This window comes from Aulonocara sp. 'chitande type north' Nkhata Bay, linkage group LG12 (genome assembly GCF_057382095.1).
Source record: "Aulonocara sp. 'chitande type north' Nkhata Bay isolate Kocher_YH1m ecotype deep benthic linkage group LG12, A_spYH_male_GT1.1, whole genome shotgun sequence".
Classification (NCBI taxonomy): domain Eukaryota; kingdom Metazoa; phylum Chordata; class Actinopteri; order Cichliformes; family Cichlidae; genus Aulonocara; species Aulonocara sp. 'chitande type north' Nkhata Bay.
In genome coordinates, this window is record NC_141355.1 from 8,719,124 (window position 1) to 8,858,605 (window position 139,482).

At 39.8% G+C, this 139,482-nt stretch overlaps 2 protein-coding genes and 1 long non-coding RNA gene across 6 annotated transcripts; 1 reads left to right on the top strand and 2 right to left on the bottom strand.

The window, feature by feature from the left end:
- Nucleotides 1-50,413: 50,413 nt before the first annotated feature.
- On the bottom strand, nt 50,414-56,830 carry vamp8 (vesicle-associated membrane protein 8 (endobrevin)). Of its 2 annotated transcripts, none has more exons than XM_086313445.1 (3): nt 56,614-56,825; nt 54,008-54,175; nt 50,414-52,501 (listed from the first exon to the last, which is right to left on the bottom strand). In XM_086313445.1, the coding sequence occupies exons 1-3, from the start codon at nt 56,626-56,628 to the stop codon at nt 52,316-52,318; spliced, it is 369 nt and encodes a 122-aa protein (XP_086169571.1). In that variant the 5' UTR covers nt 56,629-56,825; the 3' UTR covers nt 50,414-52,315. The 2 variants fall into 2 exon arrangements, with proteins under 2 accessions (XP_086169571.1, XP_086169572.1); XM_086313446.1 differs by lacking the exon at nt 50,414-52,501 and adding an exon at nt 52,527-52,855 and having other exon boundaries at nt 56,614-56,830.
- An 843-nt stretch (nt 56,831-57,673) lies between these two features.
- On the bottom strand, nt 57,674-74,607 carry ncaph (non-SMC condensin I complex, subunit H). Of its 3 annotated transcripts, none has more exons than XM_086313449.1 (18): nt 74,263-74,607; nt 68,970-69,192; nt 68,745-68,835; nt 68,503-68,595; nt 67,895-68,012; nt 67,583-67,734; nt 66,045-66,234; nt 65,489-65,571; nt 65,016-65,203; nt 64,725-64,870; nt 63,634-63,740; nt 61,474-61,593; nt 60,990-61,097; nt 59,797-59,940; nt 59,459-59,569; nt 59,210-59,286; nt 58,876-58,951; nt 57,674-58,007 (listed from the first exon to the last, which is right to left on the bottom strand). In XM_086313449.1, exons 1-18 carry the CDS (start codon nt 74,438-74,440, stop codon nt 57,948-57,950), a joined length of 2,265 nt encoding a protein of 754 aa, XP_086169575.1. In that variant the 5' UTR covers nt 74,441-74,607; the 3' UTR covers nt 57,674-57,947. The 3 variants fall into 3 exon arrangements, with proteins under 3 accessions (XP_086169575.1, XP_086169574.1, XP_086169573.1); XM_086313448.1 differs by lacking the exon at nt 74,263-74,607 and adding an exon at nt 70,196-70,342; XM_086313447.1 differs by lacking the exon at nt 74,263-74,607 and adding an exon at nt 70,196-70,338 and having other exon boundaries at nt 68,970-69,217.
- Nucleotides 74,120-121,349, top strand: LOC147316910 (uncharacterized). The gene is made up of 2 exons (XR_015131753.1): nt 74,120-75,429; nt 120,752-121,349. It is a non-coding gene; the product is annotated as an uncharacterized LOC147316910 (long non-coding RNA).
- The last annotated feature ends 18,133 nt before the right edge of the window (nt 121,350-139,482 follow it).

Sequence of the window (139,482 nt, forward strand, 5' to 3'; positions counted from 1 at the left end):
CCTTTCCTATTGGTGAAAAAATATACCATGTGGACCAATCAAAAAATGATAGGGCAACATAGCATTTAGTTGTTTACGAAGGCGGGCAGGTGTATACATATAGTTTGAGTCTGACGGCTCTTTGTTTGCTTCTCATCTGTAAACTCTGCATACTCTCTCATGTGATTCAGTTTGTTTTGAAAAGTCTCAACAGGATCTTGAGCTTTATTGTGAAAGGTTTACGTGGAAAACAAACAAGCGTACAGCGGAACCACGCGATGGTTTTACCGTCATTGTTGCTAACGAAAACACGTAAAAACAGGCACTTGCCCGCCCATAGTGTGGTTATATTAAATATAAGAGAAAGAGAGAACTTTAAGAAATTAATCTAGCCACTAAGGTGACCGTCAAAACGATGAAAAATACTGCTGTAAACAGTTTATTTTACGACATCACGAAACAAACGATAGCGTAATAGGAAACGATAGACATTTTTATATTGTCATTTGATATATATCGTTATATCGAACAGCCCTAACATACACTCTTATATTTGTACATATATTTATTCTTATAATTCTCAGATTTACCCATTCGTATATTTTGCTTGTTCTTATGTTATTGTATTTTGCACACCTCTGTTGCACACACATAAGAATTTCGCTCACATGTGCTGTACCAGTGTACCTGCACATGTTATGTGATACGGGAAATCTCCAATTTTTTTTTATTTTGTTTTTTTTGAGATTAAATAATATACCATTGTAAAGACGACACAAGAGTTCCAGAGGCTCTTCTGGGAGCCAGAGTCGACCAGAAAACGTTTCCCCGAGCTTGAGTCCTCTATGAAGAGCAGCCTTTCCTTATCGGCAGCGGTCACAGCCGCTACAGAGCGCTGGCAGGCTTGTTTCCCTGGGCCTTAAAACTGCAAAGGCGGCACGGTGCTGTCACGCTGATGGTAAAAACACAGGCCTTTAACACAGTGCCGCTGTGCCACTTTATTTTTTAACAAAACACTACGCTTTATGTATAAAGAACTGCCTATTCTACTACTTATTGAAGAAAAAGAATCCACAAAAGATTATTTTTACTTTCTTTTATTTGTTCCAGATAAATTATAAATTATTTTTTAAAAAGCAATGAAATGCATCAGATGTCTCCCATGCTTTCTTTTCTGCTGTAATTTTTTTTTTTTGAACATAAATTGGTCTATTGAAAATAAAATGTAGTAAGAACCACTACATTTTTTCAATAGGCCAATTTATGTTTAAGAAAACCCCAACAATCAAATGATCTCATCTGAGCAAGCACTGGGCGACGGTGGGAAGGAAAAACTCCTTTGTCTTAAAAAGAAGAAACCTTCGACAGAACCAGGCTCAGATGGTGCGGCTTCTGTCAAGACCGGTTGGGGGTTAGGTAGTTAAAAAACTACTCTAACGGTACAGCACTACAGCTTTTTGGTGGAAATGGGTGGAAGGATGGGTGTTACACCTCGTTTCATTGGAGGTCTTACAGGTGGTCGGGGTGTAGATTCAGCTTTTTTACAAATAGGTGGCAGAGGGACAGGACTAGGTCGTGGAATTATAACTAGTTGGGTGGGAATAGGTTGTCTGTGAAGGTTCTCAGTCATGGGAATAGGTTGCTTTCCACTTCTGGATATAGGTGGAACACACATCCTACGAAAAGGTGGTAGGTTGTCGGTCGAGAAAGTTTCCTTTTTCGTTGGTTGTGTGACTTGAGGAGCGGGTGTCAACTTTGTCTTTTTCGGTCTAATGGGTGGCAGTGGAGTCCGCTGTAACTGTTGTTCGTCAGATGCATCTTCCCTGCCTACGTAAATGTATTTATGTTCCTCAAAAAGGGCAATGTCTTTTTCAACTTGACTCATTGCCTCTTCGAGAAACATTTTGTAATTGTATTTTTTGTGCTGTGAAGGGGAGATAGTAAAAGGGAGGGATTGATATTCAAAGTTTAGCTCATTAAACCTCCTCTTTAGGCCCTGGAGAATGTTTTGTTTCTCCTGTTCGGCCAGTGGTTTAACTGTTTCCTGTTGTTTTGTTAACCAGGCATCATTGTCCTGCTTAGCCTTTTCTTTCTCTGCCTTTCTTCTACGCAGGTAGCCTGGAACGATTCTGTAATCGTTTTTCTGTAAATAAAAGGGGACAAGTCCAGATTTCTCAAGGAGCTGCTTGTCCCCTTTGCGTGTATCCACACAAGCAGGTTGAGCCATGACTTTCTTCATGCCTGTGTGTTCTGGTTTTTTCCTGAATGTGTGTTCAGGTTTTTCGCCTTCTGGCCTCTGTGGGCACATTTCGCGATGAGATGGCGCCTTAACTGTTCTTGGCACCATGGTCCTGTGTTCATTTTTATATTTATTTTCTAATACAATTGCTTCCCTGTATTTAGAAATATACATTTTAGGTTTGGGTGGAGGAAGAGTACTCTACTTTGGGAGAAGGTTATAAGCGCTTTCATCTGAAAACACAATTCAATCGCTAGCTTAAATTCACCTGCAAGGGAATTCTACAACTGTGTGTCGAGGCACCCCTATTTATAGATTTTTATGGCCTGGCATGTGACATCATGGTGGCCTGGCTTGTGACATCATGGTGGCCTGGCATGTGACATCATGGTAGCCTGTCTTTGTTCTGTCATTTAAGCCCCACCCCCCTGGTTACTGTTGCTATTGTAACTATTATATTATGAATGCTGGTAGCTAGCATTCCACACACACACATACACTTTTTGCCAAGGTTCCAGCTGCAGTCACCAAGACATGTAAATGTATTTAGTAACCCTCTGGGGTCCAGAGTATAATTGGCCGTTTTTGACTACTTTAGATTTTACCTCTATATTTCACCTTTAAAAAAATCTTCTTCTTTTTTTTTTTGGCACAACCTCAAATATCTGAAATTTGAGTTAATTTTTCATTTATACTATATTTGCACAATAGATCTAAATTCAGACAAAAAAAATTCAAAATCCGAGTAGAAAATACTTGTCATTTTTACTGTAAAAGCCACAAACATGTTTAAGGAATTGTTTTCATAACTTGAAATGCGAATAGAAGTTGTACATTTGTAAAAATTATGCACAAGTTTTGCAAACAACTTTATGTTCAGTATAATATATGCAGGTTTTCTTCCTGAATACTATCGTTGTTTATATTTACTGCGGGAAGAAACGGTTTTTATAAGGAAAAACACTAGAAAGCACTCAGTCCCCCTCCCAACTCCCCCAGCCTTTCCTATTGGTGAAAAAATATACCATGTGGACCAATCAAAAAATGATAGGGCAACATAGCATTTAGTTGTTTACGAAGGCGGGCAGGTGTATACATATAGTTTGAGTCTGACGGCTCTTTGTTTGCTTCTCATCTGTAAACTCTGCATACTCTCTCATGTGATTCAGTTTGTTTTGAAAAGTCTCAACAGGATCTTGAGCTTTATTGTGAAAGGTTTACGTGGAAAACAAACAAGCGTACAGCGGAACCACGCGATGGTTTTACCGTCATTGTTGCTAACGAAAACACGTAAAAACAGGCACTTGCCCGCCCATAGTGTGGTTATATTAAATATAAGAGAAAGAGAGAACTTTAAGAAATTAATCTAGCCACTAAGGTGACCGTCAAAACGATGAAAAATACTGCTGTAAACAGTTTATTTTACGACATCACGAAACAAACGATAGCGTAATAGGAAACGATAGACATTTTTATATTGTCATTTGATATATATCGTTATATCGAACAGCCCTAACATACACTCTTATATTTGTACATATATTTATTCTTATAATTCTCAGATTTACCCATTCGTATATTTTGCTTGTTCTTATGTTATTGTATTTTGCACACCTCTGTTGCACACACATAAGAATTTCGCTCACATGTGCTGTACCAGTGTACCTGCACATGTTATGTGATACGGGAAATCTCCAATTTTTTTTTATTTTGTTTTTTTTGAGATTAAATAATATACCATTGTAAAGACGACACAAGAGTTCCAGAGGCTCTTCTGGGAGCCAGAGTCGACCAGAAAACGTTTCCCCGAGCTTGAGTCCTCTATGAAGAGCAGCCTTTCCTTATCGGCAGCGGTCACAGCCGCTACAGAGCGCTGGCAGGCTTGTTTCCCTGGGCCTTAAAACTGCAAAGGCGGCACGGTGCTGTCACGCTGATGGTAAAAACACAGGCCTTTAACACAGTGCCGCTGTGCCACTTTATTTTTTAACAAAACACTACGCTTTATGTATAAAGAACTGCCTATTCTACTACTTATTGAAGAAAAAGAATCCACAAAAGATTATTTTTACTTTCTTTTATTTGTTCCAGATAAATTATAAATTATTTTTTAAAAAGCAATGAAATGCATCAGATGTCTCCCATGCTTTCTTTTCTGCTGTAATTTTTTTTTTTTGAACATAAATTGGTCTATTGAAAATAAAATGTAGTAAGAACCACTACATTTTTTCAATAGGCCAATTTATGTTTAAGAAAACCCCAACAATCAAATGATCTCATCTGAGCAAGCACTGGGCGACGGTGGGAAGGAAAAACTCCTTTGTCTTAAAAAGAAGAAACCTTCGACAGAACCAGGCTCAGATGGTGCGGCTTCTGTCAAGACCGGTTGGGGGTTAGGTAGTTAAAAAACTACTCTAACGGTACAGCACTACAGCTTTTTGGTGGAAATGGGTGGAAGGATGGGTGTTACACCTCGTTTCATTGGAGGTCTTACAGGTGGTCGGGGTGTAGATTCAGCTTTTTTACAAATAGGTGGCAGAGGGACAGGACTAGGTCGTGGAATTATAACTAGTTGGGTGGGAATAGGTTGTCTGTGAAGGTTCTCAGTCATGGGAATAGGTTGCTTTCCACTTCTGGATATAGGTGGAACACACATCCTACGAAAAGGTGGTAGGTTGTCGGTCGAGAAAGTTTCCTTTTTCGTTGGTTGTGTGACTTGAGGAGCGGGTGTCAACTTTGTCTTTTTCGGTCTAATGGGTGGCAGTGGAGTCCGCTGTAACTGTTGTTCGTCAGATGCATCTTCCCTGCCTACGTAAATGTATTTATGTTCCTCAAAAAGGGCAATGTCTTTTTCAACTTGACTCATTGCCTCTTCGAGAAACATTTTGTAATTGTATTTTTTGTGCTGTGAAGGGGAGATAGTAAAAGGGAGGGATTGATATTCAAAGTTTAGCTCATTAAACCTCCTCTTTAGGCCCTGGAGAATGTTTTGTTTCTCCTGTTCGGCCAGTGGTTTAACTGTTTCCTGTTGTTTTGTTAACCAGGCATCATTGTCCTGCTTAGCCTTTTCTTTCTCTGCCTTTCTTCTACGCAGGTAGCCTGGAACGATTCTGTAATCGTTTTTCTGTAAATAAAAGGGGACAAGTCCAGATTTCTCAAGGAGCTGCTTGTCCCCTTTGCGTGTATCCACACAAGCAGGTTGAGCCATGACTTTCTTCATGCCTGTGTGTTCTGGTTTTTTCCTGAATGTGTGTTCAGGTTTTTCGCCTTCTGGCCTCTGTGGGCACATTTCGCGATGAGATGGCGCCTTAACTGTTCTTGGCACCATGGTCCTGTGTTCATTTTTATATTTATTTTCTAATACAATTGCTTCCCTGTATTTAGAAATATACATTTTAGGTTTGGGTGGAGGAAGAGTACTCTACTTTGGGAGAAGGTTATAAGCGCTTTCATCTGAAAACACAATTCAATCGCTAGCTTAAATTCACCTGCAAGGGAATTCTACAACTGTGTGTCGAGGCACCCCTATTTATAGATTTTTATGGCCTGGCATGTGACATCATGGTGGCCTGGCTTGTGACATCATGGTGGCCTGGCATGTGACATCATGGTAGCCTGTCTTTGTTCTGTCATTTAAGCCCCACCCCCCTGGTTACTGTTGCTATTGTAACTATTATATTATGAATGCTGGTAGCTAGCATTCCACACACACACATACACTTTTTGCCAAGGTTCCAGCTGCAGTCACCAAGACATGTAAATGTATTTAGTAACCCTCTGGGGTCCAGAGTATAATTGGCCGTTTTTGACTACTTTAGATTTTACCTCTATATTTCACCTTTAAAAAAATCTTCTTCTTTTTTTTTTTGGCACAACCTCAAATATCTGAAATTTGAGTTAATTTTTCATTTATACTATATTTGCACAATAGATCTAAATTCAGACAAAAAAAATTCAAAATCCGAGTAGAAAATACTTGTCATTTTTACTGTAAAAGCCACAAACATGTTTAAGGAATTGTTTTCATAACTTGAAATGCGAATAGAAGTTGTACATTTGTAAAAATTATGCACAAGTTTTGCAAACAACTTTATGTTCAGTATAATATATGCAGGTTTTCTTCCTGAATACTATCGTTGTTTATATTTACTGCGGGAAGAAACGGTTTTTATAAGGAAAAACACTAGAAAGCACTCAGTCCCCCTCCCAACTCCCCCAGCCTTTCCTATTGGTGAAAAAATATACCATGTGGACCAATCAAAAAATGATAGGGCAACATAGCATTTAGTTGTTTACGAAGGCGGGCAGGTGTATACATATAGTTTGAGTCTGACGGCTCTTTGTTTGCTTCTCATCTGTAAACTCTGCATACTCTCTCATGTGATTCAGTTTGTTTTGAAAAGTCTCAACAGGATCTTGAGCTTTATTGTGAAAGGTTTACGTGGAAAACAAACAAGCGTACAGCGGAACCACGCGATGGTTTTACCGTCATTGTTGCTAACGAAAACACGTAAAAACAGGCACTTGCCCGCCCATAGTGTGGTTATATTAAATATAAGAGAAAGAGAGAACTTTAAGAAATTAATCTAGCCACTAAGGTGACCGTCAAAACGATGAAAAATACTGCTGTAAACAGTTTATTTTACGACATCACGAAACAAACGATAGCGTAATAGGAAACGATAGACATTTTTATATTGTCATTTGATATATATCGTTATATCGAACAGCCCTAACATACACTCTTATATTTGTACATATATTTATTCTTATAATTCTCAGATTTACCCATTCGTATATTTTGCTTGTTCTTATGTTATTGTATTTTGCACACCTCTGTTGCACACACATAAGAATTTCGCTCACATGTGCTGTACCAGTGTACCTGCACATGTTATGTGATACGGGAAATCTCCAATTTTTTTTTATTTTGTTTTTTTTGAGATTAAATAATATACCATTGTAAAGACGACACAAGAGTTCCAGAGGCTCTTCTGGGAGCCAGAGTCGACCAGAAAACGTTTCCCCGAGCTTGAGTCCTCTATGAAGAGCAGCCTTTCCTTATCGGCAGCGGTCACAGCCGCTACAGAGCGCTGGCAGGCTTGTTTCCCTGGGCCTTAAAACTGCAAAGGCGGCACGGTGCTGTCACGCTGATGGTAAAAACACAGGCCTTTAACACAGTGCCGCTGTGCCACTTTATTTTTTAACAAAACACTACGCTTTATGTATAAAGAACTGCCTATTCTACTACTTATTGAAGAAAAAGAATCCACAAAAGATTATTTTTACTTTCTTTTATTTGTTCCAGATAAATTATAAATTATTTTTTAAAAAGCAATGAAATGCATCAGATGTCTCCCATGCTTTCTTTTCTGCTGTAATTTTTTTTTTTTGAACATAAATTGGTCTATTGAAAATAAAATGTAGTAAGAACCACTACATTTTTTCAATAGGCCAATTTATGTTTAAGAAAACCCCAACAATCAAATGATCTCATCTGAGCAAGCACTGGGCGACGGTGGGAAGGAAAAACTCCTTTGTCTTAAAAAGAAGAAACCTTCGACAGAACCAGGCTCAGATGGTGCGGCTTCTGTCAAGACCGGTTGGGGGTTAGGTAGTTAAAAAACTACTCTAACGGTACAGCACTACAGCTTTTTGGTGGAAATGGGTGGAAGGATGGGTGTTACACCTCGTTTCATTGGAGGTCTTACAGGTGGTCGGGGTGTAGATTCAGCTTTTTTACAAATAGGTGGCAGAGGGACAGGACTAGGTCGTGGAATTATAACTAGTTGGGTGGGAATAGGTTGTCTGTGAAGGTTCTCAGTCATGGGAATAGGTTGCTTTCCACTTCTGGATATAGGTGGAACACACATCCTACGAAAAGGTGGTAGGTTGTCGGTCGAGAAAGTTTCCTTTTTCGTTGGTTGTGTGACTTGAGGAGCGGGTGTCAACTTTGTCTTTTTCGGTCTAATGGGTGGCAGTGGAGTCCGCTGTAACTGTTGTTCGTCAGATGCATCTTCCCTGCCTACGTAAATGTATTTATGTTCCTCAAAAAGGGCAATGTCTTTTTCAACTTGACTCATTGCCTCTTCGAGAAACATTTTGTAATTGTATTTTTTGTGCTGTGAAGGGGAGATAGTAAAAGGGAGGGATTGATATTCAAAGTTTAGCTCATTAAACCTCCTCTTTAGGCCCTGGAGAATGTTTTGTTTCTCCTGTTCGGCCAGTGGTTTAACTGTTTCCTGTTGTTTTGTTAACCAGGCATCATTGTCCTGCTTAGCCTTTTCTTTCTCTGCCTTTCTTCTACGCAGGTAGCCTGGAACGATTCTGTAATCGTTTTTCTGTAAATAAAAGGGGACAAGTCCAGATTTCTCAAGGAGCTGCTTGTCCCCTTTGCGTGTATCCACACAAGCAGGTTGAGCCATGACTTTCTTCATGCCTGTGTGTTCTGGTTTTTTCCTGAATGTGTGTTCAGGTTTTTCGCCTTCTGGCCTCTGTGGGCACATTTCGCGATGAGATGGCGCCTTAACTGTTCTTGGCACCATGGTCCTGTGTTCATTTTTATATTTATTTTCTAATACAATTGCTTCCCTGTATTTAGAAATATACATTTTAGGTTTGGGTGGAGGAAGAGTACTCTACTTTGGGAGAAGGTTATAAGCGCTTTCATCTGAAAACACAATTCAATCGCTAGCTTAAATTCACCTGCAAGGGAATTCTACAACTGTGTGTCGAGGCACCCCTATTTATAGATTTTTATGGCCTGGCATGTGACATCATGGTGGCCTGGCTTGTGACATCATGGTGGCCTGGCATGTGACATCATGGTAGCCTGTCTTTGTTCTGTCATTTAAGCCCCACCCCCCTGGTTACTGTTGCTATTGTAACTATTATATTATGAATGCTGGTAGCTAGCATTCCACACACACACATACACTTTTTGCCAAGGTTCCAGCTGCAGTCACCAAGACATGTAAATGTATTTAGTAACCCTCTGGGGTCCAGAGTATAATTGGCCGTTTTTGACTACTTTAGATTTTACCTCTATATTTCACCTTTAAAAAAATCTTCTTCTTTTTTTTTTTGGCACAACCTCAAATATCTGAAATTTGAGTTAATTTTTCATTTATACTATATTTGCACAATAGATCTAAATTCAGACAAAAAAAATTCAAAATCCGAGTAGAAAATACTTGTCATTTTTACTGTAAAAGCCACAAACATGTTTAAGGAATTGTTTTCATAACTTGAAATGCGAATAGAAGTTGTACATTTGTAAAAATTATGCACAAGTTTTGCAAACAACTTTATGTTCAGTATAATATATGCAGGTTTTCTTCCTGAATACTATCGTTGTTTATATTTACTGCGGGAAGAAACGGTTTTTATAAGGAAAAACACTAGAAAGCACTCAGTCCCCCTCCCAACTCCCCCAGCCTTTCCTATTGGTGAAAAAATATACCATGTGGACCAATCAAAAAATGATAGGGCAACATAGCATTTAGTTGTTTACGAAGGCGGGCAGGTGTATACATATAGTTTGAGTCTGACGGCTCTTTGTTTGCTTCTCATCTGTAAACTCTGCATACTCTCTCATGTGATTCAGTTTGTTTTGAAAAGTCTCAACAGGATCTTGAGCTTTATTGTGAAAGGTTTACGTGGAAAACAAACAAGCGTACAGCGGAACCACGCGATGGTTTTACCGTCATTGTTGCTAACGAAAACACGTAAAAACAGGCACTTGCCCGCCCATAGTGTGGTTATATTAAATATAAGAGAAAGAGAGAACTTTAAGAAATTAATCTAGCCACTAAGGTGACCGTCAAAACGATGAAAAATACTGCTGTAAACAGTTTATTTTACGACATCACGAAACAAACGATAGCGTAATAGGAAACGATAGACATTTTTATATTGTCATTTGATATATATCGTTATATCGAACAGCCCTAACATACACTCTTATATTTGTACATATATTTATTCTTATAATTCTCAGATTTACCCATTCGTATATTTTGCTTGTTCTTATGTTATTGTATTTTGCACACCTCTGTTGCACACACATAAGAATTTCGCTCACATGTGCTGTACCAGTGTACCTGCACATGTTATGTGATACGGGAAATCTCCAATTTTTTTTTATTTTGTTTTTTTTGAGATTAAATAATATACCATTGTAAAGACGACACAAGAGTTCCAGAGGCTCTTCTGGGAGCCAGAGTCGACCAGAAAACGTTTCCCCGAGCTTGAGTCCTCTATGAAGAGCAGCCTTTCCTTATCGGCAGCGGTCACAGCCGCTACAGAGCGCTGGCAGGCTTGTTTCCCTGGGCCTTAAAACTGCAAAGGCGGCACGGTGCTGTCACGCTGATGGTAAAAACACAGGCCTTTAACACAGTGCCGCTGTGCCACTTTATTTTTTAACAAAACACTACGCTTTATGTATAAAGAACTGCCTATTCTACTACTTATTGAAGAAAAAGAATCCACAAAAGATTATTTTTACTTTCTTTTATTTGTTCCAGATAAATTATAAATTATTTTTTAAAAAGCAATGAAATGCATCAGATGTCTCCCATGCTTTCTTTTCTGCTGTAATTTTTTTTTTTTGAACATAAATTGGTCTATTGAAAATAAAATGTAGTAAGAACCACTACATTTTTTCAATAGGCCAATTTATGTTTAAGAAAACCCCAACAATCAAATGATCTCATCTGAGCAAGCACTGGGCGACGGTGGGAAGGAAAAACTCCTTTGTCTTAAAAAGAAGAAACCTTCGACAGAACCAGGCTCAGATGGTGCGGCTTCTGTCAAGACCGGTTGGGGGTTAGGTAGTTAAAAAACTACTCTAACGGTACAGCACTACAGCTTTTTGGTGGAAATGGGTGGAAGGATGGGTGTTACACCTCGTTTCATTGGAGGTCTTACAGGTGGTCGGGGTGTAGATTCAGCTTTTTTACAAATAGGTGGCAGAGGGACAGGACTAGGTCGTGGAATTATAACTAGTTGGGTGGGAATAGGTTGTCTGTGAAGGTTCTCAGTCATGGGAATAGGTTGCTTTCCACTTCTGGATATAGGTGGAACACACATCCTACGAAAAGGTGGTAGGTTGTCGGTCGAGAAAGTTTCCTTTTTCGTTGGTTGTGTGACTTGAGGAGCGGGTGTCAACTTTGTCTTTTTCGGTCTAATGGGTGGCAGTGGAGTCCGCTGTAACTGTTGTTCGTCAGATGCATCTTCCCTGCCTACGTAAATGTATTTATGTTCCTCAAAAAGGGCAATGTCTTTTTCAACTTGACTCATTGCCTCTTCGAGAAACATTTTGTAATTGTATTTTTTGTGCTGTGAAGGGGAGATAGTAAAAGGGAGGGATTGATATTCAAAGTTTAGCTCATTAAACCTCCTCTTTAGGCCCTGGAGAATGTTTTGTTTCTCCTGTTCGGCCAGTGGTTTAACTGTTTCCTGTTGTTTTGTTAACCAGGCATCATTGTCCTGCTTAGCCTTTTCTTTCTCTGCCTTTCTTCTACGCAGGTAGCCTGGAACGATTCTGTAATCGTTTTTCTGTAAATAAAAGGGGACAAGTCCAGATTTCTCAAGGAGCTGCTTGTCCCCTTTGCGTGTATCCACACAAGCAGGTTGAGCCATGACTTTCTTCATGCCTGTGTGTTCTGGTTTTTTCCTGAATGTGTGTTCAGGTTTTTCGCCTTCTGGCCTCTGTGGGCACATTTCGCGATGAGATGGCGCCTTAACTGTTCTTGGCACCATGGTCCTGTGTTCATTTTTATATTTATTTTCTAATACAATTGCTTCCCTGTATTTAGAAATATACATTTTAGGTTTGGGTGGAGGAAGAGTACTCTACTTTGGGAGAAGGTTATAAGCGCTTTCATCTGAAAACACAATTCAATCGCTAGCTTAAATTCACCTGCAAGGGAATTCTACAACTGTGTGTCGAGGCACCCCTATTTATAGATTTTTATGGCCTGGCATGTGACATCATGGTGGCCTGGCTTGTGACATCATGGTGGCCTGGCATGTGACATCATGGTAGCCTGTCTTTGTTCTGTCATTTAAGCCCCACCCCCCTGGTTACTGTTGCTATTGTAACTATTATATTATGAATGCTGGTAGCTAGCATTCCACACACACACATACACTTTTTGCCAAGGTTCCAGCTGCAGTCACCAAGACATGTAAATGTATTTAGTAACCCTCTGGGGTCCAGAGTATAATTGGCCGTTTTTGACTACTTTAGATTTTACCTCTATATTTCACCTTTAAAAAAATCTTCTTCTTTTTTTTTTTGGCACAACCTCAAATATCTGAAATTTGAGTTAATTTTTCATTTATACTATATTTGCACAATAGATCTAAATTCAGACAAAAAAAATTCAAAATCCGAGTAGAAAATACTTGTCATTTTTACTGTAAAAGCCACAAACATGTTTAAGGAATTGTTTTCATAACTTGAAATGCGAATAGAAGTTGTACATTTGTAAAAATTATGCACAAGTTTTGCAAACAACTTTATGTTCAGTATAATATATGCAGGTTTTCTTCCTGAATACTATCGTTGTTTATATTTACTGCGGGAAGAAACGGTTTTTATAAGGAAAAACACTAGAAAGCACTCAGTCCCCCTCCCAACTCCCCCAGCCTTTCCTATTGGTGAAAAAATATACCATGTGGACCAATCAAAAAATGATAGGGCAACATAGCATTTAGTTGTTTACGAAGGCGGGCAGGTGTATACATATAGTTTGAGTCTGACGGCTCTTTGTTTGCTTCTCATCTGTAAACTCTGCATACTCTCTCATGTGATTCAGTTTGTTTTGAAAAGTCTCAACAGGATCTTGAGCTTTATTGTGAAAGGTTTACGTGGAAAACAAACAAGCGTACAGCGGAACCACGCGATGGTTTTACCGTCATTGTTGCTAACGAAAACACGTAAAAACAGGCACTTGCCCGCCCATAGTGTGGTTATATTAAATATAAGAGAAAGAGAGAACTTTAAGAAATTAATATAGCCACTAAGGTGACCGTCAAAACGATGAAAAATACTGCTGTAAACAGTTTATTTTACGACATCACGAAACAAACGATAGCGTAATAGGAAACGATAGACATTTTTATATTGTCATTTGATATATATCGTTATATCGAACAGCCCTAACATACACTCTTATATTTGTACATATATTTATTCTTATAATTCTCAGATTTACCCATTCGTATATTTTGCTTGTTCTTATGTTATTGTATTTTGCACACCTCTGTTGCACACACATAAGAATTTCGCTCACATGTGCTGTACCAGTGTACCTGCACATGTTATGTGATACGGGAAATCTCCAATTTTTTTTTATTTTGTTTTTTTTGAGATTAAATAATATACCATTGTAAAGACGACACAAGAGTTCCAGAGGCTCTTCTGGGAGCCAGAGTCGACCAGAAAACGTTTCCCCGAGCTTGAGTCCTCTATGAAGAGCAGCCTTTCCTTATCGGCAGCGGTCACAGCCGCTACAGAGCGCTGGCAGGCTTGTTTCCCTGGGCCTTAAAACTGCAAAGGCGGCACGGTGCTGTCACGCTGATGGTAAAAACACAGGCCTTTAACACAGTGCCGCTGTGCCACTTTATTTTTTAACAAAACACTACGCTTTATGTATAAAGAACTGCCTATTCTACTACTTATTGAAGAAAAAGAATCCACAAAAGATTATTTTTACTTTCTTTTATTTGTTCCAGATAAATTATAAATTATTTTTTAAAAAGCAATGAAATGCATCAGATGTCTCCCATGCTTTCTTTTCTGCTGTAATTTTTTTTTTTTGAACATAAATTGGTCTATTGAAAATAAAATGTAGTAAGAACCACTACATTTTTTCAATAGGCCAATTTATGTTTAAGAAAACCCCAACAATCAAATGATCTCATCTGAGCAAGCACTGGGCGACGGTGGGAAGGAAAAACTCCTTTGTCTTAAAAAGAAGAAACCTTCGACAGAACCAGGCTCAGATGGTGCGGCTTCTGTCAAGACCGGTTGGGGGTTAGGTAGTTAAAAAACTACTCTAACGGTACAGCACTACAGCTTTTTGGTGGAAATGGGTGGAAGGATGGGTGTTACACCTCGTTTCATTGGAGGTCTTACAGGTGGTCGGGGTGTAGATTCAGCTTTTTTACAAATAGGTGGCAGAGGGACAGGACTAGGTCGTGGAATTATAACTAGTTGGGTGGGAATAGGTTGTCTGTGAAGGTTCTCAGTCATGGGAATAGGTTGCTTTCCACTTCTGGATATAGGTGGAACACACATCCTACGAAAAGGTGGTAGGTTGTCGGTCGAGAAAGTTTCCTTTTTCGTTGGTTGTGTGACTTGAGGAGCGGGTGTCAACTTTGTCTTTTTCGGTCTAATGGGTGGCAGTGGAGTCCGCTGTAACTGTTGTTCGTCAGATGCATCTTCCCTGCCTACGTAAATGTATTTATGTTCCTCAAAAAGGGTAGTGTCTTTTTCAACTTGACTCATTGCCTCTTCGAGAAACATTTTGTAATTGTATTTTTTGTGCTGTGAAGGGGAGATAGTAAAAGGGAGGGATTGATATTCAAAGTTTAGCTCATTAAACCTCCTCTTTAGGCCCTGGAGAATGTTTTGTTTCTCCTGTTCGGCCAGTGGTTTAACTGTTTCCTGTTGTTTTGTTAACCAGGCATCATTGTCCTGCTTAGCCTTTTCTTTCTCTGCCTTTCTTCTACGCAGGTAGCCTGGAACGATTCTGTAATCGTTTTTCTGTAAATAAAAGGGGACAAGTCCAGATTTCTCAAGGAGCTGCTTGTCCCCTTTGCGTGTATCCACACAAGCAGGTTGAGCCATGACTTTCTTCATGCCTGTGTGTTCTGGTTTTTTCCTGAATGTGTGTTCAGGTTTTTCGCCTTCTGGCCTCTGTGGGCACATTTCGCGATGAGATGGCGCCTTAACTGTTCTTGGCACCATGGTCCTGTGTTCATTTTTATATTTATTTTCTAATACAATTGCTTCCCTGTATTTAGAAATATACATTTTAGGTTTGGGTGGAGGAAGAGTACTCTACTTTGGGAGAAGGTTATAAGCGCTTTCATCTGAAAACACAATTCAATCGCTAGCTTAAATTCACCTGCAAGGGAATTCTACAACTGTGTGTCGAGGCACCCCTATTTATAGATTTTTATGGCCTGGCATGTGACATCATGGTGGCCTGGCTTGTGACATCATGGTGGCCTGGCATGTGACATCATGGTAGCCTGTCTTTGTTCTGTCATTTAAGCCCCACCCCCCTGGTTACTGTTGCTATTGTAACTATTATATTATGAATGCTGGTAGCTAGCATTCCACACACACACATACACTTTTTGCCAAGGTTCCAGCTGCAGTCACCAAGACATGTAAATGTATTTAGTAACCCTCTGGGGTCCAGAGTATAATTGGCCGTTTTTGACTACTTTAGATTTTACCTCTATATTTCACCTTTAAAAAAATCTTCTTCTTTTTTTTTTTGGCACAACCTCAAATATCTGAAATTTGAGTTAATTTTTCATTTATACTATATTTGCACAATAGATCTAAATTCAGACAAAAAAAATTCAAAATCCGAGTAGAAAATACTTGTCATTTTTACTGTAAAAGCCACAAACATGTTTAAGGAATTGTTTTCATAACTTGAAATGCGAATAGAAGTTGTACATTTGTAAAAATTATGCACAAGTTTTGCAAACAACTTTATGTTCAGTATAATATATGCAGGTTTTCTTCCTGAATACTATCGTTGTTTATATTTACTGCGGGAAGAAACGGTTTTTATAAGGAAAAACACTAGAAAGCACTCAGTCCCCCTCCCAACTCCCCCAGCCTTTCCTATTGGTGAAAAAATATACCATGTGGACCAATCAAAAAATGATAGGGCAACATAGCATTTAGTTGTTTACGAAGGCGGGCAGGTGTATACATATAGTTTGAGTCTGACGGCTCTTTGTTTGCTTCTCATCTGTAAACTCTGCATACTCTCTCATGTGATTCAGTTTGTTTTGAAAAGTCTCAACAGGATCTTGAGCTTTATTGTGAAAGGTTTACGTGGAAAACAAACAAGCGTACAGCGGAACCACGCGATGGTTTTACCGTCATTGTTGCTAACGAAAACACGTAAAAACAGGCACTTGCCCGCCCATAGTGTGGTTATATTAAATATAAGAGAAAGAGAGAACTTTAAGAAATTAATATAGCCACTAAGGTGACCGTCAAAACGATGAAAAATACTGCTGTAAACAGTTTATTTTACGACATCACGAAACAAACGATAGCGTAATAGGAAACGATAGACATTTTTATATTGTCATTTGATATATATCGTTATATCGAACAGCCCTAACATACACTCTTATATTTGTACATATATTTATTCTTATAATTCTCAGATTTACCCATTCGTATATTTTGCTTGTTCTTATGTTATTGTATTTTGCACACCTCTGTTGCACACACATAAGAATTTCGCTCACATGTGCTGTACCAGTGTACCTGCACATGTTATGTGATACGGGAAATCTCCAATTTTTTTTTATTTTGTTTTTTTTGAGATTAAATAATATACCATTGTAAAGACGACACAAGAGTTCCAGAGGCTCTTCTGGGAGCCAGAGTCGACCAGAAAACGTTTCCCCGAGCTTGAGTCCTCTATGAAGAGCAGCCTTTCCTTATCGGCAGCGGTCACAGCCGCTACAGAGCGCTGGCAGGCTTGTTTCCCTGGGCCTTAAAACTGCAAAGGCGGCACGGTGCTGTCACGCTGATGGTAAAAACACAGGCCTTTAACACAGTGCCGCTGTGCCACTTTATTTTTTAACAAAACACTACGCTTTATGTATAAAGAACTGCCTATTCTACTACTTATTGAAGAAAAAGAATCCACAAAAGATTATTTTTACTTTCTTTTATTTGTTCCAGATAAATTATAAATTATTTTTTAAAAAGCAATGAAATGCATCAGATGTCTCCCATGCTTTCTTTTCTGCTGTAATTTTTTTTTTTTGAACATAAATTGGTCTATTGAAAATAAAATGTAGTAAGAACCACTACATTTTTTCAATAGGCCAATTTATGTTTAAGAAAACCCCAACAATCAAATGATCTCATCTGAGCAAGCACTGGGCGACGGTGGGAAGGAAAAACTCCTTTGTCTTAAAAAGAAGAAACCTTCGACAGAACCAGGCTCAGATGGTGCGGCTTCTGTCAAGACCGGTTGGGGGTTAGGTAGTTAAAAAACTACTCTAACGGTACAGCACTACAGCTTTTTGGTGGAAATGGGTGGAAGGATGGGTGTTACACCTCGTTTCATTGGAGGTCTTACAGGTGGTCGGGGTGTAGATTCAGCTTTTTTACAAATAGGTGGCAGAGGGACAGGACTAGGTCGTGGAATTATAACTAGTTGGGTGGGAATAGGTTGTCTGTGAAGGTTCTCAGTCATGGGAATAGGTTGCTTTCCACTTCTGGATATAGGTGGAACACACATCCTACGAAAAGGTGGTAGGTTGTCGGTCGAGAAAGTTTCCTTTTTCGTTGGTTGTGTGACTTGAGGAGCGGGTGTCAACTTTGTCTTTTTCGGTCTAATGGGTGGCAGTGGAGTCCGCTGTAACTGTTGTTCGTCAGATGCATCTTCCCTGCCTACGTAAATGTATTTATGTTCCTCAAAAAGGGCAATGTCTTTTTCAACTTGACTCATTGCCTCTTCGAGAAACATTTTGTAATTGTATTTTTTGTGCTGTGAAGGGGAGATAGTAAAAGGGAGGGATTGATATTCAAAGTTTAGCTCATTAAACCTCCTCTTTAGGCCCTGGAGAATGTTTTGTTTCTCCTGTTCGGCCAGTGGTTTAACTGTTTCCTGTTGTTTTGTTAACCAGGCATCATTGTCCTGCTTAGCCTTTTCTTTCTCTGCCTTTCTTCTACGCAGGTAGCCTGGAACGATTCTGTAATCGTTTTTCTGTAAATAAAAGGGGACAAGTCCAGATTTCTCAAGGAGCTGCTTGTCCCCTTTGCGTGTATCCACACAAGCAGGTTGAGCCATGACTTTCTTCATGCCTGTGTGTTCTGGTTTTTTCCTGAATGTGTGTTCAGGTTTTTCGCCTTCTGGCCTCTGTGGGCACATTTCGCGATGAGATGGCGCCTTAACTGTTCTTGGCACCATGGTCCTGTGTTCATTTTTATATTTATTTTCTAATACAATTGCTTCCCTGTATTTAGAAATATACATTTTAGGTTTGGGTGGAGGAAGAGTACTCTACTTTGGGAGAAGGTTATAAGCGCTTTCATCTGAAAACACAATTCAATCGCTAGCTTAAATTCACCTGCAAGGGAATTCTACAACTGTGTGTCGAGGCACCCCTATTTATAGATTTTTATGGCCTGGCATGTGACATCATGGTGGCCTGGCTTGTGACATCATGGTGGCCTGGCATGTGACATCATGGTAGCCTGTCTTTGTTCTGTCATTTAAGCCCCACCCCCCTGGTTACTGTTGCTATTGTAACTATTATATTATGAATGCTGGTAGCTAGCATTCCACACACACACATACACTTTTTGCCAAGGTTCCAGCTGCAGTCACCAAGACATGTAAATGTATTTAGTAACCCTCTGGGGTCCAGAGTATAATTGGCCGTTTTTGACTACTTTAGATTTTACCTCTATATTTCACCTTTAAAAAAATCTTCTTCTTTTTTTTTTTGGCACAACCTCAAATATCTGAAATTTGAGTTAATTTTTCATTTATACTATATTTGCACAATAGATCTAAATTCAGACAAAAAAAATTCAAAATCCGAGTAGAAAATACTTGTCATTTTTACTGTAAAAGCCACAAACATGTTTAAGGAATTGTTTTCATAACTTGAAATGCGAATAGAAGTTGTACATTTGTAAAAATTATGCACAAGTTTTGCAAACAACTTTATGTTCAGTATAATATATGCAGGTTTTCTTCCTGAATACTATCGTTGTTTATATTTACTGCGGGAAGAAACGGTTTTTATAAGGAAAAACACTAGAAAGCACTCAGTCCCCCTCCCAACTCCCCCAGCCTTTCCTATTGGTGAAAAAATATACCATGTGGACCAATCAAAAAATGATAGGGCAACATAGCATTTAGTTGTTTACGAAGGCGGGCAGGTGTATACATATAGTTTGAGTCTGACGGCTCTTTGTTTGCTTCTCATCTGTAAACTCTGCATACTCTCTCATGTGATTCAGTTTGTTTTGAAAAGTCTCAACAGGATCTTGAGCTTTATTGTGAAAGGTTTACGTGGAAAACAAACAAGCGTACAGCGGAACCACGCGATGGTTTTACCGTCATTGTTGCTAACGAAAACACGTAAAAACAGGCACTTGCCCGCCCATAGTGTGGTTATATTAAATATAAGAGAAAGAGAGAACTTTAAGAAATTAATCTAGCCACTAAGGTGACCGTCAAAACGATGAAAAATACTGCTGTAAACAGTTTATTTTACGACATCACGAAACAAACGATAGCGTAATAGGAAACGATAGACATTTTTATATTGTCATTTGATATATATCGTTATATCGAACAGCCCTAACATACACTCTTATATTTGTACATATATTTATTCTTATAATTCTCAGATTTACCCATTCGTATATTTTGCTTGTTCTTATGTTATTGTATTTTGCACACCTCTGTTGCACACACATAAGAATTTCGCTCACATGTGCTGTACCAGTGTACCTGCACATGTTATGTGATACGGGAAATCTCCAATTTTTTTTTATTTTGTTTTTTTTTGAGATTAAATAATATACCATTGTAAAGACGACACAAGAGTTCCAGAGGCTCTTCTGGGAGCCAGAGTCGACCAGAAAACGTTTCCCCGAGCTTGAGTCCTCTATGAAGAGCAGCCTTTCCTTATCGGCAGCGGTCACAGCCGCTACAGAGCGCTGGCAGGCTTGTTTCCCTGGGCCTTAAAACTGCAAAGGCGGCACGGTGCTGTCACGCTGATGGTAAAAACACAGGCCTTTAACACAGTGCCGCTGTGCCACTTTATTTTTTAACAAAACACTACGCTTTATGTATAAAGAACTGCCTATTCTACTACTTATTGAAGAAAAAGAATCCACAAAAGATTATTTTTACTTTCTTTTATTTGTTCCAGATAAATTATAAATTATTTTTTAAAAAGCAATGAAATGCATCAGATGTCTCCCATGCTTTCTTTTCTGCTGTAATTTTTTTTTTTTGAACATAAATTGGTCTATTGAAAATAAAATGTAGTAAGAACCACTACATTTTTTCAATAGGCCAATTTATGTTTAAGAAAACCCCAACAATCAAATGATCTCATCTGAGCAAGCACTGGGCAACGGTGGGAAGGAAAAACTCCTTTGTCTTAAAAAGAAGAAACCTTCGACAGAACCAGGCTCAGATGGTGCGGCTTCTGTCAAGACCGGTTGGGGGTTAGGTAGTTAAAAAACTACTCTAACGGTACAGCACTACAGCTTTTTGGTGGAAATGGGTGGAAGGATGGGTGTTACACCTCGTTTCATTGGAGGTCTTACAGGTGGTCGGGGTGTAGATTCAGCTTTTTTACAAATAGGTGGCAGAGGGACAGGACTAGGTCGTGGAATTATAACTAGTTGGGTGGGAATAGGTTGTCTGTGAAGGTTCTCAGTCATGGGAATAGGTTGCTTTCCACTTCTGGATATAGGTGGAACACACATCCTACGAAAAGGTGGTAGGTTGTCGGTCGAGAAAGTTTCCTTTTTCGTTGGTTGTGTGACTTGAGGAGCGGGTGTCAACTTTGTCTTTTTCGGTCTAATGGGTGGCAGTGGAGTCCGCTGTAACTGTTGTTCGTCAGATGCATCTTCCCTGCCTACGTAAATGTATTTATGTTCCTCAAAAAGGGCAGTGTCTTTTTCAACTTGACTCATTGCCTCTTCGAGAAACATTTTGTAATTGTATTTTTTGTGCTGTGAAGGGGAGATAGTAAAAGGGAGGGATTGATATTCAAAGTTTAGCTCATTAAACCTCCTCTTTAGGCCCTGGAGAATGTTTTGTTTCTCCTGTTCGGCCAGTGGTTTAACTGTTTCCTGTTGTTTTGTTAACCAGGCATCATTGTCCTGCTTAGCCTTTTCTTTCTCTGCCTTTCTTCTACGCAGGTAGCCTGGAACGATTCTGTAATCGTTTTTCTGTAAATAAAAGGGGACAAGTCCAGATTTCTCAAGGAGCTGCTTGTCCCCTTTGCGTGTATCCACACAAGCAGGTTGAGCCATGACTTTCTTCATGCCTGTGTGTTCTGGTTTTTTCCTGAATGTGTGTTCAGGTTTTTCGCCTTCTGGCCTCTGTGGGCACATTTCGCGATGAGATGGCGCCTTAACTGTTCTTGGCACCATGGTCCTGTGTTCATTTTTATATTTATTTTCTAATACAATTGCTTCCCTGTATTTAGAAATATACATTTTAGGTTTGGGTGGAGGAAGAGTACTCTACTTTGGGAGAAGGTTATAAGCGCTTTCATCTGAAAACACAATTCAATCGCTAGCTTAAATTCACCTGCAAGGGAATTCTACAACTGTGTGTCGAGGCACCCCTATTTATAGATTTTTATGGCCTGGCATGTGACATCATGGTGGCCTGGCTTGTGACATCATGGTGGCCTGGCATGTGACATCATGGTAGCCTGTCTTTGTTCTGTCATTTAAGCCCCACCCCCCTGGTTACTGTTGCTATTGTAACTATTATATTATGAATGCTGGTAGCTAGCATTCCACACACACACATACACTTTTTGCCAAGGTTCCAGCTGCAGTCACCAAGACATGTAAATGTATTTAGTAACCCTCTGGGGTCCAGAGTATAATTGGCCGTTTTTGACTACTTTAGATTTTACCTCTATATTTCACCTTTAAAAAAATCTTCTTCTTTTTTTTTTGGCACAACCTCAAATATCTGAAATTTGAGTTAATTTTTCATTTATACTATATTTGCACAATAGATCTAAATTCAGACAAAAAAAATTCAAAATCCGAGTAGAAAATACTTGTCATTTTTACTGTAAAAGCCACAAACATGTTTAAGGAATTGTTTTCATAACTTGAAATGCGAATAGAAGTTGTACATTTGTAAAAATTATGCACAAGTTTTGCAAACAACTTTATGTTCAGTATAATATATGCAGGTTTTCTTCCTGAATACTATCGTTGTTTATATTTACTGCGGGAAGAAACGGTTTTTATAAGGAAAAACACTAGAAAGCACTCAGTCCCCCTCCCAACTCCCCCAGCCTTTGCTATTGGTGAAAAAATATACCATGTGGACCAATCAAAAAATGATAGGGCAACATAGCATTTAGTTGTTTACGAAGGCGGGCAGGTGTATACATATAGTTTGAGTCTGACGGCTCTTTGTTTGCTTCTCATCTGTAAACTCTGCATACTCTCTCATGTGATTCAGTTTGTTTTGAAAAGTCTCAACAGGATCTTGAGCTTTATTGTGAAAGGTTTACGTGGAAAACAAACAAGCGTACAGCGGAACCACGCGATGGTTTTACCGTCATTGTTGCTAACGAAAACACGTAAAAACAGGCACTTGCCCGCCCATAGTGTGGTTATATTAAATATAAGAGAAAGAGAGAACTTTAAGAAATTAATATAGCCACTAAGGTGACCGTCAAAACGATGAAAAATACTGCTGTAAACAGTTTATTTTACGACATCACGAAACAAACGATAGCGTAATAGGAAACGATAGACATTTTTATATTGTCATTTGATATATATCGTTATATCGAACAGCCCTAACATACACTCTTATATTTGTACATATATTTATTCTTATAATTCTCAGATTTACCCATTCGTATATTTTGCTTGTTCTTATGTTATTGTATTTTGCACACCTCTGTTGCACACACATAAGAATTTCGCTCACATGTGCTGTACCAGTGTACCTGCACATGTTATGTGATACGGGAAATCTCCAATTTTTTTTTATTTTGTTTTTTTTTTAGATTAAATAATATACCATTGTAAAGACGACACAAGAGTTCCAGAGGCTCTTCTGGGAGCCAGAGTCGACCAGAAAACGTTTCCCCGAGCTTGAGTCCTCTATGAAGAGCAGCCTTTCCTTATCGGCAGCGGTCACAGCCGCTACAGAGCGCTGGCAGGCTTGTTTCCCTGGGCCTTAAAACTGCAAAGGCGGCACGGTGCTGTCACGCTGATGGTAAAAACACAGGCCTTTAACACAGTGCCGCTGTGCCACTTTATTTTTTAACAAAACACTACGCTTTATGTATAAAGAACTGCCTATTCTACTACTTATTGAAGAAAAAGAATCCACAAAAGATTATTTTTACTTTCTTTTATTTGTTCCAGATAAATTATAAATTATTTTTTAAAAAGCAATGAAATGCATCAGATGTCTCCCATGCTTTCTTTTCTGCTGTAATTTTTTTTTTTTGAACATAAATTGGTCTATTGAAAATAAAATGTAGTAAGAACCACTACATTTTTTCAATAGGCCAATTTATGTTTAAGAAAACCCCAACAATCAAATGATCTCATCTGAGCAAGCACTGGGCGACGGTGGGAAGGAAAAACTCCTTTGTCTTAAAAAGAAGAAACCTTCGACAGAACCAGGCTCAGATGGTGCGGCTTCTGTCAAGACCGGTTGGGGGTTAGGTAGTTAAAAAACTACTCTAACGGTACAGCACTACAGCTTTTTGGTGGAAATGGGTGGAAGGATGGGTGTTACACCTCGTTTCATTGGAGGTCTTACAGGTGGTCGGGGTGTAGATTCAGCTTTTTTACAAATAGGTGGCAGAGGGACAGGACTAGGTCGTGGAATTATAACTAGTTGGGTGGGAATAGGTTGTCTGTGAAGGTTCTCAGTCATGGGAATAGGTTGCTTTCCACTTCTGGATATAGGTGGAACACACATCCTACGAAAAGGTGGTAGGTTGTCGGTCGAGAAAGTTTCCTTTTTCGTTGGTTGTGTGACTTGAGGAGCGGGTGTCAACTTTGTCTTTTTCGGTCTAATGGGTGGCAGTGGAGTCCGCTGTAACTGTTGTTCGTCAGATGCATCTTCCCTGCCTACGTAAATGTATTTATGTTCCTCAAAAAGGGCAATGTCTTTTTCAACTTGACTCATTGCCTCTTCGAGAAACATTTTGTAATTGTATTTTTTGTGCTGTGAAGGGGAGATAGTAAAAGGGAGGGATTGATATTCAAAGTTTAGCTCATTAAACCTCCTCTTTAGGCCCTGGAGAATGTTTTGTTTCTCCTGTTCGGCCAGTGGTTTAACTGTTTCCTGTTGTTTTGTTAACCAGGCATCATTGTCCTGCTTAGCCTTTTCTTTCTCTGCCTTTCTTCTACGCAGGTAGCCTGGAACGATTCTGTAATCGTTTTTCTGTAAATAAAAGGGGACAAGTCCAGATTTCTCAAGGAGCTGCTTGTCCCCTTTGCGTGTATCCACACAAGCAGGTTGAGCCATGACTTTCTTCATGCCTGTGTGTTCTGGTTTTTTCCTGAATGTGTGTTCAGGTTTTTCGCCTTCTGGCCTCTGTGGGCACATTTCGCGATGAGATGGCGCCTTAACTGTTCTTGGCACCATGGTCCTGTGTTCATTTTTATATTTATTTTCTAATACAATTGCTTCCCTGTATTTAGAAATATACATTTTAGGTTTGGGTGGAGGAAGAGTACTCTACTTTGGGAGAAGGTTATAAGCGCTTTCATCTGAAAACACAATTCAATCGCTAGCTTAAATTCACCTGCAAGGGAATTCTACAACTGTGTGTCGAGGCACCCCTATTTATAGATTTTTATGGCCTGGCATGTGACATCATGGTGGCCTGGCTTGTGACATCATGGTGGCCTGGCATGTGACATCATGGTAGCCTGTCTTTGTTCTGTCATTTAAGCCCCACCCCCCTGGTTACTGTTGCTATTGTAACTATTATATTATGAATGCTGGTAGCTAGCATTCCACACACACACATACACTTTTTGCCAAGGTTCCAGCTGCAGTCACCAAGACATGTAAATGTATTTAGTAACCCTCTGGGGTCCAGAGTATAATTGGCCGTTTTTGACTACTTTAGATTTTACCTCTATATTTCACCTTTAAAAAAATCTTCTTCTTTTTTTTTTTTGGCACAACCTCAAATATCTGAAATTTGAGTTAATTTTTCATTTATACTATATTTGCACAATAGATCTAAATTCAGACAAAAAAAATTCAAAATCCGAGTAGAAAATACTTGTCATTTTTACTGTAAAAGCCACAAACATGTTTAAGGAATTGTTTTCATAACTTGAAATGCGAATAGAAGTTGTACATTTGTAAAAATTATGCACAAGTTTTGCAAACAACTTTATGTTCAGTATAATATATGCAGGTTTTCTTCCTGAATACTATCGTTGTTTATATTTACTGCGGGAAGAAACGGTTTTTATAAGGAAAAACACTAGAAAGCACTCAGTCCCCCTCCCAACTCCCCCAGCCTTTCCTATTGGTGAAAAAATATACCATGTGGACCAATCAAAAAATGATAGGGCAACATAGCATTTAGTTGTTTACGAAGGCGGGCAGGTGTATACATATAGTTTGAGTCTGACGGCTCTTTGTTTGCTTCTCATCTGTAAACTCTGCATACTCTCTCATGTGATTCAGTTTGTTTTGAAAAGTCTCAACAGGATCTTGAGCTTTATTGTGAAAGGTTTACGTGGAAAACAAACAAGCGTACAGCGGAACCACGCGATGGTTTTACCGTCATTGTTGCTAACGAAAACACGTAAAAACAGGCACTTGCCCGCCCATAGTGTGGTTATATTAAATATAAGAGAAAGAGAGAACTTTAAGAAATTAATATAGCCACTAAGGTGACCGTCAAAACGATGAAAAATACTGCTGTAAACAGTTTATTTTATGACATCACGAAACAAACGATAGCGTAATAGGAAACGATAGACATTTTTATATTGTCATTTGATATATATCGTTATATCGAACAGCCCTAACATACACTCTTATATTTGTACATATATTTATTCTTATAATTCTCAGATTTACCCATTCATTTTGCTTGTTCTTATGTTATTGTATTTTGCACACCTCTGTTGCACACACATAAGAATTTCGCTCACATGTGCTGTACCAGTGTACCTGCACATGTTATGTGATACGGGAAATCTCCAATTTTTTTTTATTTTGTTTTTTTTGAGATTAAATAATATACCATTGTAAAGACGACACAAGAGTTCCAGAGGCTCTTCTGGGAGCCAGAGTCGACCAGAAAACGTTTCCCCGAGCTTGAGTCCTCTATGAAGAGCAGCCTTTCCTTATCGGCAGCGGTCACAGCCGCTACAGAGCGCTGGCAGGCTTGTTTCCCTGGGCCTTAAAACTGCAAAGGCGGCACGGTGCTGTCACGCTGATGGTAAAAACACAGGCCTTTAACACAGTGCCGCTGTGCCACTTTATTTTTTAACAAAACACTACGCTTTATGTATAAAGAACTGCCTATTCTACTACTTATTGAAGAAAAAGAATCCACAAAAGATTATTTTTACTTTCTTTTATTTGTTCCAGATAAATTATAAATTATTTTTTAAAAAGCAATGAAATGCATCAGATGTCTCCCATGCTTTCTTTTCTGCTGTAATTTTTTTTTTTTTGAACATAAATTGGTCTATTGAAAATAAAATGTAGTAAGAACCACTACATTTTTTCAATAGGCCAATTTATGTTTAAGAAAACCCCAACAATCAAATGATCTCATCTGAGCAAGCACTGGGCGACGGTGGGAAGGAAAAACTCCTTTGTCTTAAAAAGAAGAAACCTTCGACAGAACCAGGCTCAGATGGTGCGGCTTCTGTCAAGACCGGTTGGGGGTTAGGTAGTTAAAAAACTACTCTAACGGTACAGCACTACAGCTTTTTGGTGGAAATGGGTGGAAGGATGGGTGTTACACCTCGTTTCATTGGAGGTCTTACAGGTGGTCGGGGTGTAGATTCAGCTTTTTTACAAATAGGTGGCAGAGGGACAGGACTAGGTCGTGGAATTATAACTAGTTGGGTGGGAATAGGTTGTCTGTGAAGGTTCTCAGTCATGGGAATAGGTTGCTTTCCACTTCTGGATATAGGTGGAACACACATCCTACGAAAAGGTGGTAGGTTGTCGGTCGAGAAAGTTTCCTTTTTCGTTGGTTGTGTGACTTGAGGAGCGGGTGTCAACTTTGTCTTTTTCGGTCTAATGGGTGGCAGTGGAGTCCGCTGTAACTGTTGTTCGTCAGATGCATCTTCCCTGCCTACGTAAATGTATTTATGTTCCTCAAAAAGGGCAATGTCTTTTTCAACTTGACTCATTGCCTCTTCGAGAAACATTTTGTAATTGTATTTTTTGTGCTGTGAAGGGGAGATAGTAAAAGGGAGGGATTGATATTCAAAGTTTAGCTCATTAAACCTCCTCTTTAGGCCCTGGAGAATGTTTTGTTTCTCCTGTTCGGCCAGTGGTTTAACTGTTTCCTGTTGTTTTGTTAACCAGGCATCATTGTCCTGCTTAGCCTTTTCTTTCTCTGCCTTTCTTCTACGCAGGTAGCCTGGAACGATTCTGTAATCGTTTTTCTGTAAATAAAAGGGGACAAGTCCAGATTTCTCAAGGAGCTGCTTGTCCCCTTTGCGTGTATCCACACAAGCAGGTTGAGCCATGACTTTCTTCATGCCTGTGTGTTCTGGTTTTTTCCTGAATGTGTGTTCAGGTTTTTCGCCTTCTGGCCTCTGTGGGCACATTTCGCGATGAGATGGGGCCTTAACTGTTCTTGGCACCATGGTCCTGTGTTCATTTTTATATTTATTTTCTAATACAATTGCTTCCCTGTATTTAGAAATATACATTTTAGGTTTGGGTGGAGGAAGAGTACTCTACTTTGGGAGAAGGTTATAAGCGCTTTCATCTGAAAACACAATTCAATCGCTAGCTTAAATTCACCTGCAAGGGAATTCTACAACTGTGTGTCGAGGCACCCCTATTTATAGATTTTTATGGCCTGGCATGTGACATCATGGTGGCCTGGCTTGTGACATCATGGTGGCCTGGCATGTGACATCATGGTAGCCTGTCTTTGTTCTGTCATTTAAGCCCCACCCCCCTGGTTACTGTTGCTATTGTAACTATTATATTATGAATGCTGGTAGCTAGCATTCCACACACACACATACACTTTTTGCCAAGGTTCCAGCTGCAGTCACCAAGACATGTAAATGTATTTAGTAACCCTCTGGGGTCCAGAGTATAATTGGCCGTTTTTGACTACTTTAGATTTTACCTCTATATTTCACCTTTAAAAAAATCTTCTTCTTTTTTTTTTGGCACAACCTCAAATATCTGAAATTTGAGTTAATTTTTCATTTATACTATATTTGCACAATAGATCTAAATTCAGACAAAAAAAATTCAAAATCCGAGTAGAAAATACTTGTCATTTTTACTGTAAAAGCCACAAACATGTTTAAGGAATTGTTTTCATAACTTGAAATGCGAATAGAAGTTGTACATTTGTAAAAATTATGCACAAGTGAAAAAATATACCATGTGGACCAATCAAAAAATGATAGGGCAACATAGCATTTAGTTGTTTACGAAGGCGGGCAGGTGTATACATATAGTTTGAGTCTGACGGCTCTTTGTTTGCTTCTCATCTGTAAACTCTGCATACTCTCTCATGTGATTCAGTTTGTTTTGAAAAGTCTCAACAGGATCTTGAGCTTTATTGTGAAAGGTTTACGTGGAAAACAAACAAGCGTACAGCGGAACCACGCGATGGTTTTACCGTCATTGTTGCTAACGAAAACACGTAAAAACAGGCACTTGCCCGCCCATAGTGTGGTTATATTAAATATAAGAGAAAGAGAGAACTTTAAGAAATTAATATAGCCACTAAGGTGACCGTCAAAACGATGAAAAATACTGCTGTAAACAGTTTATTTTACGACATCACGAAACAAACGATAGCGTAATAGGAAACGATAGACATTTTTATATTGTCATTTGATATATATCGTTATATCGAACAGCCCTAACATACACTCTTATATTTGTACATATATTTATTCTTATAATTCTCAGATTTACCCATTCATTTTGCTTGTTCTTATGTTATTGTATTTTGCACACCTCTGTTGCACACACATAAGAATTTCGCTCACATGTGCTGTACCAGTGTACCTGCACATGTTATGTGATACGGGAAATCTCCAATTTTTTTTTATTTTGTTTTTTTTGAGATTAAATAATATACCATTGTAAAGACGACACAAGAGTTCCAGAGGCTCTTCTGGGAGCCAGAGTCGACCAGAAAACGTTTCCCCGAGCTTGAGTCCTCTATGAAGAGCAGCCTTTCCTTATCGGCAGCGGTCACAGCCGCTACAGAGCGCTGGCAGGCTTGTTTCCCTGGGCCTTAAAACTGCAAAGGCGGCACGGTGCTGTCACGCTGATGGTAAAAACACAGGCCTTTAACACAGTGCCGCTGTGCCACTTTATTTTTTAACAAAACACTACGCTTTATGTATAAAGAACTGCCTATTCTACTACTTATTGAAGAAAAAGAATCCACAAAAGATTATTTTTACTTTCTTTTATTTGTTCCAGATAAATTATAAATTATTTTTTAAAAAGCAATGAAATGCATCAGATGTCTCCCATGCTTTCTTTTCTGCTGTAATTTTTTTTTTTTTGAACATAAATTGGTCTATTGAAAATAAAATGTAGTAAGAACCACTACATTTTTTCAATAGGCCAATTTATGTTTAAGAAAACCCCAACAATCAAATGATCTCATCTGAGCAAGCACTGGGCGACGGTGGGAAGGAAAAACTCCTTTGTCTTAAAAAGAAGAAACCTTCGACAGAACCAGGCTCAGATGGTGCGGCTTCTGTCAAGACCGGTTGGGGGTTAGGTAGTTAAAAAACTACTCTAACGGTACAGCACTACAGCTTTTTGGTGGAAATGGGTGGAAGGATGGGTGTTACACCTCGTTTCATTGGAGGTCTTACAGGTGGTCGGGGTGTAGATTCAGCTTTTTTACAAATAGGTGGCAGAGGGACAGGACTAGGTCGTGGAATTATAACTAGTTGGGTGGGAATAGGTTGTCTGTGAAGGTTCTCAGTCATGGGAATAGGTTGCTTTCCACTTCTGGATATAGGTGGAACACACATCCTACGAAAAGGTGGTAGGTTGTCGGTCGAGAAAGTTTCCTTTTTCGTTGGTTGTGTGACTTGAGGAGCGGGTGTCAACTTTGTCTTTTTCGGTCTAATGGGTGGCAGTGGAGTCCGCTGTAACTGTTGTTCGTCAGATGCATCTTCCCTGCCTACGTAAATGTATTTATGTTCCTCAAAAAGGGCAATGTCTTTTTCAACTTGACTCATTGCCTCTTCGAGAAACATTTTGTAATTGTATTTTTTGTGCTGTGAAGGGGAGATAGTAAAAGGGAGGGATTGATATTCAAAGTTTAGCTCATTAAACCTCCTCTTTAGGCCCTGGAGAATGTTTTGTTTCTCCTGTTCGGCCAGTGGTTTAACTGTTTCCTGTTGTTTTGTTAACCAGGCATCATTGTCCTGCTTAGCCTTTTCTTTCTCTGCCTTTCTTCTACGCAGGTAGCCTGGAACGATTCTGTAATCGTTTTTCTGTAAATAAAAGGGGACAAGTCCAGATTTCTCAAGGAGCTGCTTGTCCCCTTTGCGTGTATCCACACAAGCAGGTTGAGCCATGACTTTCTTCATGCCTGTGTGTTCTGGTTTTTTCCTGAATGTGTGTTCAGGTTTTTCGCCTTCTGGCCTCTGTGGGCACATTTCGCGATGAGATGGGGCCTTAACTGTTCTTGGCACCATGGTCCTGTGTTCATTTTTATATTTATTTTCTAATACAATTGCTTCCCTGTATTTAGAAATATACATTTTAGGTTTGGGTGGAGGAAGAGTACTCTACTTTGGGAGAAGGTTATAAGCGCTTTCATCTGAAAACACAATTCAATCGCTAGCTTAAATTCACCTGCAAGGGAATTCTACAACTGTGTGTCGAGGCACCCCTATTTATAGATTTTTATGGCCTGGCATGTGACATCATGGTGGCCTGGCTTGTGACATCATGGTGGCCTGGCATGTGACATCATGGTAGCCTGTCTTTGTTCTGTCATTTAAGCCCCACCCCCCTGGTTACTGTTGCTATTGTAACTATTATATTATGAATGCTGGTAGCTAGCATTCCACACACACACATACACTTTTTGCCAAGGTTCCAGCTGCAGTCACCAAGACATGTAAATGTATTTAGTAACCCTCTGGGGTCCAGAGTATAATTGGCCGTTTTTGACTACTTTAGATTTTACCTCTATATTTCACCTTTAAAAAAATCTTCTTCTTTTTTTTTTGGCACAACCTCAAATATCTGAAATTTGAGTTAATTTTTCATTTATACTATATTTGCACAATAGATCTAAATTCAGACAAAAAAAATTCAAAATCCGAGTAGAAAATACTTGTCATTTTTACTGTAAAAGCCACAAACATGTTTAAGGAATTGTTTTCATAACTTGAAATGCGAATAGAAGTTGTACATTTGTAAAAATTATGCACAAGTGAAAAAATATACCATGTGGACCAATCAAAAAATGATAGGGCAACATAGCATTTAGTTGTTTACGAAGGCGGGCAGGTGTATACATATAGTTTGAGTCTGACGGCTCTTTGTTTGCTTCTCATCTGTAAACTCTGCATACTCTCTCATGTGATTCAGTTTGTTTTGAAAAGTCTCAACAGGATCTTGAGCTTTATTGTGAAAGGTTTACGTGGAAAACAAACAAGCGTACAGCGGAACCACGCGATGGTTTTACCGTCATTGTTGCTAACGAAAACACGTAAAAACAGGCACTTGCCCGCCCATAGTGTGGTTATATTAAATATAAGAGAAAGAGAGAACTTTAAGAAATTAATATAGCCACTAAGGTGACCGTCAAAACGATGAAAAATACTGCTGTAAACAGTTTATTTTACGACATCACGAAACAAACGATAGCGTAATAGGAAACGATAGACATTTTTATATTGTCATTTGATATATATCGTTATATCGAACAGCCCTAACATACACTCTTATATTTGTACATATATTTATTCTTATAATTCTCAGATTTACCCATTCATTTTGCTTGTTCTTATGTTATTGTATTTTGCACACCTCTGTTGCACACACATAAGAATTTCGCTCACATGTGCTGTACCAGTGTACCTGCACATGTTATGTGATACGGGAAATCTCCAATTTTTTTTTATTTTGTTTTTTTTGAGATTAAATAATATACCATTGTAAAGACGACACAAGAGTTCCAGAGGCTCTTCTGGGAGCCAGAGTCGACCAGAAAACGTTTCCCCGAGCTTGAGTCCTCTATGAAGAGCAGCCTTTCCTTATCGGCAGCGGTCACAGCCGCTACAGAGCGCTGGCAGGCTTGTTTCCCTGGGCCTTAAAACTGCAAAGGCGGCACGGTGCTGTCACGCTGATGGTAAAAACACAGGCCTTTAACACAGTGCCGCTGTGCCACTTTATTTTTTAACAAAACACTACGCTTTATGTATAAAGAACTGCCTATTCTACTACTTATTGAAGAAAAAGAATCCACAAAAGATTATTTTTACTTTCTTTTATTTGTTCCAGATAAATTATAAATTATTTTTTAAAAAGCAATGAAATGCATCAGATGTCTCCCATGCTTTCTTTTCTGCTGTAATTTTTTTTTTTTTGAACATAAATTGGTCTATTGAAAATAAAATGTAGTAAGAACCACTACATTTTTTCAATAGGCCAATTTATGTTTAAGAAAACCCCAACAATCAAATGATCTCATCTGAGCAAGCACTGGGCGACGGTGGGAAGGAAAAACTCCTTTGTCTTAAAAAGAAGAAACCTTCGACAGAACCAGGCTCAGATGGTGCGGCTTCTGTCAAGACCGGTTGGGGGTTAGGTAGTTAAAAAACTACTCTAACGGTACAGCACTACAGCTTTTTGGTGGAAATGGGTGGAAGGATGGGTGTTACACCTCGTTTCATTGGAGGTCTTACAGGTGGTCGGGGTGTAGATTCAGCTTTTTTACAAATAGGTGGCAGAGGGACAGGACTAGGTCGTGGAATTATAACTAGTTGGGTGGGAATAGGTTGTCTGTGAAGGTTCTCAGTCATGGGAATAGGTTGCTTTCCACTTCTGGATATAGGTGGAACACACATCCTACGAAAAGGTGGTAGGTTGTCGGTCGAGAAAGTTTCCTTTTTCGTTGGTTGTGTGACTTGAGGAGCGGGTGTCAACTTTGTCTTTTTCGGTCTAATGGGTGGCAGTGGAGTCCGCTGTAACTGTTGTTCGTCAGATGCATCTTCCCTGCCTACGTAAATGTATTTATGTTCCTCAAAAAGGGCAATGTCTTTTTCAACTTGACTCATTGCCTCTTCGAGAAACATTTTGTAATTGTATTTTTTGTGCTGTGAAGGGGAGATAGTAAAAGGGAGGGATTGATATTCAAAGTTTAGCTCATTAAACCTCCTCTTTAGGCCCTGGAGAATGTTTTGTTTCTCCTGTTCGGCCAGTGGTTTAACTGTTTCCTGTTGTTTTGTTAACCAGGCATCATTGTCCTGCTTAGCCTTTTCTTTCTCTGCCTTTCTTCTACGCAGGTAGCCTGGAACGATTCTGTAATCGTTTTTCTGTAAATAAAAGGGGACAAGTCCAGATTTCTCAAGGAGCTGCTTGTCCCCTTTGCGTGTATCCACACAAGCAGGTTGAGCCATGACTTTCTTCATGCCTGTGTGTTCTGGTTTTTTCCTGAATGTGTGTTCAGGTTTTTCGCCTTCTGGCCTCTGTGGGCACATTTCGCGATGAGATGGGGCCTTAACTGTTCTTGGCACCATGGTCCTGTGTTCATTTTTATATTTATTTTCTAATACAATTGCTTCCCTGTATTTAGAAATATACATTTTAGGTTTGGGTGGAGGAAGAGTACTCTACTTTGGGAGAAGGTTATAAGCGCTTTCATCTGAAAACACAATTCAATCGCTAGCTTAAATTCACCTGCAAGGGAATTCTACAACTGTGTGTCGAGGCACCCCTATTTATAGATTTTTATGGCCTGGCATGTGACATCATGGTGGCCTGGCTTGTGACATCATGGTGGCCTGGCATGTGACATCATGGTAGCCTGTCTTTGTTCTGTCATTTAAGCCCCACCCCCCTGGTTACTGTTGCTATTGTAACTATTATATTATGAATGCTGGTAGCTAGCATTCCACACACACACATACACTTTTTGCCAAGGTTCCAGCTGCAGTCACCAAGACATGTAAATGTATTTAGTAACCCTCTGGGGTCCAGAGTATAATTGGCCGTTTTTGACTACTTTAGATTTTACCTCTATATTTCACCTTTAAAAAAATCTTCTTCTTTTTTTTTTGGCACAACCTCAAATATCTGAAATTTGAGTTAATTTTTCATTTATACTATATTTGCACAATAGATCTAAATTCAGACAAAAAAAATTCAAAATCCGAGTAGAAAATACTTGTCATTTTTACTGTAAAAGCCACAAACATGTTTAAGGAATTGTTTTCATAACTTGAAATGCGAATAGAAGTTGTACATTTGTAAAAATTATGCACAAGTGAAAAAATATACCATGTGGACCAATCAAAAAATGATAGGGCAACATAGCATTTAGTTGTTTACGAAGGCGGGCAGGTGTATACATATAGTTTGAGTCTGACGGCTCTTTGTTTGCTTCTCATCTGTAAACTCTGCATACTCTCTCATGTGATTCAGTTTGTTTTGAAAAGTCTCAACAGGATCTTGAGCTTTATTGTGAAAGGTTTACGTGGAAAACAAACAAGCGTACAGCGGAACCACGCGATGGTTTTACCGTCATTGTTGCTAACGAAAACACGTAAAAACAGGCACTTGCCCGCCCATAGTGTGGTTATATTAAATATAAGAGAAAGAGAGAACTTTAAGAAATTAATATAGCCACTAAGGTGACCGTCAAAACGATGAAAAATACTGCTGTAAACAGTTTATTTTACGACATCACGAAACAAACGATAGCGTAATAGGAAACGATAGACATTTTTATATTGTCATTTGATATATATCGTTATATCGAACAGCCCTAACATACACTCTTATATTTGTACATATATTTATTCTTATAATTCTCAGATTTACCCATTCATTTTGCTTGTTCTTATGTTATTGTATTTTGCACACCTCTGTTGCACACACATAAGAATTTCGCTCACATGTGCTGTACCAGTGTACCTGCACATGTTATGTGATACGGGAAATCTCCAATTTTTTTTTATTTTGTTTTTTTTGAGATTAAATAATATACCATTGTAAAGACGACACAAGAGTTCCAGAGGCTCTTCTGGGAGCCAGAGTCGACCAGAAAACGTTTCCCCGAGCTTGAGTCCTCTATGAAGAGCAGCCTTTCCTTATCGGCAGCGGTCACAGCCGCTACAGAGCGCTGGCAGGCTTGTTTCCCTGGGCCTTAAAACTGCAAAGGCGGCACGGTGCTGTCACGCTGATGGTAAAAACACAGGCCTTTAACACAGTGCCGCTGTGCCACTTTATTTTTTAACAAAACACTACGCTTTATGTATAAAGAACTGCCTATTCTACTACTTATTGAAGAAAAAGAATCCACAAAAGATTATTTTTACTTTCTTTTATTTGTTCCAGATAAATTATAAATTATTTTTTAAAAAGCAATGAAATGCATCAGATGTCTCCCATGCTTTCTTTTCTGCTGTAATTTTTTTTTTTTTGAACATAAATTGGTCTATTGAAAATAAAATGTAGTAAGAACCACTACATTTTTTCAATAGGCCAATTTATGTTTAAGAAAACCCCAACAATCAAATGATCTCATCTGAGCAAGCACTGGGCGACGGTGGGAAGGAAAAACTCCTTTGTCTTAAAAAGAAGAAACCTTCGACAGAACCAGGCTCAGATGGTGCGGCTTCTGTCAAGACCGGTTGGGGGTTAGGTAGTTAAAAAACTACTCTAACGGTACAGCACTACAGCTTTTTGGTGGAAATGGGTGGAAGGATGGGTGTTACACCTCGTTTCATTGGAGGTCTTACAGGTGGTCGGGGTGTAGATTCAGCTTTTTTACAAATAGGTGGCAGAGGGACAGGACTAGGTCGTGGAATTATAACTAGTTGGGTGGGAATAGGTTGTCTGTGAAGGTTCTCAGTCATGGGAATAGGTTGCTTTCCACTTCTGGATATAGGTGGAACACACATCCTACGAAAAGGTGGTAGGTTGTCGGTCGAGAAAGTTTCCTTTTTCGTTGGTTGTGTGACTTGAGGAGCGGGTGTCAACTTTGTCTTTTTCGGTCTAATGGGTGGCAGTGGAGTCCGCTGTAACTGTTGTTCGTCAGATGCATCTTCCCTGCCTACGTAAATGTATTTATGTTCCTCAAAAAGGGCAATGTCTTTTTCAACTTGACTCATTGCCTCTTCGAGAAACATTTTGTAATTGTATTTTTTGTGCTGTGAAGGGGAGATAGTAAAAGGGAGGGATTGATATTCAAAGTTTAGCTCATTAAACCTCCTCTTTAGGCCCTGGAGAATGTTTTGTTTCTCCTGTTCGGCCAGTGGTTTAACTGTTTCCTGTTGTTTTGTTAACCAGGCATCATTGTCCTGCTTAGCCTTTTCTTTCTCTGCCTTTCTTCTACGCAGGTAGCCTGGAACGATTCTGTAATCGTTTTTCTGTAAATAAAAGGGGACAAGTCCAGATTTCTCAAGGAGCTGCTTGTCCCCTTTGCGTGTATCCACACAAGCAGGTTGAGCCATGACTTTCTTCATGCCTGTGTGTTCTGGTTTTTTCCTGAATGTGTGTTCAGGTTTTTCGCCTTCTGGCCTCTGTGGGCACATTTCGCGATGAGATGGGGCCTTAACTGTTCTTGGCACCATGGTCCTGTGTTCATTTTTATATTTATTTTCTAATACAATTGCTTCCCTGTATTTAGAAATATACATTTTAGGTTTGGGTGGAGGAAGAGTACTCTACTTTGGGAGAAGGTTATAAGCGCTTTCATCTGAAAACACAATTCAATCGCTAGCTTAAATTCACCTGCAAGGGAATTCTACAACTGTGTGTCGAGGCACCCCTATTTATAGATTTTTATGGCCTGGCATGTGACATCATGGTGGCCTGGCTTGTGACATCATGGTGGCCTGGCATGTGACATCATGGTAGCCTGTCTTTGTTCTGTCATTTAAGCCCCACCCCCCTGGTTACTGTTGCTATTGTAACTATTATATTATGAATGCTGGTAGCTAGCATTCCACACACACACATACACTTTTTGCCAAGGTTCCAGCTGCAGTCACCAAGACATGTAAATGTATTTAGTAACCCTCTGGGGTCCAGAGTATAATTGGCCGTTTTTGACTACTTTAGATTTTACCTCTATATTTCACCTTTAAAAAAATCTTCTTCTTTTTTTTTTGGCACAACCTCAAATATCTGAAATTTGAGTTAATTTTTCATTTATACTATATTTGCACAATAGATCTAAATTCAGACAAAAAAAATTCAAAATCCGAGTAGAAAATACTTGTCATTTTTACTGTAAAAGCCACAAACATGTTTAAGGAATTGTTTTCATAACTTGAAATGCGAATAGAAGTTGTACATTTGTAAAAATTATGCACAAGTTTTGCAAACAACTTTATGTTCAGTATAATATATGCAGGTTTTCTTCCTGAATACTATCGTTGTTTATATTTACTGCGGGAAGAAACGGTTTTTATAAGGAAAAACACTAGAAAGCACTCAGTCCCCCTCCCAACTCCCCCAGCCTTTCCTATTGGTGAAAAAATATACCATGTGGACCAATCAAAAAATGATAGGGCAACATAGCATTTAGTTGTTTACGAAGGCGGGCAGGTGTATACATATAGTTTGAGTCTGACGGCTCTTTGTTTGCTTCTCATCTGTAAACTCTGCATACTCTCTCATGTGATTCAGTTTGTTTTGAAAAGTCTCAACAGGATCTTGAGCTTTATTGTGAAAGGTTTACGTGGAAAACAAACAAGCGTACAGCGGAACCACGCGATGGTTTTACCGTCATTGTTGCTAACGAAAACACGTAAAAACAGGCACTTGCCCGCCCATAGTGTGGTTATATTAAATATAAGAGAAAGAGAGAACTTTAAGAAATTAATATAGCCACTAAGGTGACCGTCAAAACGATGAAAAATACTGCTGTAAACAGTTTATTTTACGACATCACGAAACAAACGATAGCGTAATAGGAAACGATAGACATTTTTATATTGTCATTTGATATATATCGTTATATCGAACAGCCCTAACATACACTCTTATATTTGTACATATATTTATTCTTATAATTCTCAGATTTACCCATTCGTATATTTTGCTTGTTCTTATGTTATTGTATTTTGCACACCTCTGTTGCACACACATAAGAATTTCGCTCACATGTGCTGTACCAGTGTACCTGCACATGTTATGTGATACGGGAAATCTCCAATTTTTTTTTATTTTGTTTTTTTTGAGATTAAATAATATACCATTGTAAAGACGACACAAGAGTTCCAGAGGCTCTTCTGGGAGCCAGAGTCGACCAGAAAACGTTTCCCCGAGCTTGAGTCCTCTATGAAGAGCAGCCTTTCCTTATCGGCAGCGGTCACAGCCGCTACAGAGCGCTGGCAGGCTTGTTTCCCTGGGCCTTAAAACTGCAAAGGCGGCACGGTGCTGTCACGCTGATGGTAAAAACACAGGCCTTTAACACAGTGCCGCTGTGCCACTTTATTTTTTAACAAAACACTACGCTTTATGTATAAAGAACTGCCTATTCTACTACTTATTGAAGAAAAAGAATCCACAAAAGATTATTTTTACTTTCTTTTATTTGTTCCAGATAAATTATAAATTATTTTTTAAAAAGCAATGAAATGCATCAGATGTCTCCCATGCTTTCTTTTCTGCTGTAATTTTTTTTTTTTGAACATAAATTGGTCTATTGAAAATAAAATGTAGTAAGAACCACTACATTTTTTCAATAGGCCAATTTATGTTTAAGAAAACCCCAACAATCAAATGATCTCATCTGAGCAAGCACTGGGCGACGGTGGGAAGGAAAAACTCCTTTGTCTTAAAAAGAAGAAACCTTCGACAGAACCAGGCTCAGATGGTGCGGCTTCTGTCAAGACCGGTTGGGGGTTAGGTAGTTAAAAAACTACTCTAACGGTACAGCACTACAGCTTTTTGGTGGAAATGGGTGGAAGGATGGGTGTTACACCTCGTTTCATTGGAGGTCTTACAGGTGGTCGGGGTGTAGATTCAGCTTTTTTACAAATAGGTGGCAGAGGGACAGGACTAGGTCGTGGAATTATAACTAGTTGGGTGGGAATAGGTTGTCTGTGAAGGTTCTCAGTCATGGGAATAGGTTGCTTTCCACTTCTGGATATAGGTGGAACACACATCCTACGAAAAGGTGGTAGGTTGTCGGTCGAGAAAGTTTCCTTTTTCGTTGGTTGTGTGACTTGAGGAGCGGGTGTCAACTTTGTCTTTTTCGGTCTAATGGGTGGCAGTGGAGTCCGCTGTAACTGTTGTTCGTCAGATGCATCTTCCCTGCCTACGTAAATGTATTTATGTTCCTCAAAAAGGGCAATGTCTTTTTCAACTTGACTCATTGCCTCTTCGAGAAACATTTTGTAATTGTATTTTTTGTGCTGTGAAGGGGAGATAGTAAAAGGGAGGGATTGATATTCAAAGTTTAGCTCATTAAACCTCCTCTTTAGGCCCTGGAGAATGTTTTGTTTCTCCTGTTCGGCCAGTGGTTTAACTGTTTCCTGTTGTTTTGTTAACCAGGCATCATTGTCCTGCTTAGCCTTTTCTTTCTCTGCCTTTCTTCTACGCAGGTAGCCTGGAACGATTCTGTAATCGTTTTTCTGTAAATAAAAGGGGACAAGTCCAGATTTCTCAAGGAGCTGCTTGTCCCCTTTGCGTGTATCCACACAAGCAGGTTGAGCCATGACTTTCTTCATGCCTGTGTGTTCTGGTTTTTTCCTGAATGTGTGTTCAGGTTTTTCGCCTTCTGGCCTCTGTGGGCACATTTCGCGATGAGATGGGGCCTTAACTGTTCTTGGCACCATGGTCCTGTGTTCATTTTTATATTTATTTTCTAATACAATTGCTTCCCTGTATTTAGAAATATACATTTTAGGTTTGGGTGGAGGAAGAGTACTCTACTTTGGGAGAAGGTTATAAGCGCTTTCATCTGAAAACACAATTCAATCGCTAGCTTAAAATCACCAATCTTAAACACTATTCAAAGCTCAGTCTCCCATTTAGCAAAACTCTAAACACAAAACACACTTAGCAGTGTGGTGCACCTGTTGTCGTGTGAAGGCTGTGTGCAGTAGTGATGTCTCCTGTGTGTCGAAGCTTTGAAGCGTGTGTCGGGTAATCTCGTGGTAGTTTTGTAAAGCGCGTATGGAGGCTTGCTTTGATTACGTATGCAGTGATGTTCGAGGCCTCGCGGGCAGTCCGTACCACGTGACTGATTCAGGAACTGGCTCGCCGGTTTGCACCAGATTCTAAATAAATTGGGCAGCAAAACACAGCTGATTCCCCGTCACATTGTGTTGTGGAATTGGATTACGTCCCAGTTACATACTTACTTGAACATTTCTCCTTCGATGGAACCAGCAAGGAAGAGAATATTTGTCTGACAACATTTAATCTCATCTCTCCTAATAAAGTATGCACACAGTAATAAATATCACAAATGATAAGTACCATAATATAAATCAACAACACCACAGATCTTATAATCTGATTTCTGTCTTTTAGTTTATTACAGTTTTTTCTGAATGCCTAAGCACATTTTTTGTAACTATTGGCTAATTTTGCAAAACTCTTCACACAAATAAGAAAACCTGTCACCCAATAATCAAAACATTGTAGTTCTCTTGCAAAAGCAAACACAGCTAGATTAACTCTTCACACCTTCGTAAAAATGGTGTTTCCGTATCAAACAGTACACACAAGCCATCATCTACTAAGCACACAATGCGCCAACTGCACACTGATGGTATGAATACAAAACACATCTGGCTTTTGCTTTCTCTGTGCACAAGGTAGGCTATGTCAGTTTGAGCTCATACTTCTGTCATAGATCCATAAGCATAGAGGGATCCAAACTTCAAGTACTGGTGTACTTGAAACACATCAAAACAAACACAAGTGTTCATTTCCAAGTATAGGATTATTTGCAATCGCCATAATGACTATATGGGTTACTTGGTCTGCAGTGAACATGCTTCCTCTGCCCCCAGCATCTGGTCATCTAGCAATTCTGTAAAGTAACAATTTCAGTATTTTTACATCAATGGTATTGGTGTGTTTCTCATTGGCATATGGCAGTGCTACAAATCTTTGTGCGAAGTGACTGTACTAACCGATTCTCATTTCAAGATGTCCTTATGGTACTTGCTACAGTGTAGCGGCTCGAGTTAGGCTGGACCCGTTGGCCAGCTACCCTCAGGGTCATTCCACGGTTGATTACATGGTTGATTACATGGTCCACTATTGTCATCAGCAATTCTATTTCTTACTCTTCCTACCCTTCCTCTCCCCCCTCCTCATCTTCCTCTCCCCCCTCCTCGTCTTCCTCTTGCTCCTCCTTGTCCTTGTCGTCCTCTTCATCCTACTTCTTCACCTCCACGTCCTCTTCCTCGGCCTCCTCTACTTCTCACTCTTTCTGCTCCCTCCATTGTACTCCGCACACACAGCTTACCTGTATTATAGTGCTTAGGCTGATTGCAAAGTGAACTAATTATCTAAAAAAGTTTTGACATGTGAAAGTGTGCCAGACAGTTGGCAAATTAGTGTTAATGATAGCCATACATGTGTATACTTTTGCTAGGAGTGTGTTGGAAATTTGGTAATTGAGTGTTGTGCAGTGAATTGTGCCTACCGTTTTGCAAAGTGTGTGTTACAAAATTGCAAACTGAGTGCAAAGCAGTTTATGTGCTTTTAGTTTTGCAAACTCAGTGAGTGGTTTTGCTATAAGTCTGAATAGTTTTAGAGATTGTGCTACAGGAATCACAGTTAGGGTTTAAGCATTCAGAAAAAACTGTAGTTTTTGAACGCTCAAAATAAGCGTCACACTTGCGGAAGCCGATATACCCGCCGAAACGCCGTGCATTTATCGAGACTTTCAACCCCAGGTAGGCTAATTATCAATCTTCGGATCCACATTATGTCAGCAGCTCCACCGTGAACTATGTTAAAAACAAACACCGCTCACGCCTCACAGATGACAGCTTACAGTCCTGCGTAAAGATGAAAGTGACTTCATACAGCTCCGATTTGCAGACGCTGTGCGCAGAGATTCAGGAGCAGAAGTCCCATTGTAAACATATCACGGCAGACCCAACGATGTTTCCATGAACACGCTTTACAGCTTCTCTTTATTGACCACTTTTCACACACGGTTGCTGTATGCATACAGCCGGTGTTAAAGCTCACAGCCCGACACATACCAACACAACAGCATAGAGAGCACAGACGTTAAGGCGCCGAGGCGTGATCGCGGGTGCCGCTCAGGTGCGTCCGCCTCCCCTGCAGCGGCGCTGCAGACCACGCCCCGCCACACACATTAACCAGGTAAAATACATATTGTCAGGGTTCCTGGGTCGGTGACCCAGTGTTTTCAGTTTTGTTCATGTTCATATATATATATATAGCATATAGTAAACAATGAATCTGTAAACGACAGCTGTTGACATTTTTTAAAAATGAATGAAAAAGCATATTTAAATAATCAACATACATGATTTAAATATAAACACACACGTGACAAGAGACAGAACGTGTAGAAGATATATGCAGAAAGAGCTTTCAGTGGTCAGCTGATAACATGATATCTAAAAAATACATAGCTCATTTTCCTGTCTGTTAGTTGGACATGCTAACCTGTTAACAAGCTCCTATATTCACCCATACAGTTTGTAGATCATTTTGCTAAAATAGGTAAAATCTCCACTCTTTCAGGGCACTAATAGGCTAAAGGCATATTACAAAAGGTCATTCATGTATTCACAGATTCTCTGTAGTTATTCTGCTGCTCATTCACCTGTAAAAACCACACCAATCATTATTTCAACAGCCTTTTTATTTTGGAACAAAAGCATTTGACGATATGACTTACAGGACGTTACCAAATTCATGAAGCTATATTTGTGAGTTTATTTATCAATATCAGTTTAATGTAAACAGACTGATGTAGTAATAGACAGTAAAATGTTGGTGCGTGTGTAATATATGAGCGTTTATGTTTCTCTACATGGGTAAAAGTACTCCATGTCGCCCTCTGGTGGTAGCAACCAACTATGAAAAGAATGGATGTTGGATCTTAACTAAATGATAAAAAGTTTTATTACTTTGTATTACTTTCTTTAGTTTGGTAAAATTTACAGTTTTAATCCCGTAAGAAAATAAATCACTATCATAGAGAGGGATATTAGTAATTCGTTTGTTAATAACACTTTGTTTGTGTTTGCTAATGTTTCGACAGGAAAATGGTTTTCTACAAAGTTGTTTCATGTACAGAGTAACACACACACACACACACACACACACACACACACACACACACACACACAGCTATTACCCATTTCTTGTTTTTAAACTTAAGATAAATTAATAACTATATCATTCAAAATAATAAATTAATCTTGAATGAAGATTGATGATGTGACTACGTCCACAGTAGCCCGGACAGATTTGAAAATGGCGTTTTGTCTGAAAACGCTCTGCGTCTAACGGTGTGTTCACTAGCGTTTTCAGTCGTTTTCACAGAACGGCTGAAAACGCTTACGTTCCAGTACTGCGCATGCGTGAAACGCAAGAAGATTCGACCTGCCTCATTTCTGTCTGCCGCTTCTTTACTTTCCCGCTCTTTGAAACGTCGCGGCAAAATGTCGAGGAAAAGCACCGAGTTTTTTAAATGGACTAACAATGAGGTGGAATTGTTGCAGCGAGTAACACAAAAGTGCAAAGTTGCAAAAGCGAGTGAGAGTTGAAGAATTTGAAGAAAAGCTATCTGGAGCATGTACAGACTGACATTAACCTTTAATAGGGCTGTCGAAATTCAGAGCAAACAAAACAACTGCTGTATAAAATGCCCTCCGCTATCTTAGTTTAATTGGTCACATGACTGCATCATATGACTAACATGCGTCATCATTTTAGAAAGTCTTTGTTTTTGCTGTCCACACTGCCATGCAAAAGCACCATTTCCAAATGTATGCGTTTTCGAGAGTGTTTTCAAAACGCTGCATTTTCCATCAGTGAAAACGGCGTCTCAGTGTGGACGGGAGGCCACAACGGAGAGAAAACGATGCACTACAAACTAAAACATATTAGTGTGGACGTAGCCTAGGACCCTCTGCAGAGGAGCCGAGAGAGCCAGGAACTTGTGAGTTGTGTTTGTCCACTCAGGCATCATTCATACTTGCTCTTTAGGCAGTTCCTGTCAGAAGGAGGCACAGCAGGAGCGTCGGGGGGCGGAAGACGGTGCCTCAGTGCCTCTCTCCTTCTGACATTGTTAAACAAAACCCAACAAATTTATAATTATTTATATATTTACATGTAGGTAATGTCCTCAAGTTCTGTATAACCACTTTTTCCTCTCTCTGTGATTGTATCTCGTCGGTTGTTGTGTGTGTTTGTGTGTATTTGTCTCTTTCAAACAGGTGCCGGTCCTCACCTCTGCAGTGCTGCCGTCTCCTGTAGCGCTGCATGGTTCTAAGCTACGTTTTCTTTCCTGTTTCTGTTGTTCTTGTAGTTTTTGTCCTCAGGTTTCAAGTGTCTGTGTTGTGCAGCTGGTCTGGTCTGTCTCTAGACAGTTCAGGCTGCACCCACCAGTAAATGGTGGAGGCTCACAAAGACATACTCAACACACATGTTTCTGAACTCTGCATGAGGGTTTCTCAGACGAAGTGAGGGCCGTGAGGCACAGCTCCCCGTCCCCCGGTGACCCTGCTAGGTCCACCTTCTTAGGGAACAGTGGCGGAGGAAGACGAGGCTACATCAGGTTAGGAAGCAGCCGTGTCCCTCCTCCAGAACAAACAGAAGCGTATTTTCTTCTTTTTCAGGTGCTCTTCCACTAGACTTTTTTTTCTCTAGGATTAGGGTTCTTAACTCATCAATTGTTTCTGCATTTTGCTTCTCAAATTTCTTGCATCTTTGCTCCACTTCTTCTAATTTTGCTGCTTTTTCTTCAAGCTTTTCTTTCAGTTCTTTAGATGTTGCCTCCTGTATTAGCTTTGCCTTGTACATGTCTGGGTTTCTCTGTTGTGCATATCTTCTAACTGCTGACTTCTTGTCCAAATTTCTTCAAGTGTACACTGCAGGTCTTCATGTGCTTTCTTTTGTTGTTGCTTTTGTGCCTGCATTTCAGTGTTTTTGCACTTTAATTTGTTAGAAAGTTCTTCGAGTTCTGTCTTCTTTCTCAGCATTTCATCGATCCTACTCTGCATCTCTGAGCATTGTTTTTCCAGTTTTTCCTTTTCTGCTTCCAGTTCTGTTGTTTTGTCCTTCATTTCATTAGAAAATTCTTGCAGTTTTAGATTTTTACTCTCAAAGTCCTGGAGAATAAGTTGTTCTTCTTTCTCTTGAAGTAACTGTTCATTTCTGACCTGCGTTTCATCAAGCTTTATTTCCACCACTCTGTATTTTTCCTCCACGTCTTTGAGTTTGCGCTCCATGTCTCTCTGCTTCATGTCCTGTTCTTCCTTCTCATGAAGAATTTCTTTCCAGTGCTTCATCGAGTTGTCCTTGGAGCTTCTGATTCCTTTTGTCCTCATTAATATTTAGTTTTCATCTGACCAAACAGCATCATTCCGTAAGTCAATGAGGTTGTGACATGACATTTTTGAATGGGGATATTTTTTTGCTTAGACGAATTATCAGTAAAGTTCCGATCTCTGTTAATTTGTAAAATATAAAATTCCATAACACGACAGAAAAAACACACACACACATACATACACACATACATACACACACACATACACACACACATACACACACATACATACATACATACATACGGCAAATCTCTGGAGTTGAATATTCTGGAGTTACGCATAAAAGTGCGCAAGAGTTACATTCTGGGAGCAGCGAACACAAATGATTGTAAAAGAGACATTTGATGGCAGGTCTTAGATAATCCTAAATTATTGTGTCTGATTATGAAAAGCACAAGGTTTTGTAAGAGGCAGGCACTGTGGAAAAAGTAAAGATGTAAGTTCTCGAACTGTTTTTGTGAATGCTTTTCTAATTGTGTTTTTAAAATGTGACACATGTAAAATGATCATTAAAGAGCATGATATTTATAAAATTTTTATAAAAGCTCTCTACACATTTTTCCTGAGCTAATCTTAAGGCCATAGAACGTTGGAAGTCTATAGCAAATAAACTCACACTATGCACATACACATACATACCACTCTATTATGTAATTTCATGTGGCTTACTGCTTAGTGGCTAAAGTAGATGTTTTAAAACCAAAATAAACCAGAAATATAGTAGAAATACAGTTTCAAAACAACATTCAAGTCAAAAACACAATGGAGGAAGTAGGCATGTCATTGTGAAGGTCTACAATCCATAGATGCCATCATGAATGGGATTGCAAAGAATTTCCAACACTGTATAAACCACTTGTTAAAATTAAGAACAAGAAATCCAGATTAGACTTTGCCAATAACCTGATCAATTCTGAAAAAAAAAAAAAAAAAAAAAAAAAAATCCTTTGCACACATGAAAATTTAACTTGTTCCAGAGCTCTGGATTTGAAGCATATCACATAATCTGTCAAACATGGTGAAGGTAATGCTCCAGTAAAGGTGTAGCAGAGCATCTTTTAGGCCCCAAAACATAATTTGGTGTTGTCCGTTAGTTCAAGACACAATGCACAGTGCATTAAGTATTACAGCTGCTAGCACCATGACTGATGACATCAGTCACTCTAACTGTTCATGCAGGCTTCAGTAACATGAGGCATTGGACTGGCAAAACCAGTCTAACCACTGCATTCCTGCTATAATGAATCAAACTGTTTTTGCAAAGGGGTTCTTGTGATGATTAGAACCATTTACTGTAAATGATAAAATTACTGAAACAAGGAAACTACAATGATAGTTTGTTCACTTTGCTGAAACTAGTTATGTAATTTCCTATAATGAGCAATTCAGCCTGTACTTTATGGCACTCCAGTATTCTTGGGTGGGAGAGATAATTAACTGGACAATGGGCTTTTTAAATTTCCCTCTTCTGCTGCTTCTCGTCTCCTCTGTGTTCCTGCCTGTGACTCAGAAATCAATCTCAGAACGGCTGAGGGATGTATCTGTTTCAAAATGCTCCTACGAGGACAGAAAAGGCTAACTATAATTGAGCATGTGTAACGCGGTTAAAGGACCAGGGCGCCTGACTGCAGCCTCATAGACAATGAGCTATCAGATTAAGATTCGACTATGGAGCCTGAGGGTGTGAATAAAACACAGGAAACAAAAGTAGAGCTCAAATATATATATATTATGTTTGTTATGAGAAGTGTATAGACGGATGTACAAAAGAAATAGAAACATATGCATATATATCACAAACAAAAATAATGTTGACAATACAAAACAGCTTAGTAGGTTCCAAAAGGAGGTGGGATGAGGTGTAGTCCAGTATGTGATTTAGTTTAGTTCCATGGACCTGTGATAGGTCATTGTCAACAATTTGTGATTCAGTCCATAGGTTCACAATTCCTACCGCACCGTAGCGGTGGTCGGGTGGCTCGCCATCTCGCGCTGATCAGGGCTGATCGCGGGAGAACAAAAAAAAAAAAACCTGACCTAAACAAGGTCAAAAAACAGAAATTATGATTCACAGAAGAAAATGAAACAGCATTCTACTGCTGTGACAAAATAAATACATAAATCCATAAATAACAAAGTCAAGTAATCAATGCCATGTTTCATACAACAATCAATAAACCATCATCTCTTATAATGAATGTCATTCTAAATACTATTATAGAAAGACATTCTCATGGGTCCCATCAAAGTATATCAGCGTTAAAGCTAATAAATATTATCCAAAGTTAATCAAATATATTTACAAAACTCATTTAATCACAGGTGTTGCGCAACAGATTCAATAATGTAAATGGAATTTAACTCAATGCAAAATCCCATAGGCCGTTTCGGCATTTCATCAGAAAAGTAACAAAAAACATCCAAAACGGACAAAACTACAAAAATCAAATCACTCGTTCAACTCTAGATACGTTAAGTCAACATTCGGCCATAATGGAATAAACAAAAACAACAAGATTCAATAGATGACACTAGTAATTGCACTTACTGTCGCTAGCCTAGCATTAGCTTACCGGCATTGTAGGATGCGCGATCGCGGCTCCGCATGTACATTAATTGTGACAAAACAAAACAAACAAATAACTCACCGTTGAGTCGAGTGTGAGGTAGTGTAAAGATGAATGAATCGGCCGGGTTATTGCACGCTGTCAACTGGCCTGTAGTGCAAAATTTGTCGTGATCTGACAAGTACGCCAACCACAGGGACAACAGCAGCCAGAGGAGCAGGGACATGCAGCTGATTGACCCGGAACTTATACAGGATTCATTCCCGCCACAATAAAGGGACTGGCGGAAGTGGGGTCAGAAGTTACCGTGGTTACACATGCACAGGTGTCATCTTGATAGTGTCATCTGTCATCACTTTATAATGAAATGTTCTTAAATGACTGTACCCAAAACTACTCTTGCTTCCTCTGACGTGAGGAGAGGAATGAAGGATGATCAAGGAGTCAAGGGGGATTGTCACAATATGAGACTGAAAGCACCGCAGTTGTTTGTGTGATCACTGCTGATAAACAATGGCACACTGAACTTGTAACTCTGCCAGGCTGCAGTCCTAACTTTCAGGATTAAAATAATACAAAGTATCTGAATTCTAAAAACTTTCTCAGAATTATGCCAGATTAAGTCAAATGTGTTTGCTTCCTGGGAATTCAGCTTATAAAAGTGTATTAAATATTCACTTACCATGTCTGCCATGTTCGTGCTGTGCCTGTTGTCAGTTTGTCACAGATCTGCAGCATTTCAAGGTGTCGTAATGGAAATCTCGATCGTCTGGAAAAACATTGTGACAATACAGTGATGCCACCCTGCACCAAAGGAAACACATGTAACCAAGGTAACCTCTGACCCCACAGTTTAAGACAAGGATCTCCTACACAGCTATGAAATGATAAACTCCCATTCATTTCTCTGAACAGATTTTTTTCCCTTTGCTCTTTACTTGTCTCATTAGACATGTGACTTCAAAAATGCTTATCAACTACAGCCGGGTATGTGGCAGGTAATGTGGCATACTGCAAGCGCCTTTGTCGGGAAACCATGATGGAAGATATTCTATAATAAGGAAATAAAGAATTTAATTAGACATGCCAGGGCAAAGGCGTGTCCCATTTAGTGGAGGAGTCAGTAAATGGATGACCTCGACCTTGTGAAATCTGCTTTATGTCCATTAAACACAATCTTGCTATTTTGTTTTCAGTTTAAAGACATTTTCTGTGATAGATACAGTATTTTGTTTCCACTATATTGAAGGATAGTAAGTAAGTTTACAGTAAGTTTGGGCTGGAATTCACTTCTCATGGCATAAGGCTCATAGACTCAGAGCATTACAATATAAAGCGCTTTATATTGTAAGGTACACCCTACAATAATACAATTTAGTTACTAATTAACCTATCACTAATAACTATATGTCTTGGGACACTGGGAGGAACTCATGCAAACTCCAAACAGAAAGATGCTAGGCTGATGGTCGAATTGAACTCAGGATCTTCTTGCTGTGAGGCAACAGTGCTAACCGCTGTGCTACCGTGTGCGTTTTCCTCACTAATTAAATTGTGTACACACTACTGAGCAGAATAGGATAGAATGAACTGAGGAGAAACAGGAGCTTAGATCACAATCTGTCTCCATCTTGTGGCAAAACTGTGATCACAGAAGAAGACATGACAACAGAGCAGAAGAAAAATACAATTTATTCTCTATCAGACCGTCAAAACCATTAAATACCGTAAGTCATCAGAATAAGACCCTCAAGAGCTTTAAATTACAAGAGTTACACACAGTAGAAAAAATCCTTAAACACAGCAACAGACTCACTGAAGATGTCTTACAGAAACAAGAGTGTGGTTTATAGGCATCAAGAGATGAGACCAAAAAGGGGAAAAAAGTATTTTTTCCAACAGGGATTTTGTTACCTCATCATGAAACTTTAGGGTTGTATACAGAATCAGTTACAATTTATTTATACAGAAATTACATTCAGATTTTATTCATTCACTTCTGATTAAATAAGAAAAAAGTAACATTAATAGCCTCTACAGAAGAGGCACTTATGGAGAGGTCTGCTAAAGTCTACAAATATACACATCAGTGAGAATATGACGACTCTATACAGCTCACACCAGAAGCCCTTTGACCTCTTTGAAACTAAACTGGTATTGTAACATCCACTGTGGCTGACACGGGCCAGAGGGGGAGTGTTGTAGAGGTGGTTGACATTGCAATTCCCCTCCAAAGGCTGTGAGTTTCTGCACTGCATACCTGCAGGTGGCTAGTCAGCTGTAGGCTATCAGTTAAACTTTACGGTCCGAATAGGAGTTTGATGCAAATTTAAAACTACACCCCTTGTTTCAGTGGTGTAGTAACCGACTGCTCATTTAATGTCAACACACTTGATGGCTTTACTGTAATCTTTTCATTGCTTACTTCATAAACACCATTTAGAGAGTATTCAAAGTATATTAATTCAATAAACCGTTCTTATGTAGGTTGTCTTGACTGTAACAAAACTGGAAGCATTTTGACTGAAATACACCAATCAGCCACAACAAACTTCTGACAGGTAACGTTAATAACATTTGTTGCTGATAACAAATGGCTCCAGAACATATGGAAGAGCTCCTGGTGTTCACCTGGCCTCCTCGTACCCCAGATCCAAATCTGATTTGTCTTCAGTGGGATGAACCAAAAAAAATAAAAAGCCAAATCACAGAGGGTCAAAAGTACCCAAAATATCCACTTCTAATGTTCCACTGTCATTTTAAACAGGACACCAGCAGAGGTCCAGTTACCTGATGGGCCAGAGTGGTTTTGGAAGCTTATGTAATATCGCCCAGAAGCCAGACAGATGTCAAAATCAACTCCATAATTCATCCTCCCATTAAATATACTGTGACCTAAAACTGTTAACTCTGTGGTAATTTTCTAGTGTCAAAAAGGATCCAGATATTACCCATTTTATTACCTGACACAGTCGATCCAAATCATACTCTGCGTTATACACGCTGTCTTTTGTAAAGGTGCACCAGTGACAACATCTAAGACAAACCTAACATAAAATATGAGACTGGAATAATCCAGCTTGATTCTTTTCAACTACAAAAATTTGAGAGACTCGCTCTTTGCTGGGATGAAATAAATGCTTATGGTGAATCCGTTTAACAAAGAGGAGTAGACAGTGCTGCTATGAAACATCCTTTAAAAATACCGGTAGTGTTTTACTGCCATTGACCACTGATGTTCCACAGCGGTTTAGGATGTGTTAAAAAAAAGAAGAAAAAAAAAGAGAAGAAGAAGAAGCAGGTATTGTATGGGAAAGGCTTTCAAAAGCTTGTTCTGTCATTAAAGTCCCTTAAACCAAAGAATAAAATATTGGAATTCCTAAAAGTTCAACATAGAAACTGTGTAGTATTAACGGTTTCACCATATAGCAGTGATTTGCTCAAGCTTACATGTATGTAATATGTATGTAATATGTATGTAATATATATATATTTTATTTTTTTCCCTCGATATTGTGCAATAGGAATATGCTTATGATTTTATTCTGACTATACATTTTTTAAATTTCTGTCTGTTTAGGGCTTCTTGGTGGGAGTAACTATAGGAGCCACGGGGGAACTAGTAGGGATGACTCCTGTGGCCAGTAAGATGATAATGAGGACGATAATTAGGACTATCACAATTATGACCACAATCAACTTGACATTCTTCCACCAGTAGGAGCGAGCCACCTTGTGAGACGTCTGCTTGAAGTGCTGAGCCTACAAAAGGAAAAAGACAGGAGAATCAATAAAATTATGTAATCAGTTCTATTGATATAACTCTGTTTAGTCTTAAGTTGTTAATATTTTGCTAGAAAAATGCCAAAGAGGTACAGTGATTTATTAAATTTGTGCAAACATAAAAGGAATTTGTTTTTTCAGAGTCAACAATTGATACCACCGCTTTTATTCTTCAACACAGTCTGGAGTCTCTTAGGCAGCTTTGCTTAAGTGGTCTTCAGGAATAGTTCTTAGGCTTCTTGAAAGACATTCGAACTCTTCTTTGGATGTTTCTGCCTTTTGTCTTCTGACCGGATGATCCCGCACTGCTTCAGCGATGTTCCAGTCTGGGCTCTGTGGAGACCAATCCACGACTGATGGTGTTCGTTCTGTGTGTTTTTCTACAAATCAGATGCTTTCCAGACAATATTGCATAGTGGATCTAAAGCCAACAGTAATCTTCTGTGTTCATATTTCCATCAGCATCAATGACTGAAATGCAGGGCCAAACATTGACAGAGCCTTCATTGTTTTTTTTTTTACAGATGTGTGCAGACACTCACTGTTGTACCTCTGTCCTGTCCTCCTCTGTAAAAGCTGATGAGCACTTAAACCAAAACATTTGAATTCATCACTTCATAAGAGCTATTGCCACTGATTTTCAGTGCAGCTCTGGTGCAATGTGGCATGCCTCAGCTTTTAATTCCCATTTCCCTTCCTTAAAAAAGGCTACTTGGCATCCACCCAGCCACTGAGACCATTTCTGATGAGGCTTAAGGGAAGAAGATGGATCAGCTAAACATAAGATAAGAACATAAACTAAGATGTCAAATCGTTGTATAGATGTATAGTTACAAGGAAAACATTTCTCTTTTTTTCTCCTCACCACAATAATAATAATAATAATAATAATAATAATAATAATAATAATAATAATTTTTCCTAATGTGTCCCTTATACTCCTCATTAGATGTCACAGTAACCATGTCCGTCTTTTACACATCTATGGCCTTAACATTAAGCCTGATTAGGAAATGAATGCTATTACTGTGTTTGAGATCTTGTTTTTCCATGAATGAAAATGGAAGGTGAGTGTGGTCAAATACAACTGTTTAAGCTCTAAGAAGTCTTTTCCTGCTGCAACCACAACCTCAAGAGTACAAACGGATAACAAAACAGACAAAAGAGTAATTAGCTTTACTGCTAGGGGACACTATAGTTGACCTCATTTGGTTTTATTTACATTTTACACAGTTGACTTTGTAAAATCCTTAAAGTTGAATAAGGGCATGAAAAAGGCCACACTTCACCTGTTCTGTTCTGTTATGTGGAGAACCTGACACCGCCCGAAGTGACTTGTTATTCTTGTTTAACTGAACAGTATCACTAAGATCACAGCTTACCAAGCTTTATTTACGAGTGTGCATGTATGGGAGTATTGTCCACATCTCAGCCTGCTTTTACACACAGCCAAGTGAAAGTTAAAACTCTCGTGATCACACTGACCCCTGCTTGCAGATCCTCTGTCTTGTCCATTAAGTCATCCAGCCTTTCTCCTCGTGCCAGGATCCGGTCCACATTCTGAGTCATGATGCTTTTCACGCCATCCACCTGATCCTTTAGAGCCTGCACCTTGTCCTTAGGCTCTGGCATTTCTTCTATCCCTCCACGCTCCTGGTGTAGAGAAGGGTCATTAAAGAAGAGTTAGCTGCAATCCATTTGCAGAACAAACACACACACACACACACACACACACACACACACACACACACACACACACACACACACACACACACACACACACACACAGAGCAATTCAAAAAATAAAAAGTATCAGCTGGGTGAACAGTGAAGTCTGCTCATCAATCAAACATATGCTGAATGTAGCACTAGTTTGTTCTTCTGCTCCAAGTCATAGACATTAAATAGGTGCAATTTTGAGATGGAAACTATGATATATCCTCTGATACTGATGCTTAGTTTGTTAACGGAAAAAAAATGTTAACCTGGTTTAGCGTCAGTTTTAACAAAACCAAAACGTGTCCTTCAGGCCTGAAAACTATAGTGCTATCTCCTGTACTTATGCTTTGAGACCTCAAAAATGTCAGAGTGACTGTCAGAATATCAAAGGTTCTACTTCTTTTGCAAACCTGTCTCTGGAAAATCTCTAAAGACTCACAGAAGTCCACAGCTAAATTACAAAAATATCCCTTTATAAGTCTTTGATGAGGCCCGGCCTCTTCATGTTTTATTGGACATGAGTACCTCCATGACTGTGTCTGCAAGTGACAAAGCAGCATGTAATGTAAATATGTCCTTTTGACCCATTTGTAACCACAGTATTTATTTACAAGCCCTTGAGCTGCACCTTGTGGCTGTTAAATTATCACTTTTATACATCTGTGAAAGTCTGCTAAGAGCATGTGTGAATTCAAGAGAAACTTCAGCTGTTACCTCACATAGCTGTACATGTGATTTCAACACAGAAATGCTGTGTGCAGTTGGGTGTGTGTCAGTAAACATGCAGGGACCACTCTGTCCCATGAGTCAGCAACAGATTGTAACAAAACTGTCTCTAGGAAACGGGGCAGGTTCTCCTGCGTCATGTGTCTCTCGCCTCTCCTGTTACCCCACCCTCCTTTCTTTTTCTCCTTTTCCATTCATCCTTTTTCAGAAGAAGTTTCTGAAAAAACAAACAAACTCTGGAGTCATCTTTAATTTTCTTATTCTTGTTATATCTTCATTACATGTGTTAAATCTCTCTCATTCCTCTGTACCAGTGTTAGCACGTCAGTCATTCAGGCCCACTGAATGGCTGATGCCTATCAAGTATCAATAAACAGAAAGTAAAGTGTCCAAGGCAGCTGCAGAGGGCAGCTACATTAAGCATCTAATTCAAATATTTGATATGTTGTAAGCTGAGTGACTTCAGTCTCTCTTTATAAATTGACAGATAAGGGGTCTTGTAAATATGTGGTTGGTGCATGAGAAAAATGATCAAGGAAGTACACCTTAAAATGTTCCAACAGATATTTCCTGTTAAAATGTTTGACTGCAGCTGTAAATCCAAAACATGTATTCAAACACTCAATCCTTACTGCTCACACTGATGTAGGCAAATGGGAAACTGCCCTAATCTGTGAGGACACACAAAGAGATTTGAATACTACAGGAAGTAAGATTTTCCTACAGGCTAGAGGGAAACGTATTTTGATTTAAGTCGACAATGTTGAGTCATTACAGATATTTAAAGAACTGCCTGGACGTTCTTATCCTTTCAGCAGAATAAACAGCACTGCCAACAGATTATAATTAGTCCATTATGTGGCCTTTTTTGTTATTAGTTAACAAAAAAGCAAAAAAAAAAAAAAGTCTTCATAGAAGTCATTGCGACATGAAAGTAGGCAAAGAAAGAGGTTGGAAAGCGCGCACACGCACACACACACACACACGCCTCTCTTGTGCCGACATTAAATAATGTTAAAACATGAGAGCAGTAAACCTAATTTAGCACAAATAAACGCCACTTTAGCTGCGCTACCTGTAAAAGTTTATTTTTCCCCTTTACTAATGAAATAATAATAATAATAATAATAATCATCATCATCATCATCAAGTGTTGCCCAGTGGATAATATCTATTTTGTAAGGTAAGTTAGCATTAAACTGCTACTTGCTCCAGCAGAGCTTGGCTACAGGCGATTGGCTCCACCAACGACCTGTGAAACATTCTTGAAATACGTGAAAAACAACCGTTTTATCAGTTAGAAACATGTATTATAAATAGACAGTAGTACATGGAAACGTTTACTTGAAGTATGCGGCTTTATTTTTATGGAAAACAAACGCATCTCAACTTTACAAAAATCATTTCCAACACGTACTGAGCACCGTGTGTAATTAGGCCATTTTGTTAAGCTGCTTTACTTAGAACTTGCTCCCTCAAAAATGAAAAAGTTAGTGCGCTGACTTATTATTTTCAGCCGAGGTAGGTTTCAAGTTAAGTACAGGTTGATTTATGTGGAAGTACACCTGTTTGAGACTGTCGCTGAACTAAGTGGTGACGGCGGGGAGGCTTTCTGAACAACATAAACAAAGGTCGTTATCACCTACCGGATCAGTGTCCATCTTGCTGGAAAAAATGTCCTTTATCCGTAAACTGATGGATCTACTTTCTATAAAAGTTGACGATTTGATTTAAAACCCTTTAAAAAACAGTTTAAAGTCTCGAAGCAAATACGTTTCTCTCGGTTTTACTTCCTGGTGGTTTTCTTTCCTCCCTTAATTGCCTTCTTCCAACTGTTAAGTGAACTCAATCTCCGTTTCCGCCCTTTGGTTTCCAAAATAAAGCAACCTATCGTTTTCAACTGAAGTGGTTGGGTAAACATTAGAGAAAAAAAAGATTATATAAAAAAATATGATTCCTTTAATCTTTACACAGTAATATCGTCATTGTATTTTATATACTCGTATTCACATATTGATTTTCACTACCTGTAAAACAATTGTAATGATTTTTAAGCGAGTCAAACTTTCATTGTCGACCTCCGTGCTTTTATTTTGCAGGTGCATACGTTTACTTCCTTTGTTGTCTCCAAAAACACCTGTAGGCGGCAGTCCCTCTTCTATTGTTAAAGAAGGCGTCATACCAAGATGTACCCATGATATGTTAGCGGTGAAACCCTTAGCGATGAACCTTTTGTAACTTTGTGTTCAGGATGGCTGAAAAACTTGCTTTCTAACTTAACATAACTGTAAAGTAACACAATGCATTTCTGATAGTACAGGAGGATGTAGTTGTTTATGTTTTTTTTGTTAATATTTCAAGGGGACAACAGTGACACTGGAGAGCAGCACTTAGATTAGCAGCAGTGGCCTCAGCTCAGTTACTCCTCCCTCTCCTGGTGTCACAAATTTCACCCAGCCAGCAGCTTGACTCCTGACAAACCGGTTTCTTTGTCTGGTGAAACTGGTGACGAAGATTGAATACTGGTCATTGCATGCCCTTATGTCATGACTGCTGCAAGCTGCTTTGAATCAGAAGCAGCTAAAAATAATCAAAGGCATTACGACAATTTGGGAAAACTGTTTGAAAACCATTGTTTAAGTGTGCTGAAATACTGCCACAGAACAAGAAAATGTGGGGTAACATGTTTTGGATTTAATTTCTCCATCAGATTTGAGAAAAAAAAGCTTTTATTTCTGTTCACAATGTACATTTTTTGTGTGCTGTTGAGTAATTAGCTACACACAGGATATGCATCAATTGCACAAACTAAAAGGAGAAACAAACATACTATAATTATAAAGAATAAAAGCAGGTAGAGACGGGAGATAGAAACAGGACAGCGTTTAAAAAGAAAAAAAAAATATACAAAGTAAAGAGTTGAAAAAGAAGAGAATTGAAGAAAAGAGTAGCAGTAAGCCTCATATGATTCATAATTCCCTCAGTGGCCTTGTTTGATGATGATATCTGACATGTCATCAACCTTCACCAGCTCCAAATTCTGTAAAAAAGACAAAAACAAACATTAGGACTGACGACTTTTTAAGCGTGACACAGCAGTAATAATAATAATAATGGATTGGATTTATATAGCACTTTTCAAGGCACCCAAAGCACTTTACAGTGCCACTATTCATTCACTCTCGCATTCACACACTAGTGGCCACAGCTGCCCTGGGGCAGACTGAGAAGCGAGGCTGCCATATCGTGCCATCGGCCCCTCTGGTCAACACCAGCAGGCGGTAGGTGAAGTGTCTTGCCCAAGGACACAACGAGCAGGACAGAGAGCCCAGGGATTGAACCGTTGACCTTCCGGTTACAGATGCACTTCCCAACCCCCTGAGCCACGGCTGCCCTACATTTTAATGTACTCCGTGGACTTGCTGAACTAGATATGTAACTTTAAGGAACATCTGCCAGCCAATCAGGACTGAGAATGTTTGGACATCCTATTTCAGGGAATAAAGAATGAATGAATGAATGAACTGAAAAATAAATTGCCCAGTTACACACCCAAATTCCTTCCTTAGTGAAGTTTCCTGGTGCTAAAGCTATATCTATATATATATACAAACTACAAACATTAGCTGTGATAGCACTCAGTGCTTTGACCCATGTGACATAATTTCTGGCTCCAAAATAAACCAACAAGGTGCAGAGTGCAAAATAAATGGGTGACATCATATTAGCTTTAACCACCTTTGCATTTAAAGCCAATCTGGCTGCTATGGGAAGTGCAGTTTGACATTGGTTTAATTTTTCATCCCTTGATGCTGCAGCTCATTTTAAACCAACATGAGGAGAGTACATACATCATAATAATAACAAATGAAATCAAATAAACAAAACATACAGCAAACAACACTCACCTTTTCATTGGCAAGATGAAGTAAAGCGACAAACGCCAGTGCCACTGACAGGTTCTGAGCCATTGTGTTTGGTAATCTGAATATGTGTGAGAGAGAGACAGAGAGAGGGAGTGAGAGAGAGAATTTTATATTTCATCAATGATGATTTTCATGATTCTGATGGAATTAGTATTTCAGTGACACCGTGATTTGATCGTGTATAGCTTCACACTAGCTTGTCAGAGAAACTTCTGTATCTCAAACCATAATTTTATATCCAATATTCTTTTGGTGAGGTCTGATACTCCTCATTAGTGCTGTGCCATGGCAGACATGACAAGAGATCTGCTTATACCTTTGAAGCAGCGTCTTTGTGGTCTGACTGAACACTTTCTCTCCACACACTTCAGGTTTCTCCACAGTCTCCACCCCCTACAGGGAACACCAAGGAACAAGTAATAAAACACAGAGTCAAACAGAAACGCAGTGAAAAAGGGCCGCCTGGAAGGCAACTGTGCCCACCGCATGTGATGCATGACCAACCTGAAATTTGTCACTGTATGCACCACAGAAAAAAGAAGCTAATACGCGGTGTGTAATTTACCTCTGTGGGTTTTTCTGGGCTGTCAATCAGAAGAGTCCACATGCTGTTCTTGAGTCTCTTCATGTCCATTTTCTTTGCTGTCTTGGCGTAGTTGATTTCAATCTTGTTGACCTACAAAAACAATCAAAGTAGAACTATAGAAGTTCACAAACAAAAATTCTGCTTATAATATATCCATTATTAATGACTATTTGTCCTAAGTCATACAGTTGTTTCAGTTCCATCTTCTATTTTTCAGTGGGGTATGATAAAAAATATTACTGCAGAAGCTTTTGAGCAGAGATGGTACTAAAGGGAAGAGCTACTTAAAGCACGACTAAACTAGTTGCATTGCTCACCCTGTGTGGCTCAGGTACCAGATCCTCCTCCCCATAGGTGGACACGCCCTCGAGATCTTGTGAGGGCAGAGGCATGCTCTCACTCGAAGGCTGTGTGTCATCTGAACCAGCAAACCCTTCAACATCATCATCACTGTCACCTCCCTGAAACAGAAGATGAATAAAGATTTGACATGTGGTTTCTAATCAGTTGTTGATTTGCCGTGACGGGGATTTGTTAATTCTTTCATTCCTCAGCAGGTTAGATGTTGCTTTTAGCTTCTTCCACAAGATTTGATGCAGAAAGGGTGTAGTTTCCATGTAGTGTCAGTCACAGGTGTGTGATACATAAAAGAAAAGGTTTTTAAACAGTCGCTCTGATATAAAAATATCATATAGAGATATAATTGCTATAGCACTGCCATGTCTTTTTGTTTCCTAGCACAGTCAGTGAGACAAGCCCAAGGATTTGTGAGACTGACAGCCCTGTGTCAGCCTCTGATCACGATTTATTACCTAAATAAGGAACTACATCAAACTCCAGCACAGCACAGTACCTGCAAAATATGCAATAAAAAACACACCAAGTACAACCAGGCTGTGCAGGAGGAGATACTAGCAGTAGACAAGAATAAATGACTGCACTCAATACGACAGGAACAGCAAAACAGTGGATAGAAATCACTGATGTGGTTACATGGTGAAAAAGTGGGGTTATTCTACTAAAAAATATACATTTATTGGTCTTCCAACAAATTGATGTATTACATAGGGGGAGTAGGTGCCAGTTTGCCGCCACAGGGCCCGAGATAGACATTGTTGTTCTGCATAATCACATTTAATGTACATGGTTAGACACAGGCCACATGTGTAGTATGTCAAATGTTGCGGCAAAGACGAGTCGTTTCTTTACTAATACTAACAATCTATATACTAGTGATTGTTGTAGTTATTGCAACATCAAAATACAACCCTAAGATTAAAATTTGTGTTTCATAACCCAAACCACTTCTGGATAAACCAGAAACAGTAAGATTTTACAATATAATCAATTCAGAATTGATAGTGAAATGTGTCCGGGCATGCGGTTTAAAATCCTGTCCAATGAAATGTGCGGAGCTACCTGCAGAAGTAATCCCTTGTGATAAATGAACACCTGAAATGAGCTTTCTTAGAATCAAATCAAAAGTGATGCTAAAAAGAGTTTTTCAGACCTGTAGACCTGGACAGAAGTTGGCTGTGTCATTGGCGTTGTTGTAGTCATAATCTCCAATGCCTTCTCCGAGCTCTGCAGACAGCCTCTTCTGTCCTTCTGGACTTAACTAGAGTAAACAAGACCAGATTGATCAATATTAATACGTCCCAAACATCTTGCACTCAATTATGGAAATATTGAGTAAATTACATACTGACTGTAAAACTGCCCAATTTTATGAAAACAAAAACAAAACAAACAGTTGATATGAGATTCAAACACATCCGAGATCATTTTTGAGATATCGCATTTTCACAGAGGTAAATAGGAAGTCCATGTGATACTGCAAGCCATATTAAAAAAAACACTAAAAAGAAAATAGATGTAAATATTAAATCATGTCTGCACAGTTAGAAGTATCTAAAAAAGTTAATAATTTTAATTAAATTATGAAATGCTAACATAAAGTATGGCCTGAAATGGTAAAAAGAAATAAGTCTTACTGTGCTGGAGGGTTTGAGGCTGAGCTGGGAGAGCGTCTCTGGAGGAAACTGGAAATCTGCTGGTAGAGTTGTTTTTTTACTTCTGGCACTAAGTGCAGACTTGGTGTTAGTGGTGGCAGCCTGTGAAAGGAAAGGAAGATAAAGTTTGGTTGGTGAGTTTCCCAAAAATCTGTAATCCAAAACTTCAAAACCTTTTAGAGATTCAACTGAATTTAATCATTATAGTTAAATCACAAGAGTTATGTTTCAATGCAGAAGCACACAAGAAAAGACTCAGATCAGCAAGTTTCCTGATGCATACTTGACAAACAGACTCTGTCACTGGACTCTGCTACAGAACATGCTAAGCTTTACCTCCTGTCACCATTACTAATATTTGTACATGAGATTGATGTTATTATAATAACCATGGCAGCAGGCTGGCTTTGTTCACAATGACGTGAAACACTGAAATGATTGAAGAGCTGGTCATCTATGGCTCAAAAAGTAGTCACTGTAGTTGAACAGGTGAATGTATTTGACAGCTTCATATATACAGGGAGTGCAGAATTATTAGGCAAATGAGTATTTTGTCCACATCATCCTCTTCATGCATGTTGTCTTACTCCAAGCTGTATAGGCTCGAAAGCCTACTACCAATTAAGCATATTAGGTGATGTGCATCTCTGTAATGAGAAGGGGTGTGGTCTAATGACATCAACACCCTATATCAGGTGTGCATAATTATTAGGCAACTTCCTTTCCTTTGGCAAAATGGGTCAAAAGAAGGACTTGACGGGCTCAGAAAAGTCAAAAATAGTGAGATATCTTGCAGAGGGATGCAGCAGTCTCAAAATTGCAAAGCTTCTGAAGCGTGATCATCGAACAATCAAGCGTTTCATTCAAAATAGTCAACAGGGTCGCAAGAAGCGTGTGGAAAAACCAAGGCGCAAAATAACTGCCCATGAACTGAGAAAAGTCAAGCGTGCAGCTGCCAAGATGCCACTTGCCACCAGTTTGGCCATATTTCAGAGCTGCAACATCACTTGAGTGCCCAAAAGCACAAGGTGTGCAATACTCAGAGACATGGCCAAGGTAAGATAGGCTGAAAGACGACCACCACTGAACAAGACACACAAGCTGAAACGTCAAGACTGGGCCAAGAAATATCTCAAGACTGGTTTTTCTAAGGTTTTATGGACTGATGAAATGAGAGTGAGTCTTGATGGGCCAGATGGATGGGCCCGTGGCTGGATTGGTAAAGGGCAGAGAGCTCCAGTCCGACTCAGACGCCAGCAAGGTGGAGGTGGAGTACTGGTTTGGGCTGGTATCATCAAAGATGAGCTTGTGGGGCCTTTTCGGGTTGAGGATGGAGTCAAGCTCAACTCCCAGTCCTACTGCCAGTTTCTGGAAGACACCTTCTTCAAGCAGTGGTACAGGAAGAAGTCTGCATCCTTCAAGAAAAACATGATTTTCATGCAGGACAATGCTCCATCACACGCGTCCAAGTACTCCACAGCGTGGCTGGCAAGAAAGGGTATAAAAGAAGAAAAACTAATGACATGGCCTCCTTGTTCACCTGATCTGAACCCCATTGAGAACCTGTGGTCCATCATCAAATGTGAGATTTACAAGGAAGGAAAACAGTACACCTCTCTGAACAGTGTCTGGGAGGCTGTGGTTGCTGCTGCACGCAATGTTGATGGTGAACAGATCAAAACACTGCCAGAATCCATGGATGGCAGGCTTTTGAGTGTCCTTGCAAAGAAAGGTGGCTATATTGGTCGCTGATTTGTTTTTGTTTTGTTTTTGAATGTCAGAAATGTATATTTGTGAATGTGGAGATGTTATATTGGTTTCACTGGTAAAAATAAATAATTGAAATGGGTATATATTTGTTTTTTGTTAAGTTGCCTAATAATTATGCACAGTAATAGTCACCTGCACACACAGATATCCCCCTAAAATAGCTAAAACTAAAAACAAACTAAAAACTACTTCCAAAAACATTCAGCTTTGATATTAATGAGTTTTTTGGGTTCATTGAGAACATGGTTGTTGTTCAATAATAAAATTATTCCTCAAAAATACAACTTGCCTAATAATTCTGCACTCCCTGTACAAAGAAAAAAGACAGAAGCAGCAGAGATGTTTTCTTTCTTTCTTTTTCTTTTTTTTTACCCTTGTTGTTCGGAAGTAGGTATCAAAGTTGACATCGTCATTGAAGTCTATTTCAAAGGTCTTTTTGGGCTTCCTTTTACGTGTCTCCTTTTCAGGCAAATGATCCACTGTATGACATAAAAGTACATAACAATGGTCAGAGATTACAGATGGCAGGTTACTTTTACACTGCACACATTTAGTGAGAAAGGACAACCATTAGAAAACCATCTCAGTTGTTAGAGAAAAGGCCCAATTTACCACATCACTCAAAACAGAAAATAATAATAATTTGTAAACATCATTTCAGTATGACAGCATAATGCATCCGAATGCATTTATGATAGATTTCAGGCATTACTTATGACAGGCTAGATAATGACCAAAGTGAATGTGGCATGCGTCACATGTTACTTCAAAAACAAACGCAGTAGCATAAGCCTACATTTAATCTTACCAACATAAATAAGAAAATTTTTAATGTGATGTGTTGTCTGTCAACATCTACACAAACTTTAATATGTAACATGTCTTGTTTAGCGTAACAACTTCTCTAATGTCTGCTCACATCTCACAAATATCTCTATATCTGAAGCCAAATCTGACCTGAAGGATGGCACTGTGATGTTTAACAACTGCAGCACAGCAGGACATAATATTTAGACCGTGTTCTGCTTCAGAAGGCACTGTGTTACAAGTCACTAACGACATATCAGATCTAGAGTGGTTTTATCCTTAGCAGTTATTCTAGTCGGTTTCTTACTGACGCGTATAACTCAGGACCTGTTGTAGTACATGCAAGTAGTGTGGTTAAGCTAAGGAGTTGTGCTGAGGAGTTTCTTTGTGTGATGAAAACAGAAGCTCTTTGTAACCACCGACTGCTGGGAAGTGGAATATTTTAAAAAGCAGCACAATTTCAAAACCTTTTTAACGTCTCTGGCTTCTCATCGGCTTTGTAAAGTGGATGGTTTCTTAAATATGAAAGCTTACAGAAATTACTTTATTTACTTTCAAAGAAAATTTGGAGTTTGGTATTTTGTTATAAGGTGCAATAATGCAACGCTTTTACTGCAACTAAAATGGGTCTTTGCTAAAACCTTAATTTCACTCACACTTGTGTTTCGGTTTGAACTGCCAGTAGCCAGGTCCAGCCCACGTGGCCATGGTCCTGGGGCTGAAGTATGAATACTCCCTGGGCTGAGAGGACAGCTGCAAGCACATGGTGGCGATGTCTCCCTCTCCAATGGGAATCACATCCCTGTATGGCATCATAAAACCATTCAAACTAAAAACGAAAGCAAATTTACCATCCATTTATAGAAAAGGTTTAGGAGACAGACAAGAGGAAGGGAAAAAAACAAACAAAAGACTTCCCTGCGCTGCTGTCCAATCCTCAATCTTACCTTCTTTTGCCAGAGGGCTCACAACCCTCCTTGTGTTCCTTTGATCCATCCTCACAGTCACCCACTCCCTCCTCATAGTCACCATCAAAGTCAGGACAGTCATCTTCCTCTGGCTCTGGCTCAGGCTCATTGTTCACGTCAAACACATGATCGCCCTGCTTCATCTTCTCTAAGAGCTGATTCATGGTCTGAAAGAACATGCATAGAATATTAAATTCAAACCTGCAGGACTTTACATTTCTAAGGACTTTTACTTTGCAAGCAAAAATAGTTGCTCACACTAGAGCTGTAGTAAAATAGGGTTTCCTTTATGTATCTACTAAAAGAGAGTGAAGAACTGAACAAAACAAAGGAGATCAGTTTACAAAGGATTAAATCAGATTTGTAGGATGGAAATTCCATAACCTAATCATATTACAACTAGTATTCAGAAACAACTGACAGAAATAAGCACTAGATCCGTTTTCTCTTACCTGCTCCGGATTCCAGCTAGTGAACGAGAAGTCCTGCAGTGAGGGGCAGACGGAGCTTTTCTCCTGGGAACGCTGCAGTCCAGCTGCGAGTGACATGTTACAGAAAGACAAGTTTTCATTTCTGGGAGAACCCGAAGGATGACAGTGATACAGTGCTAAGGGGGGCGACCGTGGCTCAGGGGGTTGGGAATCGCATCTGTAACCGGAAGGTCGCCGGTTCGATCCCCTCCTCTCTGTCCTGGTCGTTGTGTCCCTGGGCAAGACACTTTACCCTACTTGCCTACTGGTGTTGGCCAGAGGGGCCGATGGCGCGATATGGCAGCCTCGCTTCTGTCAGTCTGCCCCAGGGCAGCTGTGGCTACAACTGTAGCTGCCTCCACCAGTGTATGAATGTGAGAGTAAATGAATAGTGGTATTGTAAAGCGCTTTGGGTGCCTTGAAAAGCGCTATATAAATCCAATCCATTATTATTAAGGTTCTTATGAACATCCAACTAGCGGCACAATATTTAACGTCCAAGTGTAAATGAATTTATTGGGCTTATTGAAAGACTTACCCATGAATGGGGATGCTGGGACCCCCTGTGGAGATGGAGGAGAGTAGGCGGGTCTGGACTGCAGGAGGGTCATGTGGGATGGAAAGAGCAGCTCGCAGCGACTGCTTTCACTGAAAAGAACTGACAGGAAGACCCCAGCTGTGCTGCTCTCATCAAAGGATGAGGCCATCCGCTGAAACATGGGGTCCACCTTTGTGGGGAAGACAGAAAGTTTATCATAAACACAACCTAGCTTGATATCAACTAAGAGGCATTTAAGCTTATTACTATGGCAAAGTGATGCTGTGATAGTAATGAAAAAAAAGAAAAGAAAAATCCCTCGAGGTGTCTTCTAAGACAACATCTAATTTAACTATTGATCTAAATCAAACAAACGTATCAATCATCAGTGGATTTAAGCCGTAATCCATGATAGTAATCCAACATTAACTCTAGCAGTGATGCTGAAGTTGTTTAACATTTAGTAAAGAGACCTCTGCACATAAATGCATATAAAAATTTGGTACGGGGACTGTGCCACCCTTTTTTTCCAGTTCTAAACAGTAAGATCGTTCTTAATTTGACTGCTAAATATATAACAACACCAAAAATAGTAAGCAGTATTCATAAATTTGTATTTTCCAGCTTATCATGTTGAACATTGAGTTTCTGTACAGGAAATAAAACAGAAGGCTGTTTTTTTTTTTTTACTGATTCTCCTCTACACTAACTTTTTCCTCAAGTAATATAATCACAGCTGAAGCATGTTCATATCAATAAGGATTTAATTAATTAAATAATTAACAAAAATCTAAGCTCATAAATAGCCCAAGCCTAATGAATATACTTTCAGCTCATGTTCAAAACCCATCACATATATCAGCTGTTAAAACAGCTACATTACCTTAAGTGAAGAAACTAGCAAAGTATAGTTTCCTTGGTTAGAATCAAGTACTGCTTACTTAGATTACAGCACTGTTTGCGTATCGATGATATTTACATTTGGCATAAAAATAGAAATCTACCTCTCTCTGGGTCTTTGTTGTTTCTATATTATATATATCAGTTTAAAGCATTCCACCTATTTTAATGGAGTGAGGGTGTGTACTGCATCTCGAGGGAGTTGCATCTTCTATTCTGGTGGTATAAGATAACAACATAGCTGAGTCTGTTGGCTACAAAACAGAATGATTTGACCCAAAATCCAAACAGTGAAATGAAAACAAAACAAACAGCCTCTGAATGTTTTTAGTGTTGTTCATTTATGTGCATTAATGAGCCTAGATCTTGCAAAGGTTGTTTTCAATTCATTCTCATTTAACCCAAATGCTGTATTCCTGGATCTATACATCGATAGCTATATTCTATTATTGCTTATTGCTGCATGACATAAGCAATAAGCAGGAATATTTCCCATGATTAGTCATTGGCATAGTGGTCCAGAAGCCCTGAACGATACTTCTGTTATTTAAAAAAGTACAAAAAAAAAAAAAAGAAAAAGAAAAAAGAAGAACTGAGGTGCGCATTATTTTAGTTACTTTGCTAAGACCTCTACATACCTCACATCTCCTCTCAGACTCAGCACTGTTGATGTTGCTCAGGTTTTGCTCTACTGTCTTCTTGGGAGGCCTTTTCTTCTTTGGCTGTTTGGCAGTGACTTCACCTCCTGCAAGTCCTGCATCATCTCCATCTTCCTCTGTTGCACCATGGCCTGTGTATGCACAAGGAATTCAAAAAAAGCAGAAAATGTTCAATAGTACAGGAAGGTGGGTTCAACAACTTTAAAACTGTGTTAGAAAAAGCCAGAAAGCTCAAGCCACAGCACAAGTACGGTTAAAAGAAAAATCCAACAACAATACAGAGACTCTCACCCTCTCCAGGTTTGGTTTCAGCACCCAGACCACCCAGCACTCTGTAGGCATCAGCATGAACAGCATCCACTCTCACAGCGTAGATTTTCGTACTGGCATCCAGAGTGCCAGCTGCCACCTTTAGGATGAAAAGATGTAAATATTGAAGGATACTACTTGCAAAACTTAATAATAAATACATATTTCACAGTGTACGACATCACCTTTTATAGGACCCTTCATATGTTGAAGTAATTACACCACAATACCCCTGCAGATACTCTAGGTTAATACAGAATCCTGCACTTTCTCAGAATGAGTGAACTTATTGCCTGTGAGATGAGAGACCACACTGGACAGAATGCAGCCTTAATTTTGTATAAATTCTGCTTCCCTGAATTAAAATCAAACTGGTGTTAGCACCTGCCTAACTTAAACAAGTCAGGTGGGTGCTGAGTCTAAGAAATATATTTTCCTGATATTTTAAACACACTTAAAAAACAAACAACATTTCTATGTTCTCCAACAACCAGAAAATTATTTATCATGATGCTTCATTCAAATGTTTAAATCAGTTCAAAGACTTTTAGATAACCAAAATGATGAATGAAACAATCAGTTACACATACCTTGAAGTTGGTGAGCTCTGAATCCTTTTGTTTGAGAATATCAGCCATGTAATCAATCAAATGCAGACCAAATGCATTTTTTGTGGTGATTTTCTGTTGATAAGAATAAAAAAAAAAGTAATTTATTAATTTATTTTTCCTGTATTTTGTCATATTTTCTCATCTACTAATCACAGAGAAAGACAAAGGACATTTACTATAAAGGGAAAAAGAGGAAAATGCATGCACATACAAATACTTACATTTTCAGTGGAGAGTTTTATGCAGGTGGAGTAATGCTCTGAGATCTGTGCATTTGACAACTTGGGCACGGCAGCAGGAGTTCCCACAGTGCTGATTAGGATAATGAGATTGCCTTTGAGCTCACATGATACATAGCAGCCAGGCAGCCAGGCACTATTTGTCAAAGCCATGGCACAAAATGTTTTTACAAATTACTTTTAGTTTTGCCATTATCTACAGCATACCTGTGAGATGCAGAGTCATTTAAGGAGGAATCACTTGCAGCTTGAAGGTCAATGACTCTTGACCTCCTACGCTGACGTCGCTCCTGCTCATCATCGTTTCCAGGGAAAGCTGACAGCAGTGGAGTGCTGCTGCCTGCAGGGGACAGACCCTTATTCTTCAAACAGGATGACATCCATCCTGGTCGTACCCGGGAGACGGGTGTGGAGGCTGCGCTCATCTTTGCTGGAGATAGGAAAAGATGTTTGGACTGAACAGAGGGTTGGAAAAAAATAGTGCTTAAAGAGCAGAATTCAGTGCTCTGAATGTACCGTACACATATCAATTTGAAGCAGGAGAGAAAGTTAACTTGGCTCAGTTAACTATTTGTTGTAGTTAACTGAGCCAAAACCAAAATTTACATGTAAAAAACTCCTCTAATCAACCCAAATAAAATCTTTAGGAAAAATATTAAAAGTAACTCAATGGATCTCGGTGGTGAAATCTGTCAATACAACCCACGGGATGAGGAATTAAGGTATATATTTGATGCTAACATAACTCTGAAACAGCTGTTTTTACAAAGTGCTGTGCTTGTGTTGTTACAGCTGTTTGGAACTTATAAAGGAAAACAAAGTTTATGCCAAGTTTAAAAGTCACTAATGAGAATAAGAAGAGAGAATGTGATCTTATGATGACAAAGAAATTGGGAGAAAAAAATACAAGAAACTCTTATTGTTGGCTCTGGTTATGCAAGCACGATATGCTAGAGTTAAGTTCGCATTAATCTTGCCTGTTTGCTACCGAAACAACGTTGATTACTTTAAGGGTTCATCATTTATTAGTATAGCACAGCCAGCCAATCCTTCCTTTTGTAGACTCCCATTGACTTTATTCTGGATTTCCATCAGTTTAACTTAGCTTGAACGCTACTCGCATATAAACAAAGGAACTCTACAATAAAGTATTAAACCAGTGAAAAGGTTATATACATTCAATTAAAATCAATTTTCAGAAAGCAAACGCCATCTTAGCACAACATATTTGGTAAGCTAGTTTAGTAAAATAATTACGAAAGAAACACATGTACAGCTCAAACGCACTTACATGCTCACGCTAAGCTAACATTACATGCATTTTAGCATAACAACCCTAACTTCGGTATGAACGTGTTCTTACAGTTAGCGTTAGCAGGCTTACTAACAAATAAAAACTTTATCACAAGACTTGCTTCAGCCCCGAAACGTACCGAGAATTGCCTTAAATCCGACGGAGACTTATGTAGACCCGTTATAAGTTGTAATATGACAGAAAGAACAAGCAGCAAATTTCTTCCTGTACAGCGTTTGAATTTTTGCGCCGAACGGTTTACGTAGCATCAACCTACGTCATGACGCTAACCGCGCCCACGACAGCGAGAGAAAGTGAGATTCAGATTCAGAGTAGTTTAATGATCCCTAACTATGTATGAAAACAGTGATCTTGAGATAAAACTCAATGATTTTCTTCTTTTATATTAACATAAGTAGTTTTTGTTGAATTGTTTAATTTATGATATTGTTTAATAAAAACATTACATCACGAAAAAGTAAGTGTTCATCAATTTTTATGACAGATAATCAGGATTTTTTGTTTCATTTTCAATATAGCATCCCCCACCATGTCTTCCTTATGCAATGATCTTTTGACTACTATGATCACTGACGAGTGAGTCAGTAAATCCTTTAATGTTTAAGTGGTCTGCTCCTTAATAAGAGCAATAATTGGTACTGAATCATCAGACTGCTGAACACGTCATAGACACCTCAGCTTCACTACTGGAACTTCAACATTATGCACTCCACACTGTATATAAATGCCACTTGTTTTGCACATATTCAACTCTGTATATTTTATATATTTTATTATTATTATTATTATTTTATTTTTTATTTTTTATTTTTTTTTACTATTTAATTTGTAAAAATGTGTATACACACACACACACACACACACACACACACACGTAGGAAAATATTTAGTATACACATCCAGAAATGCATACACTATTATATATTGTACATATATTTATTAGTTTCAGGTTGGCCATTCTTGTATTTTGCTCGTTTGTGTTGTTGTGTTTGCACATCTCTGTTGCTTGTGGGGCTCGCACACAAGAATTTCACTCGCATGTGCTTTGCCAGTGTGCCTGCACATGTGATGTGACAATAAAAAGTGATTTGATTTGATTTGATTTGAATGAGTGTATTTTGTATGTGATGACACACTGAAAAAGTGTTTGCTGTAATCCTCACAGGTCAAGCATGACATGTGAGGCTAGGGTCTCGAAGTTAAGCAGCTGTGACTCAGTAAACATATATTGATATTCACATCACACTAAAGCAAAACAACATGTCAGGATGGAGCACCTTGCTCGGAACCATTTTGTTTTTACTTCTATCACTTAATAGACACTTGACAGATATTGTTTAACAGCCACAGCTCTAATAACATCAACTGACATTCACCTACTAAAGTAAAGACCGAAAAGCAGCATGCAAGTTGCACAGTACATTTCATTAATAACTATTTTTCTTATAATTATTAACTGAAATAAAAACTAAAGCAAAAGCAATCTTCCTAATGACATGAAGCAGCTGCTTCATTTCATTTCATTTCATTCGGCTACTCACTAGATGGCAGTGACAATCAAGACTGTGTTGCTGGTAAGCTGTATGGTGAATGGATTCAGAACTGATATAAGAAAGTCAAAATTTTGTTAAACTACTTACAGAATTTTAAATATCAGTTTTCAGGGAAGTAATAATTAGGTAAGTAATAACTGTGACACAATCCCGTATGATTTCCTCTAAATGAATATTCTCATTCAAATGAGAAATGACAGTTACATTCCTTTATTAGTGAAAGGAGCTTGCAAAGAAAAGCGTCTGGACTTCTTTAAGTTGCTTGAAGACGTTTCACCTCTCATCCGAAAAGCTTCTTCAGTTCTAAGGTCAAATGGTGGAGAGTCCCAGATATAAACCTAGTGGGAGTTACTCCCACTAGTCCAGACGCTTTTCTTTGCAAGCTCCTTTGACTACGATGACCTGGATGACTGAGAACCTTCACAGACATATTCCTTTATTAGTGTGACACTAACCCTGCTCAATTTTTCCCATTTAGTTTTTGTCTATAGGGACCTTCTGCAAAAGACCTATGGGAAAAATTCAAAGTTAAACATTAGCCAGTTCATTACAGTTTCCATGATGTAACAGTTGCTATTGTAATGCAGTGTATCACCACTTGGCGGCGCCTCCTGTCTCATGACTGGTGTGTCACCCCCTTTTTGTTCTTCTTCGCACTCTCCCTGTAATGGATGCTACCGTGTGTACGCGGACTAGTGTGTTCTCGTGTAATGTGTGGTAGAGGTAGGGTTGCCAACCGTCCCTTAAAATACGGAATCGTCCCGTATTTAGAAACAAAAGTACACGTCCCGTATTGAGCTAATAAGGGACGCACTTTGTCCCGTAATACAGTGAGAATCAAAAGTAGTCTATAAATGTTTATGGAATTAACGCTTTGTTTGAAAACATAATTCCCAGCCCCTCTCCTGCTTTGTGACCAATGAGCTGACAGCACACTTATGACAATTCGAGTATGACAATTCAGATTACCGCTCATCTCATTGGTCGAGGAAAGGTCGCTTACGGAGAAAATACCGGAAGACAACAGATGACCACAACAAGAAGCATGGCCAACAGGGAAACAAACGCCGTCACTGCGGTGCAAGTCTCGGACGACAGTACACCTAAAGCTGGGCAGACACTGTGCGATTTTTTCAGTCGCGTTATTCAGCTCCTGCTCAAACTGCACGATTGACTCGCAGGGGTTAGAAGTTGGTAGGTCACGATGCAGGTCTCACACTATACCGCCCGATGCTCTGATGCGACCTGAGTGCTCACACTGTGCGTCCATAAAATTAAGGTTATAACAGAAAATCTGTCGCTCGCTCTCTGTCTCTCACTCACACAGACACACCACCACCACCATCAACTTTGCTAAATTGCTAATGAAAAACATGATCAGGCAGCTGTGATTTAGCAGCGATGTAGATCCAACTATTTTCACGGTTGTTGTGGTCGTGATAATTTTGTGAGGCCACATCGAAAAGGCTCGGATGAGCTTTTCAAAGTTCTACAAGTTGTGCCTCCATCGCTTGTGTCCAGATCACACGCTGCACAGCCGTGCTGCTCCGTCTTTTTCACGGCGTTTACGTGTTTGCGCGCGAGCAGTGTGAGCGGCTCACGAGCGATTGATGATCGGGAGCTGGTCGTGAGGTGTTAATCACTTCTCGTTACCCCACGTATACTACACGATGAAGGCCAAAATCGGTCCGATCACTCAAAAATCGGCTCAAAATGGGCCTAAAACCGCACAGTGTGAGCCCAGCGTTAGAGCAGCAATGTTTGTTCCCCTCAGAGAAAGGGAAGAATGGGAAAAGGAAAACACCTGGCTGGAAAAAGTTAATATGGGCATGTGCAGTGAATATCAGCGCTATGTGGCCAGAAGTGTGATAATATAATTTATTTTGTGTAATAAACGACTGCAAGGATAGATGATTACAACAAATAGATGACTAATACATAAAAGTAATACATAGATGAATAATGATGATGAGTTAAGATGCGTAATCATGGGAACAAGCGGGTTTTCAAACGGGAGCAGCTGATTAGCATTAGAAAAGCTGAAATAATACCTCAGCTGAAGCCAATTGTACTAAATGCACTAAATGTGCACTGTTACAAGAATATTTTTCTTTCTATTGTTTTCTATTATTTTAAGTTAAGCAGGACAGAGTTCTTTTAAAGAAAGATTTACTTATATTCTCAAAAGTTAAGCATGACAGGCTTCTGTTTAAGAAAGAGACCTGTTTTATGTGTTAATGTTGTCATTTTGAGCTAAAAATAAATGGCTAAATGATCATTTGTTTCACATGTGTTCATATCACAAAGAATACACATAAATCAAATTCAAGTCAAAGGGTTAAAAAAAATAATTTCACACACAAAAAAAGAGCTAGAAAATTCACCACACTGGGAAGGGTGAAGACAACTGGGTCGCCCGGCCCTGGCCACGAGGTGTCCCTTATTTATTTTTCAGGGAGTTGGCAACCCTAGTCGGGGGGTATATACACGGCAGTGAGTATGATCGAAGTGAGTTCTCTGGAGAGATAATAAGGTCTGCATTTTACCATTAAAAACTCCGCATTAGGTGAGCAGTGACTCTCAGTAGTAGTGGAGTTCATGCACCAAGCATTGTTAATATAAATGCACAAACCTCCACCTCTGGTCTTGCCGGAGTCATCGGCTAGCCTGTCGGCTCGGTGTGTGTGGCGTCCTGCTAACTCGATAGCATTGTCCGGGCAGCTGTTGTTCAACCATGTTTCGGTGAAAAACATGACATTTGAGTCCATAATCTGTCTGTTGTTAGTGATGGAGAGCCGTATCTCATCCATTTTGTTTGCCAGAGAACGGACATTGGCGAGGAAAATACTGGGTAAAGGCAGCTGGTGTGGTGTTAGCTTTAGCTTAGCCCGTAGCCCTCCGCGCCTACCTCGCCTTTGTTTACAATCTCGGCGCCGTCTGCGTGCACTTCCGCCCGGCTGGGGAGAGTGGGCAGCCTCCGGTGTTCTGGAGATCTCTGGGATGAGTCGGAGATCGGCGATAAAACTGTTGGAGTTATGAGTCCAGATGTCCAGAAGCTCTTGTCTGCTGTAGGTCAGCAACGCACAGCAATTCTGGACGAATAATCATAAACACTAGAAGAAAGATTAAATGTGCATCCTGATTAAAATATAAATTTGTGTTGGTGTGTATAGGTTTACATTATTACCTAGTAATTATGAAACAATACATTTCAGGTCATTTCATGAAGTAATGATGATGTCATGGCAAGTAATTAAGAAACATACTGCATTACTTTTAAGAAAAGTAATGAGTAACATGTAATAAGAGACAGCTTCTTCCACCAGGCCATCAGACTGCTGAACACGTCATAGACACCTCAGCTTCACTACTGGAACTTTAACATTATGCACTCCATACTGTACAGTAATGCCACTGTTTTGCACATGTCTCAACTCTGTATATTTTTATATATTTTATTTATTGTTTACTCTATTTAATTTGTAAAATATGTGTACACACACACACACACACACACACACACACACACACACACACGCGTAGAAAGTTGAAAATAGCTTTCTAGTAAAAAATAGTATCAGAATTAAACTGGGGAAAACAGCCCAGTTGTTGTTGTGTTTTGTTGTGATTCTATCTTTGTACCTGTCATTTAAAATGCTATCCTACATCCAGCCGCTAGAGGGCGCATTACGCGCAGTGGTATCGAGTAGCGTTTTGGGGCACAGAGGAAGAATAAACCTTCCTGTTGTGAAACTGACATCAGCTCAACGTGTGTCCCTTTTTCTATTCTTTATCACAGGTTAGTAAATGCATTTAAATGAATGTATACTGCAGACCTTACAAACGGACGATGTTGTTTATGTGGGTAATGAGCGCAACTCGCTAAAGAAATAGATTCATTCTGAGTTGTGTCTGAATTGTGGGTTATGGCTGCAGGCTAAATGATGCTAATGCTAGCGGACTTGGCTAATGTGGAATACTGAGTGTGTGTGGGGAAGCTAATCTGACCTGTGAGAGACTTCTGGACTGTGAACTCTTAATGTATTATGCACTCGGATAAATGGGCTTCATACTATGTTTTATTCTTCTGGTTGATCTTGTGGTTACAAGAACAAGTTTGTGGTTTAATACAAAGACATTTATAAAGTGTTATAAGGAAACTGTTTGATCAATGCTGACTGCACAGTAGTAGTGAACGCTGTTAAAGGAGCATTGCACTCTATATAGTTGTAGGTTGTATAAGAACAGTGAATATGTTTGTTTTATGTCAAAGACATTATTTTCTTGTCAAGAGTAAAATAGCTATATTTAAAAAAAACAGAAGTTACATTGTCAGTACAGTGGAAATACATTTCACATAAATAATTTAGTGCTGAACAAGAATTAAAATGAGTTAATTTTATGTTTGTAAATGTAGTTAAAAATGAAGTACAGAGTACACTATTGTGTTTTGTTTATCTTTGTAAAACAAATCAATGGATTTAAGCAATATTTCGTTTATGTTTTGTCAAAGTTGTATTGAGAGATTTATACAGTCTCTAGCTCAGGGAACTGTGGCCATGTATGGTAAACTGGACTGAAACATAAGGCCATTTCTTTGCAGTTAGTATGGTGATACTTGAAGCTGTTCTAAGCTGTTGTGAAGAATAAACCTTCCTGTTGTGAAACTGACATCAGCTCAACGTGTGTCCCTTTTTCTATTCTTTATCACAGCGCCACACGTTGTTGAACAGGAAACCAGTTGCCCCTCTGGTCATCATCTTAGGGAGGCAACAAATGCATATACTATTATATATTGTACATATATTTATTAGTTTCAGATTTAGCCATTCTTGTATTTTGCTTGTTTACATTATTGTATTTTGCACAACTCTGTTGCTTGTGAAGCTCGCACACAAGAATTTCACTCACATGTGCTGTACCAATGTACCTGCACATGTGATGTGACAATAAAAGTGATTTGATTTGATTTGATTTAAATGACTTTTCCTGAGTAACCCTCACAGTGCATTGTTGCTACCTACTTGGAGAACTGCCATCTTATAAAACAGACAAAGACATTTCAATTAAATTCAATTTTATTTATATAGCACCAAATCACAACAAAAGTCGCCTCAAGGCGCTTTATATTGTACAGTAGATACGGAGAAAAACCCAACAATCATATGACCCCCTATGAGCAAGCACTCTGGCGACAGTGGGAAGGAAAAACTTCCTCCGGCAAGAAACCTCCAGCAGAACCGGGCTCAGGGAGGGGCGGGGCCACCTGCTGCGACTGATTGGGGTGAGAGAAGGAAAACAGGATAAAGACATGCTGTGGAAGAGAGACAGAGATTAATAACAGATATGATTCAATGCAGAGAGGTCTATTAACACATAGTGAGTGAGAAAGGTGACTGGAAAGGAAAAACTCAATGCATCATGGGAATCCCCGGCAGCCTATGTCTATTGCAGCATAACTAAGGGAGGATTCAGGGTCACCTTTAGCAAAAAGGAAAGTTTTAAGCCTAATCTTAAAAGTACAGATAGTGTCTGTCTCCCAAATCCAGACTGGAAGCTGGTTCCACAGAAGAGGGGCCTGAAAACTGAAGGCTCTGCCTCCCATTCTACTTTTAAATACTCTAGGAACAACAAGTAGGCCTGCAGAGCGAGAGCGAAGTGCTCTAATAGGGTGATATGGTACTACAAGGTCATTAAGATAAGATGGAGCCTGATTATTTAAGACCTTGTATGTGAGGAGCAGGATTTTTAATTCAATTCTGGATTTAACAGGAAGCCAATGAAGGGAAGCCAAAACAGGAGAAATATGCTCTCTCTTTCTAGTCCCTGTCAGGGCTCTTGCTGCAGCATTTTGGATTAGCTGAAGGCTTTTCAGTGAGTTTTTTGGACATCCTGATAATAATGAATTACAGTAGTCCAGCCTGGAAGTAATAAATGCATGAACTAGTTTTTCAGCGTCACTCTGAGACAGGATATTTCTAATTTTAGAGATGTTGCGCAAATGGAGGAAAGCAGTCTTACATATTTGTTTAATATGTGCGTTGAAGGACATGTCCTGATCAAAAATGACTCCAAGGTTCCTCACAGCGTTACTGGAGGCCAAGGTAATGCCATCCAGAGTAAGAATCTGGTTAGATACCATATTTCTAAGCTTTTCAGGGCCGAGTACAATAACCTCAGTTTTATCTGAATTAAGAAGCAGAAAGTTAGCGGCCATCCAGGTCTTTATGTCTTTAAGACATTCCTGCAGTTTAACTAATTGGTGTGTGTTATCTTGCTTCATGGACAGATAGAGCTGGGTGTCATCTGCATAGCAGTGAAAATGTATGCTATGTCTTCTAATGATGCTGCATGTATAATGTAAACAGAATTGGTCCTAGCACTGAACCCTGTGGAACTCCATATGAGGCGTAACAGGCACGCCTTTACTCATGATCACAGACACTGGGTTACAGTATATTTCTGAGTAACATCTGTGAATCCTCTCAGGCTGCTAACAGCTTTCAAATATGAAGTTATTAACAACATGTTACCAATTTCCACCTGCTCTTTTCTCATGGCTGGATTGCAACAGCTGGATAGAAAGAAGGCTGCTAGCAAATACTTTTGTGTGTAGCTCCAAACGAAGCAGTAAAAGTGAGCGGGAATGATGCTTTTGGTTGTTGCAATGGAGACTACACATCTACTGTATCTACAAGGCACAGTGTAACTCCACAATGGGATTTGTCTGAATCATGGTGTACTCTACAGTTCTGAAGTTCTCAGAGTTATGTGTGTGTATACAATTGTGATTAAAAACAACAAAAAACATCTATCCTGTGGCACTACTGTTTATACAACCTGAGCAGAAACAAATGATTTTCTAGTATTTTCTAGTATTCAGACTAAATCTCTCTATAAAAATAGAGGTGACTGCCAGTGCTACCACACTGGGGTATTGCGGGGTGATGTCTGTCTTTTATAATTCTCCCGGTGGACGACAGGCTTTATACCTAGTTGTAGTTTTAATCATAACAAAGGTAAAGCCCAAGTGTGCTATAAAATCTACTTCATCCATAGGGGAGCACTCTATCGTGATTTATGATAATAGCATTTATCATAACCTCATACACGTAAGCATAAGAGCACACACTCCAGTATTCATGTGAACATGTAGCGTTACCTCACAAATTAAAATTATTCATCTTTTTAGCTTGTTTCATTCAGTAAAGGCTCCTGGACCCATTTCCCACTCTGCTCATATAAGGAAAATGATAAGAACTATTAGATGACTCAGTTTTTCCTGAAATAGGTTGCTTCTCGGCAGTAATGCTGTTTTTATTTCATAGCCTTCTACACTGAACAGTTCTAGTCTGGAGTTTGGTCGCATTAAGAAGAACCTATTTTAACATGAGCACACTGTCACTGTGAATGTGGACGTTGATGCTACACATTTGGTAATTCAGGGTTAATAGGGCACTTGCATTTGATCACACAAAGTGAACACATTGACGGTCTGTGGATGATTGTATTGTTGACTTGATTTTGCCTCACAGAGGCAAGAAAGGGCAGAGTGCCAAGTCAATGAAGATGACAATGTGCCGCTCCAGTGCTTTCACTAAAATTACAAAGTGGAGGAGTGCTGTGAACAGACATAGAGAATGTTAAACACTAAGGCAATGTAGCCGCAAAGAATAAAAGTGGTTTCTATTTATTTTAACATGCTGGCAGTGTCAGAGGTCCGGGTCAGGAAGAAGGCATGTCATACTTAGATAATAAAATCTAGTGTTAATTCTGAAATTAGCTGTCCTTAGCTTTGCAGCAGTAACAGCCTGAAGCACTTGCACAACCCGCTTTGGCTTGATGTGTGGATAAAAATGATTTAGATTTAGATATTCACTGGCCTAGTTCTTCCAACAGAAATTAAAAACGTTGGTTCGTCTGTGTACATGTAAATGCAACTTTCATAGCTCACTGCTCCTCACCCTATACCTGCCTAACTAATGCAGCAATGTGTCGTGGTTAATTATGTAGTTCTCATGTAAGACTGAGGATGGGAATGAAAAGGTCATTTGTAGAATTTTGGACTTTGAACAGTGCTTGTATGTCCACACTGTGTCTTAGTAAGCAGCTTTTTGTTTTTACGTGCAATATTTCTGCTGCTAGTTTGTTACTATTCCACTGAAAGACAGGAAAGAAAATATACGTAGATAAACACAATGCAGGTTTCAAAAACTGAAAAATGTCCTGTGGAGAAGAAAATGCCCTGAACTTACAAACCAAAATGCATAACACAGAAAATCTGACTTCCTTACATGAAACACCATAACCAAGTGGCCGGCGTAGTAAACAGAAACATCTGTGTCGAGTATGGCTTGGAAGTCCCGAGGGAGACGGGAGACTGCCTAGGGTTTTCGAGAATGACTGAGCTAAGATCCTGTGGGACCTCCAAATACAGACGGACAAAATGGTGGTGGCTAAACAACCGGACATGGTGGTGGTAGACAAACAGAAGAAAATGGTCGTAGTGATAGATGTAGCGGTTCCAAATGACAGCAACATCAGGAAGAAGGAACACGAGAAGCTCGAGAAATACCAAGGGCCCAGAGAAGAGCTTGAGAAGATGTGGAGGGTGAAGGTAACAGTGGTCCCAGTGGTAATCGGAGTACTAGGTGCAGTGACTCCCAAGCTAGGCGAGTGGCTCCAGCAGATCCCAGGAACAACATCCAAGATCTCTGTCTAGAAGAGCGCAGTTCTAGGAACAGCTAAGATACTGCGCAGGACCCTCAAGATTGTTTTAAAAAAAATTCAAAGCAGTCTATCTGAAAAGGTTAAAATTACATTTGTACAGCTGCTCGTTAATGCTAATCAGCCAGTCTCATGGAATCAACTCATTGCATTCTGGGCTTGTAGACAAAGAAAACCTACTGAAGCTCAAACTGAGCATCAGAATTCAGAAGTGACTGAAAGTGGCGCGACTGTTGGTGTTGTAACAAGTTGGTGTTGTGACAAGTTGCTCTGAAACTGTTTTCCTGCACAACTATCTCTAGAATTTACAGATAATGGTCTGAAAAACACAATATCCACTGAGGGACAGGGCAAAAATATCTGACTGGTATCATAAGTCATAAGCGAATGGAGAGTCACTCAAATAACCACTTACTACAAGCAAGATATGCAGAAGAGCATTTCTGAATAGAAAACATGAAGCAGATGCAGTACGGCAGCAGAAGACCACACTAGATACCAATTTTGTCAGCTAAGAACTGGAAACTGATATTCCAGCTGGCTCATCAAAATTGGACAAAATTGAAGACAGGTAAAACTTTGCCTGATGGCTCTTGATTTGTGCTGCTACATATGCAAGGTAGGGTAATTTGGTGTAAACAACACAAAAGCTCCATGGATTGATGCCGCCAGGCAGCAGGTGCTCAAATGACCCACTCCTGACCAGTGTTGGTCAAGTTACTTGAAAAAAGTAATCAGTAACTAATTACCAATTACTTCCCCAAAAAAGTAATCCCGTTACTTTACTGATTACTTATTTTCAAAAGTAACTAATTACTTAGTTACTTAGTTACTTTTTAAAAACACGATTTACAACCTGAGTAGGTGATAAAGCGATAGATCTTTCAGCCCAATTCTACTTTTTCTGCATAATCCATCATACAAAATGTAATCAAATGAAAAAGTCTCTTTTTAAAACTTGTTTTATTAGTTTTAACCTTTTAACTTTATGCATCAAGGAAAATTTTTATTATATGCAACATTCTCTGACTGGAAGAAATTTGTTTAAAATTTAAACTTATTTTCTGCACATTCCAGCACATAAAATAAAATATTTTTTTGTGTTTACACTCAGTCTTTCAAATAGATGCAAGTAAAACACAGCAGAAAATAAATAACATCAAAGACTAGCGGTCCTGTTGCTCTATTTTCACCTGTAAAGCAGGAGTGGGTTAGGCGGAGGTTTACCCTGGTGCAGGTGTGCCGCAGCGCTCAGTGGAAGAATCCGCGAGTTTCTCTGTGAGTTTCCCATTACGTGGTAGTGCACACCCGGTGCTTGCTTGGAAGTTTAGGGGGGTTTTTTTGCTTTAAAAAGAAGTTTTCTTCCCACGCACAATGGACACTAATGTTTTTGTCACTTTTTATGGAATCAAACTCAAAGTAAGGTCAGTACTTCCACGCTTTAAACGCTGCACGCTCATACTCTCTCCCGCACTCGATATATGATCCATTGTTGATCTGCACACAGCTGTTGTCACTAACGTCGCACTTGCTTACGTCACTGTCATGAGACATTCTCGCAAAAAAATCACGGTTTTAGTAATGCAGTAACGCAGCGTTCCTACGGGAAAGTAACGGTAATCTAATTACCGTTTTTGCAATAGTAATCCCTTACTTTACTCGTTACCTGGAAAAAGTAATCAGATTACAGTAACGCGTTACAAGTAACACGTTCTGTATTCATTCCAGTTACAGGGTCTCGAAGAAGTCCTGTATTTTTATTGCTCGTCACTACCTCCTCCAGTCAGGAGCAGAGATGGGCCCCGACTATTTTTAGCAAGTATTTGAAACATTAAGAGTAACTCACTTTTCAAATGTGACTTTAAAAAAAATTAATTACATACAAAATCCTTGCTTCTAGATTAAAACTGCAAAGACCACATTCTAGCAGTCACCCTCTCCATTCTGATCAAGGCCTTTAACTGCTCTTACTTTAAGGTTGCAGCACCTAAATTTTGGAACACCCTTACTCATTCCACCAAGCACGCTGAATCTGTGGTCTTTTAAAAACTTAAAACAAGTTATCCTATTAGTGACCAGTTTAAAAATCACTTTTCATATATATTTCTTTATACTCTTTATGTGTTTCTCTAAATCTTAAGAGTAAAGCAGCAATACAGCGTTTAGCAGCAGGCATGAGTCTAGATGTGCCATCCAAGTTCAACTGAAACAGGAGTAGGAGATATGACAAGATGAAAGAAACATCAGCCTGGCTTTCATTTGAAATCTGAAAGACCAGCAGCATCATCAGCACTCTCAGATGTGTGACACTGTACATCCGTGTAGTCCAAACCAAATCCACTCAGAAACTATCCTGATGAAAGAGTTGCGACTCCTCTCATGTAAAAACAAAACCTGCAACTGCAGGTGCAGGAAAAATGATTCGGTTTGGCTCTGAGGTGCAAAAAGCAACAATAAAAGAGAAAACACAATATTTTAAAAAAGACAACTGAACAGAAAGGCAAACAATATTTTACTTTAAAGAAAAGATGGGAAAAAGTTTCTTTTTTATTATTTACAAATTTTTAATTTCCAGTTTTTCTGCTTTTTGGCTGCTTACCTGTAATGGCAGCAGTCATCCCAGTATCGACAAGTCCTGGGCTGATTCTTATCCCTCGTGTTAGATTGGCATCTCAACATGACAGAGATCATATTTACATGATGTTTAGCTACAAAAAAGGTAAGCACTCCTGTAACAGATGGCCTGGCAGTAAACAGCGATTTAAAAGGATGAAAAATGGAGCAAAGATTTTGCTTTCTAGGCTTCCTGAGGACTTGAGGTCAAACCCCACCCATGGCAACTGTGCAGGAAAAATAGCAGCAGTTTTTGTCTCTTAGCTTTCAGAACAACTACGCTGTGGTGAATAAGTAAGCCTGTAGATTTAAAGTGCACCATTATCAGCAGTGTGATCACTAAATGACAGACAGGTGCTGATTGGGTTACAAGCTGTCTGCTAGGCCTTATTCCAGCCAACTTGACAGGATCACAGGATCTCTCCTTTGAGTTTGTTAATGGGATTGTCACATAAATGACTTTATGTGTTTATATGTGTAAAAACCACAAGCAGTACTGCCTTTAATCTCACAATATCATACAATTGATTGTCCCAAAAATCAGAACAGAATTAGGAAAAAAAACCTTTTAAATAAACTGAATGAATGAATGAATCAAGGCTTTATTGGCCACATGCAGGTTACCCCGCACTGCTCCTGTTTCCTGGAATAATCTGCAGAAGGAACTGAAATTATTAGAACTGGTTACCTTGGGGGAGCTTAAGTCTTAAATCTTAATCTTAAACGAGAGAAAAGCTCTTTTACTCAGTTTTTAATGTTGGTTTTAATTGATCTGTTATTGTATATTTTTCACATGTTTGATCGGGATATTGTAGTTGTTTTGAATGTTATGTACTTATGCACCATGTGTATTTTTGACTTTTGTTGCCATGATGCCAGGTCTGTCTTGGAAATTAGATTTTTAATCTCAATGAGATTTTTACCTGGATAAATAAATGACTAATATAATATAATAAATGACTAAGCTTTCAAAAACGTGTTTCTAATTAGCAGCTATGAGGGTTTGCCATGCCCCTTAAGGACACAGCTCAGTTAACAGCCAAACAAACAAAACAAAAAAACCCAAGCTGACCAAGGACACAATGCAGGTATTGTGGTACTATGATGATATCATGATGGTAATAACCTATTTAAATATAGCTAATGTGTGTGGCCTCCACAGCATACTTGTGTCAACATGGACCTGCACGAGGGAGCGTAAAGTAGCTTTGCCCTCTGTTGTATTTTTTTTATGTAGTAAAAACATGAAAGATACTGACTGAAATACAATAATGAAACACTAACTTCAATGTTATTTAACTGTAGAAGATGAGTTAATCCAGTCCCATTCCCTGCTGTATGTACATTAAGATTATTTGCATATGTCTCCATCAAACTATGAGACACTGTAATGATGGACAACAGTTGGTTTTATAAAGCCTTGCTTTCTGTTTGTGGTTGTAAATATTTTTTTTAAACCTAATTCTATTCTTTTTACTGTGATTTATGGATTGATGGAGAGAGCTACATGGCATGAGCAGAAACACAAATAATAATATGATTTTTGTAAATAATATAGGGTAAGTCTGGTCCTGACTTCAGCTTTAACACCATGGGTGGCAGAGCCTTTTGCTGTCCTGCACCATGTATTTGGATCTTATTACCATTTCACCCCCATCTGCTAGACTCTTTAACACAGTTCAAATTGAAGAATCGGTCTGTTTTCATTAATGTAGTACATTCATAATAATCCTGGATTTTAAATCTCTTTGGTGCTGTTCTTGTTATTAATTTTGTGGTGTAAGGCAACCTTGAATGCTTTGAAAGGCGCCAACAAATAAAATTTATTTCTTTTATTTCTTTTATCTTTATGCTCTTTATGTGTTTCTTTTCCCTAAAATTGTCATAACACCCCATGGCTTATTTCTATAAATTTAACAGTCGTGTTTTGTTACAATTGTTCATAACTTCTATGATTTGTCTGTATGCCCATGTTCAGAGTTTAGCACTCTGAACATGGCTTCACCACTTCTGTGAAATAAATATATTATTAATATGTATTCATTTTTCAGTAGAGGGCATGTGATTAACCCTCTCAGAAAATAGTGCAATGCAAAATGCAACATTGTAAATAATCAAATGGGATGGCCGAGCATGCGTCAAGACATTTACTTCCTCTTGTTTTACTGTTGTCTTTTTTTGAACCCGTGTGTTTCCTGCAGCTGTGTCCTATTCCCATCATCTCTCAGTGTACTGTATTTACTATATTTACTGCCCAGTCAGTTCTTTGCACCTTGTCATTTTGTTGCTATCCCTTCCTGTTTCCTGGTTAGTTTGGTTTTCCATGGACTCCTGGATTTAGTTACCCTTTTGGACTTTTCCTTGGACTGTTCTGTATATCTATGCCAATTAAAGGCACACTGTAGGTTTTAAGTCGACCTGCTGTATTTTCGTCTGCTTTTGTGATCCACTTCCACACTCCCACCTTTTCTTATTTTAAACATCTGATATATTTTCTGTGTGTTACAGAATAAAATGTGGGTTTAGGTGATTTGCAAATAATTTCATTCTGCTTTAAGTTTTTGGGATTTGGAGTTGTAGTCAGACTCATAGACTGTATATAAAAGACGGATATACTGTGCAGAAGTTCCTTAAAACTTCCTCCTTTTTAATGGCCAGCAATTACATATTAGAATTACAAAAAGGAATCTCAGTTGTTCGTTTTGGGTGTTATTAAATACAGTTTGATGCTAATTTTGCAAAATATGGCTCACATTAGAGTTAAAACCTTTGGATAAGCTTTTGCTTCATCCTTTAACTGACAAGTTCTTCTTTTATATGCAAATCGCCCCAAACCCTTCTTTTGTTACTGCCCCTCAGTCACTTCACTGTGGTGCTGTGTCTATCTCTACATCAGATACTAGCAGAGCTAGCTGTAAATGTGGAATTGCTGTCATGCTGCAGAATACATTGTGATACAGAAAGATGCCTCCCTGATGGCAAAACTTGATGGAAACTGTTAAAAACCTGGGACATGCTAGTTGAGGAGATCATGGTGTCCACCTGACACCTGAACAACCTGTTTCTAGAAAAATGGATATAAACAACACACTTTAACTTTTGTGCCTCTATTGAGAAGGGCTAACATGTCTCCATAAGCTGCTTTAAAAGTCAATCAGATGTTCTTGCAGTTGCAGATGGAATGTATCCTTCTCTTAGGGAGTAGTTACTGTGTGTTGACTGCTTTCCAAGCCTGCTGTTTCTTACATTTTGTCGCCTTTTCATCAGAACCAGTGAAGGCCTGGGGTTGCCAAATAACCAGCTGAGGAGGGATGATTGACCTGCAGAGATGAAAACACATGTAACAGGGAGCATCTCTTTTATCTAGGCAGCCTGTCTCTGCCTATGCTCAAAAAATACATATATATACACACTCACAGAGACCTAAAAAAAGTCTATTGCCAAACTCAAACATGCACACAATGACTGTCAAAAACAACATGTGCAATTGATTTCTACATTAATTTTAATGGATTAAAGCTACTTCCATAGGGAACACAGCACAAATACTAATGTGGAGCATTGTCTACCACATTCCTATTAAAACGTTAAACAAGCAAGAAAACAACATAAATTAAGGACATGGTGATGGCCTCACAGAGTCCCTTCAGAAACATCTGAATAACCTCAAAGTGATCCCATTGAATACTCACAGAAAACCAGCTGGTGGCAGTTTAAATATCGATCTGACTTTTCCAGCTGCTGATTAGATGAAAAAAATGGAGCTTATGCACAGTTTATCCTTGAGTTCTGCTTTATGAACTGATGGTAGATTATGACGTTTGACGCTTTACGTTTGAATCAATGAGACCTCCTCTGCGCATCGTAAAACTCTTTAAACTGATCTAGTGTTGGGATTTATCCTTTCCTCTGAGGAATTTCAAAGAAAACACAGGAAACACATTTTAACATCCATCGAAGATTGTTCTTAGGAAATGTATTTCAGTTAATTTGCTCTAATCACTTTTGTACGGAGCCCCGCAGGGGACATGGGAGAAAAAAAAATTAGGGAGAAAAAAAAAAATTAGGGAGAAAAAAAAAATTAAGACGGACTTTTGCGAGATCTCGCAAAACAAACTTGGGATCTCGCAAAAGTATTGCGAGATCTCGCAAAACTCCAACAATGGCGGCAGCTACTTAGTTGTAATATTACTCTTTCTGGGTCACAAAATACACTTTTAAGATTTTTTGAGGCGTGAATGTAGTTGTGTAAACATCAGATACCTGCTCGGTTTACAAGACATCACATATTTGCAAAAGTGCTCCGACGTTTTTGGAGATCTGACACCCACTAGGTCGAAGCTTACGGGAGGTCGAGACCTACTACAGCCGGGAGGAACACCGCTTTCCCGGCACATCGTGCCTCGACCTCCCGGTCGGCTTCGAGCTGGCGGCCTCCGAAGAATGCGGCTAAAACTTTTGCGAGATCTCGCAAAAGTCCGTCTTAATTTTTTTTTTCTCCCTAATTTTTTTTTTCTCCCTATTTTTTTTTTTCTCCCATGTCCCCTGCGGGGCTCCGTACTTTTGGAAAACTATGAAAACAGAATGAAAAAATGACTCAAGATTAAAAAAAAAGAAGAAATCTTTAAGATAAAATACATCTTGCAGTACATAACACAGGGGGGTTTTATCACCCAGGCAACAGAGCAAGACATAAATAGGCCCTCCCACCCATGTTCATGGGTGTGTGATACTGATGTAGCATTCACAATTTCACATCAGAGGCGCACACTGAGATGAAGAGGAGCCGGGGTCTCACAGATTCAAAATTCATTCAAAATTCAAAATCGTTTTGCTATTCAGCGTGCACTCCATGTTTTGTTCCAGTGAAATGAAGGAGCAGATTACCTTTAGATTAACATGTCAACAAAAATGCACACACGATGCAACCGACCATTGAGTATCCGACAGTAAACGTCTCCGCAGGACATTCGGGCTCTCCCAAGCCCAGGAAGGTTTCAATTTCATTATGGGACCAGTTGATGAAATCCATAATTCTTTAGGTTTTAGAGAACAAAACTGAGAAACTCTTTGAGGGTTAGAGTTAGACGAGACTAGACAAAGACATAGAAGCAGCAGCAGGGAAGATAAGGGAGAGAGAGGGTGAACGATACGTCCGCCTCCTCCGAGAGCCAAAGAGATATGCCGATTACTGTACATGCTCCTTTCTGGGACCTCCACGGCCTTCTGTGGACATGCATGGTAAGCCAAAGGTGGAGAGAGCAGCAGCAAGATCTCCACCACAAAACTGAGCAGGCATCAATTACAACAGATTTTACACTAATGAAGTCAGATACAGCACTGAAAGGAGCTGCAGTGGAAAGCTGGTTTCAAAATGGCTTTGAGAGGCACAACTGATGAGATTTGCCAAGTGGATACAGAAGAGTTAATATATTCCATGCCAAAAAAAGACCAATATGCAGAAAAGCTGCGACAACAAAACGCTGAAATAATGTCAGCAAATGTCCAACTAGTGCTTCCAAAGACTGAACCAGAACCTAAGGCCACAGTGGAGTTCTGCTGTTAAACTGATGTTATGAATTAAATCTGTACCCACATCAGTGAAAACTTGGAGCTTAAAAGAAAGAGAAAGTTATCCATTTTCATTCATTATAACGTGGTGTGCGTACTTCAGTGAATTCACATTGTCTGAGAGGATGATAATCATGAAATAAGAAACCTAATGTGTACATATTCTTTCTGGAGGCTATATTATTTTTATCCCTGCTGGGTAGTGAGGCCTCCACATTAAAAACAACATTACATTTAGAACTGAAAGGCAGCACTGCTCCTCGTCACATCACAACAGTGATGGAGAGTGAATTTTGAAGCGCGGCAAATGTAGCTTAAGTAGAGAGATGTGAACAAATGGCAGAGTATCCATCCATCCTTCCTCTTCTGCTTATCCAATTCGAGATGCGGCACACCCTGGACAGGTCACTAGTCCGTCACAGGAATTTACTTACTTTAAATCTTAAATTTATAGCCCAGTTTAGGTCCAGATCTGACCACTTTCACATTTAACATGAATGTCATTTTTAAAAAATCTGGTAATGCTTCCTTGCTAAGATTTAGATGAAAATGCTGATACTGCACTCACATTTTTATGTGTGTTTCCTTAAAAATAGTCTGCCATTGGTGCTCGTAAGGTAAGTTCATAATTGCATATAAAAGCTCCATCCAAAACCTTTGACAGATAATAAGAAAGCTTCTTGATTGTAGCTCATCAGCTCATCCTCCTGCATCAGCTCTAAAGTCATTCTCCACCCGTTTAGTCACACATTGTATTAGTTATCCTAGGCCACGTCACTCGGATCTTTTACTCTGTTATGATGTTTGTGTTAAGACTTGCCACCTCATAGCAGCCAGCCAATTTGCCAGAGTTTGGTTGTCACTTCGAGAACTAGCTATCCACCCTCTCCCACTCTCTCACTCTGCTGTCAGTCCACACTCACTCTGCTCAGCCCAACCACAGCTCAAACGTACACTCACCACTGGAATATTCACAATAAAAACATCTCTAGCTTCAGTCTGTGTGTCATTTGTTGCTTGGTTCCAGGAAAAAAAACAGACTCTTCACCACTGTCTCACTCGAGCACTGATGTCTTTTAACTTTCTCAGAGTAGCTGTGACATACAGTGAGTGGTCCTGCTGATGTCCCTTGTGTGTTAACATTTCGTCCCACTTTCTTCTAGTGCTTTCCACCTTTTACCGTGCTCTCAGCTCTACCTTTGCTCTTTTCTTACACCTGTAGTTTTTCCCTCCACACTGCTTGGCCCAGTGCACTCATACATTGACTGCTGATTCTGTGTGGACATAGACAGAGATGTGCTAGCAATCCTGTATGATTAGATGCAAGAAGATCAAGGCATCAGAATGTCATTCAGCTATGACATTGCACTGCAAAATATTTAAAGACGAGGTATGGCCTAAGTATCCCAAGTACACCATTCCCATTCAGAGCTGCTTTAAATCCTTGTGGAATAGATTTAACAAGGTGTTGGAGACACGCCTCAGAGGTTTTGCTCCATATTGAAATGATTGGATTTGTCAGCTGCACAGTCATGATGCGAATCCCTCGTTCTGGCACATCCCAAAGATGCTTTATTGGACTGAGATGTCATGGCTGTGGAAGCCAGTGGAGTACTGGACTGGACTCAGTCTGATTGTCAAGAAATCAGTTTGAGATAAACTGAGCTGCTTCCAGCTGCCATCCAAATATTATAGTAGAAATCAACACTCCTTAGACTGGGCATCGCTAAACCTCAGCTTTCTGTTCTTGAGGGGCTATTTGAGTTACTGTTGCATTCTTATCACCTCGAAGCAGTCTGGCTTTTCTCTTCTGACCTCTGGCATAAACAAGACATTTTCAGAGAACTGATGCTCACTGGATGTTTTTTCTTTTTTTAGACCACTTTCTGCAAACCCTTGAGTTTACGGTGAAACTGTAGTTTCTGAAATACCCAGACCAGACGTCTGGCACCAACGACCACTTAAATCACCTTTCTTCCCCATTCTTACTTGCCTGACGAGTTGCCTGGAAGGAGACACAAATACCATGGGAGTTGCATCAGGAAGTGCATAAAAATCTGCCAAATGAAACATGCAGACCTATGCCTGCTGTAGTGATCCTGTGTTAATAAGGGTGTAGCTGAAAGTAGCTTATTGTGAGTAAAATAATATAGTATGTATAATATTTGGAACTCATTGCACTCTCTTTTCATTTATTTTATACTCTGTCCCAGCTTTCCTTTTTGCATTAGGGGTTGTATAAATAAAATTACTGTAATCTAATGCTGCACACAGTCCTCCACAGACCCTCTGTGTAAATGGATCCTTCCTCGATAAACCTAATCTCAAATATCCCTCACCAAACTGCTGTGCTCTTTTTGGTTATTGGCAAATCATGCCCAAAGGAACCCCGCATTATGCTGTCTCTGACATTTGCAACGTCCTGTGTGGGCTGAGGAATAAATATGGTCCAAACAGGATGAGAGCGCCAACCTCACATTTAGAAATCAAAACCAAACGGGCTTCCCTCCAGTCACTGTATCCATTGATACCACACATTCCCATTTGAGAACTCACACACATTTACAACAGGAAAAGAAGCAGAAGGACTGATGTTCAGGCACTGTGTAAATCAATATGGTAAATGGCCTGCATTTGTATAGCGCTTTTCTAGTCCCTAAGGACCCCAAAGCGCTTCACACTACATTCAGTCATTCACCCATTCACACTCACATTCACACAATAATGATGTACATTCATTGGCTGGTTGGCTCGAGCCGGCTCATACGGGGATACGGAAGGAGAAATGGAAAGATGTGAAGCACCCACACATGACAGACCTGAAAAGTCCCAATGGTAATTCCAGCTGCTTGTGTTCTACATGTTTTTTTGTTTGTTTTTTCTTGATGTACGAAGGGCATTAAATAGCCTATTATAAAATGCATAGCATTACTTACAAGCCATGCCTCAAGCAAAATTGAAGCCATCAGTAGAAGATGGTAATAGGTGAAGTTTTAAATTGTTGTTTTAATGTGTCGTTCCATTCACTCGGCACTTGTTTTTGCAGGACCATGAGTTCTGACATCTGTCTCCGCTGCTCAGAAACACACTTCAGAAACCACAGGGACTCTTTGAATGTGGAGTTTCTCTCCTCGCCACATTGTGTTGATGGCTTATGTTATTAAGTTGACAGCTGAGCCACACAAAACCCATCCTTAAAACAAAGCTGTCAGCAAGGCTACACAGTTACACTGTAACAGATGGTGACATTGTATCCAGCATGGTTGGACGTTTTAGAAGATCAGAGAGACTTAAGCAATGTTTAAAGTTAATTACGATTTTAGAAATTTATGAAGATTTTTTTAAATAATCTGCCCACATGCTCAACTAATGCCAACATGGAGCTAAAATTTATCCACAACCAAAAGTATGAAATAAAACAAAATATTTTCACAGGAAACCATCCATCTGGAGCGGCTCCACGCTGGGACTAGCAGGTCCTTCAGCTTTCAGTATGCTTTGTGTTACACTCGTTAGCTCCGTATCTACAAAGACCGCAAATCTCTTCAATGTGCCCCACTCCCACAACATGCAACCATTAAAGTACAAATTCTAATACAGGAAAACAAACCTGAGTTTTAATTATTTACTTATTGCCTCCAAAGTTCTATCTTTTAACCAGCGTTTTTACTGCGACTTTTTCCCTGTTATTCCATGATAGTCTGTTGTTGATTTGTCCAAGGTGATCATCCAGGGTGTGCCTTGCCTCTCGCCTATGTTTTTATTGTCAATATTAAACTGTATTTCTCTCTTAGATATGGAGACCTCACATTGTGTTCTCTAAGTTTAAACAATACACAATTACACTCATTTTACTATTTAAGCAACGTGCAGTTGTCACATACCCTGTTTAAATTTCAATTAACTGAAAAGACATGTTGCAATCATACTATTTGTAATGTCAGTTGTCTGCATTCAATGCTTTACAATTACAGTGTGAGAGAAAAATAATATTATGCATCCCTTGTTCTCACTGCAGTTTGTGTCCATCAATCATTACCCACAGACTGTCCCCACTTGCTTGTAAGCTCGCTCATCTTGGCTGAATCGACATCAAGTCAGATTATTGGGTATGCTGTATATTTTCAGATAAATGATGCATGTCCTAGGAATCACACCGCTCAAAAAATAAAATAAAATAAAAAATCACAGAAGACAGCGGACTATGAAAAATGGATTTTCTCAGGAGTCCACAAGATTCATAGATCTTCTGTCTGCTAGTCATGTTAGGGTCAATCCAAGTATTTGCAGCAAATCTGCAAATCATTGTTATGGTGCTGATAAAGTCAGCTGGACATAAAACATCAACTATTGTTTTTTTCTTTAATGGGTAATCTCCTAAGTTAACTTGAAAGTAAACCATCCATTTTCCTACACTTATCCAATTTAGGAGCTGGAGCCTATTCCAGTTGCCAAAGGGCAAATGGAGGAGTACGCACTGGAGAATTAGTCAGTCTGTCACCAGGTTAAAAAAGAGAGAAAAAACAAAAGAAATACTTTTATGCACCTAATGGTGCAAATATCAAAAATATTTAAAAGATTTTTAGTTAAAAGTCATTATCGAATCACCTTAAACACCATATGCTTTGACCAGGTGTTCGACTTCTGTGGAACTGCACAGCATTTTTATCCCTTTTCCCACATGTTGAGATAATGTACAGGGTGGGCCATTTATTTGGATACACTGTAATAAAATGGGAATGGTTGGTGATATTAAAGTCCTGTTTGTGGCACATTAGTATATGTGAGGGGGCAAACTCCTCAAGATGGGTGGTGACCATGGTGGCCATTTAGAAGTCGGCCATCTTGGATACAACTTTTGTTTTTTTAATAGGAAGAGGGCCACGTGACACATCAAACTTATTGGTAATGTCACAAGAAAACAATGGTGTGCTTGATTTCAACGTAACTTGATTCTTTCATGAGTTATTTACAAGTTTCTCTTTGTTCACAGCCATTGACATGTCGAAGAGGTTAACACGTTAAATTTTGTTGATATCTGGTGAACGCAGTAACCGGGTCATAGCAGCAGATTTCAATGCAAGACACCCTACGAGACCACCCATCTCCCATGCTACAGTTAGCAAACTGCTTGCTAAGTTACGTGAAACTGGTTCAGTGTTGGATTTGCCAAAATGTGGACGCAAGAAAACTATCACTAATGAAGAAACATCAGTGGCTGTCCTAGCTTCATTCAGCAAGAGCCCACAGCGTAGCACTTGCCGCATGTCACTGGAGAGCGGCATTAGTCGAACATCCCTTCGGTGGATATTAGCTACTCACAAATGGCACCCTTACAAACTCCAGCTACTGCAGCATCTCAACGAGGATGACCCAGATTGGCGCATAGAATATGCAGAATGGGCAAAACAAAAATTGGAACAGGACCCTCAGTTCACGCAGAAGAATTTGTTCAGTGATGAGGCAAACTTTTATGTGAATGGTGAAGTTAACAAACAAAACCACCGCTATTGGTCTGACCCTAACCCACATTGGATGGATCCCTCCAAGACTGGAACAACAAAAGTCATGGTTTGGTGTGGTATATGGGGTACAACGATAGTGGGTCCATTCTTCATCACTGGAAACCTCAAGGCCACTGGATATTTGAAATTGCTACATGATGATGTGTTTCTCTCTTTATGCACTGAAGCTGGCACGTTCCCTGAGTTTTTCCAGCAAGATGGTGCACCACCACATTATGGGTACCAGGTCCGAGCATTCCTAGATGAACAGTTTCCTGGAAAGTGGATTGGTCGTCGTGGGCCAGTTGAATGGCCCCCAAGGTCTCCCGATCTGACCCCCTTAGACTTTTATCTTTGGGGTCATCTGAAGGCAATTGTCTATGGTGTGAAGATACGAGATGTGCAGCACCTGAAACTACAGATAGATGTGCAGCACCTGAAACTACAGATACTGGCATTTCTCCTGCGGTGCCCCCTCACATATACTAATGTACCACAAACAGGACTTTAATATCACCAACCATTCCCATGTTATTATGGTGTATCCATATAAATGGCCCACCCTGTACAATATTTTAATTGGCTGCACTTTTCAAAAGTCAGCACTGCAGGATAGATTTCTTTGGCATTTTATCTAATGGCTATGAAAATAAGTAGCAGAGTAGCAGACATTTATCTTCCCTGGTTCCAGTGTTACTCATCTAGCAGGTCCTTTTATAATTTAATTGAACAATTCTCCTCAGTCTCCATCTCATGGGGTGTTCCCCAGGGGTCCGTTCTTGGTCCCATTTTATTCTCTAAATAATTTATACGGTCCTTTTGGGATCAGATGATCTGTAAATACAGTCTTAATTTGCACAGTTATACACACAGTTGCATGTTCTGCTAAAGGGCAGTTGTGCTTTCATGTGTGTAATTCACCTTAGTCTGAGATTTTCAACAAACTGCACTGCTCTTTAAAATTTCCCCAAAGTATGCTGTTAAGAAGAAAAAGGAAAAGAATAAGTCTTAACCTCCTAGGACCTGGCGTCCACATGTGGACATCACATTTGGGGTTATTTAGACCAAAATACTTAATTTTGCTCTACAAGGGCCTGATATCCACTTACAAGGACATTATACTCCTACTGTTCTATTGAAATTTTAAACGGATATCCTCATATGTGGCTCTCATTTTGTTAGAAACAAAAATCAAGTAAAAAAAAATAAATCTGTTAATTCTTTGTTTTTACATTCATCTGGTCCCAATCAGCCCAAATATCAAAGAGAAATTAAAAATGCATGCCGTGGAAGAGTTCGGGTCTTAGGAGGTTAAAGTGGGCCACATCTTAGTAAGGGTAGTTTGTTTATGACTTAAGTTTCACTAGTCGGTCCTGAGTTATTTTTGCTATGTTTCAGAGTTTTCTTGTGATCCAGCTTTAGGTTCTTAACTTTTAGGTTCTCTTTGTGTCTTTGTCCTCTTGCTCCCTCTGTGTGTGTGTGTCCTTGTGTCTTGTCTCCCTTTTCTTTTTTTCATGTTCCTTTCCTTGTGTGTCATTCCATGTCCCCCATGTTTGTTGTGTGGATTTATGTATGTTCTCCGCAGGTCGCCTTGTCTCTCTCTCGGTCTTTCTCTCTCTCTCTTTCAGGTGCGCATGCATGAGCATCTGTTGGAGGTGTGGGGAGGAGAACGAGTGTGAGGGTTCCTAAGGGTTTGAACTTTGCTTTCGCAGTGATGATTCACTTTTTGTTACGTTTTCACAACTTTCTTTCACTGGTGTTTCTGTGTTGTTCTTTTTGGCAGAACAGAGCGTATGGCTCGGTGGGATGGCCTGAAGGAATCATGGGTCTGAAGCTTTCAGAGCCTCTCCCGTGGGCATACCATTAAAATATTGGTTGGCGCCAATTTTTTGGTTGTGGCTGTTTTTGGTTTTGGTTGGTTTGTCTATATGAGAAGTTGTCAGATGTAAACAGAATTGTGACAGTGAGTAGAACTTAATATGAAGTAAAAGTATTATGAGCCTTTTATTGAAAATATTGACTTAATCTTTAATGATCTGTTTCACATCTTTTCCAGATCTTTTGGGGAAAGGTTTATAAACCAACCACATTTAATGAGAAACCCATTCACAAAAAGATAAACAGCCCAAGATATCTTAAGAAAGATAATGGGTATTTCAACAATGTACAAAGGTTTTCCATATTTATTAGATCTACTGACTTGTACATCACAATCAATTTACAATTCATAGATCAAAGTGGATCTATAAAGGCACAAATACTTCACCCACACTCTGATTTCGACATTAAACAAACAATGTGACTGGCAAAAATAGAAACTTTTATTTTACATTTTATTTAACATTTACATTTATATGATTTGAGGGGGCCCAAATTGTTGCACTGTTTGCTAAAAAATGTGCATGAAACTGTATCTGACCTAGTCATGCTGAGTTTGGGTACATTTGGAAATTTAAGCGCATTTTTGGATCAGTGATCATCATCAGTAAAAAAAAAAAAGAAAAAAAGAAAAAGAAGTTTAATAATTGTCTTTTCTTAAAGAAGTGAGAACTGTGGCATTTCAGGGGGAGACTTAGGAAAATTTGTTATTTTGCAAAAACATTAAATTTTGACATATATAGGAACCAGGTTGATCCTGCCTGCTGTGAATGTTTTAATGCAGTTCAATTCAATTCAATTCAATTTTATTTATACAGCGCCAAATCACAACAACAGTCGCCTCAAGGTAGACTCTACAATAATAGATACAGAGAAAACCCCAACAATCATATGACCCCCTATGAGCAAGCACTTTGGTGACAGTGGGAAGGAAAAACTCCCCTTTAACAGGAAGAAACCTCCGGCAGAACCAGGCTCACGGGGGGGGGGGGGGGGGGGGGGGGGGGGCATCTGCCATCAGAGATTAATATATGATTCAGTGCACAGAGGACTATAAACACATAGTGAGTGAGAAAGGTGACTGAAGAAAAAATACTCAATGCGTCATGGGAATCCCCCAGCAGCCTACACCTATTGCAGCATAACTAAGGGATAGTGTTGGGAAGGTTACTTTTAAAATGTATTCCACTACAGATTACATGCCCCAAAATGTATTTTGTAACGTATTCCGTTACGTTGCTCAATGAGAGTAACGTATTCTGAATACTTTGGATTACTTAATATATTATTAAACTTTTTACAACTACATGAATGTACTATTGCTGTGTGATTTAGTACTATTACTGAAAGATACTTGCCATACCAATACCAACTAGATTTTTAAATCTTAATATAAAATGAGAAACAGTAGGTTGACATTAGGTAAGGCTGCACTTTTTGCAGTGAGAAAACTATTCCGCGCGTATATAAAACAGGTCCACAGCTCCGGACCGTAGTAAAGCGACCTCTGGCTTATACGTTGGGTTCGTGTCGGGCTCATAGCCAAAAGCTAGCTTTACTTTGTTGTCTGGGTCAACTTTGCTAGCGAGAGACACAGAGAGGCATTGAAAGGCTGCTCCAACAGAACTTATTGTTTCGGAGGAAAACACGAACAGTGTACAGTCGAGTCTTAATAGCTTACTTACAACTGGGCTCTTCCGGCACTCTTTTTGGCTGCAGTGGTTATTATTATATTTATATGCTTCCAGCTCCCATTTCTGCTCGGTGACAGCTCGTACTTTTCCACTCTCCTTTTTCTCCCTCGCGCTCACAGACACATAACGGGTATGACAGTCCATTCTCCCTGCAGCACGGACTACACTGCCCATGAGGCTACATTCTTTAGGGCTATGCCTGTAACATAATGCATGTTTTGTTTGGGTTTCTACCGGCGTGGAATTACCAAAAATAGAGAGGGCATAGCCTTATATATGACACAGGAAAAGACCGCAGAGTAATCCCTTTATTTCAACAAAGTAACTTTATTCTGAATACCACCTTTTTAAACGGTAACTAACAGAATACAGTTACTCATATTTTGTATTTTAAATATGTAACGGCGGTACATGTATTCCGTTACTCCCCAACACTGTTAAGGGAGGATTCAGGATCACCGGATCCAGCCCTAACTATATGCTTCAGCAAAGAGGAAAATTTTAAGCATAATCTTAAAAGTAGAGATACTTACTGTGGCCCTGAGAGGCCAAACGGACTGCAACTTCAGAAAACACTTGCACAAAGAAAAACGCTACAAAAAGAAAAACGCTGCAAAAGCACACAAAACACAATGGAAATCGGAAAAAACACAATGGAAATGTTTCTGGGGAGACAATAACCCGACGGACCAGTAGCACGAACCAAAACATGCTAACAAGTGCGCTGGGACTGGGAGACACTTCAAAGAAGTGGAGGAGAGGTAAATGTGTTGTAGTCATATGATTCTAATAATACTACAGATATCTGGAATATACATACATGTTTTGGTTCGTGGGCCTCAGCTAAAAGTTGTCTGTCATGGTCTCCATGCCTCTGGCGCAGATTATTTTACTCTCTCTGTTCCCATCTCTCTGGAAAATGTGTGTGAGTGTGTGGCAGATTACTGTTTTTGTGGGGGATTCTTTTCCACACTTTCTGTCGCACCAGGAGGAGCCAGCTAAAGTTATTGTTGGGAATTATTAGCTGTAAATAACACTTTTGATTTGTTGCTACTATATATCTGCTTCTTGGATCCACCTGTAGTGACAATACATGTCATCATTTCCTGCCCCCAGCTCGTTAAAAAAACTCAGCTGCCAGACTATCAATAACAAAAGTGCACACACCTCAAATTCCTGCTGGATTATTACCACTGTGGTGGACCACTAGAGGGCTCCACTCACACCCAATGTGGAGGTAAGCATGGACGACACAGTGGGTTTTGGGCTTGGGTTAAAAACATCTTTTTACAAAATTAACCACATTTAAGGAAAGTCCATTTAACATTTTGCTAGGTTGCCAGCTGTATTGGCAGGTCAAGACTTGAGGTGAATTTTGCAAGCATTGCTTTGGATTGCACTTAATGAAAACAGCACCGAGCAGTAATTAAAAAAAATATGTGTCCTCAAACACGACTGAAAAGGTAAACTGTCTGGCTAAACTGTCATTAATAAATAAGAAACATTTGCTGTTGCCCTCTGATTGTGTATGCAGTATTGATTTAGGTGGTGGGTGTATCGGTGACAAATAACCTCAAACACTCATGTTGTTTTGATGAGTGGTTCTAGGATAAAAAAAAGAAAAATACTGCTAGCCCCAGTCCTAAATTACAGACTGTGTGTGTGTAAAGTAGTGTAAAGTCCTCTCAGCATGTGGGTCTAACCTGCTCATGCACAGATCAGAATAAACATACAAACCAGAAACAATTTATCATCTTGGTCATAAAGCTCATAAAGTGGACATTAATTCAGGGTAATGGAGATAAATAGGCAGTTTGGTTATGGACTTTCACAAAAAGGATAATAAAAACTCTACAACAAAGTTAAAATGCCTGAGGAGCAATGAAATTCAAAACACAGGAAGACAACAGGAGAAAATAACTAGGGAGAGTCAGGGACATAATGGCCTTCGGAAAAGCACAGAGTTAACACACACTGGGGAGAAACAGGTGGTAAGGTACAGGTAAAGTCTATCAGACTGTAATGTAAAAAAAATAAATAGAGAGACATAATAGAAGAACACCCATAGAAAACCATGAAAACAGTGGCAGGCCAGGTCTGTGTGTCAAAAAGTAGAGGTGCTATTATTGCAGACAACACATGATCTTGTGTTCGGCAGATTGCTGAGTTCAAGCTGACCCCTGAACACGCGGAGCAGCAATGGGAGACTTTGCTAATGGAAAGTGAACTTCAGGAGCTCTCCTCTTTGTTGATTCACTGTAGATGATCTGGGAAAACTCCCCGAAGTGAGGTCTGTGTTTATAATCCACTTTTTTTTGACTGCAACAACGCTTTCCTGAAGTTATTACTGCAAACAAAAAGGATTCTTACTCTGTGTCTGACAAGTGTAAGAACTGTGAAATTATGACCATTGATCTGTTGATGTTTTCCTTACTTTCCACCTGATGCTTCAGTCTGTCTTTATCTCAGAGTGTTTTGCAGATATAACCATGTTTTCCTCATTAACTGGAGAATATTTAACTCTTCCATCTTACTTATAGAGTAACTCTTTAAGGTTTTAGTCTATAAAATTGCTGTCAGCTTATTTTATTAGTCTACCAAACACACAAAAAACCCTTGAGTAATATGATAGATGCTCTTCATCAAATCCACTAAAAGTATTTGAGGTTTTTCTATAAATCAATACATCATTCTGATAACTTATCACGCTATTGACACGTTTAGTTACAAAAGTCCCACATAAACAAAATTTTTTTGTTTGTTTGTTTTAATGTTTCGAACACTGAAGATCTCCTAAAACCTTTGATTCACTGAAGAAGTAGTAAATTAAAATGCATTTCATTAAACTACTCACAGCTAACAAACATCACAATCAGCGTAGCATTTTGTGTTTTTTTTTCCATTACTACATGATAACTCTGCATCCATCACTGCTGACTCTGCTAAGCTAATAAAAATACATGAAAAAGGCTGGTTGTTAATTTAGTCTGGCACAACTCATCTCAGACCTCTGACTCCAATTATCACCTCACACTTTCTCATAGGCTGATGAGTGAGAATGCAGTGATGATAGCTCATAAATACAGATACTGTATCTTCATCTTTGTAAGTGGAGGTGAAAGGTTTCTGGCTGAAATAATCTTGAATAACATCTTTAACATACATGCATTTTCAAAATATTTATGACTACTTTACTAAAGTGTCATTAGGACATTTATGTAGCTTTCAGTGCAAGCTAAAATGATTTTGGATGATTGTACACGATAACCAAGGTTAGAGTACTCTTATATTCCTGGGTCCTGACTTAGAGTTTTGACTTCTCTTTGTAGTTTTGTTTGTTATTCGGTCCCCTCTATCCTCTGGGGTTTATCTTTGTCTCTATTAGCTACTTTTATCTCTTATACTTCATCCCTGGTTTTAGTTTCTTTGCCACTGATTAGTTTCACCTGTGCCTTGTTTCTCCAGCCATGACTCACCCCCCTGATTAGTTCTTGATGTATGATATCAAAATCAAATCAAATCAAATCAAATCACTTTTATTGTCACATCACATGTGCAGGCACACTGGCACAGCACATGCGAGTGAAATTCTTGTGTGCGAGCCCCACAAGCAACAGAGATGTGCAAACACAACAACACAAACGAGCAAAATACAAGAATGGCCAACCTGAAACTAATAAATATATGTACAATATATAATAGTGTATGCATTTCTGGATGTGCATACTAAATATTTTCCTACGTGTGTGTGTGTGTGTGTGTGTGTGTGTGTACACATTTTTACAAATTAAATAGTAAAAAAAATAAAATAAAATAATAATAATAATAATAATAATAATAAAATATATAAAATATACAGAGTTGAATATGTGCAAAACAAGTGGCATTTATATACAGTGTGGAGTGCATAATGTTGAAGTTCCAGTAGTGAAGCTGAGGTGTCTATGACGTGTTCAGCAGTCTGATGGCCTGATGGAAAAAGCTGTCTCTCAGTCTGCTGGTTCGGGACCGGATGCTGCAGAACCTCCTTCCTGATGGAAGCAGTCTGAACAGTTTATGGCTGGGGTGACTGGAGTCCTTGATGATCCTCCCCGCTTTCCTCAGGCAGCGCTTCCTGTAGATGTCTTGGAGGGAGGGAAGCTCACCTCCAATTATCCGTTCAGAGCACCGCACTACTCGCTGGAGAGCTTTGCAGTTGTAGGCGGTGCTGTTGCCATACCAGGTGGTGATGCATCCAGTGAGGATGCTCTCAATGGCACAGTGATAGAAGGTCCTGAGGATGCGGGGGCTCATGCCGAATCTTTTCAGTCTCCTGAGAAAGAAGAGGCGCTGCTGTGCCTTCTTCACTGTTTTGTTTGTGTGTACTGACCACGTAAGATCCTCAGCCAGGTGTACACCAAGGAACCGGAAGCTGCTCACTCTCTCCACAGCAGCGCCGTTGATGGTGATGGGGGTGTGTACTTCTCTGCACCTCCGGAAGTCCACTATCAACTCCTTTGTCTTTGCGACGTTGAGGGTGAGATGGTTGTCTTGACACCAGTGGGTCAGGGCGCTGACCTCCTCCCTGTAAGCCGTCTCATCACCGTTGGTGATAAGACCCACCACTGTAGTGTCGTCCGCAAACTTCACAATGATGTTGGAGCTGTTAGTGGCTGTGCAGTCGTAGGTGTAGAGTGAGTACAGGAGAGGGCTCAGTACACACCCCTGTGGAGCACCAGTGTTCAGTGTGATGGGGGATGAGGTGATGCTGCCCAGTCTGACCACCTGGCGTCTGTCAGACAGGAAGCTAAGGATCCAGCTGCAGAGGGAGCTGCTCAGTCCTAGATCCTGCAGTTTCCTGTCCAGCTTCGAGGGAACGATGGTATTGAATGCTGAGCTGTAATCTACAAACAGCATCCTCACATACGTGTCTCTCTTCTCCAGGTGTGACAGGGCAGTGTGTAGTGTCAGGGCTATGGCATCATCAGTGGACCTGTTGTGGCGGTATGCAAACTGTAGAGGGTCCAGTGAGTCGGGTAGTGCAGAGCAGATGAAGTCCCTGACCAGCTTCTCGAAGCATTTGCTTACGATGGGGGTCAGGGCTACAGGTCGCCAGTCGTTCAATGAGGAGATGGTGGAGGATTTGGGTACAGGGACGATGGTGGCCATTTTGAAGCAGGCTGGGACTACAGACAGAGAGAGGGAGAGGTTGAAGATGTGCGTGAACACTCCAGCCAGCTGAGCCGCGCATGACCTGAGGACGCGGCCGGGAATCCCGTCCGGACCAGTAGCTTTGCGTGCGTTCACCTTCCTGAAGCACTTCAGGAAGGTGAACGCACGCAAAGCTGCGTTCACACGCGTTCACACGCACGCAAAACATCAACACATCCTTGTGTTGATGTTGTTCTTGGATCAACATAAGGATATTTGTCCAGGATCAACATTGCATATGACCATTCACATGGTTATGTCATAGCTTTGCGACATGAAAACCCCCCTAAAACCTGCCAATATCCACTATGGAAAAAAAGTCTCCAAAAGGTGGTTGGTTAGAGTAAGGGTTGGGGTTCAGGATGTGGATACAAAAGGGAACAAAGACAAAACAAGATACAAGAACTAAAAACAAACTCAGAATACCAACGTAATACAGAACTCAAGACTAATACAAAACTTGAATATAAACATTTCTTAAATTGAAGAGAATGAGTGAAGAGTCCAGAACAAACTAAAAGCTGGGATAAAGACCCACAACCATGATATCATGAGAGTGATTCCTCCACAACAATCCAACCTGGCAACGGAAATAGCTACAGGCAAAGTAACACTGTGGCCCAACGATGATGTGCAGACGTTTTGTGCCTGCTGGCTGACAACAGAATCCAGAGAAAGCCAGACTGAGTGACCCGAAATCAAAAAGCCTATCAGTGTCCTTCACTGTTGTCACATGCAAATGACATCACAAGACTTTTGGCCCGCCTTGCTATAATGACCCCAACCCCATTGAGGTACTACTAAACTGTAATGAAAATAAAAGAAACTAAGTAGAGTCCAGTGGAGAAAGGGCATTCGTGTTCTCAATCTCGAGTCCTTTGCCAGAAGCCTGTGAGTTTGCGAGTTCTGTGGAGCATCTTAGCTCTTTTGTACAGAGACCCCTGATGTGCCTGGAGTCTGCTGAAGCCCTCTTCCAGTTTTGGCTTTCAGCTCCTAATTCTTCTGTTACTACTGGAACCACTTTGGACTTTACTTTCCACATCTGCTCCAGTTGTTATTTCAGTCACTAGTAGTTCTGTTTTCTGCTGCTCCTAGACTCCTACCTCTATGTACCTGGTGCTTAGGTTGTCAAAGGGTACTGAAACTGAACCCAAGTTCAGAACCGAGTGCGTTGGCGACAGGAAGTTTTAAACACTTTATTTAACTCAGTGACACATTTAACATAATTCCTTGGCAAGGAGATGTGTCAGCTAGAATATATATAACACACAACTAAGCTGGGTGAGGGTATGGGTCCAGGGGGAGATAACAAGGAGGACTGAGTCGTGAGGTGGCACTGAGGAGAGAGGGAACGTTCCAAAGGATTCTCTGAGGTGACTATGTGTCTTAGCTGAAGAAGTGGCTTACATTGCAGGTGGAGTAGGTGTAGCTCTGGGTGAGCTGAGCAGAGTGGATGGCTGATCTGGGTAAAAGAGATTCCAAAAAGGTGGCAGGAGGTCAGGCAGGTGTAGGCTGGAAGCTTGAGGAGCTGAGAGAATGGCTGGGAGTCCGAGAAAAAGGGCTGGCCTGAGGGATGAGCCGTGACGGGATGTGAAACCTGCAGCACAATGAAACAGGGTAATTTGTGCTTACAAAACATATGGTAAAATAATTGTGTGAAAATGGCTTGTAGTGTAAATTGCTTTGAATGCTTAAAAAAGACTAGTAAATGCCGTTGTAAACGACCACGGCAGACCCTGGTGCACGTTCATGCTTTGCAGCATACTTTATTAACACTTTCATGGTTGCTGTACATCCGCACCCAGAGCTGCAGCTCTCCCGCTGCCAGCTCAACATAACGACCACAACAACAACGCCAACCACAGGACCCAGTACAATATTTAATTTGGCGGGGCGTGATTGCGGATGCCGTGCAGGTGCGTCCGCCTCCTCTGCACGGCACCGCAGGCCACGCCCCGCCACGGCCTTATATTCAAAGCATTTGCAAAGCCTGTAAGGAAATCTGGCACAAAAATATTCAGACTATGTAAATTAACAGACCATTAAGGCAAAGGCAGATCTATGATTACAAGTGTGCATTTTTATGTTAAATTATTGTTATGTTTCGATGTACTGTTACGAGCAAGAGCAAGTAATAAAACAAATAAAGTACAGAATTTGTACTGTTCTCTGTATGTGTTGCACTCACTGAGCATAAACATAAACAGTAGGCCAAGCTTCTTTTCTAGAGACAGGGATGTGAGCGTACTTGCTCCTTTAATTACTTGATTCCTAGAAATTATATCAAACTGACGTCACTGAAATTGAGTGAAACTAGAAAGACCAACAGACAAACAAACATCACTGCACTAACACAGGAGGAAATATCCTATATATAATCTAATACACAATATTTATACATTACAACATATTATATTATACAATATAATATAACAATATATTATGCAGTATTATATTATAATAATATCATCTTGTATACAATCTAATATTAACACTATGAAAAATAAGCAGCTCATAGATAACCATATACAGCGAATAAATAACCATTGAACATGTCACCAATTTTCTAAGTAAATACATTTCTAAAGGTGCTACTGACATGAAAGTCCCACCAGATATCGTTAAAAACCTTCCAATCCACAGAAGTCAGACTATAGACCAGGGACGATTCTAGGATCAGAGCTTTGGGGGTGCTGAGCACCCAGAGAGCTGCCCAGCCAGGCAAGATAAACCTGTCTCTGTCAGTCCCTGCATCCTTAAATGTTGTCCCGAGTTCTCTCTGACTGTCACTTTGGTGCATTTAAGCCCCTGTTCCTCCCTGTCCTCATCGTCTGTTGTCTTAGTCTCCGTTATCAGTCATCATAATTTTACCATCTCTGTGCAAGTCTGCAAATTTCTTTATTAAATCATAAGATTCTTAAATTCATCAAGTCTCTCTGTGCCTGGGTCCTCGTCACAAAACATGACATCACTGTTTTGTGCATTTTAACACAATTTAATCCCCACATTTGTGAAAGAAAAGCAAAACACTTTTTTGAAAAGTCTGTAACAAAACCATCAAATCTGATAAAGGTTATTTAAATGCTGCAAAAGAAGAATGGATTGGAATAGAAAAAATACATATCCTAACCTTAATTACTGGGGGAGAATAATGAATGATGCTTATAGTGAGTAAAAAGTAAACTGAGTGCATTTTTTGGACAGAGATTCACTTTTAATGTGTATGTATAATATAATACAGATACATAAAAAACACTCCCAAAACAGAATAAATTATTACAAATAAATTATTACAAAATATTAATAAAAACTATAAAAATGGAGGCAACTTTGCCTGTCGTAGAATGTATACCATGCATGAAAAAATCTTTACTGCAGATACTAATTTTACTAATATAATAATACTAATTTTGTGTTGTAAGATTTATGACTTTCATGCTTTCCTCCCCCTTTGTGAGTGTGGACGCTTCATCTCTTTGCTCTCTAAATGCTTTGCTTCTTTTATTGATTTTTACCGATTTTTATGCTGATTTTTTCCCTTTTTTCCATATGAGCTTACCTGCGATAGCTTCTGGACACTTATAGATCATTAGGACTAAAGTGTTCTTAACAGAAACAGCAACATTTTTATAGTTACCTTATCCTCAGCGCTCCGTGTGTCTGTGGCCTAGACACAGCTGAAGCCTGATTACAGCGTCTGGGCACCGAGCAGCCTCGATAGCCTAGAAAGGTGCTAACCGCTAGGCTAACTAGCAACAAGATGCCTTCCCTCTCCACAGATGACTACCACAGCCTCCTGCAGAAGATTGCAGCACTGGAGACAAAAATTCATCGCTTAGAAGTAAACGTGGAGGTAAATGGACTGTGTGGAAATGAAACAACCTTGCCTTTGACTCAAAACAATGGCGATGAGCAAGCTAGCACACAGCTAAGGAGCACAGATAACATGACCAAGAAAGTAGACTTTGTGCACTATTATAAATTCTCAAGCGATAATCCCCCCTTGGACTGTCTTGGTGCAAAACCAAGACATAAATCATGTCTCCTGGAAGGGGGAGGACGTACCACAGGCAGGGCACAGCGAGCTGAAATCTCTGAAACCGACTGGCCTTCACTTCCTATGAGACAGAGAAGCTCTTCTACCCCTGTATACGAGAGGAAACAGGACTGGACAACCGTGAATAGGAAGGTTAACAACAAACCTTCAAAACAACTGAATGTGAAACTGCAGAACAGATTTGCTCCACTATCAAAGGACCCTGGATCTATATCGGACAACCATCCATCTAAAAGTAGCGAAGTAAGGCCTGAAAATCCACGGGAAAGCTAAAGGCTAGGCCTGAAACGCTGATTGTGGGTGACTCTGCTGTAAAGGATGTACAAAGCATGTGCGGTAAGAACACTAAAGTCCTCTGCTTTCCTAACGATATGGTCAACATCCTGAAGGAGAGAATTCTTCAAATTGCAGATGAATATCCAACTGTGACAAACATTGTCCTGCATACAGGGTCAAACGATGTGTCCAAACAACAATCGGAGGTTCTGAAACGGGACTTTATTGGATTATTAAACACTGTAAACTCTCTGAATGCAGCTGTATTCATCAGTGGGCCTGTACCGCCGGTCAGAGGAGGAGACGAGAGATTCAGCAGGCTGTTTACACTGAATAAATGGCTTATATCAGCATGTGCTGACCACTCAGTGCATTTTATCAACAACTTTAATATTTTTTGGGAACGCAGGCATCTGTTTAAAGCAAATGGATTTAATTTTAACAAGTCAGGGGTGAAACTGTTCACCTCCAACTTGTTTTATTCCATACGTCATCCATCTGTGCTTGGAGCCAAGGCTGAGATAAACGAGGAGTTATCTCATAAAGAGGAACAAACAGTACTCCAAGAACAGACAAAGCCCAGCAGAAACCTTGAGGAGGAGCTCCATCTGCCCCCACCCGGGAAGAGCCTCAGAAAGGAGAGACATCTGAGGCAAGAAGAGGCAAGAAGAGGGGTCCCTATTTGCCTCCAACTCTCTCAACAACACCAACGACCAGGACCAGGATCTTCCCCAGTCCCCCAAACCCCTGACAGGCCATCACCCCCATCACCCTCCTCCCCCTCCCTTTCTCCCTCCTCCCCACACCTGAAATTCACTGAAGAGATGATGGAGCGGGTCAATGCTGGGCTCAGATCTACCCCCCGGCCCAATCCCTCTTTGTCCCCCATAAACCCCCCACCAAAGCAGCCAAAGGTTCGCCACCGAGCCCCACCCTCAACAGAGCAATCGAAGTCACATTGCCCAGCCTCGCCCCCCTTAGTTCCTCCTTACCACCTTCATGCTTTGTCTCCGCAATCTGATGTGTGATGTGTGGAGGGTCCGGGCTGCGAGGATTATGGCAGTGGTGACTTTTCCCAGGAGAAGCTGGGACCCTGTTTACTAGAAGGTTTTAAAATTTCTGTACTTTTAGGTGACAGAAGGAGACATGTGGCCTGGTCAAAACACAGAGAGCTGCACTCTAAAAGATCTTTAAATATAGTAAATATACCTTGTGTGCCACAGACTGCTCCCAAACACGAGGGGACAAGTAATGCCAACAACAGTTGGCTTTATTAAACGTTAGATCTTTAGCTGGGAAAACATTTTTAATTAATGATTTAATCACTGAGCACAGCCTTGATTTTATGTTTTTAACTGAAACTTGGTTGGACCAAAATAACAGTGGAGCTGTTCTCATCGAGACGACCCCTCCTAACTACAGTTTTATCAGTGAGGCCAGGGTGAGCAGGAGAGGAGGAGGGGTTGCGGTCTTATTTAATGAATCATTTCAATGTAAGCAGCTATCTCCTGGAAGTTTTCAGTCTTTTGAATATGTGGCTTTACAGCTGAAGGCCCCATCCAAAGTTGTGTTTCTTAATGTTTACAGGCCTCCCAAATACTGCACAGACTTTTTTAATGACCTCAGTGAACTGCTGTCTGTGATCTGTGTTGATTTCGACTGTGTAATTATTGTTGGGGATTTTAACATCCATGTAGACAACCCTCAGGACAAAGGGACTAAAGACCTGAGTAACACTCTGGGCAACTTTGGGCTGACTCAGCATGTAACAGAGGCCACACATAATAGAGGACACACTCTCGACCTACTGATCTCCAAGAGCCTGAGCATTTCAAACATTACTGTGTCTGATGTGGGCTTATCTGATCATTACTGTGTTTTCTTTGAAAGTAAAATCTCAGCCCACACAAATATATCAACAGCAGTGATCACAAAACGGTGTATAACTGAAGACAGTAGTGAGATCTTTAACCAGGTCTTCCCATTAACACCTGACCTGTCCAAAGGTTCAGTGAATGAGCTCGTCAATAGCTTTAATGCAAAAATTTTAAATGTAATGGATACTATTGCCCCCATTAAGGTGAAGGTTATCTCTGGAAGGAAAAAGTCTCCATGGAGAAACTCCACACTAGTGAAAAATGAAAAAAGAGAGTGTAGGAAAGCTGAGCGCAGATGGAGAAAAACAAACCTCCAGGTTCATTATGACATCTATAAAGAGAGACTTCACAATTATAATTTACAACTGAGGAGTGCAAGAAGGTCCTACTTCTCTGACATCATCACTAAAAACAGCCATAATGCTCGGGTCTTATTCTCTACAGTTGACAGGCTAACAAACCCTCCTGTGCCAGTGGCAGCCGAACTTCATTCAACCATGGCCTGCAATGACTTTGCCAAATTCTTCACAGACAAAATCCAAAAGATTAGACAAGCAGTTGGTACATCAACAGCAGATCCAGGATATGTACTGTGTCCACCGAAAAACTGTTTAAACACCATCAAACAGTTTCACCCGATTAACAGCAAAGACCTGGAGGACATCTTAGGTCAACTGAACTCCTCCTCTTGCTGTTTAGATGTCCTGCCAGCAAGTTTTTTCAAAAAGGTCTCAAAGACTTTAGAGTCAGACCTGTTACAGATCGTCAACTTTTCCTTAATGTCAGGTGTGTTTCCAGAACCACTAAAAACTGCTGTAATCAAACCTATACTGAAAAAGGACAATCTTGACAAGACACAAATGAAAAACTACAGGCCGATCTCAAATCTCCCATTTTTAAGTAAGATCATTGAAAAAGCAGTTTCTCAACAGCTCAATTACTTCTTAAAACAAAATAACTGCTACGATGCCTTCCAGTCAGGTTTTAGACAGAACCACAGCACTGAAACCGCTCTGACAAAAGTGTTTAATGACATATGTCTGAACACAGACAGTGGAAAAATGTCAGTCCTAGTTTTACTGGATCTCAGTGCAGCATTTGATACAGTTGACCACAACATATTACTCAAACGACTGGAGAACTGGGCAGGTCTCTCAGGAACTGTACTAAACTGGTTCAAAACATACTTAGAAAACAGGAAATACTTTGTATCAATAGGTAACTTCACATCCGAGCAGACAAGTATCACATGTGGAGTTCCCCAAGGTTCCATCTTGGGACCCCCTCTGTTTAACATTTACATGCTCCCACTGGCACAGATTATAAAGAACAACAAAATAAACTACCACAGCTATGCAGATGACACACAAATATATATCACAATGTCACCAGGAGACCGAGGCCCTGTACAGGCTCTTGGTAAATGCATTGAGGAAATTAATGACTGGTTGTGCCACAATTTTCTCCAACTAAACAAAAACAAAACTGAAGTAATAGTCTTTGGCGCCAAAGAAAAACGATTACAGGTCACCAGAGAACTTCAATCTATACATCTAAAAACCACAAACCAGGTGAGAAATTTGGGTGTAGTGATGGATGCAGACCTAAACTTAGAGAAACACATTAAGACAATAACAAAATCAGCTTACTATCACCTCAAGAATATTTCAAGGATAAAAGACCTGATGTCTCAACAGGACCTGGAAAAACTAGTCCATGCATTCATTTTTAGTAGGCTTGATTACTGTAACAGCATCTTTACAGGTCTACCTAAAAAATCAGTCAGACAACTACAGCTCATTCAGAACTCTGCTGCTCGAGTCCTCACTAAGACCAAAAAAGTGGACCACATCAGTCCAGCTCTGAGGTCTTTACACTGGCTGCCTGTCCGTCAGAGGATAGACTTTAAAGTTCTGATGCTGGCCTATAAAGCTCTGAATGGTTTAGGACCAAAATACATCAGTGACCTCCTGACCCAGTATGAACCTTCCAGATCCCTCAGGTCATCTGGATCCGGTCTTTTATCAGTTCCCAGAGTCAGAACCAGACACGGAGAAGCTGCATTCAGCTTTTATGCTCCTTATATCTGGAACAAACTCCCAGAAAGCCTCAGATCAGCTGAAACACTCAGTTTATTTAAATCCAGGTTGAAGACTCACCTGTTCTCAGCTGCATTTGAATAAAGCACCAAATCCACACTTTAAGCTTAAATTTCAAAACTTACACTAACTACTGATCTTATCTATTTCTGATTTTATCTGTTTTGATTTTATATACTGTTTTGTTTGTTTGTTAAGCTTAAATTTCAAAACTTACATTAACTACTGATTTTATCTACTGTTCTGATTTTATCTGTTTTGATTTTATATACTGTTTTGTTTGTTTGTTTGTTTGTTTGTTAAGTGGGTTTAGAGCTCTGGGTAGCTCCCAAGCTGGGTCTAGACTGGGTCTAGAGAGTATTTTAAATTCAGGGAATTTAAAATAGAAAGTAGCTCGTCCACAGAAGGACTGGTAGCTCCCCTTACGATAAGGGTTCAGATCGCGCGAACAGGTGTGGGATTAGAGCTCTGGGTAGCTCCCCAACTGGGTCTAGACTGGGTCTAGAGAGTATTTTAAATTCAGGGAATTTAAAATAGAAAGTAGCTCATCCACAGAAGGACTGGTAGCTCCCCTTACGATAAGGGTTCAGATCGCGCGAACAGGTGTGGGATTAGAGCTCTGGGTAGCTCCCCAACTGGGTCTAGACTGGGTCTAGAGAGTATTTTAAATTCAGGGAATTTAAAATAGAAAGTAGCTCGTCCACAGAAGGACTGGTAGCTCCCCTTACGATAAGGGTTCAGATCGCGTGAACAGGTGTGGGATTAGAGCTCTGGGTAGCTCCCCAACTGGGTCTAGACTGGGTCTAGAGAGTATTTTAAATTCAGGGAATTTAAAATAGAAAGTAGCTCGTCCACAGAAGGACTGGTAGCTCCCCTTACGATAAGGGTTCAGATCGCGCGAACAGGTGTGAAATGTGTGTGTTTAGTTAGTTTGTTTGTTTTAATCAATTTTAAATCATGCTTTTTATTTGTTTTTGTTTCTAATGTCTCTGTAAAGCACTTTGAATCACCTTGTTGTTGAATTGTGCTATACAAATAAATTTGCCTTGCCTTGCCTTGCCTTGCCTTGCCTTGCCTTTCATAGTGGTACTTGGGAGAACTTGACATTTTTATCAGGTGGCACACACTGTAAAAAGTTTGAGAAACACTGATAAGTGTATGTGTGCTTTTGGAAAACATTTAAAGCTGCTTTACAGAATCTTTGAAACAAGCTAAAACACTTTTAGAATATAAACAGAGCATCTGCTTCTCTTTACAGCTCCTCACTCCACCAGGGCTGTTTGGCACTTTCTGATAGTTTGCAAATGTGATGTACGTACTGCGGCAGTCATACAGACAACTGGATGGTCCAAAAGTTGGCCTACCTATTCCTGGCTGAGGTTTTAGTAGAGTTGTTGCTGAACCACATAAAAATATATCATTAATTTTAATCTCCCCAATCAATGATAATGTTATGTTGGAATGTTGTTAAAGAGGGTCAAAAATGTTTCAACCCAGTTTGTTTTGCAGATTCTGTATAGCAGCTTTAATATAGGGAGGACACAACTTCCAGATTGTGAGTAAAATTAGTTTTTTTCTCTTTGTCAGTTTAACAGTTTCTGTTGTGTCTGTCACTATTCCCTGTCTGTTTTCTTACCTGGTTCTTCCTGACCTTGTACTTTCTCCTCACATTCACTCTTTCCTCTCTCCCTCTTTGGACTGACAATCATACACAAATGTATTCAATTTGATGAAAAATTACATTAATATGAAAAAAATTATATTAAGATCACTAACAAAAAGTCCACTCTCAGTGTACTTTCAACCAAAAGGCAAATAACCAAACCACATGAACATCTAATAAAAGATATAAACATTGAAACACTGATGCAACATTATTCTTGATTGACGGATCATTTGATTTTACAACTTTTACCTGAATGTGGCTCTTTTTTTTGAAAAAACTTCCTTATATCCATTATGAACCTGGCTGTCTCTCTGTACACAAACACACACACATACAGGCACAACAAGAGTTATAAGGTTAATGGGCATTCAGTCAGTTAGCTAGTTAGTATCCATTTCAAACAGGACAGTGGTAACAACAGCAGGCTGGGACAATTATAAGTTTTAGATTTTAAATAGGCTGTATACATTTCAATGGGAGCAACAGGACGGTCAAATGTCACTGAATTTACTACTGAGCAGGACGGATTGTAGGGTAGCAAACATTGTCGGAAAACACGTTTTCAACACTGCAGGTTACCTGGGTGTAAGGTTTTTCAGCTAAAAAGAAACATGGTCTGACTCCTACCTAACTATATAAAGAGTAACTGAAGGTTAAATGCAGCTAATATGTCCTGTTTTAAGCCAGGCACTTACACCTCCGCTCCGCTGCATCTCAGCCACCATCGCTCTGGCAGCAAGAGCGCTAGAGCCAGAGTAGGGGAGATGCGAGCTGGAACAAACCATTTTGGGAGGGGGGGTTATCTATACTTTTGTTGTTAAAATGTTACGTCTCAAACAAGTACAGTACTGCATGCTTTTTATATTTTTAGTAGTGTGTCAGACAAACAGCAAATATTGTCAAAAAAAAAAGTAAGAAATCTTTGGGGGTGCTTTGATTCATTTTGGGGGTGCTTCAGCTAAAATCGCCCCTGCTATAGACGTCCATAAATTATGTGCAATAATGAGAAATAACACAACAAATTTTTGCTTGAAAAGTCATGACACCAGCTAAATTCTATCAGTGATTAGAAAGCAATCCTCCTACTTAGTGCAAACTAACATCAGCTGGTTTAGTCTGAACTGATGGCCTATAACAAGGTCTCTCATTACCAAGGTGCCACACAAGAAGCATGTCATGATGGGTAAAAGCACTGTGTGCTCTCAGGATTGTCCCAACATACTGATGGCTTTGGTTACAGAAGAATTTCTAAACTGCTGAGGGGTCCAGTGAGCGTTGTTGGGATCATAATCCAGAAAAGGAAAACACATAATTTTACCACAAACTAAACACGACCAGGGGATCCCTGCAAAGTTTCGGACAGAGGAAGAAAAGAATTACCAGAAGAGTTGTCCAAGAGCCAAGGAGCACTTGTGGAGAGCTGTAGGACGACCTGGAATCAGCAGGTACAACTGCAAAGAAAAAAGAAAGTAAAACTCAACTGCCATGGCCTGTATGCACATTTGCCACACAAAAAGCATGGTGTCAAACTATTTTAACATCGTGGACCACATACAGCTCACTTTTATCTTAAGTGGTCCAGACCAGTGAAACCCTTTCTGTCAGTGTAAATCATCTACATGATGAAGAAAAAGCTTGTGTGACAACCCCCCCCCCAAAAAACAACAACGCAGAAATGAGGTTTTCTTGTCAGCACATGTTCAGGCCTGTGAGACTCATTTGGACACTCAAACACTGAGCCATGGCTCTTTGCCAGACTGTCATGGTCCTGGGTCTTTGACCCAGTGTTTTGAGTTTATTGTTATCATTTTCCAGTTTCTGCTGTTTTTGTGCTTAGGGTTTGAGTTGTGTGTTTACTGTTTCTATTCCCGTGCCTACTGGTTTTGGGCCTGTTTTCGCTGGGGGGACCGAGGAGCCCGTCCAAGCTTCACCGTCATCAGCAGCTTCCGCTGAGGGCTCAGGAGCCGCTTCAGCCTGCTGCTTTCGCTGGGGGGACCGTGGAGCCCGTCCAACTATCACCATTGCCTGCAGCGCCACCACCTGCGGCTCCCACGCCGTCGCCTGCAGCGCCACGAGCTACATCCATGCCTGGTCCAGCGTCGGCATCGGCTTCATCCACGCCTGGTCCAGCCTCCGTGTCTGCATCAGTTGTGACAAAGACACTTTGTATATAGTTTATGTCATATTCAATACACAACTATAAATTTAGAATAGCCCTTTATTTATATGTACATATTTTTCAAGGACAGAGTTTTTATTAAAATAGATTTTTAGACATTTACTTGGAAGAACTTGTCCTCCACAATGAAAAGTGGCAGAAAATAAAAACGGGTATCACTTTATCCAGCTCCTATTTTTATAAATTCTGCACTTAGCTTTGCAGTCTCCAGTATCATTGAAACGCAGCCAGATGCTGCCCATTTTACGGTTTCACTCGTTTTTTCACTTTTTCCCGACAGGCTTGTCTCTCTGTGTACCTTGCCTGTACCGATACACCTGCTGTCTTTGGAACATCTGCCCCCTTTCCAACTTTCACATAGTCGTATGATCCCAGTCTGTCTTTGCATGTGATTACCTTCATGGTGCTCCCATCAAAATGAAGTCCCATCCCTGCCTGCATAGATCATCACCAGGACTGAAGATTCGGCTCCCACTTACTGACGGGCCATTATTAACTGACATGAAATTATCTCACAGGCCGGATATAATTGTATTGTGGACCAGACGTGGCCCGTGGACCGTACGTCTAACACCCTTGGTTTAAAGTTTGCTCAATTAGACAAGCCTGTGAAATAAACAGGGAAAGTATAGTTTGGTCAAATGAGACCAAAATTAAACTCTTTGGATGCCTTAATACACACCATGGTTAGAGGTCACTGCATGTCACCCCATAAACACCATACCAACACTGAAGTTTGGGGGTGGGAACATCACGGTGTGGGACTGTTTTTCAACATGTTGCACTGGCACGCTACATATAATTGAAGGAAGGATGAATGGGAAAATATAATGAAACATTCTTTAGCCACAAACTGCTGAATGTCAGATCAGTCTGTCAACAAAAGTCAGTTTTCTGTGCAGAGCTACCTGCAAGAGCATGGATCCCCCTCAAACGCCAGCTTAATGTGAATTTGTACACAAGGACTTTGTAAGTGAATTGTGGTGAATAAAGTTATTTTGTCAACTTTTTATTGTTTAAATCTGAAGGTGTAATGTTAGGTTGGAATAATGTGTGCTGATGGGTCAGACCATCTCAGCTGTGTTTCACTTATGTAATTTTATTTATTTGAAGGAAAATATTATTTCAATGTAAACAGTAAATTGCAAACAGAAGAGAGAGGTCACCTTTGCATAAAAAAAATGTAACCATACAAGTCTTCCAATAGTCTGACTTGTGCCTATAGATATACATTATTAGGAAGACTGCATTTTTCTTTGAACTGCATAAATAACTTAAAGGGATGTTTAGTTCAGAGTGTACTCCCACAGAACCAACATGAAAGCCATCTTCAGTCACACAGGGGACAAGTGTGGTCATGCTTTATGCTGTTGAATTTCTTTGGGGTAGAATGGCTGTGACTCAGAGTCTATATCACTCAGTTCATGTTATCCCCTAAACGTCAGTTCAATTGCACTGACATTTACTGGGTTCTGTGTTTTTCAGTCTTGCCTTGGGGGAGTGAAGGTGCAATTAACATGCATCTCCTTTTGCTGCCCAAGTGACCTTTTCTTGTGAAGTCCGCTACAGAAGATGGTTGCATCTTGACATCTCTTCTGTACTTTTAGAAAAGCCTAAAAAATAATATTGTATCAGTGAGTTTAGGTTTATTTATATAGTATATCTAGAATATAGTGAGTACTTTCCTACAGTCAAGGCTACAAAGATGGAGACTATAGTGAAGTGAAGACATGTAGGTTATTACAGTGTCTTCACTCCCAAATTCTGAGTTGGTCTCCAATAAATTCCTGCACTGTGGGGGTGAGCACTGTCATCTTGGAGGTTACTTTGGTCATATGCGGTTGCCACTGGTTGCAGAATCTATTCTTGACATCTCGCTGCATTAAGATTGTGTCGCATGATGACAAGCCTTGTTTTTCCAGTGAGCTAGATGCCCCCCCACAACATCACACTGCTTCCACCAAAAGCTGTTACCTCATCAGTGCAGCAATCAGAATTGCATTCTATCTTCTTGACCTTTGAACATAATGTTCCTCCATTTTCCGGTTCCAGTGCACGTTTCCGACAATGAAGGAGACTCATAGTAAGGCCCCTTCTTAGCCCTACAAGACCGGAGATTGGCCTCTTGTGGCATCATCTTCTTGGGACACCTCCTTTACAGTCTTTCACTAACATTAGATGGTACTTGACCTTCAATTTTTATGACGAGGTCAGAAATGGATGAAGTGTGGCAAGAGATCCAGTTGAGTGACGTTTCTCAGAAGAAGATAGCCATAATAATAGGCTGGAGAAACTGATCAGGAGGGCTAGCTCTGTGGTCGGCATGAAGCTGGACACTCTGGTGACAGTGGCAGAGAAAAGGACATTAAAGAAACTGATGGACATTATGGACAATGCCAGGCATCCTCTGCACACGGCCATTAACAACCAGAAGAGTCTGTTCAGTGACAGGTTGCTTCTCCCAAAGACAAGAACTAACAGACTTAAAAACTCCTTTGTCCCACACGCCATCAAACTGTTTAACTCCTCTCTGGAGGGGAGAGGGAGGGGAAACAGGAGGACAAAGGAGGGGGGAACAACTAAGCTGTAGTGCCTCTTCACCTCACTGTGCAATACCTTTTGTGCAATACTTTTGTAAATAGTCAACGGTGCAATAGACTCAATACTTGAAATGTGCAATTCACTTGTATTTTTATTTTTATTCCTATTTATTCTATTTATCCCCTTCGTATATTTTATTTATATTGTCTCTGTATTTATATATATGTGTGTGTGTATAACTCTGTAACTTCTGTCGGTGCTGTGCTTTTTTGGAAATCGAATTTCCCAGAGGAACCCACCCGAGGGATTAATAAAGTTCTATCTTATCTTATCTTATCTTAATACTTGTTTCTGTTGTGGTATAAAACTGTATTGCCCGCTTACAGGGTCATCCTTTTTTGTGAAGCAGACCGCTGGTTCGCATCGAGGTCCAGCGCGCTGTAACTTGTAATTTCAACAGCTGAAATGAATCAAATATTTTAAAAGGTAGTCATTCTCCTTCCTTCCTTCCTTCCCTAAAGAAAGAAAAACAAACACTAACATAAACTGTATATGGGAACGATGATCTGAACAATATCAAGTCTGGTAGATCAGATATAGTATATGAAACATCCTGTCCTTCAAGGCATTGTGAGAAGGAAAACATTTTCATATAGATGCTAAATGCTAATTTCAGTAAAATCTATCCTGTAGGTTTTAAGGTCTGGACAACATTAGCATACTAACAGACTAAAGTGCATTGCAAGTACTAGACAGTAATTATGCTGTGATTATTTGGATCAGATATTGATAACGAAGAGGGCGCAAAAATGTCCCCGTTGTGGGATCAATAAAGTCTTATCTTATCAAGTGACTATGAGCTAGTCTAACACAGTATTAAGGATCTTCTAATGGTCAGCAATGTGGATAAATTTGACGCTAACTAGGTTTAACACTTTTTGCTTGCTGTTTCTTGTGATTGTGGTAACTTGACTAATATGTTCATTTTACCAGTGTTTTTGTCAGCCCAACCCTGTGTGTGAGCAGGTGCACACACAATACAGCTGAGAGCAAAGAAATTAGAGGAGAGCAGAAAGAGAGCAGAAATGACAGTAGAGCACAGTAAAGTCTGTCACTCAGACCTGAAATAAATTAATGAACAGTGTTTATGCACTGGTACTGAGTGCCCAATGACCTGTGTCAGTATAAAGGCTGACACATCTGCTTTAGTGTATCTTTACTAGACACGTTCTTGTCATTCTGAAACGCTTTCACAGTGAGTGCTTGCAGACTGTCTTAGGAAAACTACAAGTTTGCTTCTGCACAAAGACTTAAATGTAAAAGAAAATCAATTTCCCTTTAGGCAATTTATTGAAGAACAGTCATCAAAGATAAGGCAGAGCCAGTGCATGAATTTTTAAGACAAGCCATATACATACACAGAGGAAATATGTTAAATGCACATTTCAAATATCTGCTGGTTATAAAGGTTGTGCTCATCTTTAGTTTCTCCTATAAATACATAGTTTGGGCCCATCTGGGACTTTACTCACAGCCCTGCTGAACTCATTTTGTCCTTAGATCTCAGCAAATAACTCTGTGACTATGATGTAAACATAACTGATCAGAAAAATCCCCTTACACATGCACATGCAGTTCACATCACAGCTGTGTTCTGAGGCATTTTAACTGAATATTCCTCTACTCTTTCGCCCCCATCACAATTTAATGGGCCTTACCTTCACCATGTCAGATGACCTCCTGCTCCATGTGAACCTGCAGATCTCATTAGGCAAAGGCCTGCAGTGATGTGACAGTTACGCTCAGGATGCTGACTGATAATGACTAGCAGTGCTTAGAGTGTGTGTGTGTGTGTGTGCACACACAGGCTGTTCACCACCCGATGTTCCTCATAATATATTATTCATGAGGCCCTGGTAGTGATAATTACCAGTGCAGTCATGGAAAGTGAACTAACGAGTGCCTAATTCAGCAGTCGTGAGATATAAAAGGGAAGGGGGCTGTTCTGCTCTCTGGCATGTTTTAGGTGTAGACGAAACAGAGGTGACCTGCCCTGCAGCGACCTGCTGCGCCTTGGGGAAAGGGTTATGAATTTCTATTATATTCACTACATCATGGACACAAAAAGAGTGAGTTGTCACTTTTGGACCAGGGCTTCTAGAGTCACTGTCCACCAGTGGAATGTGAGTCAGATAACATATAAAGTGCAAATGACCTTTCCAAACCCCGAGGTAGTCGTTGTTCATCTATATCCAACAGCACAGTGTAGTGTTACATCGACTTTGGTGGGTTGTTGACCCAGTTTTCTTTTTCCAGTTTTGTGGTTCATGATTTATTTCTGGTTTATGGGGTGATTTACTCTCTAGGTCTATACTGCTGCTTCTGAATTTTGTTAGCTACTTCTAGTTCTTAGTCGTCTGATAACGTTAGTTCCTCTTCGTCTCCAGTCTTTCCTAATCTCGTCTCTGTGTTCGGCCCCCAGCGTCCCCTATATGGAGTCAGTATTGTACTGACTTCATACAGTGTTTGTGTCGCTTTCTGTCTTATTTTGCCAGTCCCTCGTCTTGTGTGTCCAGTTTCACATCCCTTTGTTTTGTTAGTTAGATTCTCTTCACCTGTGCCTCTCTCCCTAATTAATTTGTGTGTGGGAAGAAAGCTGTGTTTTTGAGCTTAGCTCCGTGTCTGAGTCCTGCATTTGGGTCCACACGCTGCCTGCCCCACAGTGTCATTGTGACATATTCATTAGCCTTTCTGGGAAAACTACAACACCATAAGCAGGGAGTCATATGAGAGACGAGTAGTAATGAAAAATTTCCTCATGGTTCTCAGTAATTAAAGTTCTGGTTCTGTGCCACTGTAATATTACAGGAAGGAGTTCATGATCACTGGTTATATTGAGATGCGGGTACTTGACTCCAGTATGGTGGTTATTCAATCCAATTAAAGATGCTTATCCAGTCCATGATTGCATGCCTTTAGACCACAGTTAGTGGAGCTGGGTTAATAGGAGATTCTAAAGTACCTTTAGGGTTGAATGTGAATTGTTGTCTGTCTCTCTGTGTTAGCCCTGTGACAGACTGGTGACCTAGGGTGTGCCCCGCATTTTACCCTATGGTAGCTAAGACAAACTCCAGCACCCTGCAACCCTGAACTGGATAAGCAGAAGAAATTGGATCGATTACAACAAATAAACTCTGTGCAGTTTCTCTTTTTGACTTTTCTGACTTGACTTGATTTTTCTTGTTTCAGACTTGGCAGCATGATCGCTTGAAACTGGGCTTTTTAAGATGATCGGGGAATTGTCTTGCTTTTGCAGCCTGCCTCAGGTAATGATTCAAGAAACCACAGGCTTTGGCACTGTTGTGTTGGCTTCAGTTTTCAAACCTGGAGACTGCTGCTTGGTTTCACAGAGGGGCAACATCAAGACCAGAAGAAGAAAAGGCTTTTCCCCCTAAACTGTGTATCCCACAAGTGTGATGAGTTCACTCTTTTTAGAGTTTAATAATGAATGTGTGGAGCAGGAAATGTGCATAATGGTCCACTGTAAGAATAAAAATAATAAAAATGCAAAATTAATTTATGATTTTTACACATATTTGAATTTATATATTCAACTACTACTTTGATTATTACTTTTAACAGAGCAACACCCATAAATAGATAGATAGTGATGTGCTGGAATGTAAATGAGGTCAAATGTGATAAGATGCCAGAAGTATCAATAGGTATAAAAAAAATATATCATCATTCTGATTTATGTGTGTGCAAACCAATGTACACAAGTAGAAATCTGCACACATATGCATACAGATTTTATGTATTTAATAAAAAAAAAAGTAAAATTAAACCCCCATAAACTCACTTTGTAATTATGTATAACATTTAAGTTATTTGTTATGGCATTTTGTGAGGTAATTTTGGTTCCTACCATTTACGGTATGGTGTGCAATGCACTCTATCATGTGCGTCGAGGCGACAACAAAGTAAAAAGTTGAGTGCACACTGTCCTGCCTTGTTGGTGTTTATTATAGTCAATAACATTTAAGATAACTGCAGCCTGCTATACACCCACAGCCCTTAGAGCCCGGAGAATGCTACCACAACCAGGAACCAGGGTTACAGTTTTAAGAATGTAAAGTATTTTTTTTAATTCCTCATATTGATGAAATAATTATTAAGCGTTAACTGATAAATTCAGAAACTACTGTAAAAAAAAGAAGAAGCAGAAAAAGAATAAAAGAATAAAAATAAAATAAAAGAATAAAAGAATAAAATCACTAGACCACACATATAACAAACACATCTCCAAGAGTAATCCCATAAATACAGTCCTAAAATGTTTTAGTCATACTCTATGTACTGTAGTGTAAGTGCAAACCTGATTTTTGTCTGCCCTCTTCATCCTGCTGCCCTTCCTTCACATTTATACTGATCAGTCGTTCATTTGCATGAATTTCATCATCAAAGTGCAGCTGTTGGCCACCTCAGCCAGGAAATGTGGTTGGCAACTTGTCCTCTACCTATAAATCAAAGCAACATTTTATCTTTTCCTTTTACGTTCAACAGTCCTCCAGTGCTACAGGCTAATAATAAATTGTGTCTAATAATATTGACATTTCTTTCTTATTCGAGTACAGATAATGTTGTGACTGTACAAAAACAGAACTACAGCTCAGCAGACCCTCTAAGATCATCATGTACAGGTTTATTTGATTATTGTAGGCACATTATGAAAATGCATTATTTATTGTTGTAACTCTACACATAGGCATACAGGACCTCCAAGCTCTCTGAATGTGCACCTGTGCCTTGACTGCTTATTTAATGATAGTGCTAATAACCTCTAATTGTATAACTTGTGTTTACAAATTACAGGAAGACTGGGACATTCGGTTCAGACCACACTGCTTAATGAGATACACATTAGTCAAACATGTATTTATAAAACTGCTAGATTAGAATAATACACCGAGAAGATGGTTGAGGAGTGACCATGATTTCCACACTTGGCAAGAGAAATGAGAAGGGAAGAGAAAGGAAGGAGGGCAGGTGGGTTTGGAAAATGGGAACAATCAGGTGTGCATACATAGACAAGTGGTTCTGTATCTGCACTGCAGCTGAAAATGATGCAACATTCTGCATTTGTCATCAGTTCCACTGGTTTGTGTTCAGACATTGTAAGAGGTGGTGGAGTGAGCCTGAACTGATTGATTCTGCCTAATTAAGTTGTTCTGACATAATACATATGATATATTTGTACATTGTAGTGTGGGGAATCATATAGTAATACAGACTATGGTAATACTGGGTTTAGTCTACACCAGGGGTGTCAAACTCAAATACACAGTGGGCCAAAATTCAAAAGTAGAACAAGGTCGCGGGCTAACATTAATATTTATTGAAAAATATCTTCCTCCAGATTTAAGAATGAATCTCTTCTTATGGACTCAAACAAGTTTTGCTGAAAAACTGAATGTGGAACAAGCAAAGCTTAATACTAAACAATGTATATATTAGCTGTATAATACCAGTAGGCCAGCTCTAATAGTAATTTGGTATGGCTTCGCGGGCCAAATGTAATTGCGGGCCAAATTTGGCCCACGGGCCAGAGTTTGACACCTATGGTCTACACAGTGGTGCCCTGATAATGTCCCAAAAGATGTGGAACATCTGGATCAAAAGTTAGCCTCAAATTTAACAACTGATTACATTAATCACCCTTTATTACAACCAGAGATGGGCAGTAACGCGTTACTTGTAGCGTGCAGCGTTTAAAGCGTGGAAGTACTGACCTTACTGTTTGATTCCATAAAAAGCGACAAAAACATTAGTGTCCGTTGTGCGTGGGAAGAAAACTTCTTTTTACACTGAAAAAAAAAAACCCTAAACAAGCTCCGAGTGCGCAACGATGTAATGGGAAACTCACAGAGAAACTCGTGGATTCTTCCACTGACCGCTGCGGCACACCTGCACCAGGGTAAACCTCCGCCTAACCCACTCCTGCTTTACAGGTGAAAATAGAGCAACAGGACTGCTAGTCTTTGATTTTATTTATTTTCTGCTGTGTTTTACTTGCATCTATTTGAAAGAGTGAGTGCAAACACAAAAAATATTTTATTTTATGTGCAGGAATGTGCAGAAAATAGGTTTAAATGTTAAACTAATTTCTTCAAGTCAGAGAATGTTGCATATAATTAAATTTTTGCTTGATGCATAAAGTTAAAAGATTCAAACTGATAAAACAAGTAAAAAAAAAGAGACTTTTCCATTTGATTACATTTTGTATGATGGATTATGCAGAAAAAGTAGAATTGGGCTGAAAGATCTCTCGCTTTATCACCTATTCAGGTTGTAAATCGTGTTTTTAAAAAGTAACTAAGTAACTAAGTAATTAATTGCTTTTGAAAATAAGTAATCAGTAAAGTAACGGGATTACTTTCTGGGGGAAGTAATCAGTAATTAGTTACTGATTACTTTTTTCAAGTAACTTGACCAACACTGATCACAACTGACACCTAACCAGGGTGTAAGGCAAGGCAAGGCAAGGCAAGTTTATTTGTATAGCACAATTCAACAACAAGGTGATTCAAAGTGCTTTACAGAGACATTAGAAACAAAAACAAATAAAAAGCATGATTTAAAATTGATTAAAACAAGCAAATAAACTAACTAACTAATTAACAAACAAACAAACAAACAAAACAGTATATAAAATCAAAACAGATAAAATCAGAACAGTAGATAAAATCAGTAGTTATTGTAAGTTTTGAAATTTAAGCTTAAAAGTGTTGGCATTACTAAATTTGTCTCAGTGCTTAATTTAAATATCCATAAAATCATCACATTCTCTGTAAGATTAAGGTCAACTATTGAACGGCGTATATTTTAAAGTAAAGGCTTTAAAACCAAGTTAGTACAAACATCGCTAATGTCACATAACTTTGCCGACATGTGGCCAACAGTAATGTTTTAATGTTCTTCGTTATTAAACATTCGCACATAAATAAGTAACATAATATTCAGTACTTACTTTTAAAAGTTTACTCTTCGGCTGCCCCTCTTCCGCCGTTTTTTTTTCCGGCAAAATTATCCACACCCACCGCCGCGCTATGCATTCTGGGATATGTTGGGCCACGAAGTTCACACCGCCACATCCTTAAAATTCAATGAAATGAAGGACGCATTTGAGGACCGCATTTCGAGCAGCCTTTGAATTGGGACAGCCTTCGTCGTGTCCCTGTGACGTAATTGGCCTTAAAATGCGGCCTTTAAGGCTGCAGATGCTGAATTGGGATACAGCCAAGGTAAGTTTAACTTTGGTCGTGTCCAAATTCATGGGCTGCATCCTCCTGAGGCCGCATTTGTAGACCAATTACGTCACAGCGACGCGCCGAAGGCTGTCCAAATTTGTAGACTCCTCCGAATGCAGCCGACAAATGCGTCCTCCTTTTCCCCGAATTTGAAGGATGGGTCGGGTGTGTCCTTCGTGGCCTACCATATCCCAGAATTCATAGCGCGGCCCAGCCAAACTCCAGTTTCCAACAATGGCGGCTGCTACTAAGTTTTAAAATTACTCATACTAATCTTTCTGGGTCACAAAATAAACTTTTAACATATTTTCAGGTGAGAAAGTAGCTGTGTAAAAATCTGCTCGGTTTATGTTAAAATCCAGTGGCACCAAGGTATCATACAATAAAATAATGTGATTAATACATAAGTAAAAGAAATTCCTATACATGCCCCTTCCTGATTTCTTATGTTTTAACATGTTTGTTACACTTACACGTTTCCAATTTCAAATGTTAACACAGATGTTCAGAGTAAATACAGATTGTAGTTTTTTAAATGATGATTTCATTTAGTTTGGGGAAACAGCTCTCCAACTTTACCTCATGCAGAAAAAGTCATTTCCTTCTAAACCTAATAAGTGGTTTTGTCATCTAGCAAGAACTGCAATCAAGCATTTGCAATAACTAATAAAAAAAGCACTTGGGACAATTGTGTTGGTGACAGCTTTTGTTATAATATCAATAATATTTATATGAATATGGGATACTGTTACATGTTTGCACAGACTGAAATATGGAGACACTCCTGGCATTATATGAGCAAAGTGAGACTCATTTTTTAGGGTTGGTGGAGATGAGTGTGAAGATGCAAACAATCCCTGTCAGTGATGGAGAAGCTTTGATGAAAATATTTGGTAAAAAGTTCACCAGCATGAAGGAAATGAAGTTTCAAACTTTCCTTAGGAGGACCCCAGCATGCCTGCTTAAAGAAAAGTGAGTGTGGCGATGTGGATGCTTGCAGCGACTGCTGTATAGAGGCCATCCTGCTACATATCAAACACATCAGAGTCATAATTGTTATTTTAGTCACGTGTTTGTTTATTATCCTTATTGTTTTATCTGGGACTGTTTGCAGACATCTCAGAGAGAGGAGACACCAGCATCTGAACAGAGACTCAAACCAGCAACCTGCAGCTCCCTGCTTGGCTGCTCCAGTTTTCTCCTCATTCATGTTGCCCACCAGTGATTTCTAGCTGCTCACCCACATAGCAGGCTAGAATATGCGCTGAGCCTCAGCACCCAATACTTGGACATGTTTTCTTTATTAAATAATGAACCAGACCCCAAAAAGTAAACAGCTGTTATTGCTAGGCAACGGGAGCAGCATTTGGCAATGCAGCACCTGACATTCCTGACCATGTGGGCGGAGCATGCATGGAATGGAATGTTTAGTAGAACTGTGCAACACAAGCACTTAGTTACAGCATTGTTCATTGTATCCAGACACAGCTAGAGACACATCTACAGCAGCATCTCTGTGCAGGACAAACGACAGTTGACGAAAAAAACATCGAAAACTTCACTTCACTCCTCTACAATACGTTGGTTCTTTTGTTTAAAAGGCCAAAATGAATCGAGGGAGAACGACAAGAGGATCGGCGAGTGCTTCACCATACAATTCAGTACAGCTGATTAACCTGCAAGAAGAATTTCAAATGATACAGGCTGAAAATGTCAAATTAAAAGAAGAGGTAGAAAAATCAAGAGGAGAAGCTAAAAATTCAAAGTTTGAAACTGAAGTAGTATTGCAGGAATTACTGCATGTGGGTCTCAAACTTAAAGGAGAGAAAATGGGAAAACAACAGGCAGAAAACGAGAATGAAAACATAAAGAAAGAACTGTTGGAAGCTCAAAAAGCATTGGAGGAAGAGAAAAGCACAGCACAAGAAGCCAAAAATAAATATCAAACTGCAAAGAAGGAGGCAGGAAATGTGATGCAGGAATTACAGGAGGTGCAGGAAGCTTTTGAAGAGGGAAAAAGGAAAATGCAGTTGGCAACACAAGAAGCTGCAAATGTAATGGCTGAAGCTGAAACACTAAGGAAGGAATTACTGCATGTAAAGCAACAACTTGAAGAGGAGAAAAAATGTAAACACGAGGCAGAAAATGAGATTGAAAATATGAAGAAAGAATTGTTGGAAGCTCAAAAAGTGTTGGAGGAAGAGAAAATTAAAATACAGGAAGCAAAGAAAGAAATGGAAGATACAAAGAGTTACACTCAAAACATGACGAAGGAACTGATGAAAGTGCAAGAAGAACTTGCAGAAGAGAAAATTGAGGTGAAGGTATTCAAGAAAGAAATGACGGTGACCAAGAAAGACTGCAAAGACGCACTTAAAGAAATAAGAAAGCACAAAAAGGAAGCTAAAGAGCTCCTCAAACAGAAAGTGAAACTGGCCAAACAGCAGCTAAAAGAAAAATTTAAAGATGCCGAGGAGCAGCTCAACAAAACCTTAAACGAACTGAAGGCAAAAGAAAAAGAAAAGAAAGCCGAGGACAGGAGGGGATTCTGGAGCAGACTGCTGAGAAAGAACTGACCCAGCAGCATCAAGTTTGAGGAGATCAATAGTCTCTTCCTCCTTCCCCCTCTCTCCACCTTTCTTTCACCCCATCCTTCTTCTTGGGACGTTTGTTTGTTTTTTAAAAACTCTAATCTAAATACATGTACTGAAATACACAAATAAAATTGCCATAACTTGACCTCATGTTGCCTGCTTCTTTTCTTGTGTGTCTGTGGATGTAAAACAGTAACACACTTTCTGCTCTGTCTTTAATTGTAAATAAATGCAATATGTTTTCTTCTGCTCTAAATCTCTTTTTTTTTTTTTTTAGCAAAATGCTTTTTTTTTTTGCCTGTTGTGGACATTTTCCATTTAAATAAAGCCTGCAGACGAGCGGTGAGCGGTAGCTAACATTCTTTAATCAAAACACACAAAGAACAGACAACCAAGCTTGATGAAGTCCCTGCATGACCGCGGGACAGACGGTCAGCAGAGTCTCCCTGAGCCTAGCATGGCTCTCAGTTAAATACCTTCTACAGGAACAAAAGGCAGTACACAGCTGTTTCACACCTTAAGGTTCACACTCCCTTGCTACCTCCCAGAGTCCTCAAAGAGACTAAAGATTCTTCCTGTGGAGTCGTCTGTTTCCCCCAACTTCCTTACTTTGTTGTGGGAAGGCGAGGCCTCGAACTCGCGACGTTCACCTCAATGCACTACTTGCCAGCGTACTATCGCAGTGAGCTAAACTGGCAGAGTTTCCTTACTAGACCCCCACCATTTGTCTTACTGTATGAGTGTGAGACATGTTAAAATCCAGTGGCACCAAGGTATCATACAATAAAATAATGTATTAATGCATAAGTAAAAGAAATTCCTATACAATCCCACCCTTTGATTCTTAAATCAAAGAATCACATTAATACCAGAATTTCTTTCCTGACATTCTGTTTATCACATCAACATTATTGTTCACTTAAAGGAGTTTCACACTGTGTATCCTCACTTCACTGTTCTCCCATCACCCTTTGTTCATCTTTAATATTCCCCACAATTTAAGCTCTCACATGCAAATGGAAACATCAATGATACAGAGGAAAGGCCTTCTCCAGAGTGTCAAAGTACTTTGCATGGCAAAGTGAAACAGCATTAGGTGGACATTCCCAGTCACGGTCATGGCTCCTGGTGTCTGAGTCATAATTCCAATGCTGATCTCCTCTGCGCTGTCACCTTTGGAGCTTGGCACGCTCTCTTCATTCCTCAGTTTCTGTTCCAACGCCGCGGACGATTTAAGGCAGAGTATGTCGTACACCTTAGTTGTCTTCCTCAACGTCAGAATAACAGTCTGCCTTTACACACATTTGTAAAAGAATAAGTCGTTCTAAAGAGCTTGCTGTATTCTGGTGTGGTATTATAATGATGGCAGCAAGTCAGTGTTTGAAATTGATTCTCTCCTAGATATTCCACAGCGGGTAAAAGTCAGCAATGCTCTGACTCAATAACTGCACAGTTCCATATCTCCTCTAGCATTAGCATCAGTGAGAAAAAAAGTTTCTTTTATGTTGTGTAGCTGACGTTTTAATTTTCAGTCCACTCTAAAAAATTATTTCTTGCAGCATAAGCAAAACTACAGTAAAATCTTCGGTTTGTGATTACCGGAGTCGATCAGCGTCACAGGCTGTCGGTTCAGATAAGTAGTTGTCCCTTCTGAAGGTGAGTTTTCATTGATTTCCACAGGTACAGGTGCAGGTAAGGAAACTTTAGAAGGCATGTAAGAGTTCTCAAAATTCACAGGTATGAGCTCAGGTAAGTATTTGTGAGTAAGAATGGGACAATCAGGTTTTTCGAGGAGCCAGGCAGACAAGCATTAGCAAATAATAAGCAGGCAAGCAAGCAAATCATCAAAACCAGAAGCGACAAACCACAACATGTAGCTTAACAATCCAGCAACAAATGCAAAGGAGAACCAGGATTATGTACTGGTGGTGATTGCAGATGAACATCAGGTGTGGCAGTGGAATCTGGGGCAGCTACACCTGCATCTGGATGGAGGTAAACAAAGATATTTCACTTAAACCTACTCACAGGGGAAAAGAAACATTAGGTCTATCTCCAGTTTCGAATCCAATCATTTTTCCATTTCAGATAGTGGATACTACTTTACAGTCTATTGCATGACCCAAGAAAATGAGGTAAAATTCCAACTGCAATTAAAGCAAATGAGTAAAAGAGCTGAAATGATGCCCGGTGTATATATGAATCATGGATAGAATTTTAGGCCTTATTGCGTTTTAGACTAAAACTAATTTGGCATATCTATCTTGCTACTTCATCACTGAGAAGTGATTTATCCGTTAAATTATAGTTAAATGATAAATAATGAAAATATTCCCAGAGAGGCATACTTTTGTTAAGGTATTTTAATTTCAATTTATCAACTTTTAGAGAATGTTTCCTAAATATTTTGTGTCTCACCTTGTACTTTGGTATTTGCTATGACTGGAGCGTTCCAAAGTTAAACCCACAGCCATGGAATAACTTGAAAGATCAGTGTTCAGTCCTGAATATTTGAATTTTGTAAAATGGTTAGCTTTCCTCTCAGGGCAAACGTATATCCTGATAAATGTTAAACTCCAGCCTCGTGGTTGTTATATCAACAAATAGGGTTAGTCTGGTGGTTTGCAGTAACAACCTGACTTGGGATGGATTAAAATTCTTGGCCTGAACTGTTATTTCACTTTGCCCTTGGACTTTATGCAAAGTGGATTTTAGAGGCAAAGTAAATGAACGGATAAAAATACAGATGCAGAGATACCTTGGAGAAATTCCAAAACAATTCCAACAGAATACCAAGAGACAAAGTGTTGGGGGGGGGGGGTGTAACAGATAAAGCACCTGTGAATGAAATATAGAAATAGATCTAATCATGGTGCCTCAGTTTTGTTTTCTTATCAGAAGACAGGCACAATAATATTTTATGCATGTGCATTGAAAGCATTGAAAAGGTCATTTCAGTATAACCACTGAATGATCAGCAATGATAAAGGACAAAAGGAAGCATTGTTGTAGCTTATGGCAAAGCTTTGGTCTTGATTTTGAAATGTTTTCTAAAAAAAAGGGTACATAGATATAAATACTCATTCATTACTCATGAAAAACAGCCTACAACACAAATAGAAAAATCTCAAAGCAGACTTATTCCATCACAAACAGCACAATGAAACAGTAGATAAGCCAAAAAAAAAAAACTGCAATGCCTGGAGTGGCCACTTGATGCTGGCTCCAAAAAGAGGATCAGTTCCTGTAATTAAAATATATAACTCAGTAGCATTAAAACATGTTTACAACCAGGTACAAAAACAGTTTCCTTGTTTGTAACAGCTGCACAATAGGTGACTCTTTACAACTCATTCGTTTAGATACTGTAACAGAAAGCAAATTACTTAAAGTTTGGAGTGTGATCGGTTTATTGACGTGTGTTTGGACACAAGCAGCTGTAGCTGGAAGCAGTCTTGTAGATCTTATTGCTGCTCTTTCAAATCACTGAGCTGGATCAGGTTTTGTTATCATATTCTGTTCATTAGGCCACCAAATGTGCATACAGAGAGTCGGAAAAAGCAAGTCACTTTTCTGTGAAGCTAATTGGATGAAAATAATTGTGCTAGAACACAAAAGGTAATACACACCCACACCCAGTCAATATTTACCAAACGCTAGGGTTAGAGGGTAAACTGTAGTTATTCAAAATGAACTTTCATTTGGATGTTAAACAGCAACTCAAACAACTTTTGTATGTGTTCTTTTTTTCTGTCAGAATAAAATCGCACTAATTATATGATCAGCATTAAAAGCAGACTGCTGCTTTAGAGTTAACAATAATTTGGTCACTGACTAGTGAGGTCATCAGATAAGGTTGTCCACCTTTACACTAGGAATATATTTTGAACTTCAAAGTTAGGTCAATTTTTCTGCATTCATGTGCTCATTCAAGCTGACTTGTCCGGCGAGTCAGAAGAGGACAATGAATACATGAAAGCTAAGCTATGAGAACCTTTCTGGCAGGAAGTACACATCCCCTTTTTGAGACTCAACCACACTAATAACGTTCAGTCAGAAATTCTAACTTTTGTCTCCTATTTCTTTCAAGAAGCATTTCCTGTTTGTAAAATTTACGATCAATCATGTTTCCAGCAGCTAAATCAACTGTATTGTTTGTGGTTGGACTTAAAGGCAGCCTTTCCTGTTAAATTTGTATAGCAGATTGTTGCATCTCCATTTTTAGTGACATGATGTTAAGCTGCTTTGATGATTTTTCAGTCTGCCAAGCCTACTGAATAAATCTAATGGAGGAAATCTTGAGTCTTCACTTGTATCAGCACCTGCACCGAGTACACTGCACTTCAAACAGCTTTTTTCTATTCATATGTGGATATTATGTGCCAGTGTGTTTTTTTTAATAACTAAAACATAAAAGGCCAAATGTTGAAAAAACAGGCTCTGAATGCACTTTAAAAGTTAGTTAGGACAGTATATGAATATCTTTTCTACTTCAAGGGTCCAGCTGAAGTAGTGGAAGCTTTTAACCACCGTCCTATTGATTCTGTAGCTGTAGTATAATATATTTCACCTGAGTACTCAAATATCGTCCAGTGGAACCAGCTTTCAGCCTGAGGAAATTGTCCCTGAATTAGAGCTTACGACAACGAAGATCTTCAACCATTCAAAGCAAAGGATGTGTTTGGTGTGGAAACAGTTATGCTCAAAGGTTTGTTGCTGCTCTGGGCTCTATCCTATTACAGAAATGATTAACCTTTTGACAATCTGAGGAAATGTTTTCCAGTTCATGGAAGCTGGCTGCTCTTCTTTCAGTATTTATAAAATCATCTTCTACCTATTCTAAGAAATTTTACCTGTTGTGTCAAAGGTTGCACAGAAATCAGTAGCTCAGCAAGTAATTTGCCATCTGAGCAACCGTCCTGCACCAAATGCATTTTAATTCTAGAAACACTTCAGAAAGTCATTTTTTTCTCAAGAAAAAAAAAACTTTTCATATCAACAGATAAAGGCGTTGTTATTATGTTTCTTTATCTTTTGTAAGGCTGTAAGAAAATACTCATATACATGTGTTACTGTTCTTCAGATAAATATATCTCAGACAACAACATTGAGACCACCTGCTTTATACAAGGTGCCACATCTTATCTTAATGACCTTGTAGCACCATATCACCCTATTAGAGCACTTTGCTCTCGCTCTGCAGGCCTACTTGTTGTTCCTAGAGTATTTAAAAGTAGAATGGGAGGGAGAGCCTTCAGTTTTCAGGCCCCTCTTCGGGGGAGAGAGACACTCTCTACTTTTAAGATTAGGCTTAAAACTTTCCTGTTTGCTAAAGCACATAGTTAGGGCTGGACCAGGTGACCCTGAATCCTCCCTTAGTTGTGCTGCAATAGACGTAGGCTGCCAGGGATTCCCACGATGCATTGAGTTTTTCCTTTCCAGTCACCTTTCTCACTCACTATGTGTTAATAGACCTCTTTGCATTGAATCATATCTGTTAGTAACCTCTGTCTCTCTTCCACAGCATGTCTTTTATCCTGTCTTCCTTCTCTCACCCCAGCCGGTCACAGCAGATGGCCCCGCCCCTCCCTGAGCCTGGTTCTGCTGGAGGTTTCTCCCTGTTAAAGGAAGTTTTTCCTTCCCACTGTCACCAAAGTGCTTGCTCATAGGGGCCATATGATTGTTGGGTTTTTCTCTGCATGTATTATTGTAGGGGCTACCTTACAATATAAAGCGCCTTGAGGCTAATGTTGTGATTTGGCGCTATATAAATAAAATTGAATTGAATTAAATTCAATAGAAGACTCTGATTCCTGTAAGGCAAAACCATTCCTGACTCAAATTTGGACAATTTGAAGATGATCTGCTTGTGCACCTTTGGACAGCTTCCAGTGACGCTTCTAATTTTAATTATATATAATGTTTTGACTATTTGCCCAAACATCACTACTGGCTCAGTCACACTAGCAGTGGAAATAAGATGGCAGTATCATCACAACTGAGACTGAATTGTGGGGATGATATAACTGTAAAATACACCAACAGCAACATTTTATGTAGGAACATAACTAGATCCATGAGGTTTCAGTGTTAACAAAAACAGTGTTGAAACCACTGTTCCCAACTAGGACTGCATGGCACCCCAAGGTGCATGGATTTGTCTCCAAAAAAAGGTGACAAAAATTTTAAATCATTATATTTGTGTGTGTGTAAATGGCCTGTATTTATATAGCGCTTTACTAGTCCCTAAGGACCCCCAGCCAACTATCATTAACTGTAAGTGCAGTTACGCTTGCGCTCACACACCGTCGACATTCAAAAGGCTTTTGCAAGAAGTAATCCCATTTAACTATTAAACCTATACTAGTGTTGTAAAGCTCATTGAATGTCAATTTCATTCACGATTTTGGACTCCCACAATTAAATGAACAGTGATCCTGAAAATCCTTACTCCACCAATAGGCTGTAAAGACAAATCAAGTGCTCCCTAAATTAGTGCCAATCAGAGCTCTTCCCTGCTAATGCAGCTTGAGGTCTGGACAATTAACAGTATGTGAACAGACGGATATGCAGATATGCGTATGAAAATCACAATCTCATTTTAGAGACAAAAAGATTTACTTGTTACAACAGGAAGGCCAGCTAAATCCGTCAACACACATCCTTTGGGGTCCTTAGGGACTAGTAAAGCGCTATACAAATACAGGCCATTTACCATCCTAATGCTGAATATAGGTTTTTTATGATTATACTGAGCAGTTAATATTAATATCAGCTGCCTGAGCTCAGTCATCTTACCATCTAAAAGGTCAATATCCGCAGAAAGGTCCAGAGTAATGTCTTTCTGTTTCCCATTCAGCTCAAGCAGCTGACAAGTAACAACTTTATTTCTGCATCAAACTGGTAGAAGTTATGAGCGCTCTATTGACAACAAGGTCGTTCATCTTGATGCGTATTGCTTATAAATTCATTTAAACATGCAACTGACTGAAATTTCTCCCTATTGGCAATACAGGCCTGTGACAGTGTGACTGCCTGATTGTGCACCCTGTCTCACAATGTGATCTGAGAGGCTCTTGTCTTGGCCACTTTGGAATAAATTATACATTATCTCTGGATTTGTTAGCACTAAAGCTTTTTGTGGAAAGTTATGCTAGAAAGTTTACATTGTGCAGGTTCAGAAAGATTGTTTTTTCACAAAATGTTTCCATGGTTTTGCTGAAGTCTATCCAGTACAACATGATCAATGGCAGAGCGAGGTTCAGTTCATCTGTAGTGAGTGTAGGCTGTCTGCTGTTTACTGCTGTTTAGTTGTCAGTATGTGTCCCCATCTATTACTCCGGAGAATGCTGTAAAATGATGTGAAAGGACTTAATGTGAGCCAATAAGTCAGTAAAGCTCACGTCCAATGAAAGGGATACTGAGTTGTTGAAGATATCTGGAACTTTTCTTGGTAGGCGCTGGTGTTTTTGCTGCTTTTAGCCAGTATTAGTGAAACACTCTTTAGATTGGACATTGTTGAACTCAGACAAACTGTCATACAGTGTGATTTCTGGGACATTCAAGCCTAACATGGCATAATGTTAGCTTATAACCAAATTTTTGTCAACTGTTCAGAGATGGGAGTGTTGCATATCTAATCTGGTGACAAGTAATTTCACAATATGATAAGATAAGATAAGATAAGATAAGAAGAGCTTTATTTATCCCGAGGGAATCCTTTCATCATCATAAACATGCTCAATGCAGAGAAACAGAGGAGCAGAGGAATAAAGATATACAATAGTAGACAATAAGAATTGAAGGATCCAGTAGGATAGTGCAAATATAATAGCAAAATAACTCTAACAAAGTAACGATACTATACTATAGTATACTACTATATCAGGTAAAATAAAATAACATAACTATCAGTGCAAGTGATTATAAAAAGTGACATAGTATTGTGCAATGAATAAAAAGAGAGTAGCAGCGTATGATGGTGAATAAAAATAGATTTTTATGCAGTTTTTTTTTTATGTTTGACACTTTTTCCCAGAAGATAAGTCTTGAAGAGAGTGAAGTCTCTTGGAGCTTTTTCTAAGTAACTCTAGATTCCAAGTTCAAAGTTTATTAAATGTGTTAACTTTTTGCCTCGCAGTTAAGCAACAGAATGGAATTTTTAATTCGTCTAACACATTTCTTTCATATGTAAACTCGACTGGTTTCACTCACTAATCTGATTATAGAAATGTACAAAGAACCTTTACTGAATCTGAATAATTCTAAATGAACAGGTGTGTGCTCGCACACTGAGTTTTAATTTATCTATGCAAGGGAACATGTTAGATTTGTGTTCTCAAGAGTAAATATATTTATTTATTTTATGTTGTGAAAGACGTTTTCTGATTGTCATTTTATTTTGAAAAGGATTTTATTTTGGTGATTATAGATTACTTCACTTCCTGTTCCTGTTGTTCCGAAGCGCGAACTGCTGAAGCAATGATGTATCTCATTCCCTTCCTGTGTTGCTAACAATAAAAGAAACGGGCAAAGTAATCAACCAAGTGAGTGTATTATTAAGAGAACATGGCCGAAGAAGAAGGAAACTCTTCAAGCTCAACAGGTTATGGGCCCAGGCGTGACACAACAGGAGGAAGATGGCAGAGGTTAGTGTTCAACGGAGACGAAAACAGTTACGAACTTTGGGAGGCGAAGTTTCTCGGCCACATGCGGATCATTGGCCTAAAGGACACTATATTATCAGTCACTAACCCAGATGCAGAGAAGAATGCTGAATGCTACGCTGAACTGATACAGTTTCTCGATGATAAAAGTCTGTCACTGGTAATGAGAGATGCGGCTGACGACGGAAGAAAAGCTTTAAAAATACTACGTGACCACTACGATAGTAAAGGCAAGCCCAGAATCATCGCACTGTACACAGAGCTGACGTCTTTACAGAAGAAACCAGATGAGACAGTGACAGATTATATTATCCGAGCTGAAAAAGCAGTGACCTCTCTAAGAAATGCAAAAGAAGTCATCAGTGATGGACTTATTATCGCCATGATCTTAAAGGGGCTTCCTGAAACTTACAAGCCATTTGCTATCCACACAACTCAAAGCAGTGAAGATTTAACATTCACACAGTTCAAAAGCAACCTACGAAGTTACGAGGAAACAGAAAAATTTGACAACAAAGTAAAAGTGGATAATGTGATGAAGGTTGATTTAACATCAATCACCTGTCATGGATGTGGAAACAAAGGACATTTTGTAAAAGATTGTCGCCAAAAGGGAACACCTAAGTGGTGTAACTACCATAGAAGCTCGACACACAGTGATGAGACATGTAGAAGAAAAACCAAGTACAGAGATGACGCAAAACTGTAGTAAAACTAGAGGGCAAGAAAGAAGAGCAGACTTTTGTATTTAAAGTCAGTCAAAGACCACTGACTACTGACATAATGAGAGAAGGACTAATGGTGGACTGTGGTGCGACTTCACACATCATTACGGAGAAGAATAAGTTCATAAAGTTCGACGAGACCTTTGATCCTGTCACGGCGGGGTGCGCCGGTGTGTTTTTGAAACAGGACCCAAAAGCAGATGTGGACGAGGTGTTGCAGGTTTAAACAGAAAGCGATCCTTTATTTGGATGATTGCAGGAGTAAACCAGGAAACCAAAGTAAACTGACAAGACACTAAGAAACAAAATACTAAACGGTACTGAGACCAAAACCTAAACTATAACTATGACTGAGGTGGAAATAAACAGGCTAAGACTATGACTAACGTGGAAATAACAGAGGAAAACTAGACCTATGACTGAGGTGAGGTAAACAGGCTAAGACTATGACTAACGTGGAAATAACAGACGAAAACTAGACCTATGACTGAGGTGAGGTAAACAGACGAACCGACAATGGCATGCAGAAAACAAAGGGCTTAAATACATACAAGAGGTGATCAGGGGAAGTAGAGACACATGAGGGGAACAGCTGACTAACATAAACCTAATGACAGGACCAGGAGAGGAAAGCTAAATACAATAAACAAAGAACACATGACACTGTCAGAATAAAACAGGAAACACTAAAACTAGACATGACAGCACAAACTAACAGACCTAATACATAATGAATAAATACAAGAACCCAAAACATAGAAAACCAGAGGAACAATAAACAAAAGCTGCCCAAACTAAAGACAGAGAGGAAATGACACAAAACTAATCACATAACAAAATGAGACAAATACAAACATGAACTCAGAGCGCTGGGTCAGAGACCCAGCCTGTGACAGAGCCTCCCCCTCAAGGGCGGATTCCAGACGCCCGAAAACCAGAAAACAAACACAAAAACAACCCCACCAAGGGCGGGCGGCGGGGGTCCAGGACGGAGGGCCCGAAACAAAACCACAAAAACAAAATGTCCACCAAAAGCACAGGAGCGCAGGGAACAGTTCATAACTCCTCAGGGGCCGACCCGGAGGGTGACGGTCCAGAAATTCATAGTTCATGTGATCAGGGGGCCGGCCCGGAGGCCGACGGCACAGGAGGTCATGGTCAAACAGTTCAGGTGGCCGACCTGGACGACAGCAGCACAAGAGTTCACAAGGTTCAGGTGGTCGACCAGGAGGCCAACGATCCAGTAGTCCATAGTTCACGAGCTCAGGGGGCCGACCCGGAGGTCGACAGCATAGCAGGTCAGAGTGCAACAGTTCAGGCGGCCGACCAGCTGACGGCCCAGAAAGCGGCCGGCGATTCCGAGGGGCAAAACGTGGCTTGGGCAGCGGCAACACAGCCGCAGGACCAGGCGAGGCCGACACAGAAGCAGAGGCTGAGGCCGGACGAGGCGAAGCACAGGCTGAGGCCGGACGAGGCGAGGCTGAAGACGCTGAGGCCGGACGAGGCGAGGCTGAAGACGCTGAGGCCGGACCAGGCGAGGCTGAAGACGCTGAGGCCGGACCAGGCGAAGCAGAAGCCGAAGCCGGACCAGGCGAAGCAGGAACAGAGGCCGAAGCTGGACCAGGCGGAGGCAAAGCAGGAACAGAAGCCGATGCTGGGGCTGGACCAGGCGAAGCCGAAGCAGAGGCAGAAGCTGAGGCTGAAGCTGAAGCTGGTCCAGGCGAAGCACAAACTGGAGCTGGTCCAGGCGAAGCACAAACCGGAGCTGGTCCAGGCGAAGTACAAACCGGAGCTGGTCCAGGCGAAGCAGAGGCAGAACCAAGTGACAGTGAGGCAGCCACAGGTGGTGGCCGGACGGGCTCCTCAGGCCCCCCAGCCGACATGGCAGGAGGCTGCGGAAGTTGCAGCAACACACAGTCTATATTGGGTGAAATGAGTTTATATGTGTTCTCAGACTGAGGTGTGGCAGAACCAGGCGAGGCGTCGTCCTCAGGCTGAGGCGTAGAAGCAGCAAGCAGTAGTGCAGCAGGTGGTGGTCCTGCAGGTGGCGGCACGGGAGCCGCAGGAGGTGGCGCTGCAGCCACAGGTGGTGAAGCAGAAGGTGGCTGAACGGGCTCCTCAGGCCCTCCAGCTGACGTGGCGTGAGGCTGAACGGGCTCCTCGGGCCCTCCAGCTGACGTGGCGTGAGGCTGAACGGGCTCCTCGGGCCCTCCAGCTGACGCGGCGTGAGGCTGAACGGGCTCCTCGGGCCCTCCAGCTGACGCGGCGTGAGGCTGGTGCAGTTCTCCTGAACCCCCAGCTGACGAGGATGGTGGCCGGATGGGCTCCTCGGGCCCTCCAGCAGACGAGACATGAAGCTGGCTGGGTTCTTCCGAACCTCCAGCAGATGACACATGAAGCTGGCTGGGTTCTCCCGAACCTCCAGCAGACGACACATGAAGCTGGCTGGGTTCTCCCGAACCTCCAGCAGACGACACATGAAGCTGGCTGGGTTCTCCTGAACCTCCAGCAGACGAGACGCGAGGCCGGACGGGCTCCCCGGGCCCTCCAGCTGACACTGAAATAGGCTGCACAAGCTGCACCTCCGTCTCCGGCTCCAAACCGGCCTGGATAGCAGTCCCACAGCAGCGTAGCTGAGCCTGATGGCTAGCATTTCCAGTGAAAACAGTCTCATCATAGCCGGGC

What these genes read in the sequence shown, in the direction of transcription:
- ncaph (XM_086313449.1), bottom strand. Translation starts at nt 74,440, where the DNA reads ATGGATGAGATACGGCTCTCCATCACTAACAACAGACAGATTATGGAC. An exon ending in AATGACTCTGCATCTCACAG is followed by an intron (nt 68,836 to 68,969) that starts GTATGCTGTAGA and finishes TATCCTAATCAG; the next exon opens with CACTGTGGGAACTCCTGCTG. An exon ending in GCCCAGAAAAACCCACAGAG is followed by an intron (nt 59,287 to 59,458) that starts GTAAATTACACA and finishes TGTTCCCTGTAG; the next exon opens with GGGGTGGAGACTGTGGAGAA.
- vamp8 (XM_086313445.1), bottom strand. An exon ending in CAGAGGATCTGCAAGCAGGG is followed by an intron (nt 52,502 to 54,007) that starts GTCAGTGTGATC and finishes TTCCTTTTGTAG; the next exon opens with GCTCAGCACTTCAAGCAGAC.